The sequence below is a fragment of the Sus scrofa genome, chromosome 6, assembly GCF_054392235.1.
Source record: "Sus scrofa isolate SSC_HxYL_T2T_F1_AM1 chromosome 6, Sscrofa_HxYL_maternal_Yorkshire_Landrace_v2.0, whole genome shotgun sequence".
NCBI classification, from domain to species: Eukaryota; Metazoa; Chordata; class Mammalia; order Artiodactyla; family Suidae; genus Sus; species Sus scrofa.
In genome coordinates, this window is record NC_139388.1 from 97,970,995 (window position 1) to 98,112,179 (window position 141,185).

The following is a 141,185-nucleotide window of genomic DNA, read 5'->3' on the forward strand; positions in this document are numbered from 1 at the left end:
CGAGGCCAACCCCAGAGACCAGCCACGGCCAGCACCCACCCCCACCCACCCCCATCCCTGCAGTCAAGGCCCCAGCATCAAAGAGGCCTCCCTCGGGAGGTGATGCCAAGGAGGGGGAGGGGAGAGAGGTGGGTGACGGGGAGATAAAAGGCTGAAGGAGCAGAGGGACCGGAGGGGAAGAGGGGCCGAAGGGGGGCTGACCATTCGTTTCTTTGTCTTTGCCGTCTGCCGTTTCCCCTCACTGGCAACCACATGGCCCCCAGCCCCTCCTAATTACCGTGCTTAGCCCTGAGCAAGTTGCCACATTTTATGACTCTCCAAAACAAAAAAATAATTAAAGCAATTATGGTCATTAACATGCTGCCCTCTTTACCCATTTCTCTTTGGGTGAGCAGCAAACAGACCCCTGGGGGTCAGGATTGGGTGCCGTCCCCTCCCCCCATCACCACCACCTGCCACCTCCAGAAGCATCAGCCTGGACAGATCAAGCCGCCAGCAAGGCTGGGAGGCCTCAAGGAAGAACCTCAGGCCCCCAGAGTTTCCGTTTCCTTGTCTGTAAAATGGGCTGTCTTAGTCCACTTGGGCTACTCTAACAAAACACCAAGACTAGGTGGCTTAAACAACAGACAGGAGTTCCCGCCATGGCACAGTGGGCTAAGATCTCGACTAGAGTGGTCACTGAGGAGGCATGGGTTCAATCTCTGGTCTGGGAACTTCCATATGCCATGGATGCAGCCATTGAAAAAAAGAGAGAGGAATTCCCATCGTGGCTCAGTGGAAACACATCTGACTAGCATCCATGAGGACGCAGGTTCCATCCCCGGCCTCACTCAGTGGGTTAAGGATCCGGCGTTGCCGTGAGCTGTGGCAGAGGTTGCAGACGGGGCTCGGATCCGGCGTTGCTGTGGCTCTGGCCTAGGCTGGCGGCTACAGGTCCGATTGGACCCCTTGCCTGGGAACCTCCATGTGCTGCAGGTGTGGCCCTAAAAAGACAATAAATAAATAAATAAAAATGTTTTAAAAAGAGAGAGAGAGGGAGGAAGGGAGGAAGAAAGAAGAAGAAAGAAAGAAAAAAACAACAACAACAAAAACAGGTATTCATTTCTCACAGTCCCAGAAGCTGGAAGTCCAAAATCAAGGTGCCAAGAGATTCAGTTCCCAGTTAGAGCCTCCCCTGGCCCTTCTCACTGTGTGCTCGCATGACTTTCCTTGGTTCGCGCACGTGGGGTTTAGGGAAAGAGGAAGGAAGCAAGCTCTCCGATGCCTCTTCTTACCAGGGCACGAATCCCACCACGGGGGCCCCACCCTCCCTCCTCACCTAAACCCAATTACCTCCCAAGGCCCCAGTCCCAGTACGAGCACACTGAAGGTTTATCGTGGCAACATAGGAATCTGGGGTGAGGAAGACACAATTCACCCCGCAGCCTGGGCTTCGAGATGTCTGTGGAGCAATTCCTTTCCCAGGAATGCCTTTGAAGATTGAGCAAGACAATCAGCAGGAAACACCTTAAGCCAAGCCTGGCACAGTGTAGGTCCTCAATCACCCGTGGGTCTTCTTTGTGCTTCCCCGAAGCAGAGGGTGATTGGGGTAGAGCAGGAGGATTTGCTGAGGAGCCTGGAGAGGAGGCCAGGATCCGGGCTGTGATGACTTTTGTTTTGTTTTGTTTGGCTTTGTTTTTTTAGGGCCGCACCCATGGCCCATGGAAGTTCCCAGCTAGGGGTCCAATCGGAGCTTTAGCTGCAGGCCTACGTCACAGCCACAGCAACATGGGATCCGAGCCACATCACAGCTCACAGCAACCCCTGATCCTTAACCCACAGAGGGAGGCCAGGGATCAAACTCGCATCCTCATGGATCCTAGTTGGATTTGTTACCACTGAGCCACGCCAGGAACTCCTGATTTTGTAAAGCACGTTGCCTATGACCCAGGATTATTGCCATGGCCTCCTAACTGGTCTCCCCACTTCTGTCCCTGCCCCTTACCCTTCAGTTTATTCTCAACACATAAGCCACAGTGAACCTTTTAAAATATAAGTTGGCACAGAGGATTTTTAGTGCTCTGTGTGATCCTATAATGATGGATACAGGTCATTATACCTTTGTCCAAACCTACAGAATGTGCAATACCACGAGTGAATGGGAATATAAACTGTGGACCCTGGGTGATTATGCCGTGTCATTACAGGCCTATCAATCGTATCCAATGTACCACTCTGTTGGGGACTGTTGATAACGGGGGAGGCTGTGTATGTGTGGAGGCAGGAGGCATATGAGAAATCTCTGTACCTTTCTCTCAATTTGCTGGAAACCTAAAACTGCTCTGAGACAGAAAGTCTTTAAACTGGCCCCTAAAAAGTAATAAATATTTCAGCTAAAAAAAAAAACAACAACAACAACAACAAGTCAGACGACGTCACGTCTCTGCTCAGAATCCTGTGGTACATGTCTCATTTGCCTCATTCAGAGTAAAAACCAAGTCCGAATGATGGTCTCCAAGGCCACGTTCCTCCCCTGTTCCCATCCCCCTCACTCAATCTGACCTCAAACAGGTCCTACCTACTTCTGCCTGTGGGCTGGCCCATCCGTCTGGAAGGTCCTCTCCAGGGACAACTCAACCTCCTTCAAGACTCGATCTGGGGTTCCCTCATGGCTCAGCAGGATAAGAACCGACTAGGAGCCACAAGAATGTGGGTTCAATCCCTGGCCTCACTCAGTGGGTTAAGGAAGGACGTGGCATTGCTGTGAACTGTGGCGTAGGTCGCAGACGTGGCTCGGATCCTGTGGTGGTGTGGCTGTGGCATAGGCCAGCAGCTGCAGGTCCCATTTGACCTCTAGCCTGGGAATTTCCACGTGCTGCACCTGCAGCCCTGAAAAGCAAAAAGCAAGACAAAACAAAAGACTTGCTTCGGTGTCTTCCTGGTGCTTCAGCTCTCACTCAACAACCCACCACACACTCCCAGTCCCCGTACCTCATCTTATTCATACATCCTCCATGTGCTTAACACCTTTTAACATGTTGTAATTTACTGGTTTACTGTGGTCATTGTTAATAGTCTAGCGCCCAGAAGGGAAGGGATGGTTGTCTATTCTGTCCTGAGGTTTTCCCAGGACCTAGCTCAATGCCTGGCATGTAGTAGGCATTCAGTCAATATTTATCTAATTTAATTGAGGAGCAGTAATCTTAGCCAAGGCCCACTATCTCCTCTGGAAGTTCTAGTGGTGTCCATGGAGGCATCTGAACCAACAGAGACATCAGCATAGCAAGGGACAAGCCTTGTCCTTCTGACTATGCAGGACAAGACTTCAACAGCGACCCCATGTGGCAGGAATAAGCAATAGCAGCAGGTGGCTTTCCTGCTTCTGGGCATGGTCCTAGAAGCAGCATTGACCTGATTTGACTGCATCAGACACAGAGCCAACTGAGACACAGGGAGAGAATCACAATCAGACCTCCTTCTAATAATCACAGACCCTCAGTAATTATTACAAAACTAAAAGTTTTCACATACATTAGGATGGCTATTATTTAAAACAACCACAAAATAAGTACTGGAAAGGACATGGAGAACTTGAAACCCTTGTGCATTGCTGGTGGAAATGTAAGATGCTGAAGCTGCTGTAGAAAACAATGTAGTGTTTTTTAACACTTGAACTGAACATAAATTCAACATGGAATTACCATATGATCCAGCAATCCCACCTCTAGGTGAGTACCCCCAAAAAACTGACAGCAGGGATTTAAACAGATATTTGTGCACCCATGTTCATAGCAGCATTATTCAAATAGCCAAAAGGTAGAAGTAACCCTAGTGTCCCTCAATGGATGAAAGAATAAGCAAAATATCTATATGCAATGAAATAGTATGCAGCCCTAAAAAGGGAAAAAAGTCCTGATACATTGCTACAATGCAGATGAAACTCGAAGTTACATGAAGTGAAATAAACCAGTCACAAAAAAGGCAATTATTCGGTGATTCCATTTATATACGGTATAAGGTAAGTATTCAAATTTAGAGAATCAGAAAGTCAAATGGTTGTTGCCAGGACATAGGAGGAAGGGGATAATGGGGGGTTGGTGTCCAATAGGCACAGAGTTCTGTTTGGGATGATGAAAACTGGACATGGAAGGTGGCGACTGTTGTAAACAATGTCAGTGTACTTAATGCCATGGACCTCTACACTTTAAAAATACTGAAATGGCAAGTTTTATCTTATGTATATATATTTTTTACCACAATTAAAAAAACAATTTTTTTTTTGTCTTTTGTCTTTTTGGGTCTGCACCCCCGGCATATGGAGGTTCCCAGGCTAGGGATCTAATCAGAGCTACAGCTGCCGGCCTACACCACAGCACAGCAACACGGGATCCAAGCCATGTCTGTGACCTACACCACAGCTCACAGCAACGCTGGATCCTTAACCCACTGAGCAAGGCCAGGGATCGAACCTGCAATATCATGGTTCTTAGTTGGATTTGTTTCCGCTGCGCCAGGACAGGAATTCAAAAAAAAAAATCTTATTTTTGCCATCTCACAGCATATAGAGTTCCCAGGCCAGGAATAAGATCCGAGCTGCAGTTGCGATCTACACTGCAGTGGCAAAAAATCCTGAATCCTCTTTAACCCCCTGTGCCGGGCTGGGGATAGAACCTGCGTCCCAGCACTGCGGAGATACCGTTGATCCAGCTGCGCCACAGCAGGAACTCCCAAAAAAACTTAATTTTTAAAAAAGCAGAGGAGTTCCTGGCAGCCCAGCAAGATAAGGATCCAGCATTGTCACTGCTGGGTCGCATGCTCCATCCCTGGCCTGGGAAATTTCATGAGCCACAAGCCAAAAAATTTTTAAATTTAAAAAATAAATAGGAGTTCCCATCGTGGCTCAGTGGCTAATGAATCCAATTAGGAACCATGAGGTTGCAGGTTCGATCTCTGGCCTTGCTCAGTGTGTTAAGGATCCGGCGTTGCCATGAGCTGTGGTGTAGGTTGCAGACGCGGCTCGGATCCCGCGTTGCTGTGGCTCTGGCGTAGGCCAGCAGCTACAGCTCCAATTCGACCCCGAGCCTGGGAACCTCCATATGCCTCGGGAGCAGCCCAAGAAAATGGCAAAAAACAAAAATAGATAAATAAATAAATAAATTATAATAGTAATAAATGAACAGGAGTTCCCTCTGTGGCACAGTGGGATAAGTGGTGTCTCTGGAGCACTGGAACACAGATTGGATCCCTGGCTCAGGACAGTGGGTTGAAGATTTGTGCTGCAGCTGTGGCTTGGATCTGATCCCTGGCCTGGGAACTCCATATGGGCGGCCAAAAAAGAAAAAGTAAAAATAGCAGGGGGGGGGGAACCCTCCAGGAAATAAAAAGTTCGGTGTAATTCTGAGTCCAAGGAGAAGTGCTTCAAGCATGGCACAGGGTGGGTACAGGCCACCCCCACATGGAGCCCACCAAGCCACTGACACCAATGGACCCTGCTCTTATTTGCCCCACTTTGCCAAATTGGAAGTGCAAAAAAAGTCCCCAAAAGGCAAATTCCAACCGTAAAGCTGGTTCCTCTATGAGTTTCCTGTCCCCTAGTCCTATTCAAAACTTGGAAACTTGCAAAAAGATGGCTGTGAGTTCTCTCCCTAACCTGTGACTTGGCGGACAAGCCCGTTCAGAGTCAGCTGACTCTCCAGGGCCTGCAGCTCTGTTTGGCATTCTAATTGCTATTGATCCGGGCCCACCGCTCTGTCAAGTTGGACATTCACTACTAGAAAACAGATAAGTTGCAAATGATGTCCAGCCAGAAGAGAACATAACCCCAGAGGTTAGGGTTTTCTTGCCTTAGAGGCTATTAACCAATTTCGTGTCTAATGGAGTAATCATATTCCATCATTGTTTTTCATATGAATTTCCCATAATCCTCCTTTGAATCAGCTTTGCTCAACTCTCATTGATTTAAATAATATTTGGATTGTGCTCACTATACATTTCCTGAGAATTCTGTTTGTAACGTTTTAAAAATTATACCTCAGCATCTGGGGAAGCTAGACAGGTGCTCATGTGTCCCACACAGTTCTGGGGGGGCTGCAGGCCACCTCATTGGCTCCTCCTTCCCCTGGATCCCCCCTTCCCTCCCCTTTTCCTCTTCTTCCTCTTTCCCTCCTCCTCCATTTTTCCCTCTCTCCCTTCCTCTCCCTCCCCTTTCCCCCATCCTTTTCCTTCTCTTTCTCCCCCTCTCTCCACCTCTCTCCCCTTCTCTTTCTCTCTCCACCTGAAAATCCCTATTCCCCAGGCAGTAACACCAGGTCACGTCTATAGCAAACGGCTTCAATGCAGTCATTACAAAACAGCATATTTACCATCTTAGTTTGCCTTCCTAGACCTAGATTCTTCCTTCCAGGCCTCGTCCTAGAAAGACAAGTGGTATTTGTCTTACTTGTATCAAGGACCCATCCTGGTGATTTTCTTAAAAAGGGGAGGGAGAGAGGTCTAATTCAAGGTCAAGTGCATCTCCATCTCTAGAAACCAACACGATTTCCAAAAACCAACTTTCCCCAAGTGAGCTTCCTCATTATAAAAAAAAAAAAAAAAGAGTTAGAATATGATGGAAGATAGTATTTTAAAAAAAGAATGGACATATATGTATGACTGGGTCACTTTCTGCACAGTAGAAATTGAAGGAACATTGTAAACGAACTATAATTTAGTAAAAAAAATTTTTTGGTTTTTTTTGTCTTTTTAGGCCTGCCCCTGTGGCATATGGAAGTTTCCAGGCTAGGGGTCAAATCAGAGCTGTAACTGCGGACCTATGCCACAGCCACAGCAACAACAGATCCAAGCCACATCTGCGACCCATACCACAGCTCATGGCAACACTGGATCCTCAACCCATTGAGAGTCCAGGGATCAAACCCTCATCCTCATGGATCCTAGTCAGGTTCATTAGCACCAAGGCACAATGGGAACTCCCAATAAACTTTTTTAAATAAATAAATATTTTAAATTACAAACAAAAAAAGTGAAAACACTGTTTTCCAGATAACAGATAACCTGCTTTAATATTTTAAAAGTGATTGTTGTTCTGGAGAAGACCTTTTTTTCTTATTTTTCTTATTTTACTTCTGCCATCTCACTATACTCTTTTATTTGCTACAAATAACTGTTTTGAGTTAATTTTACTGAGATTTCTCCTGACAAAATCAGATCTTCGGCCAATGACAATCATTTTCCCACGGCTAAATTTTGTGATCAGGCTTTCCGTCTTGTCACATCGGTTGTAATATGTGTTCTTTGCTATAATTAAAGGTATGGAGCTTTTGAGAAGCTAGAGAAAAAAATGCATTGGCAAGCAAAGAAGCTGGGGACTGAGCAAGTGGCTAAAAAAAAAATAAAAATAGGGAGTTCCTGTCGCAGCACAGTGGCTAACGAATCCGACTAGAAACCATGAGGTTGGGGGTTCCATCCCTGGCCTTGCTCGGTGGGTTAAGGATCCAGCGAGGCCGTGAGCTGTGGTGTAGGTCACAGACACGGCTCAGATCCCGCCTTGCTGTGGCTCTGGTGTAGGCCGGCGGCGGTAGCTCCGATTGGACCCCTAGCCTGGGAACCTCCAGATGCCGTGTGTGCAGTCCCAGAAAAGGCAAAAAGAAAAGGAAGAAAAAGAAAAAGAAAAAGTAAAAAAACCATACTGATAGTAATTTCAGTGTGGGGTGATGGGACAAGGCCTGGACCAGTATCATGCCTACAAAGGAAGAGCTACAGGGAGGAGAGGGTTTAGATGCTGAATCGGCAATGAGGACAGAAACCAGATCTGCATGCCTGAAACCCAGTGGTCCACCTGAGTGACCATATGGTGAGTGGCCATGCCACCTTCACCTGTCCCACAGTGATGGTTTTAGGGATGGACACGTGATCTGGACCTATGCCAAACAGGCCCTGCATTCCCCATCCACATGACTCAAGTTAGTCCAATCAGAAGTGAAGCTTGGCAGAAAAGAAACAAACTCATGGATTTGAAAAACAGACTTGCGGCAGTTCCCATCGTGGCGCGGTGGTTAACGAATCCGACTAGGAACCATGAGGTTGCGGGTTCCATCCCTGGCCTTGCTCAGTGGGTTAAGGATCCAGCGAGGCCGTGAGCTGTGGTATAAGTCGCAGACACGGCTTGGATTCCACGTGGCTGTGGCTGTGGCATCGGCCAGAGGCTACGGCTCCGATTAGACCCCTAGCCTGGGAACCTCCATATGCCGTGAGTGCAGCCCTAGAAAAGGTAAAAAGAGATAAAAAGAATAGACTTGCGGGTGCCCAGAGGGAGGAGAAGGGAGTGGGACAACCGGGAATTGGGGGTTAGTAGATACAGACGATTGCATTTGGAGTGGAGAAGCAATGGGATCCTGCTGTACAGCAAAGGGAACTATATCCAGTCACTTGTGATGGAACATGATGGAGGATAATGTGAGAAAAGAGTGTGTGTATGTGTGTGTGTGGGGGGGGCGGGTATGACTGGGTCACTTTGCTGTATGGAAGAAAATGACAGAACAATGCAAATCAACTGTAATAGAAAAAAATAACTCCCCCCCCCCAAAAAAAAAGAAGTGAACTCAGGCATTTTGTTGGATGGTTGGCTAAAGGAAAACCCCTTTTCTCAGGATTTGTAAGAAGCAGTCTAGGAACTAGGCACCCAACATGGCAAATAGGCCTAAGCATCAGGAGTAACAAACTCTGGATTAAACCCATCTTGAGGTTGATTCTACCTTTGGATTTTCCCGTCAGATTAAAAACTACAGGTTCCTGGAGTTCCCTTCTTGGTGCAGCGGAAATGAATCTAACTAGTATCCATGAGGATGCGGGTCGGATCCCTGCCCTTGCTTAGTGGGTTGGAGATGTGGCGTTGCCGTGAGCTGTGGTGTAGGTTGCAGACACGGCTCAGATCTGGCATTGCTGTGGCTCTGGTGTAGGCTGGCAGCTGCAGCTCTGATTTGACCCCTCGCCTGGGAACCTCCATATGCCACAGAAGCAACCCTAAAAAAAAAAAAAAAAAAACTACAGGTCCCTTTACTGGGTAAGCCAGTTTGTACTGGGTCTTCTGGTATTTGCTGTATAAAGCGTCCCGACTGATCCACCAGGAAATTGACAATATTTTTAAGAGCTGCCGTAACTCTCTTAGAGTGTATTCATCTGAAAAGAGGTGTGAGGGAGAAAAGTAATTAGAATTCTCAGTTTATAAACATTTCCTAAAATGTGAATTCAAGGGAGAAATTAGCAGGTATTTTAATTGTCTGCTCCATCTCCACATTCTCACCCTTAACGACCTCCTCTCTAAATATATGAATTAACATTTTCATAAATACTTTGCAGTTTACAATGCAAATTCACACACTTCGACTCACTTGGTTCCCATAACAAACATGGGTGGTAACAGCCATGCCTCATTTTGTGTAGCACTCTACAGGTTGCAAGGCCCTCTCTCTACTTTGTTTTGTCTCTCTCTCTCTCTTTTTTTTTTTTTTTTTTTTTTTTTTTTTTTTTTTTTTTTTTTTTGTCTTTTGTCTTTTTGTTGTTGTTGTTGTTGCTATTTCTTGGGCCGCTCCCGCGGCATATGGAGGTTCCCAGGATAGGGGTTGAATCGGAGCTGTAGCCACCAGTCTACGCCGGAGCCACAGCAACGCGGGATCCGAGCCGCGTCTGCAACCTACACCACAGCTCACGGCAACGCCGGATCATTAACCCACTGAGCAAGGGCAGGGACCGAACCCGCAACCTCATGGTTCCCAGTCGGATTCGTTAACCACTGCACCACGACGGGAACTCCTTTTTTTTTTTTTTTTTTTTTTTTTTAAATTCCACACTCACAGCATATGGAAGCTCCTGGGCCAGCGATTGAATCTGAGCTTCAGCTGCTACCTAGTCCCCAGATCCTTTAACCCACCGCACTGGGCCAGGGGTTGAACCCACACCTCCTCAGCGACTCAAGCCACTGCAGCTGGATTCTGACCCCACCGGCACCACAGCAGAATCTCCTCTCTGCTGTATTTTGTATGGTGGCTCTTGCAAGTTCTCAACTCCAGGAAAACTGATGTACTTGTTCTCTTGACCCACTGGAAATGTTTCACATTTCTGGGTTTTCACCAGCATCAGTCATACTGGTCTTTCCCACCTTATTCACCAGGCAAACTCCTATTCATACTTCAAAACCCACTTCAGATAGGGCATGTGGTGTCTCTCTCTCCAGGAAGAGGGGCAGGTGGCGTGGTCCCCAACAAGTATGTTGCCTTTGCCAGAGTTGTCAAAATCAGCCAGCTGGTTGCGGGGATAGAGTGGGCACTCTGGTCAACTGTTGTGGTTTGGGGCAAACTTTAGCCATCACCAAAGGAAAGACACCAGCCCCCTGGCCATAAGAACCCACTTCAAGCTTGGCCAGATTTACTCTTTTTGTTATATGGAGGGAGAAGGGTCAATGTCAGCCTTAGCCTCAGGCCATTTTTATTGGGTTTTTTTGTTTTGTTTTGTTTTAATGCTACCGACCAGCCAACCCAGTCTTTAGGCCTTTAAACAGGCCTCAAAGAGACTTACAAATAAATCTCAGATTTCTCAAATTGGTCTCAAAGAGACCCTCACCTGGATCCTCAGCCTCAGAGGGATCCTCTGAGCACAGACCAACCTCAGGAAACCCCTTCCTCCAACCTCAGATGTTCCTTCGAAGACACCCTCCCAGGAGAGCTGGGATCCAGCCCCCACGGTCCACACCCCAGTGGGAGGTCTGCCTGGGGCCTGCAGGACTCTGTCCGGGAGTGTCCTTGCAGCTCTGAAGGATGCTGGTGGCAGCCATGGCGACCAGCTGGATTTCCCCACCCAGAGCAGGTGGGACACTTGGCTTTCCCCATCTTATTGCCGCTCTGGGGATTCTAGTAACCAAAGTGGCCCTCTGCACAGAATCAGGGGTCAGAGGGCAGAAAGGGCGGGGAGAAAGGTGTCCCAGGGAAGGACAGAAAGACTCATGGGGGATGGAAAGGGAATGCAGATGAAGGGCGCAGAAGAGGTAGCCCAGGCCCTTTCTCTGAAGCTGTGAGACCTATTTTCCAGGGAGGAGTGTGGTCCCTGGGGTCTGTGGCACCAGCGCCCAGTGGGATCCAGTTGTAATTGCCGATGTGAAATCTACTTCCTGTGTCCCCAACACAATCAGATCCACCCCAGGGGAGGGTCGGCATTGCCACACCCAACACCTCCACTTGCCCAGTCTGCTCCTCCTCCAGGGGCCCCCAGCTCAGAGGAGGGCCACACCATCCCCTTGACCCCCAGCCTGAGGTCCTCCACTCAGACTGGACCAGTGTCACCACGCCCAGCTGGACTCTTCATTTTCCTCCCACCAGCCTCGGTCTCCCAAAAATGCCTCCGAGGGCACCAATCTGCTTTGGAACCTGTAGCAGATCCCTGCTGCCCACGAGAAAAAGTCAAAGGAAGCTTCTCGTCCCACACTTCACAACCTGGCTGCCTCTGCCCTCTCCACATTCCTCTGTCTGCACACACCCTACTTCTGGCCAGATTCAGCCCAGTCCACATCTCACCTCCAGACCTTTGCTTTTGCCAGACCCCTGTCCTGGCTGCCTTTTCCTCTGCTGCTTCTTTTTGACACTCTGCCTTTGCTGGTTTCACAAAGCCTTTTCCCGTGGTGGAGGCAGGGGCCTCTCTTTCCTTGGATCTGGTGGCATTTCCACCAGGTCTACCAAAAGAAAAAAAAAAAGAAAAAGAAAAGAGTCCTGTGCCAAGCGATAAGGACTCTGACTGATTCACTGCTGAGTTGTGTTAATATTGTTTGCACAAATGAAATCATTCCTTCAACCATGGTGTGTGGAGCCCCTACCACACTCCTGGCTCGGTCTGAGCCCTGGGGCACAGCCAGTGATCAAGACAGGATGGGACTCTGTCCTGGGGATGGTTAAATCCTGAGTGAATCCTGGCCTTTGCAGAGGTCTTAGCTACTTTCATGGATGCCTCGCCAGACTCCAGCATCCAGGACCCCAGGAATTGAAAGCAGCCATCGCCGTGTTTGTTCCTCCCCACAGTTGCCTGCCGTGGAAATGCACAGAGCAGGTGTGCACATAGGCACCTGGGCATGGGGTCCTGGGGGCAGGGGTTGCGGGGCGGTCCAGGGTGCACTACACAGAGATGTGGGCTTGCCACCGTCCTCCACGCCGCATGTGCACCTCCCCCAGCCCCCACCCCCGCACTAACAGCTCCCAGCACACCGTGCTCCTGCTGCTTAATTTTGCTGAACACCGAGTCCCAACCCCGTGTTAATTGGTTTTACTCCAGCCTTTTGTGCCTTCCATTAAATGAGGAAATGCCACCCATAAAATTTTAATTTTAAAAGCCAACTTGTTTGTTTTATATTGAAATTCCCCAGGCAGCTCCAGCAGAGGGAAACAGACACATTTTCGTTTCATTAAAGCAACTTGAGTGAAGATAAAAAAGAAGCTGAAAAATTAGATTTAAAAACAGAGCAAGAAGCATTTAAAGAAAATGAATGAAAATGAGCTGCCGCGGAGGGCGGCGGGGAATCAGGCTCCACCTCTGCCCGCCTGCGCCCCCTGCAGGGAGACAGCGGAGCGGAAGGGAGAGTCAATGGACGCCGCCTGCCTGAGCCCCCAGAAGGCTGGAACGTGGACTCTCTCCATGTTCTAAAGCTTGGCTCACTGTCTGATGAGTTCCATTAGGAGGTCAGTAACATCTGCTTTGGCCACCAAAGCAGAATTCCAGCTTCTGTGTCCTAGAGGAAGGAGGCTGGAGGGACAAGACCACTGGGCCAGGAGCATCCTCCCCCTCAAGGATAAACTGCATGATGGTTAAGCCAACTGGGTGGTCCTGGCTCTACCATTTACCAGCTGTGTAATGGAGGGCCAGTGGCCTCAGTTTTCTCGGCCGTAAAATGGGAGTCATGATGTTTCTTAGTTTACAGGGTTGTTGAGAGGTTTAAAAAGGTTAATACCGGAGTTCCCATCATGGCACAGTGGTTAACGAATCCGACTAGGAACCATGAGGTTGCGGGTTCCATCCCTGCCCTTGCTCAGTGGGTTAAGGATCCGGCATTGCTGTGAGCTGTGGTGTAGGTTGCAGACGTGGCTCGGATCCCATGTTGCCGTGGCTCTGGAGTAGGCCAGCAGCTACAGCTCCGCTTCGACCCCTAGCCTGAGAACCTCCCTATGCCGTGGGCCCAAGAAATGGCAAAAAGACAAAAAAAAAAAAAAAAAAAAAAAAAAAAAAACAGCTACAAGAGACTGGGGTGATGGGATGGGGTGCGCAGAGGTCTGATGAAAGATTGAGGAACCCTCATTCCATGGCACAATTCTTGTGGGCCAAACCAGTTCATTAAATTTTTATCATAATCTTCCCAAGGAAAGCCAGACTCCCTGGATTTAAATCCCAACCCTACCACTCACCAGCTGCGTATTTCTTGGGCAAGAGTCTTCTGGGCCTCAGCCTCTCCATAAATATAATGGGAACAATAAGTAGATCAGCCACATGTTGTCATGGAGAGCTAATAAAACAAGCTCTGCTGCTGGAGTTCCCGTTGTGGCTCAGCAGTAATCGAATCTGACTAGCATCCATGAGGACGAAGGTTCGATCCCTGGCCTTGCTCAGTGGGTTAAGTACCCGGCGTTGTCATGACCTGTGGTGTAAGGTTGAAGACACGGCTCAGATCCTGCATTGCTGTGGCTGTGGCCGGCAGCTGCAGCTCCAATTTGACCCCTAGACTGGGAACCTCCATGTGCCACAGGTACGGTCCTAAAAAGCAAAAAACAAAGCAAAACCAACCAACCAACAAACAAACAAGCTCTGCTGAATGCCCAGCACCATTAACTGCCTAGTAACTGGCTGCTGTTCTGTGCCAGGTCTGGGGGGGTTCTGAGGCTGTGGAGGTGGAGACAGGGCTGGGCAGGTGGTACCATTAATAGTGACCTCACCTCTCTGTTCACAGCTGTTGCCATGGCATCCTTTTTGTTGTTGTTGTTGTTGTTGTCTTTTTGCCATCTCTTGGGCAGCTCCCATGGCATATGGAGTTTCCCAGGCTAAGGGTCTAATAGGAGCCATAGCCGCCGGCCACAGCCACAGCCACAGCAACGCGGGATCCGAGCCTTGTCTGCAATCTACACCACAGCTCATGGCAACGCTGGATCCTTAACCCACTAAGCAAGGGCAGGGATCGAACCCGCAACCTCATGGTTCCTAGTTGGATTCATTAACCACTACGGCCATGGTGTCATTATTAATAGCACTCCCTTTCATTCTCAAAAGTATCCTAAACTGGATGACTAATTATATGGTCATCCTGCTCCAAATCCCCCACTCCAATGAAGGTGCCTCAGAGCTTGCCCCTGAGGTTTGGGGGAAAGTTCCTGACCCCTTGACCTGCTTTCTGTCTGACTACAGAGTCCTAACCCTGAGCCCTAACCTCAAGCTTGGCTCCGACTCAAGAAGCTCGTTACCTCCAAAGCATGATAAAGAAACGGGGCGGGGAGAGGCCGGGGAAAGGCCAATGGTGGCCGGAAGATGCTGGGATTGGAGTCTGGGATTCCGGGAGCCACTGAGGGCAATTTACGCAACCCCTGATCCTTAACTTCCTCTTCTCTCTGGGGAAGTGGGGGTGGAGGGATTAGCCACAGCACTCTCTCCACCCGTGGTTGCAAAGATCATCTGGTGGTTCCATCAGGAGGTCAGTGACATCTGCTTCAGCCACCAAAGCAGAATTTCCAGGTCCTCTTCCTCAAGGTGACCAGAGATGGGGACAGAGAGAGCCGTAAAGGGGCACAGATGGGGAAGGGGTGGTCTGCCCGGTGCCCTGGCACGAAGAAGTCCTATCACTCAGAGCCTGTGTCCTGCAGACCCTGACCCGCTTCCCACAGTCCCCCAACACCTGCCCAGGCACCTCAGACCCCCTCAGATACCCATCATCCAGGCAGCAGCAATGGCTGTCCCCAAGCTTCATCCCTCCGTCTACAAGAGCTGCCTTCTCAGAGTTCCTGTCATGGCTCAGCAGAAACGAATCTGACTAGTATCCACGAGGACGCAGGTTCAATCCCTGGCCTCGCTCAGTGGGTTAAGGATCCAGCATTGCCCTGAGCTGTGGTGTAGGTCATAGACACACCTCGGATCCCATGTTCCTGTGACTGTGATATAGGCCAGTGGCTATGGCTCCGATTCAGCCCCTAGCCTGGGAACCTCCATGTGCTGCGGGTGTGGCCCTGAAAAAGCCATCAGTTGATAAAACCAGCAAATCAAGGGAGATGTCTGTATGGGGGTGGGAACCACAGAAGACAAGAGGGGGTGTCACAGTGGAGTGAGGAGGGGTCTGAGTGGGAATCTGGCTCAGGGTGTCAGAGCACAAATGGGGTGAGGGGGGATCCCCACATGGGGGAGCCAGTGTGGGTGTCAGAGCCCAATCAGGGTGAGCAGGGCAGCCACCGGGGGCTGGGGGGGGGCATCCTGGGAAATCAGAGACAAGGAGAGGGCCGGACTGGAAGTGGGGGACTGGAAGTGGGAGCCTAAGGCAGAGTCAGGAGGGGGTCTTAATGAAGGGAGGGGGTAACCCTGCCTGAGGAATCCGTCTGACAGGAGGGGGTTCAGAGCAAGGAGGGACGGCCCAGATCACCACCACTCAGGACTCCTTCTCCACCTGCCCAGGGCCTTTCTAAAGCCAAGGAGGGGAGCTCCCGTCGTGGCTCAGTAGTTAACGAATCCGACTAAGAACCATGACGTTGCGGGTTTGATCCCTAGCCTTGCTCAGTGGGTTAAGGATCCAGCGTTGCCTTGAGCTGTGGTGTAGGTTGCAGACGCAGCTCGGATCCTGCATTGCTGTGACTCTGGTGTAGGCCTGCAGCTACAGCTCTGATTAGACCCCTAGCCTAGGAACCTCCATATGCCAAGGGAGTGGCCCTAGAAAAGGCAAAAAGACTAAAGTAAAATAAAATAAAAAGCCAAGGAGGACCTGGAGCCATTCCCAAATCAACCGAAGTCATCAAACATGCACTGAGCACCAGTGACGTGCTGGGCAGCTCTCGGGGGTTGAGAGAGAGTCCGGATGGAGTCCAACAGCCTAGTGGGGACGACAGCCTGGATCCTGCCTTTATAGGATGGGTTGATGGGAGCACCTGCAGGCAAGGGGGCAGTGTGACCTCTCAGGGGGCATCAGGAACTGTTGTGAGAAGAGGCAAGCTGAGTGTTGAAGGAAGATGACTTTGCCAAGTGGGGTGGGATGGGGGCAGCAGTGGAATCGCCCTCTACCCATCCTTACCTGTCTATGTTCCACCCATTCCCAAAAGCCAGGGTTACCAGGAACCTCACGAGAGGCCTTTCCATCCTGGGACTCCAAAGACTACACCGTAGGCACCGCATCTCACCCCGCCCCATAGCCTCAGGGGCCACCTCACTTTTGTCCAAACCCCATTCCACCTGGGAGCTCGCCTTGATAGGAAGGTTTCCCCTGCCCCTTTCCTTTCTGAGATTCAGCATCTCTCATCATTGAGACGTTCTGTCTTGTGTTTAACTCCAGAAAGGACTTTTTTGGTTAAGATGTGGCAAAGGCGTCCCCGTGCCCCACCTCCCTGCGGTCACCAGCAGGGGGCGCCACAGCCCAGCCCACAGGCTGTGTTATCAGAGGCCCGGCGGTGCAGCGGAGGAACGAGGGAGGGTCTGGGTGCCCCGGGAGCGCCGGAGTGCGGTGCCGCACGGAAGCTGCTAGAGGAAGCAGGACCACCTGGTCGGAGGCGACACGCCCGCGCCCCGCGGCCGGGACAAGGGAAAGGGAGTGGCAATGGGTTCTGCCTAGTCATCGCCTGCGAAGGCTCGCGTCACCTCTGATGTCAGGGCTTCCAAGGGCTTCGTTCCAGTTCCGGGCTCCAGGAAAGGGCGTCGCGGGGCTCAGAGGTTACACAACTTCCCCCGGGGCCGCGTCGGAAGGGACCGACGGGGAGGGATTCGAACCCCTGTCGGTGGGCTCCTGCCTGGCAGCACAGGCTGCAGGTGGCCGGGCTCTAGATAAGCATTCTCCCCAAACCCACCATACAGCCTGGCCGGCCTTGGCCTGGCTTCCTTCTTTCTCATCTCTCAGATGGTCTTTCATGGTAAGCTCTCCTTGGAAACTTTATAATTTAAAAAAAAAAAAACAAAGCCTCCTGAATCCACAAATGTTTTTAAATGAATTCAGGTCCCAAATTCCTGGAGTAGGGTGGGGAGGCAGAAGATGATGGAAAGTCTTTCAGTGTGTCAAGGGCGCTGGAGCCCTCTCCCACCTCCCAAGCGCTTGCTGACGGGGACACAAGAGCCCTCGCGCATCTGGGGAAGTGTCTCCTTTTGAAAACGCACGGGTCCTTGTGCTCTGAGTGTTTTGAGTCCGGTCCATTATGAGAAATCTCCTTTTGAGGATGGACATATTCAAATCCAGATGCTGTTCTTCCAGAACAAAAAGCGCCCTCCAAACTCTGTGAAGAAAGAGGTTCTCATCCTTTGAAGGAATAACATCTCTTGATAAGCGGATTTTTTTCCCCCAGCCAAGAACGTGCTTTTCTGAATTTGCTAAAACTGGTTTAATAGCCTGTCCCTGTTCCACGTCTGATGCCAGGATGGCAGCAACAAGGTGGAATGTCACTGGCTGCTGGATTCAGTAGATGGAGTATGGCTTCACTAAGAAGAGGTTGGATTTTTAAAATATACACGGTTTATTTAGAAGAATTTCTTTTAATTCAAGACATACATTCTAATGGGACAAGTGTAAGATGAAATATGGATTATCAGAAAAACTTCCCAAATTGTACATTTCACTTTGCTGATTCAAAGATCTTTGGATAATTAAAAATAAATTAAAAGAAAAAAGAAGAGTTCCTGTCGTGGAGCAGCAGAAACAAATCCAACTAGGAACCATGAGGTTGCAGGTTCGATCCCTGGCCTTGCTCAGTGGGTTAAGGATCCAGCATTGCTGTGAGCTGTGGTGTAGGTCACAGATGAGGCTTGGATCCTGCGCTGCTGTGGCGTACGCCGGCAGCTGTAGCTCCAATTAGATCCCTAGCCTGGGAACCTCCATATGCCAGGGGTCCAGCCCTAGAAAGACAAAAGGCCAGAAAAAAAAGAAAGAAAGGAAAAAAAAGAACCCATGCCTTAAGATAATAAATATGTCTGGGAGTTCCCGTCGTGGCGCAGTGGTTAACGAATCCGACTAGGAACCATGAGGTTGCGGGTTCGGTCCCTGCCCTTGCTCAGTGGGTTAACGATCCGGCGTTGCCGTGAGCTGTGGTGTAGGTCGCAGACGCGGCTCGGATCATGCGTTGCTGTGCCTCTGGCGTAGGCTGGTGGCTACAGCTCCGATTCGACCCCTAGCCTGGGAACCTCCATATGCCGCGGGAGCGGCCCAAGAAATAGCAACAACAACAACAACAACAACAAAAGACAAAAAAAAAAAAAAAAAAAGAAAGAAAAAAAAAATATGTCTATCACCTTTTAAAAAAAATCCTCAAATAACAAATTTTCAGAAAAAAAGAATGTGAGTTCTCCTTGTGGCTCAGCAATAGCGAACCCGACTAGTAGACTAGTATCTATGAGGATGACGATTCGATGTCTGGCCTTGATCAGTGGGTTTAGGATCCAGCGTTGCTGTGGCTGTGGCATAGGCCAGCAGCTATAGCTCCCATTCGAATCCTAGCCTGGGAACTTCCATATGCCAAAGGTGTGGCCCTAAAAAGAAAAAAAAAAAAAAAAAATTTAAGAATGACTGAAGAAAAGGGGTTTGCTGGCTCTGTAGAACTGGGGGCTTGGCGTCGGAACTTCAGGTAGGTTTTTATACAGAAAGAAAGCAATGTAGGAAGTTCCCATTGTGGCACAGCAGTAATGAACTTGACTAGCATCCATGCGGACTCAGGTTCAATCCCTGGCCTCACTCAGTGGATTAAGGATCCGGCGTTGCTGTGAGCTGTGGTGTAGGTTGCAGATGAGGCTCGGATCTCTTGTTGCTGAGGCTGTGGTGTAGGCTGGCAGCTATAGCTCTGATTCAACCCCTAACCTGGGAACTAACGTATGTTGCAGATGTGGCCCTAAAAAGAAAAAAAAAAAAAAGAAAGAAAGCAATGTATCTTACACACCTGAGTTATTCTGGGAGTCAGGCCCACTAAGCCCCAGAGCCAGATGATTTACCCACACGGCCTCAACCTGCGTCCCAACAGCCGAACAGCCGAACAGCCGTAGAAGATGAAGACGATGCTATTTTCAGAGGTTCACCTCTGGGGAAGTTAATGAGGCTTAATCTGCAAGTGAGAAGCCCTCCCAGATCCTACAGAACACTGCTTCACTTTACATTTGTAATTTTAAGAGCACCCATCTCAGACTGCAGAAACTCAGGCCCTACTGAACCTTCTCTTGTTTCCCCCATTTTATAGATGAAGAAAAATGTGGCACAGAGATGTCAAGTAAGTTACCCAAGGTGGCAGGGCTGAGAGGTGATGAAGTCCAGATTCAAACTCTTAACCCTCTCAGATGAGCCAACAAAGGCTTGAGGAGTTTTCCCAGAGGAGTCATATCTTTAAATGTAGAACTAGTTTCTGTTTAAATTTCTATATTTTATTTTATTTTTAATTTAATTTTTGCTTTTTAGGGCCGCACCTGTGGCATATGGAGGTTCCCAGGCCAGAGATCCAATCGGAGCTGCAGCTGCCAGCCTACACCACAGCCACAGCAATGCCAGATCCAAGCCGTGTCTGCGACCTACACCACAGCTCACGGCAATGCCAGATCCTTAACCCACTGAGCAAGGCCAGGGATCGAACCCACAACCTCATGGTTCCTAGTCGGATTCATTGACCACTGAGCCACGACGGGAACTCCAAATTTCGGTATTTTAATCAATGAATAAGCATTTTGTGTTAATTTTCTTAAGGGAATTGACTGAGTGCTTGTCCAATGGCAATGCAGTTACTCAGTCCTTTTATCACTTAGCTGAACACTGCCAGCCCCTGGGGTAGCTTTGCCTATGAAACAATTTTAAATTATGTTTATTATAATAGAAAATTTCTAGTTTATACCCATCACAGATCACTGCCTAAAGACCAAAATTCTTTAAAAAAAAAAAAAAATCTGATGCTGAAATATAATAGGGAAAACACAGTAATAAAAATGTATCTGCAAATTCCTCCCGTCTACACACTACTTATGTCTGATCACAGTTCTTACACATTCGTTGATAAATACTGTTGGGATCACCAAGTATCCACCAGGCTAACTAAATTGGGTCCTTACCTTACATCTGTGCCAAAATTAATTCCAACAGATTAAAAGGTATATTAAAAATTAAATACATACAATATTTATATATTATATCTATATATATAATGAAACTACAAATGTGTTAGAAAGAAATGGGCTGTGTCATAATCTTAGGCTGGAGAAGGCCTTCTTACATATCACAGAAAACCCCCAAACCATAAAAGAAAATTATGTTTCTCTACACAAAATTGAAAAAAATTTTCTTGGGTAAAGGAAAAAGCAAGAGGAGTTCCCTTGGGGTGCAGGTGGTTAAGGGTCTGGTGTTGTTGTCACTGCTGCGGCTTGGGTTGCTGCTATGGCATGGGTTCGATCCCTGGGAACTTGCACTTGCGACAAGCATGGCAAAAAAAGAAAATCAAAAACAACCTCAATGTCTCTCGGTCACAAACTCCATAAATAAATTATGGTACATCCTTACAACGGAATATTCTCCAGCTGACCATTTTTTGGTAATGAAGCAGTATAACATACACTGACTGGAATTACTTCAAAGGTCTATTACAAAGTAAGAAAAGCGAGGCTCGGTTGGCTATATAGAGGGCTTCATTTGTATAAAAATAAAGAGACAAAGCAGGATATCTGTGAACAAACATTTGCTTGTAGCTGCATAGATTCTATCTGGAAAGATACATAAGAAACTGCTAACTTCAGTTCCTGGAAAACAAAATCATTTGAAGGTCCATGGAAAGAAGAGTTGGTTGCTAATCTAAACACACCCATGCCTTTTGCACCTTTTGCATTGTGTATATATCACCTGTTCAAAAAAAAAAATCTATGTAGAACATCAAGATGCCTCTAGTACTTCAAAAACTAACAGTAAAAAGAGAAAATACAGCCATTTTAGCTTTTCATCTTTTGAAAATAACAACTATTCATACCTGAAATGGGTTATTTGAGGAAATGATATCTTTTATCTCTTTGTTTAAAAACAAAGCACAACATGGGTTTTTAAAATAACCAGCTAAATCACAAAAAAATGAAGCACAGGATGCAACAATTCTAATCTCCCATGTATTGAAAGCAAATATATCTATTTCTTAATTCTTATCATGCAGTTAAATTTCAATCTATAATGATAATTTCAGCATACATTCAATCCCCAAACCAAGACCAACAAGATATTTTCAATTTCTTTGTCTATAAATCTGGTTTATTCAGAAGGGTTTGAAAAGTTCCTGTCATGGCTCAGTGGTTATGAACCCGACTAGCATCCATGAGGACACCGGTTCAATCCCTGGCCTTGCTCAGTGGGTTGAGGATCTGGCATTGCCATGAGCTGTGCTGTAGGTCGCAGACACGGCTCAAATCCCACCTTGCTGTGGCTCTGGAGTAAGCTGGTGGCTGTATCTCTGATTTGACCCCTAGTCTGGGAACCTCCAGTGCAGCCCTAAAAGACAAAAAAAAAAAAAAAAAGTTTTGCAAGGTCTTTGGTGTAAAAACAATTTGAATGTTCAAACATATTGATAAATACAACCTGGGCTCACTGTGTATGGCTATGCAAGCTGCAAACTGTACAACTCCAGGGGTTGCTTTTCAGATCCTAAGTCAAATTGTGCAGTGCACTACCTGTGCAACTGGGCATGTCAATCCTGTGGCTACTGAAAATGTTGGACACTGTGGAAAGAAAGTTTTTGGGCAGGGGAGGGTAGGTGTCAAAGCTGGGGTCACATAGATTGTGAGGCCAGAATTTCATACATCCTATCTCTCCAGGCTGGCCTCCCTTTTGGAGGCTCTGAAAACAGAAATAGCCTAAGTTTTCTCTGAGCCTTATAGCCTTGGTTTTCCTAAGGTTGGGGCCAAGGGACCATCTGCCAGGGCCTACAATCACCTCCTCAGCCTGTACAACTCAAAGTCCTCTTTAATCACTTGGCAGCTGAGAAGGAAGGCCAGAAGAAGGGCCCCCACTGTACCCCCTCATCTTTATTCCTACCCTAATGGAGGCAGAGGCAGTTCGCACAAGGGTAGAGGTGGTGGTGATGGAACCTTAAGTGATGTTCTGGACATTTGGCCTCTGGAACCTGCTCTACCACCACCACCTTTCTGTGTGATCTTGGCAAATCTTTAAGCCTCTCTGGGCTTTTCCATCCCTGTTTGCAAAATGAAAAGGATTATTGCCTGTCTTTCTCTGCCTCTTGGAAAAGCAGACAAGAGAGAAAAACACAAAGTGAAGATTTCACAGGGAATGCACAGAAATTCCAGCATGCTAATAATCACCATTAAGCCTCAAGAATTAGGGCCTGAGGGAGTTCCCATTGTGGCTCAGGAGTAAGGAACCTGACTAGTATCCATGAGGATGTGGGTTCAATTCCTGGCTTCACCCAGTGGGTTAAGGATTCGGCGTTGCCCTGAGCTATCGTGTAGGTGTAGATGCGGCTCGAATCGCTCGTTGCTATGGCTGTGGCATAGGCTGGCAGCTACAGCTCTGATTCAACCCCAAGCCTGGGAACTTCCATATGCTACACGTGCAGTCCTATTTAAAAAAAAAAAAAAAAAAAAAAAAAAAAAGTGGCCTGAGAGTCAGCAGGCTCTACTGAGCAGCTACAAAACCCCAAAAAAAAGATCTTTCTGGGCCTTCATTTTACCATGTGTCAAATGGCAAAGCTTGAATTAGATCAGCAGTTTGCCCACCTTTTCACCACTGAGAGTCTATTTTATTATTTCCAAACCATCCCACAGACTTCATATCTTGTAAGATTTTATCCCCTAAGCTGTATTTCGGTAATTATTACATACTTAATAACTATTAAGTAATTATATTTACCATTAGAAAAGTATTTTTGGTTATGAGTGACAGAATTTATGGGCTTACATAGGCAAAAAGTCTAGAACTAGGAATAGCTTCAGGCAAGGCTTGATCCAGCAGCCGTTACCAAGGATCAATGTGCTCCCAGTCTCTTGGCTCTGCCTCCTCTTATGTGTCACAAGATGGCTTCCAGAAGCTCTTGGTACTACTTGCTTTTCTTACATGTGATTAGCAAGAAACAGAGAGCTTGCTGCCTGGTGAACACAAAGAGACAGAGTTGAGATTCATTTACCTGGTTTGCCTTATTTGGGTCGTGTGCCTTTTCCTGACCAATTACCATACCCTGAAGGATGAGATACACTGATGTGCTTAAGCCAGTTAGGCCCCATTGCTGGAATGGGATCAAATCTGACCAGATCACATGGCTGGGAAATTCCCAGCACTATTAGGAAGGGGGAATTGGAATCGCTGGGTGCCAGAAAGACACAACCAAGTTTCCTGCTACATGTTTATCAACCAGTGATATCTCAAACAGCCCATCAGAACTTCTGATCAGCACGTGAGAGCTGCACATTAGTGACCTCCAGGATCTTGTGAGCTGGTCTGGATGACAACCCCATCTGTGGTTGGCCACATGGACCACACGCGCTGACGTCAGCCAGCTGTGGTTGGACTTGGCCTAGATGCCAGATCATCCATGAAGCTTCTGGTTCTCCACTCCCACCCAGACCTTCAGCGATGGCTCAGCTGAAGACCCAAGTGAACCTTGAACTCCCCCGTCCCCAGGCCTACTCCTGCCCTTTTCAGATACCAGGGGGCATTGCTGAGCTGGACTTGATAAAGATGAGGCAACAGAGATGTCCACAGCAAAGCATACCCAGAACCAGCTGGGTGGCCTCTTTCCCTGACTCATCGCAGATTTACCAACATCTATGCCAGGGCCTGACCCAGAGACCTGTCCTCAAGGAGCCATAGTGAGGTGGGGAAACTATTACAGTTCAGTGTGTAACACAGAGTAGGGGGCAGCAGGGGACAGGGGTCGGCTCCTCTCCATGCCAGACCAGAGGGCATGAATGTCCACCCTGGCACCCTCAGCAGCAGGGCCACTTCAGCCCAGCCTGTCCTCTCCTGGCCAGAGGGAAGGCCAGGGGCCTCTCTGATAGCTTCAAGGTATCACCGAAGGTATGCCCCCCAGTACAGACTGGGAAGTGTTCAACCCCAGGCCTGGGGACCCAAGGTTCTGCTCCCTGTCAGGGCCTTGCAGAATGCTCTCTGCAAGAAAGAGCTTTGGGGCTGGGGAGGAGGTGGGGGGGTGTCAAGCCAACTCAGCCTTTTGCCTGCTTTCAGACCCCACCTCTTTCCGGATCTTTAAAACCAGGTGGGATTCACTGGTCAGGTGAGCACACAGTGAGGCCCAAGGGAAAACTTCCCTGGAAACTCCTCTCTCCAGCAGACACCTGAGATTCTAGCACTCCTCTGAATAAGGCATTGCCCTGGTCAGGCTTTCAAGTAAGTCACCAGTACTTCTGAGCACCTGCGTGGGTCAGAGCCCCACATCTCCAGCAAATGGAGCCCGGGATGCCAGAGATGGAAAAAGCCTGGCTTGGAGTTCCCGTTGTGGCTCAGTGGTAATGAACCCGACTATTATCCATGAGGTAGCGGGTTCAATCCCTGGCCTTGCTCAGTGGGTTAAAGGATCTGGCATTGCTGTGAGCTGTGGTATAGGTCACAGACGCAGCTCAGATCTGGTGTCGCTGTGGCTGCGGTGTAGGCCGACAGCTCCAGCTCTGATTAGACCCCTAGCCTGGGACCTTCCACAGGCCAAAAGTGTGGCCCTAAAAAGACAAAAAAAAAAAAAAAAAAAAAGAAAGAAAGAAAGAAAGAAAGCCTGGCTTGTCCCATTCTCAGCTTTGCCTTGCAGCATGGCCAGAGGCAAGTCCCTTTCCCGCTTTGTCTCCTCATCTGTGAAACAAAGGTTCTAGACTCATCAGGGTCTAGGGGGCTTTCCAGGTCTAACATTTCCAGAATGTGAGCCTTCGAGGTTCAGAAGAGAGGAAGCAGGGGCAGCTGAACTGGGGGGGAGAGGGGAGGCAGGGAGGCCATTGGCCAGGGCATCAGATACCAATAGGCCCTAAGTTTAGACTTTGCATGATATCTGTAAATGGTTACACTCAGTCACAGGAGATATTTATATACACACACACATTATAGATACGTACATATGTAGATATATTTATATACATGTTTATATACATATATATGCACACCAACAGAAATGAACAAAGACCTTCTTACCAAAATATGCCATCTACAAGACCCATGAAGTCATATTATATATATATATGTGTGTGTGTGTGTATATGTGTGTATGTATATGTATGTATATATAAATATAAATATATATTTGCTTTTGAGGGCTGCACGTGCAGCATATGGAAGTTCCCAGGCTAGGGGTGGAATTGGAGCTGCAGCTGCAGGCCTACACTACAGCCACAGCAACACCAGATCCTTAACCCATTGAGTGAGGCCATGGATTGAACCCACATCCTCATGGATACTAATTGGATCCATTTCTGCTGAGCCACAAGGGGAATTCCCAAGTTATATATATTTTATATACATAGGGTTATACATATAACCCTAACCCTAACCTAAAATAAATATAAATATATATATATAAATACACACATTTTTTTTTTTTTTTTGTCTTTTCTAGGGCCGCACCTGGGGCATATGGAGGGTCCCAGGCTAGGGGTCTAATAGGAGTTATAGCCACCAGCCTACACCACAGCCACAGCAACACCAGATCTGAGCTGCATCTGTGACCTGTACCACAGCTCATGGCAACGCCAGATCCTTAACCCACTGAGCGAGGCCAGGGATCAAACCCACAACCCCATGGTTCCTAGTCGGATTCGTTAACCACTGAGCCGCGACGGGAACTCCACCACGTCATATATGTTTTCAATGAATTTTTCAATTTTGGAATTAATTTTCAGTTGACAAAAGAATTGCAAAGATAGTACCGAGAGTTCCTGCCTAACCTCACCCCAGTCTCAGTTTCCCCCTAAGGTTATCATCTCACACCACTGGGGTACATTTGTCAAAACAAACAAACAAACAAAGAAAAAACACAAAAAAAACCCACCAACAGGGGTACATCTCTGTTAACTAAAATCTAGACCTTATTTGGATCCACCAGCTTTTCCACTAATGCTCCTGCTGTTCCAGGATCCAACCAGTGACGCTGTGGCATTCACCCCGCCTCGCCATGTGTCCTCTGGTCTGTGCCTGTTTCTGTCTTTCCATGCTTTTCATGACCCTTTCCGATTTGAGGAGTCCTGATCAAGTATTTTGTAGCATGTTCTTTAGCTGGGGTGGTCTGAGGTTTTCCTCTAGAGTTACGAGGCTGGAGGTCTCTTCGGTACCACAGGAGCCTCCTCATCACAGGTTGCTGGGGGCACACGACAGCCACTGACTTACCACAGGTGGGGTTAACCTTGATCACTTGGTCAGGGAGGCGTCTGCCAGGTTCCTCCACTGTATGGTTACTGCTGCTCCCCTTCCCTACCCAGTTACTCAGAAGCAGGTCACTAAGTTCAGCGCACGTTCAAAGGCAGAGGAGGGAAAATTAACCTGAAGGAGGGAGAAACTGCACGTTATTTGGCCTTGGCTTTCCTTCCCCAGCTAGCTATTTAGTCAATAATTTATTTGGGGGAGTTCCCGTCGTGGCTCAGCGGTTAACGAAGCTGACTAGCATCCACGATGACACGGGTTCGATCCCTGACCTCGCCCAGTGGGTTAAGGATCTGGCGTTGCCGTGAGCTGTGGTGTAGGTCGCAGATGCGGCTCGGATCCCATGTGGCTGTGGCTGTGGCACAGGCCGGTGGCTACAGCTCTGATTTGACTCCTAGCCTGGGAACCTCCATATGGCGCGAGTGCAGCCCTATAAAGACAAAAAAAAGGCCAAATAATAATAATAATAATTTATTTCAGAGTTCCCGTCATGGCTCAGTGGAAATGAATCTGACTTGTGTCCATGAGGACGCAGGTTCGATCCCTGGCATTGCTCAGTGGGTTAAGGATCCAGTGTTGCCGTGAGCTGTGGTGTAGGTGGCAGACATGGCTGAGATCCTGCATTGCTGTGGCTCTGGCGTAGGCCGGCGGCTATGGCTCCGATTAGACCCCTAGCCTAGGAACCTCCACATGCTGTGGATGTGGCCCTAAAAAAGCCCTCCCCACAAAATTTATTTCTACAGTACAGACTCAGGGATATGTATTTTATACTTTGGGTTATAATCTAATACTCCATTATCTATTTTATTGTTTTAATGTTTGCAACTTTGACCGTTGGGAGCTTTTGGCTCCTGAGTCCCTTTGACACACTCCTATCTTTGTGAGTATTGGGTACTTCCTAACTCTGGCACCATAAGACACTCCAAGCTCAGCGTTCTCTTCTGACGCAACAGGTTAAGGATCTGGTGTTGTCACTACAGCAGCTCCGGTCACTGTTGTGGTGCAGATTCAGTCCCCAGCCCGGGACCTCCACATGCTGGGAGTGCAGCCAAAACAAAAAACAAAAAAAAGAGGAGTTCCCAGTGTGGCACAACAGGATCTGATCCCTGGCCCAGGAACACCATATGCCTCAGGGTGGCCAAAAAAGAAAAAATAATAAAATTTTTTTAAAAAGGGAGAGGAGGCAAGTTCCCATCGGCTCAGTGGTTAATGAACCCGACTAGTATCCATGAGGACACAGGTCCGATCCCCGGCCTTGCTCAGTGGGTTAAGGATCTGGGGTCACTGTGAGCTGTGGCAAAGGCCAGCAGCCTCAGCTCCAATTCTACCCCTAGCCTGGGAACCTCCATATGCCTCGGGTGCGGCCTTAAAAAGATAAAAGACAAAAAAAAAAAAAAAAAAAAAAAGAGAGAGAGAGACACTTCACGCTCACTTTTTTTCCTTGTCCCAGCCCTAAAACCAGCCATTTCTCTGAGGAAATAATATATGTTTCAAACAAATCCTCCAATAATCTTGTCAGTAGTCCAGATATATTTCACTGCACTTGCGTATGTGATGAAAGAGTTAATGTCAGGAGTTCTCTGATGGCCTAGTTCTCGCCGCTGTGGTTCTGGTTGCTGCTGTGTGGTGTAGGTTCAGTCCTTGGCCCAGGAATTCCCATATCCTGCCTGTGTGGCAAAAAAGAAACAAAACACAAAACAAAAACAAAAAACAAGAAAGAACCTGAAATAAATGTTGCAACTCTCATCTAAAAGAAAAGAAAGAGTTAACTTGTTCAATTAATTTTTTTTTCTTTTTTTTTTCAGCCACACCCACAGCATATGGAAGTTCCCTGGCCAGGGAGCAAATCCAAGCCACAGATGGGCCCTATGCCACAGCTGGGGCAACAATGGATCCTTAACCCACTGCTCCAGACTGGGGATTGAACCTGTACCACCACAGAGACAACACTGGATCCTTAATCTGCTGCACCACAGTGAAAACTCGATTAAATTTTAAAACACAATTCAATTTTTTCTGGCCACACCTGTGGTGTGTGGAAGTTCCCGGGCCAGGGACTGAACCCAAGCCACAGCAGTGACCCAAGCTACTTCAGTGACAACGCTGGATCCTTAACTTGTTGTGTCACCAGGGAACTCCCACACTTCAATTTTTGTAGCTCTACTGTGACAAGTCTTTTTAAAATATACTGGAAGCTGGAGTTCCCTGGTAGCCTAGTGTTTAAGGATCCGGTGTTGTCACTACTGTGACATAGGTTTGATCCCTGGCCCAAATGTATGCCATGGGCACAGAAAAGAAAAGAAAAGTAAAGAAAAAAGAAAATGAATAGAATAGAAAAATAAAATAAAATGTAAAACATACTAGGAGCTCAAAACATGAAAGGAATCTGTCCCTTTCTCCATTTCCAAGAGACCTTGTGGAACTGAACCTCTGCAAAACCACTCTGCTAAGGCTCGGGGGCAGTCTGCCCACTCTTCCTACAGAGGTGACCTAGCTCCTGTGTGCTCCCATCTGAGCTTCCCAGTGGAGTTACCAAAGGGCAAAGTAATTCCTGGGACCTTTCCCTCTCCAACCTCTCCCCATCGCCCATCTAGTGGGTGACCATTCCTGGAACTCTGCAGACCCCGCCCAGGCTGGCCAGGTGAAGGCAGATGGCAGGAGAGCAGGAAGGCTCCAGGAAGGAAGCTGGCAAGCCAAGCCACTGGGACCGGCATGCAAGAGGCAGAGGAAGGGGTGTGGGCTCGGCACATTTGATCCAGAGGTCTCCTGGGGTTTGGGGCCGGGGTGTGCAAAATCCAGGGGTAAGTGGAGGAGGGTTTCCCCAGAGCAGCCCTGCGTTCTGCAGAAGAGAGTCAGCTTCTCGGGAAAGAGCTGCCTTTACAAGCCGGAAGAGAGCGAGACTGCAGCTCACTCTGGGAGGACACGGAGCTGCGTGACTCATCCCCCAGCCCTGCTGGCTCCCACTGGCACAGTGCTGGGTAGCACGGGGCCAGGGATTACAGGCGGAGTCCCAGCCCGGCCCTGGCCCCGGAGGCGGTCCAAGCAGGCAATCACAATCCAGCACGTAGGGACACAGGCAGGGTGCTGTGGGAGCACTAAGGAGGAAGCAACTCAGCACCAAAGGAGTCTGGGCAGGCCTCACAGAGGAGGTGACATCATCCAAAAGAGGAACAGAATTGGCCAGGCAGCTGTAGCCAGGGAAGAAGGGGAGAGCACTCCTGGGCCGAGGAGGAGAGATGCAAAGGCACGGAAGTGTCTGCAAGGCGTTGGCACCGTGCCTGCCGCCCAGTGAGTCCTCCATAAATGCGAGGTATTATCGCTGTGGTTGACTATCATCATTATGCTGATTAATCTGGACTCATTTAATATTCTTACTATCTTAAAGGGAGTTACTACACATGAGCACATGTCTAAATATACAGCACTTTTCACTGAACTTTTCTCAACTCTAAAAGTGGCCCTTGTGTGAAGATTAAGGCTACTGGCACACACAGTGCTCAGCAGGAGTGGTGGGGAGCACAGAGAGGAGCCCAGCCCTGGATGTGATCTGGGGGAAGGCTTGTTTTCTCTCTCTCCTGGAGGCCAGCTCCTGGGGTTGCTGTGCCTGGGGGGCACTGACGTGGAGATCCTTCGGGGTCTTTAAAGATGACCAGGCAACAAAGCAGGGAGTTAGCTAGGTGGGGTCACTGGTGATTTCAAAAGTGACATAGGTGGCACCTGGTGCCATGGAACTGGAGCTCCTGGTGCTGCTTGCAAGTCTTTCCAGCTGGGACAAGGCAGGTTGTACCTGCCTTTCTATCCCAGCAAGGTCCTTATTTCAGAAAAAAAAAAAAAAAAAAATGTACTTGGACCTGGGTGGGGCCCCACTTCTGTGTACCTGCTCCAGTCACGGTTACCTGTTGAGTCTTCCTGTCTCAATGAGAAAGGTGCCCGCCTGGGTGTACCTGTCTTTATAACCATGGCTCTGCCTCCCGTGGTGTGTGGACCAACCTTTGTGCACTTGATTCACTCGATGCACCCCAGACTGTACCTTCCGCATACTTAAGTCTGAACGACCGCAGCTATACCTGTGTTGTACTGCCGTACTCTCGGTCAGCCCGCGCCAGACTCGGATCGCTTACCTGGTCCAACCTGGGCTTACCTTATGCCTGTTGGCCGTACACTCCTGCCCTGCAGATCGCGCCGCCCCGGGGGCGCCTCGAGGCTCAAATAAGGGGCTGCGAACGGCGACCGCTGACCACATTCCTGGCCGGGCAGAGCGCGCTCCGGCTGCGGGGGCGGGGCCGGAGGCCAGGGCGGGGCGGGGCGGCGCAGGGGGCGGAGCAGGAAGGGGCGGTGGCCGCTCCGCCCCCTGCCGCTCGGGCCGGCTCTCGCCTCCCCTGCCCAGCTTCCGCGTCACGGTCCCGAACGCCACCTGCCCGCCCACCCGCCCGGTATAAAGGCGCCGCCGGCCTAGCCTCCGGGACTCGGCCCCATGGAGACGCCGCCCGCCGCGGCCGGCGCACGGTGGGGTGAGGCGCGCGCGCGCGCGCGCGGCGGGGGCGCGGACCTCGGGGCGGGCGGAGGGGGGGTGGGGTGGGCGCAGGCTGGGACTGACCGGAGCCGGAGGGACGTGGGGCCTGTCCCCTCCGGCCTCGCCGGTCCTCGGGACCGCTTCCAACTTAGCCCAAGTTGGGGGATCCTGGGAGTAGGAAGACCGAAGTCTGGAGGGGGAGCCGAGCGAGAGGCTCTGGGCCGGGACAGCCTCCGCGTCACCGAGCCCGGAGGCCAACCAGAGTTTCCCGGCAACTTTTCTCGCTGGTGGTGGGTCGCCCCGGAAACTTCCCCTCCCCCGGTCCGGGCGTCTGGCCACTGGCCCTCCGCCTCCTGAGCCTGGGTTCCAAGCACGCGGCAGACGGACTGGAGAAGACGATAGTTGATGGTTTCGACGGGGAACCCCCGCCCCCCTTCTAGCGCACTTGCAACCCAGCGGGTTTCCATCTGAAAACCCCGCCCCGCGGCTGTGGGGGCGCGGCGAGGCCCTCGAAGGCCACCCGCGACTTCTGGGTCCCTGAGTTTGTCGAGGAGGGGGAGGGCTGAGGGTAGAGGGGGAGGAGTAATCAGACTGCCTAAGTTCAAATCCTTGCCCCACCCGCTAACAGCTGGATGACCTTGAGCAAGTTCTTACTGTCTGTGGCTCAGTTTCATCCTTTATGTAATGGGACTTGAGGATCCCTCCCTGGGAGGGCTTTTGGAAGAATAACAGAGGTAACACCCCCAAATGGCTTTTCATACTGCCCCTAGTGTGGCCTCATCCTCTTGGATGGGGTGGGAGTTGGAGAGAATCATTCCCCGTCCCTAACTTTTGTGCTTGTCCTCCAGGAGCTGTGACAAGTGCCTTTCACCAGTCTGAGCTGTGAGTGGCCAGTGGAAAGAGGCCCACCCGGCCCCACCATGAATCTGTGGGAACTTGAAGACCACAAAAGCTGCCGAGAGACCCCAAGGCCGGCCCAGGAGCCCACTGCCGAGGAGGTGATGACCACGGAGCTACAGATGAAGGTTGACTTCTTCCGGAAGCTGGGCTACTCCTCTGCCGAGATCCACAGTGTCCTGCAGAAGCTGGGGGTCCAGGCAGACACCAACACAGTGCTGGGCGAGCTGGTGAAGCATGGGTCAGCGGCCGAGCGGGAGTGCCAGGTGTCACCGGACCCCTGCCCTCAGCTGCCTCTGGTCCCCCGTGGTGGGGGCACCCCCAAGGCTCCCACCGTGGAACCCTCACCCTCTGAGGAGGACAAGGAGGGTGGTGACCTGAGGCCCGTGGTCATCGATGGGAGCAACGTGGCCATGAGGTACATGTCACTTCTGTGGCCAAGACGGTGGCCGGGAATGGTGGCCCTGTGTCTCTGCACCTCTGGTAGAAAGGACCTTAGGAAGGAGTTTGACCTCGTCTCAGACCGGTCTGGAGGCAGGGAAAGCCCTTTCTGGGGGCCCTTCTGTGTGCCTGGACGCTCTCTTAGTCCTCACGGCTTCTTGGGAGTGGGTTTCAGGATGTTTTAGGGACTCAGAGAGTTGCTCAGGGTCACACTACTGTTAAGTGCCAGAGCAGGGATTTGAGCTCAAGTCTTTATTTCTCCAGAGCAGCCTTAGGCTCTTTGTGAGGGCCAGCACTTGGTCTCGGTTTCTCTCCTGTGACAAGGTTAAGGGATCAGGCCTTGGGCTCCAGCCCGCCCCTCCAGGAGGCTCCTTCCCTCCTCCCAGAGATGGGGCTAACCCACCCCTCAGGCTGTGAGCTGTGAGCAGTAAGCGCACAGAACCTGGAGAGAAGTAAGAGCTTAGTAATCTGTAGTAGTGGTTGTTACTGTCACTGCTCTTCGGGGAGGGTCTCAGACTTCTGAGTCCTTGTTGTCCCAGACCTGGGCTCCCGAGGAAGCCGGCCCAGCTCTTGAGGGCTTTGTAGCTATGACCGAGAGTAACCTTGAGGATCTGGCTCTATCTACATCGGGTGTGTGTGGCTGGCCTGATGCTTTGGCTTCAGGGGAGCTGTGACTTAGGTCCCCTCTGCTTCAGCCTGAGCCACTTGGGCTGGACAGGGCTCCGGGGGCTCCCTGGGGGCCAGAGCCAGGACTCAACCCCAGGAACCACCCCCCCTGTCTCCCCAGCAAGGCTCTCACAGGGAAGGGGGCACAGGGCTGCCACTGGCTCTGGGAAGCCCAGACCTCCTTTCCATCCAGGCCCTGCCCTCCGGCCCTGTTTTCTCCCAGTCCCTTCCAGGCAGGCTGCTGAGTCAGGATTGGGTGGATGGTTCACAAGGAAACGTTCCTGTGGGTGCGGACAGGGAGACCCCAGACATGGGTGTGGGGTGGGTAGGGCTTCTTCCTCAGCTTCCCTGAGGGGTCCGTGGGGGGGGTACCTCCTGAGCCAGCTCTGTGCCTTTGGCCCCCCTGCCCCTCCCACACCTGGCCTCCCTGGGGGCAAGTCAGCTGTCTGGCTGGTCCTGGCCCAGCTCAGCAAGTGCACAGGTGGCCCTATTCCGGCCACCTTGGTGGTCCGTCTTCACATCTCTGAAATGGGCTGGGCCCAGGTGGACATGGAGGAAAGCCGGCTCCCGCGGGCCAGCTGTAACCGGTCACAGCGTGTGCTTTAGTAAGAGTCAGGGGACCCCTCTCAGGCTCCAGCAGTTAGCTGGGTCAGGAGCTGGGGTGCGTCTGTGACCCCTTCCTCTGGGGGTAGGGCCCCAGAGCACGGAGCCCCAGGGGCAGCCATGTGCTCCGTGTGTTTGTGTCCCGGTAGGAGGAGGAGGGGCCTGGGCGGGAGGAGGGGCGGGGGGTGGAGGGGAGGCCGGAGGCTGAGCCGCAGGGGTTTTCTGAGCTGGGGCAGGAGCAGGAGGGGAATTCCAGCCTCGAACTTCCTGTCCCCGCTGCGGCTGGGTTGCTGCCCTCCTGCCCCCTCCCCCCCCCCGAGGGGCAGGCGGGCCAGCCCCTGCCGTATGCAAATCGTGGGGAAATTCACCTCTGTTTCCTTCTAAGGGAATTTTTCCCCAGTCGCTGGGCCCAGCCCAGGCAGATCTTTTCACCTGGGTAGCCCAACTCAGCCCTGCTCTCTGCCCTCGGGCGGGAGCCACCGAGCTGGAGTCTCCTACACCGTGGCACATCTCACCAGTGTCATTAGCCAGGCTGGGGGCCCTGACCTTCTGGGCAGACGGGACTGCGGTGGCAGCGGGAGGATGCCCGGTTTTCCTGTGCCAGCAGAGCTTCCTCCCTGGCAGTGACAGGGACCCTGTAGGGGGCCACATACCCACCTTGGAAGGGCAACATCCGGGACTGGATGGATGTTGTGTTCCACTTCTGCTGAGAGTAAGGCTTCTGACTGCCTGATTGTGGAATATTCTGGGGGCGGGGGCAGCCGAGAGCAGACTTGTCCCAGCCAGGACTTCTGATGCCCAGAGGCAGTGCCCTACCCCAGAAGTCCCCGTTCAGTCCCCAGGCTTGCACATGCCAGCCTGAGATGGGGCCTCTGCAGGTTGGACACTTGTGGACCAAAGGAGGTGGCCAGGTACGTGTGTAGCCTGCATTCCTGAGGCAGGGATCCAGGCCAGAGGTGGTCACAGCCCCACGGTCCCGGGGAGACAGAGCAGGGGAAGCACGGGGTGTCGCGAAGACACCAGGGACCTGACCCATCTTGCAGCCAGGCCAGGAAGGGCTTCTCAGAGGCAGCGACCCCTCCCCTGGGTGCTGACGGAGGAACAGGAGTTGGCAAGATGCACGATTGTCCCTGTTCCCCGCCTGCCGCCCCCTCTGAACCCTTTGCCTAGACTAAGTTCAAGAGCTTTCTTCCCTCCTAAATAAACATCCCTTCCGTCAGGGGTAGGAGGGCGATCCAGTAGCCCCCCACCCCCCACCCCGACCTGGGGTCAAGTTCTGTCTCTTACCAGTCGCCAGGGGGTCTTAGATGAGTCAGAGCCTTGTAAGGATGAAGCCAGGAGGTGTATGACATGCCTGTCCTCCAGTCGGAGCGCTGTACCTGCTAGTCCCCACTCTGGGTCCCTTGTCAGGGTTGGCCCTTGTCTTCAGACCTTAGCTGTCATAAGCACCCGTGGTGGTTCTGAACACAGCCTCTGGGTTTGCATCTCCCTTCCACCATTGCTGCTGCGCAGTGCTGGCGGCTGGTTGCCCTCCATGGACCAGTTCCCTCATCTAAATAAAGGGGCAAGGGGCCTTTTGTGATAGGACCCTCTTCAGAGGCTTGCTGAGGATTCTGTATGAAGCATGTAGATCAGGGCCTGGCTCACAGCTCTCAGTAAATGCTAACCTTTTTTTTCTTTATAGTTGTTTTACCAAGTTCTGTTAATTTCTACTGCACAGCAAAGTGACCCAGTTATACGTATATATACATATATACATACATTCCTTTTCTCCTGTTATCTTCTATCATGTTCCATCACAAGTGAGTGGATACAGTTCCCTGTGCTGTCTAGCAGGACCTCACTGGTTAACTTTTATTATAAGCGGGCTGGCCTGGCGGATGGCAGGGAGGCCTCACCTGGCAGGGATGAGCGCTGCCTTGGGGCTGGACTTTGCCTCCCCTACAATTTACAGAGACCTTCAGCCGGGAGTCCCTGCCTCACTCCCTGGACAGCCTCCGTGCACCCCCAGCCCGCCAGCTGCCCCACCTCTCTTCTACATTCTCTTGGGGCTCCAGCTATCGCCCCCCCAAAAGCCACCCACAGGATGTGGTTGGCCATGGAGTTGCCTCTTTTGCGTAACGTTTATTTGGTTTTATTTGCCAAATTTGAGTCTGAGTTGTTCACTGAGGGGTTAGTGAGGCACAGGGGCCGTTGGGGGAGGGAGCCCCAGCTCGGCCCCTTCCAGCCCCCTAGTCTGGTCCTAGAGCCCTACTGTGACCCCCCCGCCCCCGTATTAATTCCCTGGGAGCCCACCCCCCAGGAAGTCAGCTAGAACCTCCACTTGGTCCGACGGTCTCTGGGTCTCTGGCCTTAGGCAGACATTGTCCCGCTGTCACCGGCCCTTCTTAAGGAGGCTGCAGACTGCAGGGCCCATTTTCCAGACAGAGAAGCTGAGCCCGAGCAACCTCGGGGTTGCTTTAGGATCTAGCCACGTTCAGATGGGGCGAGGTCAGACCACAGCCAGGGGTGTCCCAGCTCCCAGCTCTCCGGCCAGCAGAGTCCCCCTCCCCTGTGTCTTCAGACCATCTTTCTGCCTTGGGTCATGCCCTCCCCAGAGGGGTGAGGAGAAGACAGGCAGTCCTGGTGTTTTGGGGAACTGGCAGGCTTGGGGGGAAAAGAACTGTCCTTTCACTTTCAGGCTGAAAGGCCCCGCAGCAGCCTCCTGCCCCATGTTGAAGGTGGAATCAAAGCTGCTTTCCCCCCTCGCCCTCCTCAGCCCCAGCCCCAGCGGTTTGCATAGGACTGAACTTTAATCCAAATTGAATCCGGTGCAATCTGGTTTCTCTTGCCCTGCCCCCACCCGGCGAGGGAGGGGTGGTGACTCAGTCCGTCTGGGCACAGCTGTGTCCCTGTGGTCCCAGCGCCTTTCCCCCACCCCCAGGTGTGTTGTAAGCGGCCTGACCCTCCCCCATGTAGGGAGCGGGTGCTGCCAGATTCCTGGGCGTCTCCTCATTGTAGGAGACAGAACCTCAGGGAAAGTCCCAGGCCTGGCCATCCCGGGTTTTGTGGGAACCAGCAGGGGAATACAGGCCTTGGGCCCCCAGCCAGAGGTCGGGTGAGGCGGGGGGGTGCGTTGACTGAGCTCAGCTGGCTTCGGGGACAGCAGGCTGACCCTGCCCTCCTCTCCTCCCCAGCCACGGGAACAAGGAAGTCTTCTCCTGCCGGGGCATCCTCCTGGCAGTGAACTGGTTTCTGGAGCGGGGCCACACAGACATCACGGTGTTTGTACCATCCTGGAGGAAGGAGCAACCTCGGCCTGATGCGCCCATCACAGGTTAGTGGCACCCCCAGGAGGGGCCTGGTCTCACTCCCCCCGGGAGCCCTGGTCCTCCTCCAGAGAGACCCTTTGAGTGTGAGCAACAGCTTCTAGGCCTCGGGCAGGGACCAGCATTTCTTTTCCCGGCTGTTACTGTCCTCAGCATCCTGCTCGGAACAACGGTCCTTGGAGGTCGCCTAGGGCAGCCTCTGCCCCCAGGTACCGGGCACCTCCCTCATCAAGTGGGGGCACTCTCTTGCCAGGTTCCCAGTGGCACAAGGGCAGCATGGCACAGTGGCTGGGCCCTGTGGGCTCTGGAGTCCTAGCTCAGTCCCTTCTGGCTCACCTTTCTCTGAGCCACATGCTCCTCTGCTGGGACATGGGACAGGGTGAGGGTTGGATAACCTCACAGGGTTAGCATGAGGATCACAGGAGTCGATAAGTGCTCAGAAGAGCACCTGGTACATAGCAAATGCTCAGCAGATGCCTGCCCTTGCCATTCCTGCTCTTGCACGAGCCCCCAGCCTTTGGGAGGAAAATAGGAGTTTATTGAGAGATCTGGGGGCAGGCTCGCTGACTCTGCAGGGGACAGAGCCTGGACACTCCTCTGGCCCCAACTCCAGAGTGGGCTGGGCGAGCACCAGAGCCAAGCCCGCTGCCAGGGCGACCAGACCTGGTGTCCAGGAGGGGGGAAGGAGGCGGCCCAGGCCCAGCTCTACTCGGGAGTCTGGGCTGAGCGGGACCTGCCCACCCGTTCTCAGGGGTTCTTGGTCTTCAGGCAGCAAAGCATATACATGCCCCAGGCCCAGTGAGGCCGGCCCGCTGCAGAGCTGCTTCCTGCCCTCATGACCCTGGGCCTGGTCTCTGGGGGGGTCAGGGAGCTCTGCCGGCTGGCCCTGGGTCCAGGTTGGGCCCTGACCTGGGTCCCTGTCACCCCCAGACCAGCATATCCTGCGGGACCTGGAGAAGAAGAAGATCCTGGTGTTCACACCGTCGCGGCGTGTGGGCGGCAAACGCGTGGTATGCTACGACGACCGCTTCATCGTGAAGCTGGCCTTCGAGTCCGACGGCATCATGGTCTCCAACGACACGTACCGGGACCTCCAGGGCGAGAGGCAGGAGTGGAAGCGCTTCATCGAGGAGCGGCTGCTCATGTACTCCTTCGTCAACGACAAGTACGCTCTGCCACCGCCCTGCCACCACGCAAGGGGACTCAGGAGGCCAGGGCTGGGGCGGCCCTGCTGGGGAGCCATGGCCTTGGGCCCAGGCAGCTCTGAGAGCAGAGTGGACATGGCCCCGCTGAGGAGGGGTCAGGCGTGGACAGAGGGCTTTCTAATTTGTGGGCTGGAGCAGGAGTCTGGGGGCAGGAGGAGGTCAGCACTTCCAAGGGGGCCTCTCTGGTTCCTGCTCCACAGCTCTGACCAGAGGCCAGCGGGTGCGGCCTTAGCTTCAGGTCCTCACCTCAGCCAGCCTCCAGCACAAGAGTGGCCCCAAAAGCAGCCGCGGCCCTGTGGACTGGGACCTCCTCCGCTCTGTCAGGACTACGCTACCCAGAGCCCTGCTGCTCAGACACCAGTTGTTTTGGGGTTTTTGGTTTTTTTAATGGCCGCACCTGCAATATATGGAAGTTCCCAGGCTAGGGGCTGAATCTGAGCTACAGCTGCTGACCTACACCACAGCCACAGCAACAGGGGATCCAGGCTGCATCTGCAACCTGCACCACAGCTCACGGCCAGGCCAGCTCCTTAACCCACTGAGTGAGACCAGGATTACACCCACATCCTTATGCATACCAGTCGGGTTCTTAATCCCCTGAGCCACAACGGGAACTCCTCAGACACCAGCTTTAGGAGCTGCCCTCCTGCTCGTCCTAGCAAGGCGTCCTGTCCAGCCCCCTCCTCGGCACTGGGATGTCCCCCATCATGTCTCCCACCTCCTCCGCAGGTTCATGCCCCCCGATGACCCCTTGGGCCGTCACGGGCCGAGCCTGGACAACTTCCTGCGTAAGAAGCCGCTCTCGGCCGAGCACAGGAAGCAGCCGTGTCCCTATGGTAAGAGCCCCAGCTCCACCCTCCAGAGCCCCCCGCCCTCATCCCCTTGCCCTCTCGCCTCAGTCGGCCCGTGCCCCAAGTTCTTTCTCTCAGGGTCCCCCACCCCGTGTGTCCCTGCCACCCCTCCCGCCTCTGCTGAGAGCCCCCGCCCCCCTTAATTTTCTCCATTCCCTCCCAGGGAGGAAATGCACCTACGGGATCAAGTGTCGCTTCTTCCACCCCGAGCGGCCCAGCCGCCCCCAGCGCTCCGTGGCTGACGAGCTCCGTGCCAACGCCCTCCTGTCACCCCCCAGGCCTCCGAGCAAGGACAAGAATGGCCGGCGGCCATCACCACCTCAGCCTGGCTCTCTGCCAACAGAGCATGAGCAGTGCAGCCTGGAGGGGAAGAAGCTGGGGGTCCAGGCCACCCCGGGAACTCCGCGGGAGGGTCTGACACAGCCCTTCGCCCAGGCAGGCAGGAGCCTCCCACCCAGCGGGGGCAGCGGGGGCAGCTTTGGGCCCTCGGACTGGTTCCCACAGACGCTGGACTCGCTCCCGTACACCTCCCAGGATTGCCTGGACTCAGGCATCGGCTCCCTGGAGAGCCAGATGTCGGAACTGTGGGGGGTCCGAGGCGGCGGCCCCGGTGAGCCGGGCCCATCCCGGGGTCCTTACACTGGCTACAGCCCCTACGGGGCCAAGCTCCCAGCCACTCAGGCCTTCTCTGCCTTTGGCCGGCCCGTGGGGGCCGGCCACTTCAGTGTCCCTGCTGACTACGCGCCCCCACCGTCCGCCTTTCCACCTCGCGAGTACTGGTCGGAGCCCTACCAGCTGCCCCCACCTGCCCCGGTCCTGCAGGAGCCCCGGGTGCCGGGCCCTGGGGCCGACAGGGGCCCCTGGGGCGGGGGAAGCAGCCTGGCCAAAGAGCGAGCCAGCGTGTACACCAAGCTGTGTGGCGTCTTCCCCCCGCACCTGGTGGAGGCCGTGATGGAGCGCTTCCCGCAGCTCCTGGACCCCCAGCAGCTGGCCGCCGAGATCCTCTCCTACAAGTCGCAGCAGCTCAATGAGTAGTCAGCCCACCCCACCCTCCCCACCCCACGCCGGGCAGCACCTCTGGCCTCTGAGGGCTGCCGGGCTGGGCTTCCGGAGGCTGGATGCAGGGAGGATGCGAGTAGGCAAGGGAACCCCCAGACCAAAGATACTGTAGGATTGGTTCTGGCCCCTCGGCACCTTTAGCTGGCGGCCCGGGGGGCAGAAGCGATCACCCTGTTGATGCACATTGTATCTGTAGTTTAAGGAGACGCTGCCAGTAACGGCTGTCAGTCCAAGGCTGAGGCCCAAACCCTCCTTTCTCTCGGAGGGCGGGGAGGGAGGCATGGGGTGCAGAGGCCTGGGCTGGGGGCCCTGCGCACGGCCCCCAACCTCCGCCCCGTCCCCGGGATGCGGGCCTTGGCTGGCTCGTTGGGCACCATGTGCCCGCCCTCCGTGGGCCCTCCTCTAAGCTAATGAGGCCTCATCCGTGCTCTTGCGGGCTGGAGGCTTCATGTTAGTAAGCAAGATTAAGCTTCTTAATACCCACTCTCCGTCCCACTCTGTTCACCTAGCCCATAGCCCCTGGGGGCCAGGTGGCGGGGGAGGTCAAGGGCACTCTGCCCCCACCCCTTCTCCCCCTTCCCCAAGGGGAGGTTTTGTGTGTGTGTGTGTGTGCGCGTGTGTGTACAGGTGTAAACGTTAAATATTTTAAGCGGAAAGCCCTTGCCTCACACGTCAATAAAGTCCAATGTGAGCCGCTCTAAGAGGTAATGGTCTTTTGTGCTTGGGGGTGGAGCTGGCCTCTGGGTGATGGAAGGTCAGCGGGTGCGCACCCCAGATCCACCTCCACACCAGCTCTCTGACCCTTCTCTGGAAGGAAGTTTTTTGGAATTGCACCAAGAGGGCCATGTCCCTTTAGGGCAGAGACCCCTCCTGAGGCCTTGGATCAGGGCATGAAAGGTTGGGAACGGAGGGGCAAGGTGTCAGGAAGCAGATTAGAGCTTGGAGTCTTGAGGCTGCAGCCTGGAGAGGGGGTGGGACAGGCTGTGTTCTCTCCCTCTTTTCTTTTCTTTTTTTTTTTTTTTTGTCTTTGCATTTCTCGGGCCGCTCCCACTGCATATGGAGGTTCCCAGGCTAGGGGTCTAATCAGAGCTTTAGCCACCGGCCTACACCAGAGCCACAGCAACGCGGGATCCAAGCTGCGTCTGCAACCTACATGACAGCTCACAGCAACACCGGATCCTTAACCCACTGAGCAAGGCCAGGGATCGAACCCGCAACCTCATGGTTCCTAGTCGGATTCATTAACCACTGCACCACGACGGGAACTCCCAGGCGGTGTTCTCTTTGCCCTGTGACCAGGGGCCATCTGGCTGAGGAGACAGCTCCAGGGGAGCTCATGGATGGGTGTCAGAACTCAGCTCTGCTCCATTCTCCAGGGCCAGAGCAGAGTAAGGGGCACTGAGGTGGAACCGGCCTGGAAAGGTCCGGCCAGGGTAACCCCCCCAGTCAGGGGACAGGAACAAGCTCTGCCACAAATTTTGTCACCTGAGGCAAGGGACTGCCCCTCTCTGGGTCTCAGTCTTCTCATCTGTGAAGTGGGAATGGGGGTTGTACCCTTTAGGAATACATGGGGTTATCTGTGTTATGTGCTCGTTCAAGGGCCTTTAGTGTGTTCCCCTCTACACACCATCTCAACATTCCCACCTGTGCCTGGAAGGGAAGAGGCCAAGCAGAATATATGTATTTCTTTGTCATTTTTTTTATTATAGTTGATTTACAATGTTCTATCAACTTCTGCAGTACAGCAAAGTGACTCGGTTATACATATATATATTCTTTTTTTTCACATTATCCTCCATCACGTTCCATCACAAGTGACTAGATGTGCTATAGATATAGTTGGATATAGTTCCCTGTGCTATAGAGCAGGATTTCATTGCTTCTCCACTCCAAAAGCAACAGTTTGCATCTATTAACCCCCAACTCCCAGTCCATCCCACTCCCTCCCCCATCCAATATATTTTTTTTTCCCAGATAAAAAATGAGGTATAGGTCCTGCTGTGTAGTACAGGGAACTATATCCAATCACTTGTGATGGAACATGATGGAAGGTAATATGAGAAAGAGAATGTATATATGTATAACTGGGTCACTTTGCTGTCCAGCAAAGTTGACAGAACATTGTAAATCAACTACAATAAAAAAATTTTTAAATGAGGTGTAAATGTTAAATATTTTAAATGAAAAGCTAGGCTGTCAGATGATCTCCAAACACCATCCGCGATGGAAAAAAAATACAGCTTTCATAATTATATCTTTGAACATTTCACCTAATTTGTCCTTATTGTCTGTGAAGCTTTTATAGCATCTATTTTTTTCTAGAAACTGCGTTACCACAGAAAAGCCCTGCAGCATGTTGACAGAAAGGCCACCCTGGAGATCTTCCCTGCACCTGAGGCCCCCACCTCATTCTTTGCCCTCCCTAAGGCTCTGTGGAAGCCTGCACTGAGGCAGGAGTGATTCCGCCAAGACAAGCCGTCACACTCTCCAAGGTGCCCCTGTGCCTGCTGCAACCAGCCGCCTTCAGAGATTTTCATCTGCACAAAGAAATATCATTGCCGTTTTCTTTACTGGGGGTGGGGCACACCTGCAGCATGTGGAAGTTCTGGGCCAGAGAGGAAACTTGTGCCACAGCAGGGACTCATGCCAGAGCAGTGATGCCAGGTCCTTAAGCCACTGAGCCACCAGGGAACTCCTCATTGCCTTATTTATAGATTTTGTTTCTCCAGCCAAGAACTGTATTCCAGTGTAAAGGCTACTTATGGCCCTTTGTTTGTTTTTACGGACAGAGAGCTAAAATACCAGACTGTCCCGTTCATTATCATCAGCCACGGACAAAGCTGAGTGACTTGCCCAAGGTCCCACAGAAGAGGACAGATTGGAGCGGGACCTTGACCTGGGGATCTGCTGGCCCTACAAGCCTAAGGAGGAGAGGGCCCCAGACTCTAGTTTGCAGTGACTCTCAGGCCCTGGAGGTGGTGGGGGTGCCCTCAGTCCTGCACCTCACGGCCGTGGAGATCTGCCTGGGGACCCACCAGCATGTCAGCTGGCCCAGCCACCCCCCTACTCAGACCAGGTGCCCCAGCGGCCCCACCCTCGCAGCCCCCTCTCTCTGCACACGGCGGTGGGGGGTGAAGGCTGAGAGCCTCGGAGGGAGGCCCGGAAGAAGTAGGGTGCCTTCACCCCTCTGCCTCTCCCACCAGCTTGCTGTCTGTCCGTAGACTCCAAGGCCCACACTTGGTCCTTGACCAAAGTTCTTGGTTATTTGCTGCTTCCGCTTTGCGGGGAGGGGAGCAGGCACATCCTAGAGGCAGGTGCACAGTGGGCAGTGGGCAGCAGGTCTGGGCTGGCCGTGCTAACGTCTGGAAGCCGCGACTGGCCTTGCTGGCCCATGGGCAGGCACGGGCAAGGGCAGTGGAGCCCGCACAGCAGGTGCCAGCTGGGGCCGGGCTCACAGGGGACTGAGTCAGCTCCGGTGCCCTGTCATCTGAGCTTTCCCGGCAGCCTTGGCCTGGCCGGGCTGGCCGTCCAGGATTTGAAGCCTCTCCCCCCAGGCCTCTTTCTCAATCTGGCTTCCAGGCAGAGCCTCTCAGAGCCTGCCCGGCCCAATGCCCAGAATGTTTCTTTCCCACGACTTGGGTTTTAACGGCGAAGTTCTTACCACCACGTCCTCCACCCCCGCCAAAGCATCCTTATCCACACGGCCTCGACATCCCTACCTGTGAAAGGGACACCATGGTCCCTGCTTCTCCCTAGATTTGACAAGAGGACACCTCAGTCAGAGTGGTAGTGGCAGCACAGGGAGGAAGCGGCTCTGGGTTCAGGTTCCTCCCTTCACTGGGGTGACCCTGGGCAGCTCACTTCCCCTCTCTGAGCCTTGGCTTCCTGGCCTGCCCCACAAGGTGGTTGTAAAGTGTGAAGGAGAGGGTGGCAGGGTCTGAACCTGACCCCAAGACAGGAGCTGGAGCCACTGAGGGGCTGGAGGGGATCAAACTCCCCGTCCCTGCCCAGCCAGCTCTTTCCTCCTGTTGTTTTCCTGGTTTCAGGAGCTGAGAAGCCAGACAGGGCATATGCAAATTCCTGCAGGGTTGGGAAATGGTCCTGGGGCGCTCATAAAGGGCCTCCTGCCAGCCCTTGCTCGATCAGCCACAGCCCACCCCACCCCACCCCACCCCACCCGGAGCTCTCACCAGCAGGGGCCTGAGCCTTGCTGTTTCTGTCCTGCACAGGGGTTAACCACACCCACTTGGGCCCAGGATGACTAGGAAACCTGGGCCTCCCTGGCAGAGAAGTGGATGAAACTCCTACCCTGGAGGTCCCCGCCCACTCTGTCCCCAGCCACTGTACCAGCCTGAGGAAACCCAGCAGTCCCGAAAGATCTGGGGAACTAAACTAGGAACAGGAGAGCCTTGGGGCCCCAGGGGAGCTGCTCCCAAGCCGACCAGGCCCAGGCCTACGAACACTCCAGACAAGGCTTGTCTCCAGCAGGCTGGTATAGGACAGTGGCTGGGAAAGGCCACCAGTCACCATCGCAGCTGCCACTTCCTCCCTCTTCCTACCGGCATTGGTCCATGCCCTCCCCGGCCTCAGATCTTCTGGAAAAACCAGCACGTATCTCCCCCTGCCCTGAAGGAGGTGCCAGGCTCTATCAGAGATAGAATGCGTGAGCCGCAGAGAAACCAGGATTCACTGGGACACAAATCTAGAGTCGGGGGCAGGGGTCGTGTCACCAGCCCCAAGCCCTGGGTCCAGCTGGTCCCCAGAGGCTCCTGCCCTGGGAGAAAGCGGTGCCAGGATCCTAGCATTTTTGCTCCAAGCCTCCTCAAACCTCCAGCTCATTTTTTTCCTAGACCATATTGCAGAGTGGACAGAGGGTGTACGCGCCTGCTCTGGGGACCTCCTAGTTCATGGAAAGGGTGTGGGAAATTTGGCTGACAGGGACAGGAAGTAGGGCCCTACAATTAAGGAAACCGAAGTCATCCCAGGCCGTGGTATGTAAATCCTTCCAGCTAGTTCCTTGAGGGGGAGGAGGCCCGAGGCCGTCATCCTGGGGTGTGGCCTCGAAGCCCAGCTCAAGGCAGATGCCGGTGATCTTAAACTGCTCACTCATGTAAGAAACGGCCTGCAAAACTAGGTGGGAGAAAAGGATTGGGCAACCTACCCCACCCCACCAAGTTAGGCTTGTTGCTGGGAGGCAGGTTCCTGGGAAGGGGCCAAAGGCTCTGATTCTGGCTGCTCCCAGAGAACCTTGCTAAAGGCCAGGGGCACTGTGGTGCTCTGCCTGCCACCTGCTGGAGCCTCCTGGTATGACTGCCTGGGGAGCAGGGGGCCGGCTTAGCCCCCAGGGCTGCCAGAGCAGCCTGAGGGCCTGGACACTAGGATGTTAGGTAATACCTAAAGAGAATAATATGGGGAGTTCCCAACAGATTGGTGGCACCTCTGGAGCACTGGGTCACAGGTTTGGTTCCTGGCCAGGGAACTTCCATAAGCCACTGCCACGGCAAAAAAATAATAATAATAAAATAAAGAGAATAATATGGCAAGTATGTACTAAGGCAAAACCCAGGAATTCTCAATGACATTTATAACTCTACCTGGCAAACCCCAGATGTCACAGTCATGACCTACAGAGTTTAGAGTTCCAGAAAATTCCACCTGCTCTGGGTAACAAATTACTCAAGAAAAATTCTCAGTTACTAGAGGAATAAGGAAAAGGAAAAGGAGAAACAAATACATGCATTCCCACTTTAAAAGTGACCTGGGAATTCCCTTGTGGCGCAGCAGGTTAAGGATCCAGCCTTGTCACTGTCACAGCTCAGGTCGTTCAGTCCCTGGCCCGGTAACTTCCATATGCCTCAGGGTGCAGCCAGAAAACAAAGTCATCTGGAAGATTAAAGTTACATCCAGATCTACGTATTTTAACCCTTTGGCTCAGCAATCCCACTGCTAAGAATTATATTTGCAGGGAGTTCTCTGATGACCTAGCAGGTTGAGGTTCCTGCGTTCTCATCTCTGTGGCTCTGGTGGCTGCTGTGCGGCATAGGTTCAATCCCTGGCCCAGGAATTCCCACATACTGCCTGAGTGGCAAAAAAGAAAAAAACAAAACAAAACATAACACGAGAAAACCTGAAATAAACGTTGCAACTCTCATTTAAAAAAAAAAATTTTTTTAAATTATTATATCTGCAAAATGATGTGTTTAAGATACCAGAGCACCAAAAGATGGGGAAAAACATTAACACCATCAACAGAAGACTGGTCGATAGATTTTTTTTTTTTTTTTTTTTTTTTTGGTCTTTTTAGGGCCGCATCCTCAGCATATGGAGATTCCCAGGCTAGGGGTCAAATCAGAGCCGTAGCTGCTGGTCTACATCACAGCTACAGCAAAGCAGGATCTGAGACACATCTGCAACCTACACACCACAGCTCACAGCAACGCTGGATCCTTAACCCACTGAGCGAGGGCAGGAATCGAACCTGCGTCTTCACAGATGCGAGTCAGATTTGTTTCCGCTGAACCATGATGGGAACTCCTGGTAGATAGATTTTGGTAACACATGTAATGCAGTATTAGGTAGTCAACAGAAGCGAGGCCGCTGCATTTTACAGAACATCTTCTAAGCTATATTACTGTTGAAAAGAGCATGCGACCCCTTCTGTAAGAGACACACATACATGTGCATGTCGCTCAGATATGGACAAGGTTTTTTTTTTTTTGTCTTTCTTCCTTTTCTAGGGCCGCTCCTGCGGCATATGGAGGTTCCCAGGCTAGGGGTCAAATTGGAGCCGTAGCCACCGGCCTACACCAGAGACACAGCAACGCGGGATCCGAGCCGCGTCTGCAAACTACACCACAGCTCACGGCAACGCCAGATCCTCAACCCACTGAGCAAGGCCAGGGATTGAACTGACACTCTCAATGGATTCTAGTCGTGTTTCTTTCCACTGAGCCACTCCATTTTTTTTTTTTTTTTTTAATGTTTTATAATTACCAGAAAGAGCAAAAGGCAACCTATTCCCATAGTCCCATCAGAGATTCCTTTTTTTTTTTTAGAATTTCAATGTTTTTGGGAGTTCCCGTCGTGGCGCAGTGGTTAGCGAATCTGACTAGGAACCATGAGGTTGCAGGTTCCATCCCTGCCCTTGCTCAGTGGGTTGACGATCCGGCGTGGCCATGGGCTGTGGTGTAGGTCGCAGATGCGGCTCGGATCTGGCATTGCTGTGGCTCTGGCGTAGGCTGGCGGCTACAGCTCCGATTGGACCCCTAGCCTGGGAGCCTCCCATGTGCCGCGGGAGCGGCCCAAGAAATGAATTTAATTATATTTATAGTTGTACAACTACCATCACAACCTAATTTTACGGTAGAGATACTGAGGTTAAAGACTGGAAGCCAAGCACTACTTCAAACTCAATTAACCTGGTAAAGGAAGCATCTTCTTTGTGGTCCTGGTGGCCTATCCAGATCAGGGGTGGCTGATGGGCTGCTAAGAGGGGAGGACATAAGCCACCCAGCAGCCCACTGCCATCCAGTGTTACAGATGGGAACTGCAAGGGCAACAGCCACCTAAATAAATTTATCCCTCCACTGGCCAATGTCTGGGTCAAAGCCATGATGTTTAACCTTTTTAAATTTTTTTAGCTTTTTAGGGCCCCACCTGAGGCATATGGAAGTTCCCAGGCTGGGGGTCAAATTGGAGCTGTAGCCGCCGGCCTATACCACAGCAACGCCAGATCGAGTCGGATCTGTGACCTACACCACAGCTCACAGCAAAGCCGGATCCTTAACCCACTGAGTGAGGCCAGGGATCAAACCAGCATCCTCATGGATACTAGCCAGGTTTGTTACCACTGCACCACAATGGGAACTCCAGAGGAATTTCTTTCTTTCTTTTTTTTTTTTTTTTGGCTTTTCAGGATGGCACCCACGGCATATGAAGTTCTCAGGCTAATGGTTGAATTGGAGCTGCAGCTGCCAGCTTGTATCATAGCCACAGCAACATGGGATCCAAGCCACATCTGCGACCTACACCACAGCTCAAGACAATGCTGGATTTCCCAACCCACTGAGCAAGGCCAGGGATCGAACCCACATCCTCACAGATCTAGTCAGATTTGTTGCCACTGAGCCACAAACAGGAACTCCCCTATCTTCTCTTTTTTTTTTTTTTTTTTTTTTTTTGCTTTTCAGGGCCACACTGTGGAGGTTCCCATGCTAGGCATCTAATTGGAGCTGTAGCCACTGGCCTATGCCAGAGCCACAGCAATGCCAGATTCAAGCCGCGTCTGGGACCTACGCCACAGCTCCCAGCAATGCCAGATCCTTAACCCTCTGATAGAGGCCAGGGATTGAACCTGCAACCTCATGGTTCCTAGTCGGATTTGTTTCCACTGCGCCACGATGGGAATGCCAAAATAATACATCTTTTTAAGAGTAGATCTACTATTTCCCTAGCAAATGTCAAACTCTGATAGAAATATTTTCAGGCTTGCTGTGTGCTTTCCTCAAAGTTCAGGAAACAGCAGGGATCCCACCTCTTCCTCCCAGGAAAGGAGATCAACTGACAAAAAAGGATACAGAAAGCTTCTGGTTTCCATTGTTTTTAGTTGTGGTTAGGTTTTTGTTTAAAGAAAAAAATATATATAAGAAACTACTTCCTTAAAAATCCCTGACACTGAAATTCTGCTATCAAAGACAGAAGCAAAGACATCTAAATAGCCACAGAGTCAAAAAAAAAAAAAAAAAAGAAAAAAAAAAAAAACAACGTTTATTTGAGAACAAGAGTGAAAGCTTTTGCACATCTGACAGGGTAGACGTGTTTTGATCACAGACGCAATCCTTGGTTCAGTCCTACCGATATTATCACAAATGGAACATCTTTTTTTCTAACAGAGATATGGACATAAGTAAGGGACTATGACTAAATAGAGTCAAAGGAAAGGTGAGGCCCCACATTGCATCCCTTAAACTGATTCAGGACAGAGAACTGAAATCGAACCATCCAGTCTTCTGATGCAGTGGTTCGCAACTTGGCTTCTTATCAGAATCCCAGGGACTCTTTGAAAGACTCCCCCCAGTGCTAGATTGCACCTGCGTCAGTCTTGGCAGGTGGGACCCAGGCATCAGTACTTTTTAGGCATCCCATGTGATGCCGATGTGCAGCTGAGGTGGGTCGTTCCAGAGGCGGGTAATAGCCGTCAGCAGGTTCCTCAGCCCATCCACCCCGAAAGGACAGGGCATCTGCTGGGCGTCACGGCCTCTCGGTGATCATGCATTCACTCGGCTCAAGAGCTCTGGATGTTATCAGCTTTGGGTACAGTATGGAGCCTTTCCATTTGCCTTAGTGGTTTTCAGAACAATTATTTAATCAGGCAAATATCAGCAAAGAGAGAAGAGATGGAAAAAGAGAAATTTCCGTAAGGCATGATACGAATAAATAAGTGAGAAAACAACTTCCGATTTAAAAGTAAAGCATGAGAAGTCAAAGCCTGTGAAATTTTATTTATACAAAAAGAATAAAAATATCTATTTTAAAAGGACTGATTTAAACCCACTTTTCAGCTTTTCCTGTTCCTTGAACATGAAACTGCTTCCAACTCAGATTTAAGATAGGTAATTCTTAAATAAACACTCTTTACCTTCCCCCTGCAAAAAACCCCCCAAAAGCCAAGTCCCCATTTTATTTATGGTAAACCAGATTATTTTCAGTTCAGAATATTGGCAACTGCACAAAACAGATGATCAGATATGTAAGCAGGAAGGTATGAGCTGTACAACGGCATTATGAAAAGTCCCCAAAGAAAATAAGATGGTAAAAACAACAACAGAAAAATGATAAAACACAAACAAAATAAGAAAACACCAGATATTTACAGCCTCCCTCTGAAATGTGACCTGTGTCCTACTTTCAGCATAAAAACAAACCCAGAGAACATTTTCCGACGCGTATCACAGATGAAGCTGGTGCCAGCCAGTCTGGGGGGAGACGTTCATTCCAAGAAGGGAGAAATGCACAGTTAGCAGCTTGCTGGGACTATAACCATGTCTTGGGTCTTCCTGCAGTTCTGTTACTAAAAATGACACAAAGTGAATGATCCGATGTGGTCTTACAGAAATGACTTGTTTGTCACCACGTTTCCGAACAAACTACTCAGAGTCACAGGCACTGGGTCTGGGCAAGCAGAGATGGATGGCCACCACTCAGGTAAGGGATGTTTATCTTTGTGAGGTCGGAGGAGGGAAGCAGGGCTCTGCAGCCTGGAAGCTTCTGCACTAATGAGTCTTCTAATAGTCCTGAAGAGAGAAAAACAGAAGTTCCAACTTACTCTCAGCAGAACAATAGGTTTGAATCTAAGAAAAAAATTCTTGGAGTTCCCCAGTGCCCTAGTAGTTAAGGATCTGGCATTGGGAGTTCCCGTTGTATCTCAGTGGGTTGAGAACCCGACTAGCATCCATGAAGATTCCGGTTCGATCCCTGGCCTCGCTCAGTGGGTTAAGGATCCGGTGTTGCCACAAGGTACGGCATAGGTTGCAGATGTGGCTCGGATCCCCCGTGGCTGTGGCTGTGGTGTGGGCTGGTAGCTGTAGCTCTGATTCCACCCCTAGCCTGGAAACTTACATATGCTGAGGGTGTGGCCTTTGAAAGAGAAAAAAAAAAAAAAAAAAAAAAAAAGGATCTGGCTTTGTCACTGCTGTGGCACAGGTTTGGCCTGGGAACTTCTGCATGCCATGAGTACAGCAAAAAAAAAAAAAAACAAAAAAACAAAAACCACTCTGCTAGAGGGTTGTTCTCTAGCCAAAAGTTCTATTTCAAATATAAGGGATAACATTTCATATCTGAAAATGGCCCGTCTTCTGAGTCCACAAGGGGACTGAAACATCAATTCTGCCCTTATTTGACCTGAGAGCTCACCAGCCAGGGGTGATGTGGGGAGCTAGTATTAACAGCTCATTATTTAATCAAAGAATTAACTAAAGAATTTTTGTTCAGTAAAAACGTGACTCCTTTCTCTCTCCAAAATATCAAGAAAGTAAATAAACCTACAAGTCGAAGTGTATCCAGATGGACACCCTGGGCTTTAAAATGAGATCTGTGACCCCAGATGAGGAACACTGAGGCTCTGAAGACAAATGCATTTTTCTAACCATCTCCAAAAATTACCAGCCTCTCTGAAATGGTCTGGCTGATACTTACAGCGCGTGGTTTTTTGTTTAACTTCAGATCAATCCTGTGATAGGAAAGATAAAAGATATTTGCATTTTAATTTAGAGAAAAAAGGTCCAAGGACCAGCTACTGCATAGGGCACAAGCTATAACAAAGACTATTTGGTTAAGTGAAATCCACATTCTTCATTAGACTATGTCATGTTTAGTCGTTTACCCAGATGTTACTAAGCGAGTGTTTATTAAAAACATGAGCAGATACTCTTGCCACAAGGTAAACTTAGATGACTCAGAAAGAAATAGACTATAGCAGTTATGAAAGCCATATAATTTTTTAAAATTATTCCAAAATTACACAATAAAGAGACTGGATTAAGAGGGCATGCTCTACGTTAATGCTGCGTTAGCTCTGCAACTATATCGCTGATAATCACTGAGACACAGAGTGATTAAGAACAGGAAAGAGACTAGGAGTTTGTATTTCTGAACATGAAACATGAGAGAAATTAAACAAATTTCGATTTTTAAATCTTTCCAAAGCAAAATATCATGATCTTAAACTATTAATCTCCTTATGAAGCAAAGCCAGGAAATCAATTTAAATATGAATTAAAGTAAGGGTTATCTATTTTTAAAGAAATTAAAATGCATAAAGTGAAGTTTACTTAATTTTGCTTAAGTTATTAAATAAAATGTTACCTCCATCACGTTTTTCTGTTTTTAAAAAAAACTTCCCAGCCTAACCTAATATACATACCTACAATTAAACAGATAAACTATGGGTTAGAAAGGTCTTAAAAAGGCATATTGGTCTCTACACACTAAACAACACAGCACAAATACTAATTCAAATCAAACTTACTCAAAGTCATAATCAAACATGCCAGACGGGCTGAGGGGCAGCATTTGAAAGGAAGAAAGCAATAGAAATTAATATACTAATTGAATAAATTAGTTGATTAGCCACCCTAATTAGCAAGATTTGTAGAAACAAAATCAGTTTAAAGAATCTTAAGCCATAAAGTTGCAAACATCAAAGAACCAAAGATCTTGTGGTTGGGAGATTCCTTTCCCTCAATGGATTTCATATCAGAAGAACAGACTATAAAAAGAAAAGTTATTTCATTAGAAAACTAGATACCTGCAGGCCTTCTATTAGCTGCCAGATTGAGTTAGAACTTTTAAAATATTTAAATGTAATGAAAAATAAAACGGGGCATTAGAAGGAATAGAGAAAAGGTTTAGTCATATAATGAAAGGTGCTTTGAAGACAGTACGAACAACTTAGCATAATATACTTTCACGAAAATGAAAGATAAAAGCATCATCGATTTTTGAAAAAGAAAACATTCTGCAATTTCTAAGTTTTATGTCTTAAGCGTGTCCAAACATAATACTCCTTCTCTCAGCATTTATGCTGGAAGCCGAGGGTCAGATAAGAGTCTTGTTCTAGAAACTACAAAGCCATATTACTCTGTCCCTGAATCAGTGAGGGCAGTTACTTGTTTATGTCAGGGCTGCAATATGGGAATGCCAAGGCCTGCAGCTCCTCTCTTAAAACAAAGGGAAGCTGACATCTGTGAGCACCCAAGCCTCAGGGGTCTGGATAGGAGCCGCCCAGAGGAGAAGGTCATTTCCAGCCATCACTGCTAACAGACCGTGGTCTGGGCAGACCTCCAAAGCAAACATTAACCAGGAGCATGACACCGGTTCCTTAGCTGGTTCCAGTGCCTTTCAGACTGTAGATAGGTGGCAAAACAATATACAAAACGGCTATATTTCCTCCTAGCCAATGTTTGCAAGAGTGAAGCTGGAAGAAAGCTTCACTTCAATAGCTCTTATGCAATAGTTTCACATAAGACATTTAGGAGAAGTATACAGTAAGTGCACAAACCAGAAACTATCAAAAATTAAACTTTCAGCCTAAAACTTTGTCCAGAAATTAAAGTAGTCTGTACCTATTTAATGAAAACTTCATAAACCACCTAGAAGAATTCTAGATATAGTAGTAAAAACCTGTAAGAGCAAATGTAGGTTATAACTTCAAGTTTTTTCTTTAAAGACATTGGGACTTATCATTCAGTTACTACGTAAAACACGAGAATTTATATTATTGCTGTCTTTTATGAATGCTAAAAATTGTTTGATAAACTTTCATATTCCTAAAGAGGACAAATTCAAAGTTATTCCTTTCTGCCAAAGGAAAACTTTATTTCTACTAAACTAAACAGTCCTGGCACATGGGGGGTATGCAGACTTTTGTTGAAATAATTTACTATGGGCTTTAGCTGACTATACGAGGTGTGGCACATTGGAGCAGAAATAATGCTGTACCTGGAGCAAAGTTACAAACTTGTGCAGGCAAAGTGCTCCAGCCCCACCCCCGATCTGTCAGACCCACTGAGACAGCATCAGTCAGGGGGCGAGGGGTTCGGCCAGACACAATTCCTGACTAAAGATGACAGGAATCCGAGAAGGGGCACTAAAGGTGTTTTCTCCAGGAAGATGGCAAACCAGCTCCACCCTCCTCCCTGGTGGCAGGTGAGTCCTTAAGGCCTTGGGAGAAGCCCAGCCAGAGAGTAAACCAAGGGAATCAGAAAAGGACCTGCTTTCCAGACAGAAAGCCCCACTGTGAAAACAATAACTAACATCAAAGATCTTTACAAATCCTAGGATTCTTCTGGAAGGAGTTAGCCCCTAGGGCCGCATGAAGGAAGGCTAAGAAACGCTGTTCCTATGGGAGTCTACTAGAAACCTGCAAGAAGAAAGTTAAGTTCAATGCCTAATTCCCTTTTATCAACTGATCAGATCATTAAGAAAAAGAAGGTATTACCTGAAATAAAAAATAGCTATCTAGAGAGTCCAGATGGGAAAAGATGCCCCAGGAACTTTCAAGGACTTTACCCCCTACTCTAGATACTCTGAAATAGGCAAACAATTCTTTCTTTTAAAATGACACTAGGGTAAACTTAATAAAAGCAACACAGGACATGATCTTTTTATCTTGACAATTAAAAAAAACTTTTAAGAGTATGCTTCTCTGCTGTTTATGATTAAGCTAGTAGCATCAGTCCTTTCACAGTGACCAAATTCACTATAGCCTTACCCAAAAAAAAAAAAGGTATGTAATGTTGGCTCTTTCTTACTGCACTTATGAGACTGGCATGTGATTTTTGGTTTGCAGAAAAATGTGAAGCAGCTGTCCTTAGTCACTATCTGGAGAATACACTATTCCTACAGTCTAAAAACCACCACCACCAGACAAGAAAAGCTCTTAAAAGAATTAAAGAATCAGTTGATACCAAGGAGGCTTACACCCGTTAAGAGTCAATTCTCTGTTATCCCTGTGTGCCACAGCCACCAAGCTAACATTAACACCCTGCAAGTGTGAAGGAATGTTTTATGGGACAAGCCAGCCCAGAAGCAAACTGGAGGACACGGAACCCCACCCAGTCCTTGCACGCCCCCTTTCATATCCTCGGCAGGTAGGCTCCTAAGTGGGGCAGGAAAAAGCCAGCCTACTGAGCATCTGGTTTTCATGCCTCTCAGAAGAAGGTTTGGGGACAAGAATCCTGCCTCCAGAAACTATGCATTACCCTCTCTGAGTGCAGCTGTATAATTTCCAATTATCTAAGCTAATAGGCCCTGGAACTATCATACTAACCCTAAGCAGGGGGACACGTGACCTCTCTGGCTGTCCCCTGACATCTCTGCCCACCAATGTGATTCCTATCTCATTACGCACTGCAAAAAAGAAACAAAAAAAACAAAAACAAAAAAACCCAGCAGACCAACATTATCTAGAAAGGTGCTCTCATATCTTACAGCCTTTAGACTGTTCCTGTGATACTAAAATCAGTATATTGTAGTGATATATAAAAATTTAAAAATCAGAATCAAAAAACTTGTATTTAACAAGAAAAAAGGCATGTCAGATCAGTTTTCTCCATCTTCCAGGGAATAAGAATAGGCAGGGATCAGCATTAAGAGCAAAAGACTTATCCCACTTTGCCCCTTCCCGATACATACTAGTGGCATTTTCCAAATGCTAGTACAGAGATTCCATTCTACTTCCCTTTTCCTCCTCTAAAAAGATTTCAGAGTCACTGCATTAAACAAAAGTGTCATGGAATCAAATCTGTCTACACTAGAAACAGTGAGAAAGTTGTCTTCCTTCGGAGTTACTCTGATACCCACCAATTCCTCCTTTAGAGAGAGAAAAATGAGCCTGTTTCCCTTGGACCACATGAATGTCTCCCCATCAGCAACAGAAAGACTGCACCAACCCCAAAGAATGTTTATTTCAGTAAAGTCCCTTCACAGCAACGGCCATGGAAGCTCTAAGTGTGTGGGGCTGGGATGGGTAAAGGTGGTCCCTGCCACTGACCTGTGCCGGTTTTTATTCTTCCGTTTTTTATGGCTGCTGTGATGACTCCCTGAGGAAGTAGAAGAAGCAGCCTTCTGAGGTTTCACTCCCTGCACAGATCCATCCAGATCCTCAGGGTCCTCCTGGCTGGGCTCGTTTTCCTGATTGTGGAAGTCAGGAGAAGTATCACTTTCCGTCCCACTTCCTGGTTCCCCTGGAGGGAATAAACACAAATCCCCCAAAGCGTCATCAGTATTCTCAGGCAGCCTGTCCATCAAGTCAGGAAAGATGCTTTCTGAGCCCTAATACACAGAAGACTATCCCTTATCCTCAAGGACCAATTGACAAGGAAGATACATACAGTCAAAGCATCAAAGTTACCAGAGGTCCTGAAAAACCTATAACCTGAAACAGTGTAACCAGAGGCAACAGATGATGGACAGCTGGGAGAATGGACCACACAACCAGGATAACCTCATAGGATACATTAATGGGATTCATAATTATAAGAGAAGCATTACAGAAAACATCACATAAATCTTGGGAGGTGAGAGATGACCTTGGGAAAACGCCCTACAGCTGGCCCTGGTTCCTTCCCTAAACCACACAGGAATCCTAACTTCCACCAAGAAAACAGGCCCAAGAGAAGAGCCCCATTACCTAAGTTACTCTCAGAAGCCTTAAGAATGATATTTTTAATGGTAATAATAGCCTTCAGATGATACATATTCCCAATTTAAAACATCCTTTAGATATACTAAACAAGCAAGTTCAAGAACAATTTATATAAACACATGTTTTTTAAGAAAAACTACATATATATATATATATATATATATATATTTTTTTTTTTTTTTTTTGGTCTTTTTGCCTTTTCTAGGGCTGCTCACATGGCATATGGAGGTTCCCAGGCTAGGGGTCTAATCGGAGCTGTAGCCACTGGCCTACGCTAGAGCCACAGCAACATGGGATCTGAGCTGCATCTGCAACCTACACCACAGCTCACAGCAACACCGAATTCTTAACCCACTGAGCGAGGCCAGGAATCGAACCTGCAACCTCATGGTTCCTAGTCAGATTCGTTAACCACAGAGCCACGACAGGAAACCCATGAAAAACTACATATATTTTGGTAAATGTATACTTTTTCTTTCTGAAAGGAAATTCTTGAAACTCTTAATACGAAAGGATGGGGGAAGACTTTCACTTTACTGAACTGTTGAAGAATCCTAAATGTGTACATTACCTATTTCTAAAAATTGTTAAAAGAGGTTACATGAACAGCAGGACCAGTGACCAGCTTTCTTCTTTTTATGTTTTTATATCATAAACTGCCGGGAAAGATTCCAAACTGAGTAGCACAGGGATACGAGAGCTAAAAGATGCAGGCCCCAAAAAGCAGGAGAAAGCAAAGAGAAAGCAAAAGGGATCTCAGCCATCATGAAACCCTATTTTTGAAGACTTCATGAAACCAAGAAAAGAGAAGAGTTCTAAAACTATGAAGCTAGATAAAATAAACTGATCAATCCTGTCCTGAAGTTTAGGAAAACAGATTTCATGTAAAAATTAGCAAAAGAACCTCACAATTTATCACACAAAGCTAGAGTAACAAGACTGTGTAGTAGTGGCATAAGAACAGACCATAGGTCAAGGGAACAGAATTCAGCGTCCAGATATAAATCCTTACATTTATGATCAACTGATTTTCAGTGGTGACAAGACAATTCAATGAAAAAAGGATAGTCTTTTTGACAAATGGTGCTGAGATCACTGAAGCCTGCAACCCTATCTCATACCATATACAAAAATTCACTTGATGGAGTTCCCATCGTGGCTCAGTGGTTAATGAATCCGACTAGGAACCATGAGGTTGCGGGTTTGATCCCTGGCCTCGCTCAGTGGGTTAAGGATATGGGGTTGCCATGAGCTGTGGTGTAGGTCATAGACACAGCTTGGATCCCGAGTTGCTGTGGCTCTGGCGTAGGCCAGCAGCTATAGCTCCGACTAGACCCCTAGCCTGGGAACCTCCATATATGTATGGCTGGTGAGGCCCTAGAAAAGACAGAAAAAAATAAATAAATAACTTGAAATGGGAGTTCCTTTGTGGCGCAGTGGGTTACAGATCTGGCATTATCACTGCAGCAGCTGGGGTCACTGCTGCGGCGCAGGTTCGATCCCTAGCCTGAGAATTTCCACATGGTGCCGGCAGAGCCAAAAAAATAATGACAATAATAACTCGAAATGAATCATAGACCTAAATGCAGGAGCTATAAAACTTTTAGAATCCATTGGATTAGGCAAAGGTTTCTTAGCTAAGACCACAAAAACAAGCATGACAGAAGAAAGTATATGTAAAGTGAACCATATCATTCATATAAAACTCTTGAGCTCCATGTATCACCAAAAAAAAAAGTAAAAAACCCACAGTGGGGAGGTAAGGGCAAAATGAGTAATGGGGAGTTCCCGTCGTGGCACAGTGGTTAACGAATCCGACCTGGAACCATGAGGTTGCGGGTTGGATCCCTGGCCTCGCCCAGTGGGTTAACGATCCAGCATTGCCGTGAGCTGTGGTGTAGGTTGCAGACGCGGCTCAGATCCCGAGTTGCTGTGGCTCTGGCGTAGGCCGGAGGCTACAGCTCCGATTCAACTCCTAGCCTGGGAACCTCCATATGCCGCGGGAGCGGCCCAAGAAATAGCTAAAAAAAAAAAAAAAAAAAAAAAAAAGAAAAAAGAAAAAAAATGAGTAATGGAGGTCAACTACACGGTAACAGGAGGAAACTAAACTTGTAGTAGTGAGCACGCTGTCGTATATACATAAAATTAAAATATAATGTTGTGTATATTGAAACTTACATGTTTTAAACCAATGTTACCTAAAAAAAGGATAAAAAAAAAACACAACCCACAGAATGGGAAAAAATATTTGTAAATCATATATCCGATAAAGACTTGTATCCAAAATACATAATAAAGAACTCTTAGAACTAAATAAGAAGAAAAGCCAAAAACATTTTTTTTTAATCAACAAAGGATTTTTTTTTTTTTGGCTTTTTGCTATTTCTTGGGCCACTTCTGCAGCATATGGAGGTTCCCAGGCTAGGGGTCGAATCGGAGCTGTAGCCGCCGGCCTACGCCAGAGCCACAGCAACGCGGGATCCGAGCTGCATCTGCAACCTATACCACAGCTCACAGCAACGCTCACAGCAACGCCGGATCATTAACCCGCTGAGCAAGGGCAGGGACCGAACCCGCAACCTCATGGTTCCTAGTTGGATTCGTTAACCACTGCACCACGACAGGAACTCCCAACAAAGGATTTGAATAGACATGTCTCAAAAGAAGATAAACAAGTGGCCAGTAAGCACATGAAAAGATGCTCAACATCATACATCATTAAGGGAATGCAAATCAAAACTACAATGAGATAGGGAGTTCCCTTCGTGGCTCAGGGGTTAACAATCTCAACTAGGATCCCTCATCTGAGAATTGATTAAAAATGCAGACTCAGGAGTTCCCGTCGTGGCACAGTGGTTAACGAATCCGACTAGGAACCATGAGGTTGCGGGTTCGGTCCCTGGCCTTGCTCAGTGGGTTAAGGATCTGGCGTTGCCGTGAGCTGTGGTGTAGGTTGCAGACGCGGCTAGGATCCTGCGTTGCTGTGCCCCTGGCGTAGGCCGGTGGCTACAGCTCCGATTCAACCCCTAGCCTGGGAACCTCCATATGCTGCGGGAGCAGCCCAAGAAATAGCAACAACAACAACAACAACAAAAGACAAAAAGACAAAAAAAAAAAAAAAAAAAAATGCAGACTCAGAGTTCCCATTGTCGCTCAGTGGTAATGAGCCCAACTGGTATCCATGAAGGTATAGGGTTGATCCCTGGCATCACTCAGTGGGTTAAGGATCCGGTTGCTATGAGCTGTAGTACAGGTTGCATATGTGACTCAGATCCCTTGCTGCTATGGCTGTGGTGTAGGCCAGCAGCTATAGCTTCAATTCGATCCCTAGTCTGAGAACCTCCATATGCCACAGATGCGGCCCTATAAAGAAAAAACAAAACAAAACAATGAAATAGCACTTCATAGCCACTAGAGCGGCTATAATGGAAAGACAATGATAAGTGTTGGTAAGGACATGGAGACACCGGAACCCTCGTACACTGCTGATGGGAATGTAAAATGGTACTGCTGCCTTGGGAAACAGTTTGGCAGCTCCACAAAAGACTGAACAAAGAGTTAGCAAATTACCAGAGATTCCACTCCTGAGTATATATCCAAGAGAAATGATAACATGTTCACATAAAACTTGCCATAAATGTTCACAGAAGTATTACTCACAGTAGCCAAATGCCCATCAACTGATGAATACATAAATAAAATGTGGTATATCCATGCAATGGAATACAGGTACATCTCAGAGATATTGTGGATTCAGTTCCAGACCAAACAGTAAAGCAAGTATCAAAATAAAGCAACTTACACAATTTTTTGGTTTCCAAGTGCATATAAAAGTTAGAGGGGTTGGAGTTCCCATCGTGGCTCAGCAGAAAGGAATCTGGCTAGTATCCATGAGGACGCAGGTTCGATCCCTGACCTCCCTCAGTGGGTTAAGGATCCAGTGTTGCCATGAGCTGTAGCGTAGGTCACAGACACAGCTCAGATCTGGCATTGCTGTGGCTGTGGTGTAGGCTAGTGGCTACAGCTCTTGAGTCAACCCCTAGTCTGGGAACCTCCACATACCTCAGGTGCAGCCCTAAAAAGACAAAAAAAAAAAAAAAAAGTTAGGGTTTTTTGCTTCTGTCTTTTTAGGGCCGCACCCATGGCATATGGACGTTCTGGGCTAGGGGTCAAATCAGAGTTGCAGCTGCCAGCCTACACCACAGCCACAGCAATGAGGGATCTGAGTCACGCATGCAACCTACACCACAGCTCATGGCAAGCCGGATCCTTAACCCACTGGGTGAAGCCAGGGATCTACCTCACACCCTCACAGATACTAGCTGGACTCATTACCACTAAGCCACAATGGGACTTCCAAAAGTTAGGTTTAAAACACAAAAAAACTTGAATAGCCAAAACAATATTGAAAAGAAAAATCGGGGAGTTCCCGCATGACTCAGTGGTTAGCAAATCCTACTAGGAACCATGAGGTTGTGGGTTGGATCCCTGGCCTTGCTCAGAGGGTTAAGGATCCGGCGTTACCCTGAGCTGTGGTGTAGGTTGCAGACACGGCTCGGATCCCGAGTTGTTGTGGCTCTGGTGTAAGGCCAGTGGCTACAGCTCCAATTCGACTCCTAGCCTGGGAACCTCCATATGCTGTGAGAGCGGCCCAAGAAAGGCCAAAAAGACAACAACAAAAAAAAACAGAAAAATCGGAACTAAATGAATCAGGCTCCTTGACTTAAGAATATACTACAAAGCTACAGTCATCAAAACAGTACAGTACAGGCACAAAAACAGAAATATAGATAAATGGAACAGGGTAAAAAGCCCAGGAATAAACTCAAGCACTTATCTATGACAAAGGAGGCAAGAATATACAATGGAGGAAAGAAAGTCTCTTCAATAAGTGGTGCTGGGAAAACTGGACAGCCACATATAAAAGAATGAAATTAGAACATTCTCTCATACTACACACAAAAATAAACTTGAAATGGATTAAAGACCTAAATGTAAGGCCAGATACTATAGAATTCCTAGAGGAAAACATAGGCAGAATGCTCTTTGACCTAAATCACAGCAATATCTTGTTTGATCCACCTCCTAGAATGACAATAAAGACAAAAATAAACCAATGGGACCTAATTAAACCCAAAAGCTTCTGCACAGTAAAGGGAACCATTAAAAAAATGAAAAGACAGGAGTTCCCATCATGGCTCAAGGGAAACGAATCCAACTAGGAGCCATGAGATTGCAGGTTTTATCCCTGGCCTTGCTCAGTGGGTTAAGGATCCAGCATTGCCTGTGAGCTATGGTGTAGGTCACAGACGCGGCTTGGATCTGGCGCTGCTGTGGCTCTGGCATAGGCTGGCAGCAACAGCTCCGATTAGATCCCTAGCCTGGGAACCTCCACATGCCGCTGGTGCGGCCCTAAAAGGACAAAAGACAAAAAAAAAAAAAAAAAAAAAAAAAAAGAAAAGAAAAGACAACCTACAGCATGGGAGAAAATCTTTGCAAGGTTTAATCTTTGACAAGGTTTAATCTCCAAAATACTCAAACGTAACACAACAACAACAACAAAAAAAAAACCCAATTGAAAAATGAGAAGACCTAAATAGACATTTCTCCAAAGAAGACATACAGATGAAAAAATGCTCAATATCACTATTACAGAAATGAAAATCAAACCTACAATGAGGTACCACCTCACACCAGTTAGAGTGGGCATCGTTAACAAGTCAAGAAACAACAAATGCTGGAAAGGTTGTAGAGAAAAGAGAACCCTCCTTCACTACTGGTGGGAATGTAAATCAGTACAACCACTATGGAAAACAGTATGGAGGTACCTCAGAAAACTAAATATAGAACTACCACATGATCCAGCAATCCCACTCCTGGGCATCTATCCAGATACAACTTTCACTGAAAAAGATACACGCACCTCTATGTTCACTGTAGCACTATTTGCAATAGCCAAGACAGGAAAACAACCCAAATGTCCATGGACAGATGAATGGCTTAAGATGTGGTACATACACACAATGGAATACTACTCAGCCATTGAAAAGGACAAAGTAATGCCATTTGCATCAACATGGACGGAACTAGAGACTTTCAAACTAAGTGAAGTAAATCAGGAGAAAGACAAGCACCAAATGATATCACTTACATGAAGAGTCTAAAATATGGCAGAGTTCCTGTTGTGGCTCAGCACGTTAAGAACTAACTAGTGTCCATGAGTTCTATCTCTGACCTTGCTCAGTGGGTTAAGGATCCAGCATTGCTGCAAGCTGTGGCTTAGGTCATGAACATGACTCAGATCCTGAGTTGCTCTGGCTGTGGCATGAGCAGGCAGCTGCATCTCTGATTTGACCCCTAGTGTGGGACCTTCCATATGCCTAAAAAGATCCCAAAAAATAAAATAAAATAATAATATAAAATATGGTACAAATGATCTCTCTACAAAGCAGAAAGAGATCACGGACATGGAGGGCAGACTTGTGTTTGCCAAGGCAGGGGAGGGAAGGTGACTGACGGGAAGTTTGGGGTTAGTAAATGCAGACTGTTACATTTAGAATGGATGGGTGATAGGGTTCTGCTGTACAGCATGGGGAACAGTGTCCGGTCTCTTGGGTTTGAACACGATGGAAAATGGAAAAAAAAAAAAAAAGAAAGAAAGAAAGAATGGGTGTGTATGGGTGGCTGGGTCACCCTGCTGTACAGCAATACAGAAGAAATTGAATGAACACTGTAAATCAATTTCAATAAAAAAAAATTTTTTTTTTTTGTCTTTTGTCTTTTTGTCTTTTGTTGTTGTTGTTGCTATTTCTTGGGCCGCTCCTGCGGCATATGGAGGTTCCCAGGCTAGGGGTTGAATCGGAGCTGTAGCCACCGGCCTACGCCAGAGCCACAGCAACGCAGGATCCGAGCCACGTCTGCAACCTACACCACAGCTCACGGCAACGCCGGATCGTTAACCCACTGAGCAAGGCCAGGGACCGAACCCGCAACCTCATGGTTCCTAGTCGGATTCGTTAACCACTGCGCCACGACGGGAACTCCAAAAAAAATTTTTTTAAATTAGGTTTACACTACTCTGTGGTCTACTACATGTGCAAGAGTATTATGTCATATATAAACACGTGTCATATATATATATGACAATTTTCTATATGTCACATACATATATCTTAATTTAAAAATATTGCTAAAAAATGCTAACCATCATATGACAGCACAGCATTGCCACAAACCTTCAATTTGTAAAAAATGCAGGTATCTGCACAGTGCTATAAAGCAAAGGGCAGTAAAACAAAATATGCCTGTATTATTTAACATTAAAAAGAAATGCAACACTCTAAACCAAGTATAATGGAAAAAATAAAAATCATTATAAAAAAGAAAAAAAAAGAAATGCAGTACTAATACATGTTCTGTTTCAGGTTTTTTAAGTGTGATTCTAGTGCAAAGGGCCTATCTTTTATATAACTTAAATGTCCAACAACAGAGGAACGGATAAAGAAAATGTGGTATATACACAGAATGGAACCCGTTATTCGGCCTTAAAAAGAAGATAATCTTGTCATATGCCGCAACATGGATGAACCTGTAGGACGGTATGCTAAGTGAAATAAGCCAGTCACAGAAAAGTAACTACTGCATGATTCTACTTACATGAGTATCTAAAACAGTCAAACTCAACAGAAGCAGAGAGCAGAATGGTGGCTGCCAACAGCTGGGGAGAGGGGTCAGTACAGGGTTTGCTGTTCTATGAGTATCAAGTTTCAGTCATGCAAGATGATTAAGTCCTAGAGATCTGTGGTGCAGCACTGAACAGTAAATGATATCGTACTGTGCACTTAAAAACCTGTAGATCTCAGAGTTCCCCCTATGGCTCAGCAGGTTGAAGACCCAGTGTCGTCACTGCTGTGGCTCTAGTTATAGCTGTGGCTCGGATTCGATCCCTGCCCCAAGAACTTCCACATATCAAGGGCACAGCCAAATTAATTAATTAATTACTTTAAAAATCCCAATGATGTAGGTCATAGCTGTGGCTTGGATCCAATCCCTGAACTGGGAACTTCCATATGTCACCGGTGTGGCTCAAAAAGAAAAAAAAATTAGTCTAAGATGGAGAAATATGTTCAGGATAGGCTTCCTCTCCCATACCCAGTCCTATTTACTTAGGTAAAAAATATCATCTCTCAGAGTTCCCTGTGGCACAGTGGAAATGAACCCAACTAGGAATCATGAGGTTGTGGGTCTGATCCCTGGCCTTGCTCAATAGGTTAAGGATCTGGCGTTGCCGTGAGCTGTGCTGTAGGCCAAAGATGTGGCTCGGGTCTGATGTGGCTCGGGTCTGATGTTGCTGTGGCTGTGGCTGTGGCTGTGGCAGAGGCCAGTAGTTACAGTTCCAATAGGACCCCTATCCTGTTGGACCCCTAGCCTGGGGACCCCTATTGGACCCCTAGCCTGGGGACCTCCATATGCTGCAGGTGCCACCCTAAAAAAAGCAACAACAACAAAAAAAATCCATCTCTGAAAATGCAAATGGGAGGTAACAGGCTGACAGGGCGTGTAGTCACACAAGCTTTAGATCATAGATAGGATGAGAGAAGGGACATAGGACTAAGTGCGGAGGGGCTGGGCACAGGGGGAGAGAAGGGTTAACTACAGTGGTGAGGAACAAGAAAGGCAAGCTAGATACTGCAATTTTTTGTCTATGTTGCAATTCTAAGAAACTACATTGATGAACAAAACCAACTGTTTATTCATTTGGGGCTGGTTGCTATGGGAATACTAAGTAAATGGATGAGTTGGTCACATTCTATAAATTAGGTACACACATACACATGTGTAAATCAAAGCAGCTTAAATCAAATCAAAGCCCCAAGAATGGAGTCCAGGCAGTAACTGATGTCCCAAAGGGCTGATGTGGACATTAGATATAATGGGGGAGTTCCTGTCATGGCTCAGCGGCCATGAATCTGACACTAGTATCCATGAGGACGCAGGTTCGATCCCTGGCCTCACTCAGTGGGTTAGGGATCCAGCATTGCCATGAGCCAGTGTGTAGCCTGCAGACAGGGCTCGGATCTCGAGTTGCTGTGGCTATGGTGTTGGCCGACAGCTGCAGCTCTGATTGGACCCCTAGCCTGGGAACCTCCATATGCCGAGGGTATGGCCCTAAAAAGACAAAAAAAAATAGTAATAATAATAAAGCACAAGCAGAAGTACAGGGTTAGAAAACATCAGGTATATTTGAGACAAATCAAACAACACCTCTTAAACTGAGAGCTTGAGAAACAACAGGTGAAACAGAATGACAGGCCAAGTGGAGGCTTCACTGTCAGATTAGGGGACTTAATCTCGGGAGACAGTATGAGGTGACATTTGGAGAACTGACTTGCTGCTTAACCTTTCTGAGCCTGTTTCCTCACCTGTAAAATAGGAAGCCTTTCTCTCACATGTTGAGTATCTCCTAAGGATGAGACATGCTAGGCTACAGCCAATTCCTTACCTTCAAGGCATTTACAATATGTAACTACCTTCCAGGAGTAGCTTTAAGGATTAAATGAGATAATGCAAGTGCAGTGCTTGCTTAGTGTTCGGAACATATTAATTGTTCTCTTTGTTTGTTCATTCGTTTTGCTTTTTAGGGCCGCACCAGCAGCATATGCAAGTTCCCAGGCTAGGGATGGAATCAGAGCTACAGCTGCTGGCCTACACCACAGCCACAACAACATGGGATCTGAGCCAGGCCTGCAACCTACATGGCAACGCCAGATCCCTGACCCACTGAGTAAGGCTGGGGATCGAACCTGTATTCTCATGGATACTAGTCGGATTCGTTTCTGCTGCACCACAATAGGAACTCTCCACATTAAGTGTTCAAATCTCGGAGTTCCCGTCGTGGCGCAGTGGTTAACGAATCCGACTAGGAACCATGAGGTTGCGGGTTCGGTCCCTGGCCTTGCTCAGTGGGTTAACGATCCGGCGTTGCCGTGAGCTGTGGTGTAGGTTGCAGACGCGGCTCGGATCTCGCGTTGCTGTGGCTCTGGCGTAGGCCGGTGGCTACAGCTCCGATTCAACCCCTAGCCTGGGAACCTCCATATGCCGCGGAAGCGGCCCAAGAAATAGCAACAACAACAACAACAAAAAAGACAAAAAAAAAAAAAAAAAAAGTGTTCAAATCTCAACATCCTTGAGACCTACAAACATACAAGTCAAATTCCAAACAGTCAAGGCTATTTGCAGTAAAACAGCTGCTGGCAGAACATAATGAGGCAGAGTCACCCAGAATTTCTGAATAAGGAACTAACACCAAACAACTACTATATATTGGGTTTTCTGTGCAAACCTGTGTTTTAGGATTATTAGGCTAGAAGCCATTTATAAGAGGAACTGGAGCCGGAGAGACTCAATTAAACACCATTAAAATACAAAATGAGGAATTCCCCTGCGGCTCAGCAGGTTGGGGACCGGGCATTATCATTGCTGTGGCACAGGTTCAATCTCTGGCCTAGGAACTTTTGTGTGCCAAGGGCACAGCCAAAACAACAACAACAACAAAGTGAGAGACCAAAAAGTAATAATCATTTTTTCCCTTGGTTCATGGAAGGAAAAGAGAAGTAACAGCAAAAGAACCAGCTGGGTTCCAACACCTCAAGGTATAGCAGTAAGCCGGTCAATCCTATGATGCTGCCACCATCAAGAGACACAAGAGTTTGCTTTTAATTGACATAAAAGTGAGCAACTCATTTAGAGCAAAGAACGTCAGATTTTAAGTTGAATAAATCTATAAGTAAGAATTCTACTTATTACAATAGTGCCAATTACAATACTTACTGAGCAGTGCCAAGACAGTAACCTATGATCAGAACAAGACGCATCCTAGTGAGGTAAGCTCTAATGAAAACTTCAGGAGTCCAGGAAAACAAATGAGACATACTGCTGATCCTTTACAAGAAACTGGATAAAATCTGCCTGCCTTGTTTTTCTTTTCCTTTTGGCTGCAGTGTGCAGTGGCTTGATGTAGGATCTTAGTTCCCAGACCAGGGACTGAACTGGGTTGCAGCAGTGAAAGTGCCGAGTCCTAACCACCAGGGGACTCCTTTGTTTTCCTATTACTTTATTCATTTTACAAAAATATACAATGGGACTTCCCATCGTGGCGCAGCAGAAACGAATCCGACTAGGAACCATGAGGTTGCGGGTTCGATCCCTGGCCTCGCTCACTGGGTTAAGGATCCAGCATTGCCGTGAGCTGTGGTGTAGGTCGCAGACATGGCTTGGATCTGTCATTGCTGTGGCTCTGGCTGTGGTGTAGGCTGGTGGCTACAGCTCCAATTGGAACCCTAGCCTGGGAACATCCATATGCTGAGAGTGCAGCCCGAAAAAGACAAAAAGACAAAAAAAAAGAAGAAAAAAAATATATATATACACACACAATGCTTCACTAATTAGCATAAAATTCCCCTGTGGGGACCATGCTGATCCACTCTCCTTCTAGTGTAGATACATAAGAAGCCAAAGGGAGCAGAAGTAATGCATTTTGGAGAAAACTTCTTGGAATAGTTTGAAAATAAATGTCCATAGTACAGAATTCCAAAATCCTGGAGATCTAAGAACATATAAGACCACATTCTATAAGAAAAGGATGTTTACTTCACTGCCACCAAAGATAAAGAACACAGAAGTCATGGAAGCAGGTTAAGAACCCAATGAGTGTTCCTGAGGCTGTGGAATCCCTGGCCTTGTTCAGTGGGTTAAGGATCTGGTGTTGCTATGAGCTGTGGTGTAGGTCACAGATGTGGCTGAGATCTGGCATTGCCACGGCCATGGCGTAGGCCAGCAGCTGCAGCTCCGATTCAGCCCCTAGCCTGGGAACTTCCATATGCTGCAGGTGTGGCCTTAAAAAAGAAGAAGTTATTCCATAGGATTTATTACAAAAAAATTCTGAGACAAGAGAGTCGGTACAAAGGAAAAAGAATGAAAGACAAAGCAGACTATTCCACTCTTGGAATCAAAGCTTGGTGTGATCACCTGGACCCTGTGGGGACCCTTAAGCCTTGAACTTGATCCAAACAGTCGAATAGGAGCAAACATAGGTGTTCTCTGGAAGACAGCACCTGCATCCTAGCCCTCAAATTATTCTACAAATACTTTTAATTACAGAGAGTAGTACACAGACTAAAGATAATCAAGCACAGAGGGAAATTAGATTTCAGGGGTAACAACCAGCAAAAACAAATAGAGGAGTTCCTATCGTGGCGCAGTGGTTAACAAATCCGACAGTATCCATGAGGATATGAGTTTGATCTGTGGCCTCGCTCAGTGGGTTAGGGACCTGGCATTGCCATAAGCTATGGTATTAGGTTGCAGACACAGCTTGGATCCTGCATTGCTGTGGCTGTGGCGTACACAGGCCAACAGCTACAGCTCCGAGTCAACCCCCAGCCTGGGAACCTCCACATGCCACAGGTGCGGACCTAAAAAAGACAAAAAAAAAAAAACAACCAAAAAGAGGCCCTTAAAGACTTAAGAAACTGAAATTAAATACAGACTGTAGGCATTCTCATCGTGGCTCAGTGGTTAATGAATCCGACTAGGAACCATGAGGTTGCGGGTTGGATCCCTGACCTTGCTCAGTGGGTTAGGGATCCGGCGTTGCCGTGAGCTGTGGTGTAGGTTGCAGACGCGGCTCGGATCCTGAGTTGCTGTGGCTCTGGCATAGGCCGGTGGCCACAGCTCCGATTAGACCCCTAGCCTGGGAACCTCCATATGCCGCAGGAGCGGCCCAAGAAAATGGCAAAAAGAGAAAAAAAATACAGACTGTAGAAAAACTTCTGCTTACTATACTTAAAGAAGTAAAAGACGCATTTAAAAATAACTGCAAAGAAAGCTACTGAAAAATTACATGGCAGATTTTTTTTGTTCTTTTGTCCGTGCCTGCAGCAAGTGGAAGTTCCCAGGCCAGGGACTGAATTACTCAAAACACAGCGGTGACAACAATGGATCCTTAATCCACTGGAATTCCACAGCAGATTTTTAATATAACTAAGTAGGATTCCTGGAAATTAAGAACATAATAATAAAATATTTAAAAATCAAGAGAAGGTTTAACAGTAAATCAGACTCAACTGAAAAGTGAACAGCAGGTCAGAAAAAAAAATGACTCATAATGCAGCACGGAGACAAAAAGATAAAAGATACAGAAGAAACCATAAAAGACATAAAAGGTAAAATGAGAGGGTTTAACGTACATTTAACCAGAGTATCGGAAGGAGAAGAGGGAGCATGGAACAAATGCAGTATCTGAAGAAGTAATAGCTGGGAAATTTCTAGAACTGATTAAAAAAAAAAAAAAAGTTTCATAAAGCCCAATGAAACCAAGCCAGATAAATAGCGAAATCCAGTAAAATAAATTTAAAATGAGATAAGGAAAGCAAAGAGCAATAGAATAAAAAAGTAGCTGGATACAGTGCTAAGATTCATTCCCAAAATCCATGCTATAGAGTTCCTGCTGTACCACAATGGGATCGGCAGTGTCTCTGCAGCACCAGGACGCAGGTTCAATCCCTTGCCCAGCACAGTGGGTTAAAGGATCCAGTGCTGCCACAATTGTGGTGTAGGTCACAGCTGCAGCTCAGATCTGATCCCTGGCCTGGGAACTCCATATGTCGTGAGGTGGCCAAAACAAAAACAAAAACACAACAAAAAAACAAAACCAAAATGCATGTTATAAATTCCTATTTGCTTTCTGGAGAGGAACCACAAACTTGGCTTTAAGCATTTCCCATACAAAGAGAGAAAGAGTCAACTGCCAGAGCCTGGGGCAGGATAATAGGCTCTGGTGAAAACAGTGAAAACCGAGTCGTCAGACATCGTTCCATCTCAACTCACAGGACTGAGGTCCAGAATGTTCCTTCACCAGTCTTATTATTCCACAAAGCAGATGAAATGTCTCTACATCCTAGAAGCAGTACTACTTGAGAAGAAATATTTAACTGAATCAAAAGGACTTGGTCCAACTGATGAGGTTGGCAGAAAGGAGTCAGAGCTGCCTACCAAGTTTTGAAGAAGAGAAACAATCCGGCAGACACATTTTGAAGGAAAGAGAACAACTCGGTTTTAGATAAAATGTTTGAGTCTAAGTGGAAATGTCTAGAAGACTTTTTTTTTTTGTCTTTTTGCCTTTTCTTGGGCCGCTTCTGTAGCTAATGGAGGTTCCCAGGCTAGGGGTCGAATCGGAGCTGTAGCCACTGGCCTCCACCAGAGCCACAGCAACTAGGGTTCCGAGCCGAATCTACAACCTACACCACAGCTCACGGCAACACCGGATCCTTAACCCACTGAGCAAGGCCAGGGATCCAACCCGCAACCTCATGGTTCCTAGTTGGATTCGTTAACCACTGAGCCACAACGGGAACGTCTAGATGACTTTTTCTAGAATTTTCTAAAAAGGCAGGCTAAAGCTCAGGACAGGAGTTAAGGTTAAAGCTAAAAACTCAAAAATAGGGAGTTCCCGTCGTGGTGCAGTGGTTAACGAATCCGACTAGGAACCATGAGGTTGCAGGTTCGGTCCCTGCCCTTGCTCAGTGGGTTAATGATCCGGCGTTGCCGTGAGCTGTGGTGTAGGTTGCAGACGCGGCTCGGATCCCGAGTTGCCGTGGTTCTGGCGTAGGCCAGTGGCTACAGCTCCGATTCAACCCCTAGCCTGGGAACCTCCATATGCCGCAGGAGCGGCCCAAGAAATAGCAACAACAACAACAACAAAAAGACAAAAGACAAAAAAAAAAAAAAAAAAAAAAAACTCAAAAATAGGTACACAGGAATAACGGAAGTCGCTGAGTAGTTCAATTCCCAAACTACCAAAATCCCATAATGCAAACAAAAGAACTGGATGCCACAACAAGGTATACCCTCTGAAAGCCCACAGCTATGATACAAACAGCAGGGTGTGTTTCAAAGTGACCACACACGGGAAGAGCATCCAACACAGCTACACAGAGTCTGATGCAGAAAGATAAATGTGCAGCTCTAGGTCCCACCACTAGGAATTAGACATATGGCTAACATAGAATGATACAATTTCTCTACCAAGTAAATACTATCTGCTCTCCATTTTAAACTTAAGAACACATAGGTACATTCTGTTCAGAGGATCAGTTGGGTACATGGGAATTTATTGGCTATGCCTGAAATTTACCACAATAGAAGGATATTTTACCTTAAAAAAAAAAAAAAAAAAATTCCCCGAGTTCCCATTGTGGCTCAGTGGTTAATGAATCTGACTAGTATCCATAAGGATGCAGGTTCGATCCCTGGCCTCTATCAGTGGGTTAAGGATCCGGTGTTGCCATGAGCTTGGTGTAGGTCACAGACATGGCCCAGATCCTGTGTTGCTGTGGCTGTGGTGTAGACTGGTAGCTGCAGCTCCGATTTGACCCCTAGACTGGGAACCTCCATATGTTGCAAGTGAGGCCCTAAAAAGCAAAAACAAAAAAATTCCCTAAGACTTATCAGGAGTGAAGACATATCTTTGTGTCTTTGAGCAGCTAAAGTCAACTTTCGTGTGTCTAAAAAGGCAGGAAGGATACGGTAGTTTCTTCCTCAAAAGAAAAGCATGATTAAGGATACCCAAAAGGGTTCCTAACTTCTAGAAACAAAAGGCATGAATGTAAGAGATGCAGTCTTCAGACACACAACTGGACAGGAGTTACACATAAGGGCCAGGGTAGCTTAAGAGTAAATTGACGAGGAGCTCCTGTCGTGGCTCAGTGGTTAACGAACCTGACTAGTATCCATGAGGACTCAGATTCGCTTCCTGGCCTTGCTGGAGTAGGTTAAGGATCCAGCGTTGCCGTGAGTTGTGGTGTAGGTCGCAGACTTCCTCAGATCCGCCGTTGCTGTGGCTGTAGTATAGGCCAGCAGCTGAAGCTCTGATTTGACCCCTAGCCTGGGAACCTCCATATGCCAAGAGTGCGGCCCTCAAAAAAGACACACACACACACACACACAAAAGAAAATTGATGAAAAAGTAAAAATATAAACTTACTCTTCTCAATGAGCTGGTCCTGAACTCCAGCCAATGCACTTACTGCCTAAAAGAAAAACATCACCAGTTACTAGAAAAATTATCACAGACCTCAGGAGAGCACTCAGAGATGGAGGGAAAGAGAAATTTAACTGAGGTCTTTCTTAAAAATGGGCACAGAAAGAGCCCCCTGCCTCACTTACGGCTGCTGAAGTAACTGAGGATTTACTGAAGAGCCGCTCCGCTTCCTTAAACTTCCGGTTCCTTCGATCGTTTTTGCTATTGGAGTTTCTGAAATACACACAAGAAACTCATTATAAGCACCAAGCTTTGGTTATGGCTCAAGCTGAGGATGCCCTAGGGCAAACACCTATATATATATATATATATATATATATATATATATATTTTTTTTTTTTTTTTTTTAATTACCAAGTTCCCTACAAAAATGCCTCCTCCATTCCACTGGGATTGACCAAAATGACATTTATGCTGAATGCCTAAGTAGACAGCAATGCTTTCCAATATACCTACTGTATGTGCTCCATTGAGATGGCTTTTGCTTTAGATTCACAATCATTTTCATTTTCTTTTATTTTGCCTTTTTAGGGCCACACCTTCGGCATATGAAGGTTCCCTAGGGGTCCAATCAGAGCTGTAGCTGCCAGCCTAGGCCACAGCCACAGCAACGCCAGGTCTCATGTGTGACTGCAAACTACACCATAGCTCATGGCAATGCCGGATCCTTACCCCACTGAGCAAGGTCAGGGATCGAAGGATTGAACCCATGTCCTCATGGATACTAGTCAGATTTGTTTCTATTGAACCATGACAGGAACTCCCACAATCATTTTTGTTTTAATATGTATTTATTTTAATACCTATTATTAAAAACATCTAGCACAGACTAATGATGTGAAGTATCTCTGTTAAATAACTTTAATTTAAAAAATTGAATCTGGCGTTGTGGTGGCTATGGTTCAGGCCAGCAGCTACAGCTCTGGTTCAATCCCTAGCCAGGGAACCTCCATATGCTCCAGGTGCAGCCCTAAAAAGATGAAAAAAAAACAAACAACCAAAAAATTTAAAGAGGAGATCCATGGTGTTCAATCCCCAGCCCCACACAGTGGGTTAAGGATCCAGCGCTGCCGCCACTGAGGCCTAGATGGCAACTGCCCCTCAATCTGATCCCTGGCCCAGGAACTCCATATGCTTTGGCTCGGCCAAAAAAGAAAAAAACTTTAAAGAAAGAACGAGAGTTCCTTAGAGAAATGACTGATATCAGGTCTGGGACAAGAAAAAGACAAAGTGGAGTTTCTCTGTGGTACCGTGGGTTGAGGATCTGGCACTGTCACCACAGCGGCTCAGGCGCAGCCAAAAAAAACAAAGAAAAAAAGAAAAAAAGAGAAAAGGACAAGGTAACAGAAAGCAGCAAAATGCTCAGAAATAGGATCACGTCAGAAAGACAAACAAATCAGCCTGCGGCAGCTCCCTTTGGCCAGGTTTAGAGCAAACTAAGCACCAAAAAGGATAATGATGGATGTGTCAGCTCCGTGAAAAGTCGGTGAGATGTATATCTATAATTCTTCTCTGTATAGATTTCAATATATTAATTCATACTAAAAAACAAAACTTCACAATAAAAAAGTGACAGTACTAGATCCCAATACACTGATTTAAAAAAAAAAAAAAAAAACCCTGGGAGTTCCTTCCCATTGTGACTCAGCGCGTTAAGATCCCAACTAGTATCCATGACGATGCAGGTTCCATCCCTGACCTTGCTCAGTGGGTCATAGGCTCCATCACACTGCAGAGAGATGTGGTGTATGTCATAGATGCGGCTCAGATCGCACACTGCTGTGGCTGTGGCATAGGCCAGCAGCTATAGCTCCAATTTGACCCCTAGCCTGGAAACTTTCATGTGCTGCAGGTGCAACCTTAAAATAATAAGTAAATAAATAAATAAATCATCCATGTATCTATAGTGACACTAGAGACAGAATATGAAAGGGAGAGAAGATAAAAAGGGAAGACTCTTCTTTCAGAATGCCAGTGATAAATGAAAAGAAATAGTAAAATCAGAATCATCATTTTGCAACCTCCATTATAATAACTGCTTCAGATAAGAATCAACAATGGGATGGAGTTCCCACCGTGGTGCAGTGGTTAACGAATCCGACTAGGAACCATGAGGTTGTGGGTTCGATCCCTGGCCTTGCTCAGTGGGTTAAAGATCCAGCGTTGCCGTGAGCTGTGGTGTAGCTTGCAGAAGCGGCTCAGATCCCGAATTGCTTTGGCTCTGGCACAGGCCGGTGGCTACAGCTCCAATTAGACCCCAAGTCTGGGAACCTCCATATGCCATGGGAGCGGAGCGGCCCTAGAAAAGGCAAAAAGACAAAAAAAAAAAAAAAAAAAAGAATCAACAATGGATATTAAAACCAGTGATAAAAATTAGAGGGGGCTATATTTTCACACTGCCTAAAAATACAACCTCTGAAATTACTTGTTAATTACAAAGAGAAAAAAAATGAACATTTACAATGGTGAAATCACATGATCCAACTTAGTGGGACTAGTAATGGGGCAATCTGACATGTGCCTCCTGATAAAATAGAGGTAAACAGCAGGAGGTATACAAATAGGTAATTAACATTTTTGCCAACAATGTTTAAAGGATCTCCCATTAAGTCCCACTAAGAAAAACCTGGAATTGGAACATTCTGCAAAATAATGTCACAGGGAGTTCCCTTGTGGCACAGTGAGTTGAGGATCCGGCGTTGTCACCAGCAGTGTGGGTTAGATCCCTGGCCTGGGAACTTTCACATGCCAAGGGCATGGCCAAAAAAAAAAAAAGAAAAAGAAAAAAGATAATGTCATAAAAAAATTCACCACCAAAAAGGGAGAGACGCTCCTAGTAAGAGACTAAAGAGACATAACACCCAAAAGCAATGCACGAACACTAGCTGCATTAAAAAAAAAAAAAAAAGGTGGCAATGCATCTGGGGGACAAATCAGGGACATCTGAATAAGGACTGTGTATGAAATAATACTATTAATGTAGTGCTAATTTTCTAGGCATGATAATAAGTGGTTATGTAAGAAAAAAAGTTCTGGAGTTCCCGTCGTGGCGCAGTGGTTAACGAATCCGACTAGGAACCATGAGGTTGCGGGTTCGGTCCCTGCCCCTTGCTCAGTGGGTTAACGATGCGGCATTGCCGTGAGCTGTGGTGTAGGTTGCAGACGCAGCTCGGATCCTGCGTTGCTATGGCTCTGGCATAGGCCGGTGGCTACAGCTCCGATTCAACCCCTAGCCTGGGAACCTTCACATGCCAAGGGAGCGGCCCAAGAAATAGCAACAACAACAACAACAAAAAGACAAAAGACAAAAAAAAAAAAAGTTCTTATTCTTAGGAGGTAATTGCTGACACAATTAGGGGCAAAGTGCCACAGTTATCTGTTTTTAACTTTTAAGTGCTTTAGCAAATAATTATAATATGTATAATTATCATATATATAATATAAATGTATAAATACATATTTCATATATGTACGGAAGAGGAGATATAACTAACTACAAAGGAGTAGCACGAGGGAGCTCTTCGTGGTGAGAGAATAGTTCTGTATCTTGACTGCAGTGGTGGTTACAGGAATCTATAGACATGATAAAATGACAGAACTACATATACACATTGTACCAGTGTCAATTTCCTGCTTTTGCTATTGTACTATATGGTTATGTAAAACCCAACCACTGGGGAAAACTGGGGGAAGGGTACATGGGACCTCTCTGTACTATTTTTGCAACTTCCTATGTGTCAATTTAAAAAAAAAAAAAAAAACTTAAGCATAGAAATAGTGGTGTGTGTTACTATATATTAAGAGGGAGAAAGAAGAGAGAGAAAGCAAATGTGGCAACAAGTTAACAATTGCTGAATGCTGGTAAGGGGTATCAAGAGATCAACTAGTCTTTCAAGTACTCTGCAGATTTGAGAAATTTCCAAAAAGTTTAGCAAGTTTAAAAAAATTTTTAGGAGTTCCCGTGTGGCTCAGTGGTTAACAAATCTGACTCCGATCCATGAGGATGCAGGTTCAATCCCTGGCCTCGCTCAGTGGGTTAAGAATCAGGCATTTCTGTGAGCTGTAGGGTAGGTCACAGGAGTGGTTCAGATCCTGTGTTGCTATGGCTGTGGTGCAGGCCAGCAGCTACAGCTCTGATTGAACCCCTAGCCTGGGAACCTCCATATGCTGCAGGTGCGGCCCTAAAAAGAAAAAAAAAAAAAATTTTTTTTTAGAAAGAATATTACTAAATGAAACTGTGATACAGTTGCCACACAGGTATAGCAAATCTTGGGACTCATGACATGACAGGAGTGTATTACATGCTGTATTTCACTGAAGCATTGCACAACCCTGTGCCATTGGCGGGACTTCTCCGACTGTGTGGGGCTGGTGTAGAGTTTATCTGGGATTACCCAGGAGTGGCTGAGCCAGAGTCCAAGCTCAAATGCAGACCTCTTTCCACCCCACTTTACTACTGCCTCCCTGCAAAGCCACTACCAAGAAATTACCCAGTCCTAAGCACAAATATTACAAGGACATCATACAAATACTACAGGCTTGACACTCACTTTTGGTTGGTCAGATACCGATCCCAGCCACGAATAATATTGCCATACATCTGAGTGTCTTCCAGGTAGCTTCCTTCAAAAGCATAGATCTGTCTCTCTAAGTTTGCCAGTGTTTCCTGAGTGACGAAAAATAAGGAAGTGGTTAATACCTTTTACATGCTTGCATTAAGCCTAACCAAAATGAACTATTTTTTTTTTTTTAAGGGCCACACCTGAGGCATTTGGAAGTTCCCAGGCTAGGGGTCGAATCAGAGTTACAGCCGCTGTCCTACGCCACAGCAACTCAGGATTCCAGCCGAAGTCTGCAACCTACACCACAGCTCAGGCAACACCGGATCCTTAACCCACGGAGTGAGGCCAGGGATCCAACCCTCATCCTAATGGTACTAGTCAGATTCGTTTCCGCTGAGCCGCGACAGGAACTCCCAAATTGAAGTCTATATCAGACTTATAAATTTAAGCTCAACTACACCAAACCAGCCTTGCGGAGGGAGGAATGACACGGGCAGGGGCAGGGTGTTTCACACTAAGGCAGTCTATACCTGTCTTGTATCCCTTGAGGACAGAATGGAATAGAGAGAGCCTGTCCCCAGAAAAATGTACAAAAGTTTGTATATACTCAGAGGCTTCGTGGAAACCCAGCTGTCAAGAACCCGGGCGGAGGAAAAAAAAGAGCAGTCTCCACTCCCACGCATAAAAGGTACTGCTACCAGGAGAGGGAAGGGTAAGCAGCCTTCCAGCGCCAACTGGCTCCCCTCCCCGTAGGCTCCGAAAGGCCGCCAGCACTGGGCTGCCGGTTGCTATGGAAACCTGGAAGGGCAGCTTCAGGTGAGATGGGCCTCCCGGTGCCCAAGCCAAAACGCGAGGGGAGGGAGGGCTTAGCCGCCACGGTCCAAGGGACCCGGGCTGCGTGTCACAATTCTTAATTCCCTAACCGAGTCCGCTCCCCTCGCCTGTCACCTCCTAAGATGTTCCCAAACACATCACATCCCTGCCCATCAAAAACCCCATCTAACGGATCTACTCCTAGTCTCCAAAAGGACGAGACCCTCCATCCTCCAAAGACCAGGCAGGATGTGTGAGTGTCCCTCCCACACTCGCCTCCTACCCCACCACCCCACCTAAAGCCCACCAGCAAGCCCGGACCAATCTACAGCCCACCGATCCGCCCGCCCCGCACTCCTTAAAGATCATGGACCCGCTCGCCCTCGCCTACCCCGCAGAGCTCACGGTTACTCGCTTTAGCAGGGCTGCAGCACAGAAGCCCCCACCCCCTGGCGCCATCCTTCCTCCACGCCCCCGCCCGCCTAGTCCCCCTCCCCCTCCCCGGCTCCGCGCCCCGCCCCCAGCCCAGGCTCCCGGCTCCGGATCTGCACCGCCTGGAAGCCGAGGCGCCGGCGGGCCGCGCAGTGCGCAGCCGTCCTCAGGCCGCCGGACTCCCGGGCGCCGCGCTGCGCCCACCGAGTAACGAACCGCCCGGCGCGGCGGAGCCGGGGTCTGGAGGCAGGGGCAGGCACGGGGTCCCCACCCGGGCGCCCCCCGGTGCTAGCCCTCACCGCCAGCTCCTGCTTCCGCTTCACGAGCTCTGCCAGCTCCCGCCGGGTGTCCGGGATCTGCGGCGGCGCCGCCTTGTTGTGCATCGCCATGTTGGGCTGAGGCGGGCGGCAGCGGCGCCAGGCTGGGGGCGGTCCTAGCGCGCCGCCGCCCGCCAGGGGGCGCCCGCCTCTGCACTGCGCCTGCGCAGGCGACTTCCGGAGGGGAGCCCCGCCGCGCAGAACTCCCGCGCGCGCGCGCGTGCGCGCGCCCTGCCAAAAGAACCCCACTGACGGGTTCTGCTTTTGGTCCTAACCGCGTTTCTACACCGCAAATTCACCGTGTCCAAAATCAGACTTATCCGCAGTCTCCTCAGTGAATGACTTTCACTGTCCACCGAATTGCCCAGGTCGGAAACCTGGGTACCATCCTCACCCTCCTTCACCCCCTTAATCCAATCCAAAACCAATTCCTGTGGACTCGACCGCAGAAGAGCCCGCAAATTATTTTCTTTTGTCTGCCACCTCCTTCGTTCATCCAGGCCCTCCCTATTTTAGGTACATTATTCCAGGAGCTCCCGTTTCCACTCTTAGCTCCATTTAATCCATTATTCACAGTGGTGCCAGGATGATTTGTTTGGGGAAAACAAATGTGTTACTCCCCTGCTTAAAACCTTTCAAAGACTTCCCGTTGCCCTTTAGAGAGACAAACATGTGTGGTGGTTAATGACACAAACTAACTACCTAGTTCAAAATTCTACCTCTACCATTGATAAGCTGTCCCACCCTGGGCAGGTAACTCAATTTCACTTGGCTCAATTTCCTCCTCTATAAAATGGAAGTAATAATAGCTCCTACCTAATACAATTTCCATAAGGAATTAATCACTTAAGGTAAGTGCTTGGCAAGTAAGCACTACTTAAGTCAAATCATTAAGCCTGATATTGTTAACTTTGTTTTCATCTCCCCCCTGTTTATTTCTCCTCTCCATTTTTCAGGGTTCTGCAATTTCATTAGAAATCCAGGTAGGATTTTTTTTTTCCATTTTGCTTGCTTGCTTGCCTGCTTTCCTTCTTTCTTGCTTTCTTTTTGCTTTGCTTTGAAAGTCTCTGTGTTTCTTCAGTCTGTGTATTTGTACTTTCACCAGTTCTGGGAAATTCAGCTATCTTTCCTAGGATATCCTCTACCTCAGTTTCTCTCTCCTTCTAGAATTCAGATTAAATTTAAGAATCCTTTTTTTTTTTTCTCTCTCTACTGCATTCTGTTACATGTTGATCTTGTAACCCAGGGTCTCGCTGAACTCTCTTATTGATTCTAGGTTTTTTGGTAGATTCTGTGGGATTTTTGTTGTTGTTGTTAGGGCTGCACATGCAGCATATGGAGGTTCTCAGGCTAGGGGTCTAATCAGAGTTGCAGCCATGGGCCTATGTCACCGCCACAGAAATGCCAGATCTGAGCAATATCTGCAACCTACACCACAGTTCATGACGCCTGAGCGTGGCCAGGGGTCAAACCTGCATCCTCATGGTTACTAGTCAGACTTGTTTCCACTGAGCCACAACAGGAACTCCTCTTTGGGATTTTTAAAGTAGACAATAAATTCATCTGCAAATAGGGAGATTTATTTTTTTCCTTTCCAACCTGTGTGTTTTTGTTTCCTTTTTTTGCCTTACTGTGCTGGCTAGACTTCCAGTACTATATTGAATAAGAATGGTCAGAGCAGGAGTTCCCATCATCTTTCAGCAGAAAGAATCTGACTAGTATCCATGGTTCAATCCCTGGCCTTGTTCAGTGGGTTAAGGATCCAGTGTTGCTGTGAGCTGCAGTGTAGGTCGCAGATGAAGCTCAGGATCTGGCATAGCTGTGGCTGTGGCAGCTGCAGCTCCGATTCAACGACTAGCCTGGGAACTTTGATATGCCACGGATAAAATAAATAAATAAGAGGCTAAAGAATAAAAATCCTGTGATCATGTCAACTGACACAGAAAAATCATTTGACAAAATTCAACACCGATTTACGATAAAAAACTCACTAAACCAGGAATAGAGGGTAACTTCCTCAACCTGATAAGACTGAATATGTTCCTCTTAAGGCACAAGTCAAGGATGTCTGCTTTGATCGTTCTTTTTTTATTATTTTATTTTATTTTTGTCTTTTAAGGGCTGAACCTGCAGCATATGGAAGTTCCCAGGCTAGGGGTTGAATCGGAGCTACAACTGCCGGCCTACACCACAGCCACAGCAACACCAGATCCTTAACCCACTGAGTGGGGCCAGAGACTGAACCCGTATCCTTATGGATGCTAACTGGGTTTGTTACCACTGAGCCACAATCAGAACTCCTAGATGCTTTTTAATTATTCTTTTTTTTTTTCTTTTCGGCTGTACCCACAGCATATGGAAGTTTGGGCCAAGGATCAAATCTGAGCAGGAGCTGTGACCTACACCACAGCTGCAGCAACACTGAATCAAAGAACGATCAAAGCAGACTTGTGCCTTAAGAGGAACGTATTCAGTCTTATCAGGTTGAGGAAGTTACCCTCTATTCCTGGCTTACTGAGAGTTTTTTTTATCGTAAATGGGTGTTGAATTTTGTCAAATGATTTTTCTGAGTCAGTTGATATGATCACAGGATTTTTATCCAGTGTCGCTGTTGCTGCAGTGGATTATTAACCCACTGCACCATAGAAGGAACTCCTTTAATTATTCAAATTTTAAAAATAGTTATAGGATTATTCAGATAACCTATTTCTTTTTATATATATATATAACCTATTTTATATCAGGTGAATTTTGGTAGTTTACAGTTTTTAAGGAATTGATCCATTTCCTCTAAGTTGTTTATTTATTTATTTTATTTTTGCTTTTTTTAGGGCCACACTCATGGCTCATGGAGGTTCATCATGCTAGGGGTCGAATCAGAGCTACAGCTGCCAGCCTACTCCACAGCCACAGCAACGCCAGAACCGAGTGGAGTCTGCAACCTACACCACAGCTTATGGCAATGCCAGATCTTTAACCCATTGAGTGAGGCCAGGGATCGAACCCACAACCTTATAGTTCCTAGTCAAGTTCCTTTCCACTGGGTCACAGCAGGAACTCCCCTAAGTTGTTAAATTTATACACATGGATCATTTCTTTTGACCTACTTTCTAGTACACTAATTTTCCCTGAAGTTTCTGTTAAAGGGATTCATTGAAAAATTTAGTTATTGTATTTTTCATTTCTGAAGTTTCTATTTGGTCTTTTAAGTAACTCCCAATTCACTTGTTGCCATTTCTTGTTCCCTGTGGGTATTTTCATGTTTTGTCGTTTGTCTCTTTGAAAATGAAATATTCAATCTATTCTTTGAAATAGTTGTTCCAGGAACAACCAGGAACATCTTAAAGTAACTAGTATTTCAAGTAACTGAAGTCTTGGACAATCACTTTCTGTTACCCGTTATTTCTGAGGGTGAGAAACTTTTCTTGTGTGCTTTAAAACATAATTGTTTCTTTGCAGAAAAAAAGAATGTGGAAATAACCAGAGGGGAAATGAAAAGTCCCTTCCTCCAAAGAGTAATTTCATTTATTAATATCAGACACCTGGAGGCGCTAATAGTGCATGGTCATCTTAAACCAAGTTCAAGGCTTAAGATTTTCTGAGCTCTGTCTTCAAACCCCTGGGAGAATACAATTTCGGATCAGCTTTTTTATTCTGAAAGGTATAGCCCTTTGGCATGCCAGCTTTTTGTGGGAAACATGTTCTATTGTATGCAGGAAACATACTCATTGTATGCAGGCTTTGGGTTTTGATTTCGGTCCCATTTACCCCAGGGTAAGGTCTGCTTTGCAAGAATCAAAATAGTTTGCCTTTAGATCGAATGTGGCTTCCAGGCATGTATCCTCCATTTCTCTCTGGATTATTGTTTATTTTGTTTTGGTCTGATAACTCTCTATTTACAAGTAAGTAAATGATGATTTAAGAGATTTTTTTTTTTTTTTTTTTTTTTTTTTTTTTTTTGCGTTTTAGGGCCACACCTGTGGCAAGTGGAAGTTCCCAGGCTAAGGGTCAAATCAGAGCTATAGCTGCCAGCCTATGCCGCAGCCACAGCAATGCAGGATCGGAACTGCATCTGTGACCTACACCACAGCTCACAGGCAATGCCGGATCCTTAACCCACTGAGCAAGGTTAGGGATAGAACCCACCTCCTCATGGATACTAGCCTGGTTCGTTATCTCTGAGCCACAATGGGAACTCCTTTTGTTTATTTTTTTTATCCAGAAATTTTTAGCTGTTTTCAGCAGGGGGCTTCAGAAAAATAACTTAGTCTGTCATTAAGAGAAATCAGAAGTTTCAGTCACCCTCTTTGCCCCATTGAACTTCAAGTGCTTCCAAAGCCTCATTTATCATGTCAGGCATTTCTGAGTGCTAGGTCTCTGCCGAGAAATGTTGGCCTGTTTTGGCATCTGCAAAATTTAATGATAATAGAAGCCTGCCCTATAAAGTTGAAATGAGTTAAGGTATGCATTTTTGCATATGTAAAATACTCAGAACCAGGCCTTGTACACAGAAAGTATTCCTAAACATTGGCCAGTTTGCTGTTGTTATTGTTGGCCAAGCCCTCAGCATGTCAGATTCCTGGGGCCGGGGATCAAACCTGTACTACAGCAGCCACAGAAGTGCTAACACTAGACCCTGCTGAACCACTAGGGAACTCCAACATCGGCCAGGTTTAGTTTTTTTTTTTTTTTTTTTTGGTTTTTAGGGCCACACTGGAGGCATGTGGAAGCTCCCAGGCTAGGGGTCAAATCGGAGCTATAGCAGCCAGCCTACAGCACAGCCACAGCAACACCAGATCCAAACCGCATCTGCCACCTACACCACAGCTCATGGCAATGCAGGATCCTTAACCCACTGAGTGTAGCCAGGTTTGAACCGGCATCCTCATGGATCTTTGTTGGGTTCGTTAATTGCTGAGCCACGAAGGGAACTACATTTTTTTGGGGGGGTCTTTTTAGGGCCACACCCGAGGCATCTGGAAGTTTCCAGGCTAGGGGTCGAATCGAATCAGAGCTGTAGCTGCCTGCCTATGCCACCGCCACAGAAACGCCATGAACTACATCGCAGCTCATGGCAATGCCAAATCTCCAACCCACTGAGCAAAGCCAGGGATCAAACCCAAATCCTCATGGATACTAGTCAGATTCATTTCCACTGCATCATAATGGGAATTCCCAGAAACCACTTGATTTTATAGGCTCCTTTCCACTTCACTCCAGTCCTGTGGTGTTCTGGACTGCTCAGTCAGAAGCAAATACTGGATCAAAATCTACCTATTTTCTTTTCTTTTCTTTTTTTTTTCTGTCTTTTTAGCTATTTCTTGTGCCGCTCCCGCGGCATATGGAGGTTCCCAGGCTAGGGGTCAAATCGGAGCTGTAGCCACCGGCCTATGCCAGAGCCACAGCAACGCGGGATCCGAGCTGCGTCTGCGACCTACGCCACAGCTCACGGCAACGCCGGATCGTTAACCCACTGAGCAAGGGCAGGGACCGAACCCGCAACCTCATGGTTCCTAGTCGGATTCGTTAACCACTGCCCCACGACGGGAACTCCAAAATCTACCTATTTTCTAAAGCATACTTCAAATACCATGTCTTGCACAAGGTGCAACCCCATCCCCCAAATTATTGCTGTTTCTAACTCACAGCTATAAACCACTTGCTAGCATAGTGACCTTATGTAATCATCCATTGATTGGACTAATTCACTTTAGAGTGAATATGAACAAATCAACTGCCTTTTATTTTCTAGTCTTTTCTAGGGCTGCACCTACAGCATATGGAGGTTCCCAGACTAGGGGTCTAATTGGAGCTGTAGCCACCAGCCTATACCACAGCCACAACAATGCAGGATCCAAGCCGCGTCTGCAACCTACACCACAGCTCACGGCAATGCCAGATCCTTAACCCACTGAGCAAGGCCAGGGATTGAACCCGCAACCTCATGGTTCCTAGTCGGATTCGTTAACCACTGAGCCACGACCAGAAATCCTCAACTGCCTTTTAAAATAATTTCCTAGTCCTGCTGAATAGTACAGAGAAGTATACCCAGTCACTTGTGATAGAACATGATGAAATATGAGAAAAAGAGTGTATTTGTATGTATAACTGGGTCACTGCTGTACAGTGGAAATTGACAGAACATTGTAAATCTGCTATACTTAAAAAAATTTTTAAAAACCCATTTCCTTGGAGTTCTTGCTATAGTGCAGTGGGATCAGCGGTGTCTTGGGAACACTGGGATGCGGTTTCAATCCCCGGCTTAGCACAGTGGGTTAGGGATCCCGTGTTGTGGCAGGTGAGGCTTAGGTTGGATGTGATCCCTGTGGTCGGATCTGATCCCTGTCCTGGGAACTCCATATGCCATGAGTTGGCAAAAAAATAATAAAACAAGTAGCCCTTTCCCTCGATATAAACTCACACAGCCAGGAACATCATGGGATCAGAACATTCTCACACAAGCAAGCATGCTGGCATGTTATGTGCATGTCACACTTAAGGCTCTAACGTGGGAGCCTTTCATTCCTCACATCTACAACGACTTTCCACAAAGGGAAGGATGCTAAGAAATATAACCATCTGTGCACTATATCAAATAATGGTCAACCTGAAATATACATTAAGTTCTAAGCCTTTAGAAACCAAGCCATAGGAGTTCCCGCTGTGGCTCAGTGGAAACGAATCTGACTAGCATCCCTGAGCACACAAATTCAATCCCTTGCTCAGTGGGTTAAGGATCCTATGTTGCCATGAGCTGTGGTGTAGATCACAGGTGAGATCTGGATCTGGTGTTGCTGTGGCTGTGGTATGGGCCAATGGCTCCAGCTCCAATTTGACTTCTAGCCGGGGAACCTCCATAGGCTGTGGGTGTGGCCCTAAAAGGACAAAAAAAAAAAAAAAAAAAAAAAAGGTAAGGAAGACCATCTAATAATGACATTAGTTTCAACCCAAGAGGAAGAGTTAGCAGCAGCCCTCAGTTGGATCATCTCTCCTTCCTCCCCATCACCAGCTGAGGGTGCACAAGAAGGGACTGGGGTCAACTGGTATGAAGCCCACCGAGTATAACCCGACTACTCTGGGAAGGAAAACCCCTTCACTGCTAACTCAGAAAACATGGCTGCTTCAGCAGGACCATCATTCACTCGCTGAGATTTGAAGATCTGGGTTCCTACGCTGGTGTGGGTTCAATATCCCTGTGACACCCTCCACAACTGTCTCCTTTTACTCAAAAATACTGATATAGGAGTTCCCATCGTGGCTCAGTGATTAAGGAATCTGACTAGGAACGATGAGGTTGCGGGTTCAATCCCTGGCCTCTCTCGGTGGGTTGGGGATCTGGTGTTGCTGTGAGCTGTGGTGTAGGTCGCAGACGCAGCTTGGATCTGGCGCTGCTGTGGCTGTGGCATGGGCTGGTGGCTACAACTCCCATTAGACCCCTGGCCTGGGAACCTCCATGTGCCGAGGGTGCAGCCCTAGAAAAGGCAGAAAAAAAACAAAACACTGGTAACAAAGATTTCTTTTGCAGCAAACATACCTCCATGCTAGGCAAGAAGTACACATCGAAATGAGGTTATATTTACAAATTTTATTATTTTTTATTCCAAAAATACATATATAAATGAAAACCTGCTCTTCAAATGCAGGGAGGCCTTTGCCTATAATGTAGTATTACATTTACATCCCAAAACATTCTCATGAAAATCAGTATGCCGCTCTTTCACACACAATTTCTTAAATATGTACATATATACACACACACACACACACACACACACACAATAGATGTAAGTAGTTAATGACTTTTCTACTTACACATATTCCTCTGGTAGAGAATTAGGAAGTCGGGCAATTCCCCATGCTTTCCAGCCTTGGGAAGGTAAATACCACCTCTCTGAACGTCTTTTTAAAAAGATGAAACATGTGAACCACACAACCTCCTTTAGACATATGTATGTTGTTAGAATAAAGCAAGGACCCTGCCACATAAATGACAGTGTGTTTCTCAGAGAAGAATGGAGATAAAATCAAAATAAAAATGCAAAGCTGAAGAACAGATAAGATGATCAAAACTGTTATGAACATGCTCCAAGGAGAAATCAGAGCTCTCTCACAGATCCATGACCCATTTCAGCCTCTCATGACGTGTCATCAGCATCTACCGGCAGTGGCCATGATCTTCCTGTACAGTCATATGCTTAAGCAGGCTCCATAAAGCATCTCTTTAAGTCCAATAGTCAATAGTGAGGTCATGTGGTAAACCGCGCCCCCCCCCAGATGAAGTGCAAAATCAATTTCCATGACTCAAGAGCTCAACCAGGTCAAAGCTTTGGTATATAGTCTAGAGGCTGTTTTGGTAATAACCAAAGCTTAGTAAGATTCTCTGTTCAGGGGTTTGCCCCCCAAACAAAAACCAACCCAGTCCACACAGCTTAACAACTATATAAATAAAGTAACTGTACAAAGAGAACAAGCCACAGTTCCCCTTTGAGGAAGGGTTTATAGTTTCCTAGACAGCAGTTCTGAAAGCACCAACTAAAGCCACAATGTTTCTACTAAAACGGGATGTGTTGGTGAGACTGTTCGGAAAACAAACGCCCACAGGCATGCGGTTGATGTGCCACAGAAAAGAGTTCAACCAAACAGAAATCAGTTTTCTTAAACTGTAACTAACGTAAGCTGGTCAGCAACAGAGGAAAGACTTAAGGCAATAAGAGGCATTACAGAGCGCACGGCAGTGCCCTTAAGAGTCAATCCCAAAGCCTCTGAAGAAAGAACAGGTCTCTCGGGAGTTTGGGTTGTTTCTTAGTTTGCTAGCTGTCAGACACTTCCTCCTCCTCCTCGTCATCCTCATCTTCTTTCCTGTCTACTTCAGATGTGTCAGAGGACTCATGAAGCAGGACATACTCTCTGCTGCTGAACCCGAATTTAAGGACATCCTTTTCCTTCAGTTCGTAGTATCTCTGAGGCTCAATTCGCTTGTTGTTCAGGAACGTTCCATTGCCTGAGCCGAGGTCAATGATGTAGGGCTTCACCCTGCGGCCAACTGTCCCATCAGCACGGGTATATTCCACAAGCCTAACAGAGATAAAGGAGAGAAACCTGTGAGTGAAATCCTGCCTCATATCATCCAACTCTTGGCTAACATAGCTTAGATGATGATGTAAATAACCTGGCTTGAACACAGTTCAAGTTCAAATGCTAGGAAATCAAGGAGAAGGTATGGCCATGGATTTGGAAATTGGGAGCGAGTTAAATATGCTTAGTAGAAATGCGGTGATAAACGGTCACTAGGTGGAGGAATTCATGGCTGATCAAAACCTTAGAAGAATCTAAGGCCTTGGAGTTCCCGTGGTGGCACACTGGAACCAAATCCGACTAGTATCCATGAGGATGTGGGTTCCATCCCTGGTCTCATTCAGTGGGTCGGGGATCTGGTGTTGCCGTGAGTTGTGGTATAGGGTGCAGACGTAGCTCAGATCTCTCGTTGCTGTGGCTGTGGCGCAGGCCAGCAGCTGTAGCTCTGATTCAACGCCTAGCCTGGGAACCTCCATATGCGACAGGTGCAGCCCTTTGGGGTGAGGAGGGGGGAATCTAAGGCCTCTTGCCATGCTTAAGAAATACATTTGTTTAGAAGCCATATAATACTTCTTTCACTTATATTTCACCGTATTTTAGCCTCTGTCCTAATGGGAACAAACCAATGATGGACTTGGACTTTACAGTCAAGAGAACAGATAAAATGATCAAAATTGTTCAAATTAAAATTGATTTGAGCCAGAGCTCTACCATAGTGATCATTTTTTAGGCAGGCCACTCAGCTCTGCTGAGCTATATCTTCTTGTCTGTCCAATGGGGTATTAATACTTGTCCTCGCCTCCCCACAGGATTGTTGTGAACATCCAACAATAAAAGATGTGCTACGGAACCTGTCAAGATACAGATTCAGCTAACACATGCCAGGCATCCTTAGTTTTACTTCCACTTAATCCTCGTAACAGCCTTGCAAGTAGGTAGAAACTGAGACTAGTATTAGACACGAGGGGCATAGGCTTCTGCACGTGTATGTGTACACACACCCACCCCCACCCCCACCCCAATAATCCTAACCAAGACATTTGGCTTCTGATGGCACTTCCATTTCTCTCTGCAGATGGACACTCACCGGTACTGAAAGACGGCGTGCTGCTTTGAACAAGAGGGATGATCGATGGGAATGTCTGCGATGCGGCGATGTCGGCCCAGGAGGTAAGCGCTCTGCCGGTGGATGTACATCACAGGAAGCACCTCATCGTTTTTAAAGGGGTAGAGGCGCCACCGCTTTTTGGGGATACGTGCTTCTGGGGGCTCACTATATTTAATGACTACACCCCGGAAGGTGTTGGTGTCCTCCAGAAGCGCCCCAGAAAGTTCAAAACTTGGCTTTTCTTTAGCAGGCACCTCTTTGTCTTTGTTGTTGCCACCAGGCCTTGCAAGTGAGTCCTGAGATGTGTTACCAGCACTGGCTTCATTCTTCTGGCGGTGCTCCCGGCGCCGGGCGTTATAGAACTCCCGCTCTGCTTCCTGTGCCTGCAGGTTTTGAATGTCTCGATCCCGCCCCTGGGGCTGCCCACCACCAGGCCGCTCGCTCGAGCCTCTCCTTTGGTGGGAATGGCTGCGGTGTCTGTCTCGGTCACTGTTCCTAGCGCGCTTGTGCTCCTGTCCTGAGGGTTCTCGGTGCGGCCGATCCTCCCGGCCTCTCCGGGGATGATCCTCACGTTCCTGATATCCAAAGAGATTCAGGAAATGAAAGGCAGTCCACAGTCTATGAACAAAGCTGCATTTGAAAAATCATTTGTGTAACACGACACTGTGAGTCAACTATACTCCAATAAAATTTTTATTTAAAAAAGTCATCTGTGATTTGGACTTTGGCATTCAGAGCAAAATGTCCCACACAAATAAGGTTATCAGTGGTAGTCACTTGCAAGGCCACCACATTGAATAGGTGCCCTAGGCCCCTAGGCTGCTGCCCAACTATAGTTCTAACAGTGTGAGCCCGTGTTCAGAGCTTCAAAAACAAGAACACCTATAGGCAAACTTATAGGGAAGTATATATAAAAAATAGAACTAACGGAGTGAGTTAAGTAGTCACATACAAAATAATTACGTGGAATTCCTGTTGTGGTGCAGTGGAAACAATCCAATTAGTATCCATGAGGATGCGGGTTCGATCCCTGGCCTTGCTCAGTGGGTCAGGGATATGGCGTTTCCGTGTGCTGAGGTGTAGGTCACAAGTGACTCGGATCTGCCATTGCTGTGGTTGTGGTGTAGGCCAGCAGCTGCAGCTCCAATTAGATCCCTAGACTGGGAATTTCCATATGCCGTGGGTGTGGCCCTAAAAAGCCAAAAAAAAAAAAAAAAAAAAAAAAAAAAAAGGAAAGGGAGAAAGCTAGCTTTCTCTTATGCAAAAATAAAAACACAATAGTAATTTTATTTATTTATTTGTTCACTTGTTTGTTTATTTTTCTTTTCAGGGCTATACTCAGGCACGTGGAGGTTCCCAGGCCAGGGGTCTAATCGGAGCTACAGCTGCCGGCCTACACCGGGGCCACAGCAACGCCAGATCTGAGCCGTGTCTGTGACCTACACCACAGCTCACAGCAAGGTCGGATCCTTAACTCCCTGAGTGAGGCCAGGAATTGAACCCACAATCTCATGGTTCCTAGTTGGATTCGTTTCCTCTGCACCACGATGGGAACTCCCACAATAGTTATTTTAAAAGATCTTATTTGGGAGTTCCCATTGTGGTGCAGCAGAAATGAATCAAACTAGGAACCACGAGGTGGCGGCTTCGATTCCTGGCCTTGCTCAGCAGGTTAAGGATCCGGCATTGCCGTGAGCTGTGGTGTAGGTCACAGATGAGGCTAAACCTGGAGTTGCTGTGGCCGTGGTATAGGCTGGCAGCTTTATCCCCAATTAGACTCCTAGCCTGGGACCCTCCATATGCCGTGGGTGTGGCCCTAAAAGGACAAAAGACAAAAAAGTAAAAAAAATTAAAAAAAAATAAAAGATCTTATTTAAAAGATAGTTATTATTATAACAAAAATTATTCCATACCTAGGAATAAACGTTAGGAATATGCAAGATGTGTAAGAAGAAACTTGTACTACAGTTGGCCCTTGGACAACGTGGGGGTTTAGGGGCACTGACCCTTTGAGCGGTTGTAGTCGGCCCTCTGTGTATGTGGTTCCTCTGTATTTGAGAGTCCACATCCACATCCAGAGTCAGCCTAAAGCGGAAATGGAGTACTGTAGTATCTGCTGTTGAAAAAAATCCGCATGTAACTGGACCAGTGCAATTCAAACTCACATTGTTCAAGGGGCAACTGTGTAGGTATCTTTTTTAAAATCTCGAAAAATGGGAGTTCCCTGGTGGCCTAGTGGTTAAAGGATCTGATACTGTCACTGCTGTGGTGCAGGAACTCTTTTTTTTTTTTTTGTCTTTTTGCCATTTCTTGGGCTGCTCTTGCGGCATATGGAGGTTCCCAGGCTAGGGGTCGAATTGGAGCTGTAGCCACCAGCCTACGCCAGAGCCACAGCAATTCGGGATCCAAACCGCGTCTGCAACCTACACCACAGCTCATGGCAATGCCAGATCTTTAACCCACTGAGCAAGGCCAGGGATCGAACCCACAACCTCATGGTTCCTAGTCGGATTCGTTAACCACTGCACCACGATGGGAACTCCGGTGCAGGAACCTGTTGCACACCACTAGTGTGGCCAAAAAAAAAAATCTGAAAAAATGAAGAAACATATCAACGTTTCTTTAAAAAGACTCAGTACTGAAAATCAGCGCAATAGATAATGGGCAACAGAAGGTAACAAGCAATTTTCAGAAGAAATAACTATCTAATGAATACATGGAAGACAGGGTTATCCCCGCACAGGACTGAGACCTGGTTCCCACTGACTCCCCAAGCCCAGCCTCAACGCCCTCTCCCTGCCACACCCAGGGGTGAAGCGGAGGCCTACTTTCTCAGAGCAGGACCCAGTTTTCCCAAACTTCACAGCCTCCAAAGACAAGTATAAGAGAGAGGGAGCCTCAGACACCCACCCCTCCTACCCCAAGACATTCACAAGCTTGCCACCACCATCTGCCTTGAGTTCACCAGGACTAATCTCATTATGTCCTTCATCCCTGATTAAATGAGTCACTATAAGAAGTCACAGACTCCAGGTCATCACCCCTACCTCCCCTGGACTGGAATCCCCTTAAGGCTCTATATCTCCAGGATTCTGTCCCCAAACCCCACCCTTCAACTCCTGAAGCCACTGTGCAATGCCCCCTGGAATGGAAAGCTCGGCAAAAACAATCTACATACTCCACATTTTCCCAGGTAGGTCCCATCTCCTTTTGCTGTAACAGCAACTGGTTCTGCCCTGAGCACACAGCTCCTGAGAGCTGGCTCTCTCAAACGGCTCTTTTGCTCCCTCTGACCCCCTCCCCAACTCCCACCATCTCTGGGCCTGAACATAAGGCAGGCACCACCCACGCTTCTCACTGCCAATTCTAGAACACTCCTCACCCTTTTCTTTCTCCCTAAAAACACTCAGCTCTGAATCGCCACATAAAACCACTGCCACCCGATATTCTCGTGGCTGCCGGCATTTACTATCCCTGAATTCCTTCCTCTCACTTCTTGCCAGGCATCCTCCCCTTGGTGATTTCAGTAACACGGAGGTGCCCCTTCCTACATGCTGGCCTCTCTATTGAGCTTCTCTCTTATTTGTCTCCTCCTTTCACCTCTGCCACTCATCCCCATATTTATACCCGCCTTTTCATTTCTAGTAACAGCAACCCCTCTACTGTTCCAATTTCAAGCAGTCCGCTTTCTGTCCACTTTTCCAGCTCATATTTTACCCAACTCTAATGATCTTTATCCCAGTAAGACTTACCCACACCTCTGATCCTCTCACCTCTGCACAGTCCCTCCTTTTTTTTTTTTTTTAAAGGAACATGGCAAGTCCCCAGGCTAGGAGTTGACTAAGCCACATCTGCAACCTACACCACAGCTCACGGCAACACCGGACGCTGAACCCACCGAGCAGGGCCAGCAATCAAACCCTCATCCTCATGGATTCTCGTCAGGTTTGTTACTGCTGAGCCACAGCGGGAACTCCTCCCTCTCTTGATGGCCTCTCTTCCCTTCCTGTCTAACTTAAATTCTATGGTCAAGCAGTAGGATGACCCTTGCAGACACAGTGACATCCCCTCACCTCCATTCTGTTGCACTGTCCTGGCAGAACCACACCCAGCATTAAACACATCAAAGTGGCCAGAGGAAAACACAAACCATAGTGACTGGTCGCACCTTAGCAGCATGATCCCAAGCCTCCTTGATGATGCCCAGTAACCACCCTACATTTCCTCCATCTCTTTAATCTCCCAGATAACTGTTTCAGCCTTCCCTCTCTCCTCAAATCTTTTACATGGTCTTCCCCATCCTTGAGTGACTCAAAAGGGATTTTTTTTTTCTTCCTTTTCTTTTTAGGGCCACATCTGGGGCATGTGGAAGTTCCTGAGCTAGGGGTCGAATCACAGCTGTAGCTGCTGGCCCATGCTGCAGCCACAGCAATGCAGGATCCGAGCCACATCTGTGACCTAAACCACAGCTCACAGCAACTTCAGATCCTTAACCCACCGAGCGAGGCCAGGGATGGAAGCCACATCCTCATGGACACTAGCCGGATTCTTAATCTGCTGAGCCACAAGGGGAACACCTTGAAAGGGATTTTCTACATCTATCCACCTACCAGTATCAAACCATATACTCTGTCTTCCCTTCCTGTGACTAAAAGTAAACTATTTTGCTTCTATCCAAATTAATTCCTACACCTGGGAGCTTCCTTCTCAGCAAGAATACTCCTGCAGCAATGCTCGCCTCTCTTGCACACAATCTACTTCCCCATTCTGCACTGGGTCATACCTATCAGCCAGGCTCCAGCTCTTCTCTGGAGTCCACGTCCCATGTCAGCTTCCACTCTTATTTCTTCACTCCTTTCAGTAAAACTCCTAAAGCATTTTGTTTTAATTGGTCTACAATTCTTCTTCCACCTTCCCCCACCCCCCCGCCCCCGAAAGGCCAGGGATCAAGCCTGGGCCACTGCAGTGATAACACCAGACTCTTAACCTGCTGTGCCACAAGAGAACTCCTTCCATCTTTTTTTTTTTTTTTTTTTTGCTTTTTAGGGCTGCACCCGCAGAATATGGAAGTTTCCAGGCTAGAGGTTCAATGAGAGCTGCAGTTGCCAGCCTACATCACAGCCACAGCAATACCAGATCTGAGCCAAATCTGTGACCTATACCGTAGCTCACTGCAACACCAGATCCTTAACCCTCTGAGTGAGGTCAGGGATTGAACCTGTGTCCTCATGGAGACTAGTTGGGTTTGTTCCCACCAAGCCACAAAGGGAACTCCCCATCTTCTTTTGAACCCTCCAATTAGGCTCTACCCTTACTACTCCACTAAAATTGCTAGTCAAGGCCACTGGTGACCTCAATGTTGCTAAATCCAACGGGCAATTCTCAGTCCCAAAAGTTTTTCAAAAAGTGAAATTTTTTCAAATTTCAAATAAGTGTATTTTCAAAAAGTGTATACCAGGCAAAATTAGTAGATACTATAGAAAGAATATGACAAATCACGTAATCAGGTAATACTAAATAACTAAGATTTCAACATATATTCTCAATTACTGATAAATCAAGTAGGATAATATATAAATAGTTATTATTATTTAAAATCTTTGCAGGAGTTCCCATTATAGGCAGCAGAAACGAATCCGACTAGTATCCTTGAGGATGCGGCTTTGATCCTGCCTGGGCTTGCTCAGTGGGTTGGGAATCCCACTTTGCCATGAGCTGTGGTATAGGCTGCAGATGTGGTGGCTCGGATCCCAAGTTGCTATGGTTGTGGCGTAGGCTGGCAGCTGCAGCTCCAATTCAATGTCTAGCCTGGGAACTTCCATATGCCCCTGGTGTGACCCTAAAAGGCAAAAAACAAACAAACAAAAACAAAAAAAACTTTGCATAGAATATACAGAGAGAGACACATCAAAACATAAAGGAAAAGAAAAGAACATAAGTATGATAGAGCTCTGAAGTATAAATATCAAACTATTAAAATGGCTACCTCTGGGGAGTGAGGTGATTTTTTTTTTGGTTGGGGAGAGGGGTGTGGTTTCTGGGGCTAATGAGAGGAGTAACCATACTCTCACTTTTTATTTTACATACTTTTGTGTTATCACGATGAATATGCAATCGATAAATGTAGCTTTTTTTTCCCGTCTTCTTAGGGCCACATCCACAGCATATGGAAGTTCCCAGGCTAGGGGTCGAGTTGGAGCTGTAGCCACCAGCCTATGCCACCGCCACAGCAACTGAGTGAGGCCAGGGATCCAACCCACATTCTCATGACTACTAGTTGCGTTTGTTACCACTGAGCCACCACGGGAACTCCCCATAAATTTAATTTTTAATGGTGGCTGAGTGGTACAGAAGAGAATACCTGTAAGTACAAGTCATGCTTAGATCAGAGGCTATGTGTACCCCCCACAATCCAGGTGAAAGTTACTGAATTTCAACTGCCTTTGGCTTGAGAGGCATTTCCAAGTTTCTACCTGATTAATACCACAAAATCAGCTTCTTAAGAGATAATCTGAGGTCAGAAGAGAAGTTAGCATAGATAAGCAAACTGAGATACTTCAAAATAATAATAATCAAAACAGTTCCATACTCTAAGCCCCAGGATTGTAAAACAATCCAGGGAGCAAAATGGTGATTACCAGGAGGTGGGTGGGTGAGAGGATAAGACTGATGATATTTAAGGGTACAAACTTGTGGAGTTCCCGCTGTGGCACACTGGGCTGAGGATCCAGCGTTGTCTCTGTGTTGGTGCAGTTTTGATTCCTGACCCAGTGCAGTGGGTTAAGGATCTGGCACTGCCACAGCTGCAGCTTGGATTTGATTCCTGGCCCAGGAATTTCCATAAGCCTCGGGTGCAGCCAAAAAAAAAAAAATTAAAAAGGTACAAACTTGCAAACCACAGAGATAAAATGCACAGTGTGTGTAATGCAATAACACTATATGATAATGATGACACATGATAAATATTGCTTCAGTGGCAGTATATAAATGTATCATAGTAACACACTGTACACCTTAGATCCACAAAATGCAGCATGTCAAATCCATTAAATCAAAGAAGTGACAAGTTGTATACACACACACACCACCCTCTAACAAGTGGTTTGAGAGGTTCAATGTGGATACTCTGGTTCCAGAGGCTGAATTCTGAAATAGCCAAGGCCATGCCTGACCAACTCACAGAGCTGACTATTAGGACCATCTGGCTTTGAATCTTTTTTTTTGGTCTTTTTAGGGCCACACCCATGGCATATGGAGGTTCCCAGGCTAGGGGTCTAATCAGAGTTCCAGCCACCCGCCTACACCACAGCTCACAGCAACGCTGGATCCTTAACCCACTGAGCGAGGCCAGGGATCAAACCTGTGTCCTCGTGGATGCTAGTCAGATTCCTTAACCGCTGAGCCACGATGGGAACTCCCTGGCTTTGAATCTTTCAGGTAGTAGAAAGTTGGCCCACAGTCTCTCAAATTCATAGGAAAATCCATTTTCTAAATGCCAATGTCTCTATTTGCACTTTGTAATTTAGAGTTACTATTACTTTTTAGCTGCATCTTAGGGATATACAAGTTTCCAGGGCCAGGAACCAGCACCAACGCAGTGACCTGAGTCGCAGCAGTGACAACACTGGATCTTTTAACCCGCTGTACCACAGAGGAACTCCCACAGAGTTTCTTTAAAAAGAAGACTGAATGTTTCCCCCTCAGGACTGAGAGTAAGGCAAGACTGTCTGCTCTTACTACTCTTATTCCATATAGTGCTGGAAGTCCTACATCAACAAGAAAGGAATTAAATGTATATAGACTATAGAGAAAGAAACTCCTCCCAATTTGGAGGTTTGAATTATGTAGCAAATCCTGAGTAAACTCTAAAATAAAGGAGTTCCTATCATGGCTCAGTGGTTAACAAATCCGACTAGGAACCATGGGGTTACGGGTTGGATCCCTGGTCTCGATCAGTGGGTTAAGGATCTGGCACTGCTGCGAGCTGTGGTGTAAGTTGCAGACGCAGCTCAGATCTGTTGCTGTGACTGCAGTGTAGGCCGGCAGCTGTAGCTCCAATAAGACGCCTAGCCTGGGAACCTCCATATGCTGGGGGTGTGGCCCTAAAAAGCAAAAAAATAAAGAAATTTAAAAAATAAAATAAAAAGCCAATTCTCCCCCAAATACAATTTTAACATAATTCCAATCAAAATCCCAGCACAATCTTATAGATACGAACAAGACTATTCCATTTCATATGGAAATACAAAGGAACTAGAATCACTAAAACAATTTTTAAAAAGAAGAAAGTGAAAGAATCAGTCTATCCAATTTGAGAACATATTATATAGCTACAGTAATCAAAACTGCAGTATTGGCAGAATGACAGATCAATGGAAGAGAGAACCCAAAAATATAGGCACACACATGCCCAACAGATTTTTGACAAAAGAAGCAAAAGCAATTAAAGGAATTAAATTCCAACAAATGGTGTTGAAGCAAGTGGACATTCATGGGCCAAAATATGAAATCTGATCTAAGGCTCTCACCTTATATTAAAACAAACTCAAAATAGATCACAGACCTAAATCACAAATATTAAGAAAAAAACCATTCTTTTGGGATTGAGGGCCAGGGAAAAATTTCTTAGACACCAAAAGCATAATCTATAAAAGGAAAATGGATAAGCTGGACTCCACCTAAGCTGAAAACTTTCACTCAGAGAAAAACCCTATTAAGAGAATGAAAAGACAAGACACAGACAGGAAGAAAACACTGGCAAACCATTCACCCCAAAAGACCTAGTATTGAAGAATATGAAAAAGAATTCTTAAAACTCAAGAGTTTAAAAAAACAAACAAAACAAATAATCCAACTAGAAAACAGGCAGAAGACATGAAGAGACATTTCACATGAGAGGAAATATAGACGGCAAATAAGCACATGAAAAGCTGGTCAACACCATCAGCCTCAGGGAAATGCAAACTAAAAATCACAGTAGCACTTTCATACCTATCAGAATGGCTAAGAAAAAAAAAAAAACAAAAACGTGTGCCAATACCATATGCAGGTGAGGATGCAGAGAAATTGGATCACTCACACATTATAGGTGGAAATGTAAAATGGTGTAGCCACTGTTATGTTGTACTCGCTCCAAATTTATATGTTCAAGTCCCAATCCCCCCATCTAAGAATGTAACCAAATTTTGTGGAGGTGAGATTTAAAAAAAAAAAAAAAAAAAAAAAAAAAAACTGGTTGAGTTGAAAGGAGTTGACACCCTAATCCAACATGGCTGTTGTGGTTAATAGGAAGAGACATGAGCCAGGGACATGAGCCACTGAGGAAAGGCTATGTGAGAACACAGCTGGGACAGTGACTAGCTGCAAGCCAAGGAGAGAGGCCTCAGGAGAAACCAAACAGCTGAAACTTTGGTCTGTGACTTCTAGCCTCTAAAACTGTGGAAAAAAATACAGTTTCTGTTGTTTAAGGCAGCCAGTTTGTGGTATTTTGTTATGGAAGACCTAGAAAATTAACACAGCACTCTGGAAAACAGTGTGGCAATTTCTTAAAAAAATTAAACATGGAACTATCATACCATACAGCAACTGCACCCCCAGGCATTCATCCCAGAGAAATAAAAACTCATGTTCACACAAAAACCTGTACACAAATGTTTACACAGCAGCCTTATGTCTAAGAGCCAAAAACTGCGAACAACCCAGATGTTCCTTAATGGGAAAATGGTTAAACCCATACCAGTGAATATCATTCGGCAATAAAAAGAATGAACTACAGAGATGCAATAATCTAAATGCATCTGCAAAGAATTTTGCAGAATGGAAAAAAGCCAATCCCATAAGACTGCATACTGTATGATTTCATTTACATAATATTTGTGAAATGACAAAATTACAAAATGGAGACGAGATGAGAAGCTGCCAGGAATTGAGGGCTAAGGGTGCGAAGGAAATGAATATGACTACAAAAGGACTATATGAGGGATCTTGTGGTGATGGAAAGGTTTTGCATGTTAACTGTATTGATGTCAATATTTTGGTTGTGAATAGATAATCAACAAGGACCTACTGTACACCAGAGGGAACTATCATTAAACTATACTTTAATTAAAAACAAAAACCACTTTTCCCTTAAAAATTTTTTCTGGTTGGAATAGAGTTCTATAATTATGTAAAATGCTTCCAATGGGAGAAACAACCACTTCTGTATTATTTTCTTACAACTGCAGGTGAATCAACAGTTATCTCAAAATAAAAGGTTTAGTTTAACGAAGTAAACAGGCAGACAAAAAAACCCCAAAAAGCCAGTTTCTAGAAAAGCCCACCGCAGGCAGAGGTGAACACACACACAACACTCCAGCTCTGATGGAGCCGGTATGAAAACATCTCAATCCGCTTACCTGCTTCACTTTGACTGTTGAGTGGTGAGGACTTCGGCTTCTCCTACTCCGGGGAGACTTGCTTCTTCTCCCCGAGGACTTATTTTTCTTTCTCGGTGGGGACCTGTTCAGAGAATGGTACACATAAATTTCATCTCAATTTTCATTCGCTCATACAAATTAGCTTCAAGTATCAGGCCTATCTACTAACACAAACATCACATTTGTGAAGGCTTCTGCTGATCACACTAAAGGAGTCAGGAGCTTCACTTTTTCAGCCCTGAATGTCTCCCACATATGTAGCTGCCAATTGAAACTTCTCACTTCGATAAGAGAAGGCTAAATTCCCACCTCTCAACTTTCCTATCTTTGCCATCAGGGTAACTGATACCACTATCCATCCGTTCCTCAGGCCAAAAACCTAGAAGTCATCCTAGATTCTTTTTTTTTCTCCCCCTTACCACCAAGAGGCCCCATGCTCCTCCCCAACACGCTCACAATCAATCAGCAAGTCCTCTGGCTCCAGGCTCTACCTCTTCTCTCTCCCACCGCATTCCTACCCACCTCACTATACCGGATCCCCTCCCCTCCTCCTTTTCTAGAAGGAACACAATTAATTCCACTTCAGGATCTTTGCACTGCTTGTTTTCTCTGATTAGATCTTTACAAGCCTGGATTATTTTTATCAATCAGGTTTCAGGTCAAATGGCAGACTTTTCACAGAGAACCACTTCTCTCCACTCTCTATGACATTACTGTCTTAACCTATCCCTAGTACTTGTTACTAACAAATTATTTTCTTTATTTCCTTGTTATTCTGTCTCAGGGCTAGAGCATCTCAGTTTCACCAGGGTAGAGATCATCTATCATGTTCATTCTTTCCACCCCAATACCCAGGACGGCCTGCCTGCCTGCCTCATATTTTCTTTTCTTTTTCTTTCTTTCTTCCTTTTTTTTTTTTTTTTTTTTTGTCTTTTTAGGGCCACACCCTTAGCATATGGAAGTTCCCAGGCTAGGGGTCAAATCAGAGCCACAGCTGCTGGCCTACGCCACAGCCATAGCAACACAGGATCAGAGCCGCATCTTCGACCTACAATGCAGCTTATGGCAACGCTGGATCCTGAACCCACTGATCGAGGCCAGGGATGAATTCTACATCCTCATAGTCCTCAAGAATACTAGTCCAGTTCGTTACTGCTGAGGTACAATGGGAACTCCCATTATTTTCTTTATTTCAGTTTTATCTGTGTATAATTTTACAGTTTGATTCAAATTCCACATATACATTTATATTTTAAAAAATTGTACATAGCTATTTTCCACATTATTTTATAACCTATGAGGTCTTTAGCACATAATAAGTACTCGACAAAACTATGTCGAATGAATGAATAAATTGTTCGCAAAAGACAATTTCCCCCCAGAATATCAGACAGATCACCTAGGCTCAGGATATGAAAACTTCTTGGGGCAGATAACTGAAAAAATAACCCCATTTGGAGGCAGGTGGGAAAAATCTTTCATTTCAACATAAACTATCATTGTCATCAGCTGGACCATACTCGGAGAAATGCTGAGCACACAGAGATGAAGGAGCAAGAACTTGCCCATCAGGCATTAGGCGTTTAACGCCCAGGTATAACGCAAGTAACAGGTATCAGAGTAAACGTTAACACACTCACAACCGGTCACTTCTATCGCCTTAGGATTAATTCAAGCTGCCGCGCTCAGCATTCAAGGTGTGCTCCTGGTGCCAGCCCTGTCCCCCTTTCTCAAAAAGCCCGACCTCAGGTCTACCCCAGGCTGCTTCCCACTTACCGGCTACCTCCTCGAGCTCGGTTCCCGCGGTGACCGGGGCGGCCTGACTCGCCGGCCAGCGGGGAAGGGCTACCGCCGGAGGAGTCCGGACGGCGATGGACAGGAGGCGCGGATTCCGGGCTGAGGCGCTCCTGCTTCACCACCACCGTCGCCGCCGCCACCATGTCCCCGTCCCGGTGCCTTCGCCGACTTCCCCGCTCCCGCTCGCTCTTCACCTCCTTCATGCTGTGAAACGGCTGAGCCAAGGAAAAACAGGACCGTCGCGCTCCTCTCCGTGAAGGAAATGACGGACTTGAGTCCTGGACTTCCGCTTCCGGGTGCGCGCTCTCCCAGAAACCCTCGCGGCGGATAACGCGATCAGAATCCCGAGTGGGCGGGGCCTTAGGGACCCGACTCTGTGGGGCGGGAGTTTTAGGTTTCAAAAACAAATTGGGGGGAAAAAGCTCCTCTCAAGGTTGTTTGTTGACGCGTTATTACTAGTTACTAAACATGGGGACAAACTACACATCCAGCAGTAGAAAAGAGATTATGTCACCATTTGCAATGGTATTTACAAACTATACGACAAATGGAAAAAAGTCTGACTTGTTAAATGGAAGAAGCAAGATGCAAAATTGTGCGCAGACTGTGATGACATTTACGTTTGGAAATACGAAGGAAAGGGGAAGAGAAGGAAATGCAATCACAGATCGTAGCCCGGGCAAATCGTCGGCCGGGCAAATCGTCGCCATTTCTCCATTAAAGGCAAACTCTTTTTAAAACCTGGGAACTTTAAATGCCTTCCTCTGGGAATCTTCCTCAGCCTTCACTGAGGAGTCAAATGATTCCATTTGCGGGTGACAAAATCCAGGATCAGCGAAAGTGATCTGCGCCTTACTCAAACCGTGAGCTGGACGCAGCGAAGGGATCCAGAACTCAAGTTTCCCCTGCTTCCAAGAGTGCTAAGGCGATCCCGGTGAGCAGGAGGCTTGACAAGCTAAACGCAGGAGAACTTTCCTCGAAGGTTGAGCAGAAAGAAACTCTCGAGCTGCTGGCCCCGCCCCGCCTCGAAGCCCCGCCCAGGCCATGAGGATGTCAAGGACGTTTCCATGGCGACGGCAAACACTGCCCTGACAGGAGGGTTGCTGCTGTGCTGCTACCCTCGCCGCCGCCATGATCCCCCCCGCCGACTCTCTGCTCAAGTATGATACCCCGGTATTGGTGAGCCGCAACACGGAGAAACGGAGTCCCAAAGTAAGGAGGAGTCTCAGGATGGGGGAGCTCGGAAACTCCCACGGGGAATGACAGATCCCTGCCTTGAGGATTGGGAGTCCCAAGGGACAGAGGGTGCAGTGACTGGGAATAAAGGGAATTAGGACCAGGCAAGGAGGGTGGGAGAGCGGTACAAGAAGCCCAGATGTTGGGTGATCCTAAGGGCAGATTTAGGATGGGAAAAAAAGTCACAGAGAGATGGATGGGGCTCCCTGCCCTATCCAGGTAGTGTACAAGGATAGATCTGATAGTGACTGGCCCCATCTCTAAAGGTAAGAAAGTAAAGGCCTGAGCAACATCTGCACAAGGAGATAGAAGCATTGAGTTGGGGTGGGACCAGAGATTCTTCATGGCCTCCTTCAGCTCTGAAACATAACTTCTAATGAGGAAGAGTGATCTGAGAATGGGGGAGAGGTATGCGAGTGACCCGGTGAAAGCCTGCCAAAGTGTGTGGAGCTGAGTGTCTAAATCACCTCCTGTCCCACCTTGTCCTTCCTTCTCAGGCTCGGCTACTGAAAGTCAGCCCCCAGCAGCCTGGACCCTCAGGTCCTGTCCCACAGCCACCGAAGACCAAGCTCCCCTCAACTTCCTGTGTCCCAGATCCTACAAAGCAGGCAGAAGAAATCTTGAATGCCATTCTGCCGCCAAGGTTAAAAAAAAAGCAGTGGCTGGGCGGAAGCCCAGACTTTTGCATCCTAGAACTTAGGAATGTGTGAGGAGGCACCCTGTCTCTGTTTCTGGCTGGGATTTCTTCCTAGCATCCCAGAGTTCCTAGAACTTGCAGATGGCTAGATGCTGAGGGTTGGGGGGAGACATCTCCTCATTTTCAGAGTGCTCTAAATGCTGATGGCGCCCATATGCTGGATCTAGCCCTGTCCTCTCCCCTAAACTCCATGCGCATATATTCTGCTCTGTTCTCATTACCTTCATGAAAATGTCTAATACACTTCTCAAACTTAACATGTCTCAAACTAAATCACAATGTCTTCCTTCTCCCAACCTGCTCATCCTTGGTCAGTATGGGGGGGCCATAGAGGTATGGCCTGCAATACATACATTCACCTCTTTCCGGCTGGCGCAGGTCTATGGTCCCCTGTGTCTCCTACCCCGTCAAGTCAGTGGGAATTTCCTCTGGGCCTTCCATTCAGTAACAACCGCCATAGATCTGTCCTCACCATGGTCAGTGGTTAAGATCTGGAACATGGGTGATGACTTCACAGAGGGTCCTGGAAGAATGAAGACTGCCCAGCCCCAGGGGAGGGGCCCCTTGGAGGTTGCACAGTGGGTGTGGCTTTGGAGCCACACACTCCTTAAGGAAAAGGAGGAGATGGAGGATTCTGGTGGGTCAGGGACAGAGCTGCCCCTCGCTCCTCTCAAGCAGAGAACACAAAGGCCCACCTCTGCTCCCCTCCCAGTGACCCTCTCTGGTGGATGGGGTTCACTCAGCCCGGCTCTGTCTGTGCCACAGGGAATGGGTGGAGGACACACAGCTATGGATCCAGCAGGTGTCCAGCACCCCCAGCACCAGGATGGACGTGGTGCACCTGCAGGAGCAGTTGGACCTGAAGCTGCAGCAGCGCCAGGCCCGGGAGACCGGCATCTGCCCTGTGCGCAGGGAGCTGTACTCCCAGTGTTTCGGTGAGCAGTCCGAGAGGGAGGGTCCTCAACCCCCTAGTGCCTCCTTCCCCGTCAGCACAGATCCCGACCTGCCCCACCCAGGAACTGCTAAATGCACCCTCTTCCCCTTCTCAGGACCCCCATCCCCTGCCAGTCACCACATTCCTAGCAAACCTGGTTCTTCACCCCTTAGCTGTTTGGAGTCAGACAAGAACATCAATTTCAAATCTTTTTTTTTTTTTTTTTAAAGGTTTCTAAAATAAGCCTACGTCAGGTTTTTTTTTTTTTTTTTTTCATCAGAAAAACTTAATGTTTTGGAGTTCCTTTGTGACTTAGTGGGTTAAGAACCCACCATAGTGTCCGTGAGAATGGGATTTCCATTCCTGGCCTTGCTCACTGGGTTAAGGATCCAGCGTTGCAGTAAAGCTGTGGTGTAGATCTCAGATGCGGCTTGGATTTGGTCTTGCTGTGGCGTAGGCTGGCAGCTGCAGCCCCGATTTGACCCCTAGCCTGGGAACATCCATATGCCACAGCTGCGGCCTTAAAAAGCAAAAAAAAAGAGAAAAACTTAATGTTCCATATTTATATCCATCTATCGACATTCAGCCTTTGGTCCAGAGGAATCTTTCAGGGTGATAACAACTGTATGGCGGTTTAACAACAATAAGCCGACAGACAAGGGGTTTGAGAGCACCCTCCTGGGGTGCTGGTGTCAGATGGCTGGCCCTCAGTCTGGTCTCACTGGCCCATGTCACTTGGATGTGCAAACTGCGGCCAAACCCTGAGGCTGCTTAGGGGGCCTAGCAGGCTGCCTTCAGTCTGAGTATGATTCTGGTTTGCCCTCCAAGTCAGCCTTTATGAGGGGATGGATGGGTAGGCTGGAGACCCTGCTGTTTCCAGCCCCAGTCTGGTCCATCCAGGGGTACAGGGGATTGCTCAGCTGCTTTAAAACAGCCACCATCTTTATTTTTTTTACTTAATTTTTTTTTAGGGCCGCACCCGTGGCATACGAAAGTTCCCAGCCTAGGGGTCAAATCAGAGCTATAGCTACTGGCCTACGCCACAGCCACAGCAACACCAGATCCAAGCCACGTCTATGACCTACACCACAGTTCACGGCAACACCGGATCCTTAACCCTCATGAGTACTAGTCAGGTTCATTACTGCTGAGCCACGACAGGAACTCCAAAAAGTCAGGTTTCTTTGAATAGCAGTTTCTGCCTGATGGTGGGTGGAAGAGAAGGGCCCCACAGCTGCAGACAAACCTGGGCTCTTGTCTCCCTCTGTGCTGGCCAAGCCATGCTTTCAGATGGCCTGTACTCCCAAGTGTCAGGTTCAGGGCAGTGGCTGCATGGCAAAGCCTAAAGCCTGTCTCCAAGTGGGAAGGACTCACCCTGGTGCCCCTGACAGTAGGTGGTTTGCATTTCCCCTCCTGCCTGCTTTCTCTGACTTCACCATGTGTGTGTGTGTGTGTGTGTGTGTGTGTGTGTGTGTGCGCGCCTTGGAAGATGAGCTGATCCGTGAGGTCACCATCAACTGTGCAGAGCGGGGGCTGCTGCTGCTGCGGGTCCGGGACGAGATCCGCATGACCATCGCTGCCTACCAGACCCTGTATGAGAGCAGTGTGGCGTTTGGCATGAGGAAGGCGCTGCAGGCAGAACAGGGGAAGTCAGACATGGAGAGGAAAGTGAGTGGGTCTACCAGGAGCTTTTGGGCCTCTTGACTCTCCCGTGGATCTCAGGGCCACAGGTTGTCATGCCAGCACCTAATTCTGCCCCCCCTGGGGTGCTCTCTCATCACCTCAGTAAGCCCTTTGGTCCAGAGTGCCAGCCCCAGTCCTGGCAGAGTGGTCTCCCCTTGGACATGGTCTGCCAGTCCCTGACCTCCCACTGGGTGGCAGTACAGACCCTGGCAATGCCTTGGGTTGGACAGCTGTGTCCCTGGTCCCCTCCATCCATGCACTCACACTGCCCCGTACACTTGGCGACTTCCCAGGATGACTGTGGGTTCTGTCCTCAGATTGCAGAATTAGAGACAGAAAAGCGAGATTTGGAGAGGCAAGTGAATGAGCAGAAGGCAAAATGCGAGGCCACAGAGAAGCGGGAAAGTGAGAGGAGACAGGTGGAGGAGAAGAAGCACAACGAGGAGATTCAATTCCTCAAGAGGACCAATCAGCAGCTGAAGGTAACCGACCAGCAGGCCCAGTGGGCCCGCCCCTCACTCCCGCCAACCCTGCCAGCCAAGCAGGCCAAGCCTTCCGTTCCCTGTCCTGTGATGACTTTCAGTTCTTGTCCAGTGCCCTGTCAAGGAGTAAAGGAAGTGGACTTGGGGGTGAGGGATCATCAGCCAGATTCTCTGTCCATCTGCCTCCAGAGGGGGCTCCATTCTCAACTCTGAATCCCACAATACCTCAGCCTGGCTTGCTTTTTTTTTTTTTTTTGTCTTTTTAGGGCTGCACCCGTGGCATATGTAGGTTCTCACGCTAGGGGTCAAATCGGGGCTGTAGCCGCCGGCCTACACCACAGCTCATGGCAACGCCAGATACTTAACCCACTGAGCAAGGCCAGGGATCGAACCCGCAACCTCACAGTTCCTAGTGGGATTTCCACTGTACCACAACGGGAACTCCCAGGCTTTCTAGTGGAGAATTTTTCCCCCTTGGATAAAAGTTGCCTAACATCTGGGAGCGGCAGATATGGCAAAGGCGGCACTTCTGTCCCATGGCAGCTGATATTTTGGAGGCTTCCTAGAGCAGGCTGGCCACTCCAGTGGGCTTTCCTAGAAATGCTTTCTTACCTGCAGCTCCCTCTGAGGCACAGCATTAGAGGTGGGCAGGGAAGGCCCTTTGTGAGGGAAGAACCATTTCACATCAGGAGCCTTCCTCAAGAGTGTGGTCCAAGGAATTAGGCTGTGGGTTTTTTTTTTGGGGGGGGGGGTGCTGTACCTGCTGCGTATGGAGATCCACAGGCTAGGGGTCAAATTGGACCTGTAGCTGCCAGCCTACACCACAGCCGCAGCCGCAGCAGATCCAAGCCTTGTCTGTGACCTATACCCCAGCTCATGGCAATGCCAGATCCTTAACTCACTTATCAGGGCCACAGATCAAACCCGAGTCCTCAAGGATACTAGTTGGATTCGTTACTGCTGAGCCACAATGGGAATTCCTCAGCTGTGTTTTTCATCAAAGCTCTTTTGCTGGTGGTATACTTCTACCCAGCTGAGCTTGCAGGGAGGAAGAAGTTTAGTGAAAAGGGTGGGGCAGGGGGCCAGGCCTCTGAAACTCCAGGTTCTCTGTCTGGTCAAAAGGTTCTCGGAGGTTGGGCCCCAGACCCGCATCATCACCATCACCTGGCAAGTTTTTATTTTTTGCTTTTTTTAGGGCCACACCTGAGGCATACAGAAGTTCCCAGGCTAGGGGTGAATAAGGGCTGTAGCTGCCGGCCTACGCCACAGCCACAGCAACGCAGGATCCTTAACCAGGGATCGAACCCGCATCCTCATGGACCCTAGTCAGGTTTGTTAACTGCTGAAACTCGAAGGATACTTCTTGGCAACTTTTAGAAATACAGATCATTGGGCCCAGATCTACCCAATCAGAACCTTTGGGGTTGGGGTCCAGCAAGCCAGTCTAACAAAGTCTCCAGATGATTCCAATGCTTGCTAAAGTTTGAGAACTACTGTTCCAGATATGTGGCCTATATATAGGCCACATAGCCAGTGGTGGTTCAGTGGCTGTCTCCTATGACCCTGGCCAGAAGGGGTCCCTAGGAGTTCCTGCTGTGGCTCAGTGGTACCAACCTCAGTAGTATCCATGAGGACACAGGTTCGATCCCTGGACTCACTCAGTGGGTTACAGATCCAGCATTGCCATGAGCTGTGGGGTAGGTCAGACATGGCTTGATCTGGCATTGCTGTGGCTGTGGGGGTAGGCCAGCAGCTGCAGTTCTAATTCAACCCCTAGACTGGGAACCTCCGCATGCCAAGGGTGCGGCCCTAAAAAAAGTGGGGATCCTAGATGTATCTCCGTTTCCTCCCTAGTCTCATAGAAAGCTTCCACTCTTGAGATTGGCAGGCTTGTTGGCACTGCAAACCAAGAAGTCAGGCATCTGCGATAAAGAAGGGCTTGTATTAACCACTAGTAGAAGGTGACATAGATTTGCTCGTTGCCAAGTTTAACAAACTTTCACAGCCAGATGTGAATCTGTTTACTTAGCAGTCTTTAAAGCGGCCTCCGTTATCTGCCATATTCCTTTCTCCTAAGTCCAAGTTCAGGTCCTCCTATGGTACTGGAGGCGAGAGCACAGCAGAATACCTTGGCATCTTTCTAACATTTACAAGCAAGCTTATAATCCCCAGGGTGAAGGACTCTTTAGAAGTGAGTTATTTTTATTGGCTCAAAGTTGCACTGCAAACAAAGCAATGTCTGCAGTCCCTGGGATAGACCCACTTAAAGATCTGTCCGCACACCATGATAGTGAATTATTTTACTGGCGGCCAGAGGAGCAGAGTAAGTAACTCCCAAGTGTCTGAAGCTTTACATATGAGATGGACAGCTTCCTACTCACTGGTAGCAATTTTCTCTAATTGGGTGTCAAGTTGTCTCAGTGGCTGAAAATTTGCTGTTTCCCAAACCTCTTGTCCCAGCACAGAGCTCCCAGGCTCCCAAACCAGAGAGCCAAATGTTTAACTTACAGATGTATTCAGGCCTGAAATCTGAGCCATGAAAAACCACTATTTCAACAACTTTTATTCAATTTCCTTTTCAATGCCTTATATTACACACCGAGCAGCTATTGTATGGAAACCAGGACAGCTCTGATTTCTCCTAATGCAGCAAGACTGAATGCCAAGCCAGAAACGAGCTAATTTAGAAAATATGGAGTTGGGAATGAAGGGGAAAAAACACTCGGAGTGGCAGCATTCGAATTATTCTTCCCAGAGACTTTTTATCACTTCTCAGCTATTTGTGCTAGGCTGCAAGTTTCAAATACTAATGGAGTTTATTTTTGTTTTTCAGGCCCAACTGGAAGGCATCATTGCACCAAAGAAGTGATACTTTCCATATGGGTCTCAGCAGGCACTACAACCCCATCATACCTCTGTAATAAAAAGCTAGTTTCCTGAATGAAGAGGCCATACCCTCCCCTGATCACCACCTACACCTTTTTTCAGAACTCACACCACCCCCCCAGTGTCGTGAAACACATAAGGTCTGGCAGCCAGGCTCCTGGCTGGACAGTGGAGGGCAGTGTAGCTCAGGTAGCTTCTGTACGTGGCCAGATTTTCCAACACCAGCAGGAAGCCTTAGAAGCCACCCGTTTGGCTACAGCCCTCAGGTGGAGCAGCTGCTTTCTCATGGCCACTCCACACCATCACTTATTCTCTGCTCCCATTTCAGGTCCACAGTTCATCTTGTCCTTCAACCCGGGCTTCTCTGGCCTCAGCCTTCCCCTTATTTGGTGTTTCTGCACCACCCCTACTCCAGTGCAGTTCTGGTTCCTCATCATGGAGTTCGGGGTTTATACCGCATCACGCTATCCCTGCTTCCCAAGTCCCTGGACCCCTTCCTCCTTAGTTTCCACTGCCTGGGTGAGGAGGTGATGGCAGGAAGTCAAAACTCATAGCTTTGGAGAAAGTAAATGTTTGCCAGAGAGAAATACAAATCACGGTGTCCACTGTGAGCTGCCTGGACCTCAGCTGCTCCCCCACCACAGATCTGTTCATCTTACTCTGAAGAAAAACACCCCCAACCCCCCAACCCTCTGACCAGCCCAAACCTCACACACAGTTCTAATTATTAATGAGCAGGCCACGGCCTGCAGACAACGGCATTTAACTATTCCTTGTAATAAGTGAAACTCAAAGCTTGGGGACTCAGGACTCTTGTGGTTTCACAGACCCAGAAGACTCAATTAGCGACATAAATCGATCTGATTCAGGACAGAGGGGCAAGCTAGCGAGTTCCGGTCAAACCTCACAGGTAGTGTACCTAAGAAGGCACCAACAACCCCTTGGCTAGAAGGCCCCAGTGCCCAGTGTCCCCCTGACACCCATTCTGGCCAGGGCTTCAAGGCTTACTGGAAGAACTGCAGTCCGACAAGAGCTGTGTCCACTGAGTCCAACACGCCCTGTACACACCAATCTCAAATGTGAAGTTAGGGCTTCCACCCTGACCCAGGTGTCCTGAGGAATTGGTTCTAAGATTCCACGAAAATGGAATGCTCCGTTGTTTCCCGGGGAAAGAACTCCGCCAAGCTGGGCTAGTTCCTGACTCCTCGAACTAGCACATGTAATGCGCTCACGTCCTACCTGGTCCACCCGACAGGCTCGGTGAGGGACAACGCAAGTTGTGGTGGCTTTTCCTCCACGTGTGAAAGTCTGGGCTTGTGCACAACGTCCCCGACATCTTCTCTTTACAGCTCTATTTCAAAGGGCTTCAGTTCCAAACTGCTCGTTGCCAGTTCAAAAGAAACACCCTGCTCCACACGTCCTAGACCTCAGCCCTGTTTCTGTCAGCAACGAGACAGGGTCATCCTCCTGAGGGACTCGGGGCTAATTCAAGTGTCAGGAGTTCAGTGGACCCCATCCCTGAGAGCCCTGGGGGTCAGGGCCTTACCTATTTTCACAAGCACTGGTGACTGTTTCAAGTGTCACACCTCAGAACACATACACCGTGGCCTTAGAAATGCCCCCTGGGCATGAAGAAAACACAGTCTCTAATTGCATATTTTTGTATAATTTAATAAACAACTTTTAAAATGTTACTGCTTATGTTTGAATTTTTTGCGTCTCTGTTTCTGCCCCTCTGAGTCACTGGTCTTCTTTTTGTTCCTGTTCCTGTTTTTCACGTTGTGAGTTTCATAGTAGCGTACACCGACTTTTCTGGGTTGCTGCTGCCGTGCTGCTCGTCTCCGCTGTGAACAATGGCGCGCACACACACACACACACACACACACACACACACACACACACACGAAGGGAAAAAAAAAAAAAAAGTCAAACACTGAAGTCATAAACAGGCTTCTACACTTCTCCATGCTCCATTCCCATGCCACTCCCACAACAACTGGAGCAGGGTCGAGGGAGGGTTCACCTCACAGACCCAAGCCTGCGCTTCTACTGCAACTGTGACAACTCCAAGTTACCATCCTTTGGTCCAACCCTCATCTAATGCTCGAATCTTTTCTCCTGCCCTCCTGACAAGCGGCTCCCTGGTCTGAGGCTGAATGCTCTGATGATAAGCTCTCTACCGCCCAAGAGGGCCCTTGCAGCTCGAGAGAGCCTGGTTAGAGGGATGAACTTCACAGAAGGCAGGGACCTGTCTTTCTACACAGCTCTGTTCACCATGAATCACTTCTCATAAACCCAACTGACTCTTCCAAATGAGAGGCCGCACACTTGAGATCAGCGATCAGAAATTCCTCAAACATACGACCCAAACTCAGGGGTCAACTCTTTGATTTTGTTTCACTGATCTCAACTGGGTCACTTAGGACTGGGTTTTTTTTTGTTTTGTTTTTTTTTTTTTAGCTATTTCTTGGGCTGCTCCCGCGGCATAGGGAGGTTCCCAGGCTAGGGGTTGAATCCGAGCTGTAGCCACCAGCCTACGCCAGAGCCACAGCAACGCGGGATCCGAGCCGCGTCTGCGACCTACACCACAGCTCACGGCAACGCCGGATCGTTAACCCACTGAGCAAGGGCAGGGACCAAACCCGCAACCTCATGGTTCCTAGTTGGATTCGTTAACCACTGCGCCACGACTAGAACTCCCAGGACTGGGGTTCTTTGATTTCAACTCTAGACAGTTTCAGAAAGACTGAGTTAAAAAAATCGCCTTCTCCTCTCTGCTCTATGCCTAAGACAAAAACACGTACTTCCTTAGATGTAAGCATCCTGCGAGTTTTGTCTGAATGCTCTTCTTCCCTCTGTGCCTTCCTCTTCTTTCCCTTTTTGGTAGGTGCTAGGAACAATACATGAACACACACAAGAAAGAAAAAGGAATTTTTTATTCAAAATGTGTCTGTAAACCCTAAGGTGGGAATGAGCTCGATATGCTAGAGAAAAAGGCAGAAGGCAGTGGGACCGGAGTATGGTGAGTACAGCGGAGCAGGAGGCTGGGAGGCTGCCAGCCCCCGAGGACCTCGCAGGCCTCTGCAGGGTTTGCATTTGTGTCACGAAAACACACTCTTGATATGGAAGCTGTCAGTCCAACCAAGTTAAGAAAAAAAATACATGAACCCCAATCTGCTCCCTACCCCAGCTGAAAAAAATGTGTCTCTGGACCTACCCTTAGATTACAAGGTTAATGTACTCTTTTTTATTTTTATTTTTTGGTCTTTCTAGGGCTGCACTTGGGGCTTGTGGAGGTTCCCAGGCCAGGGGTCAAATTGGAGCTACAGCTGTGGGTCTACACCACAGCCACAGCACAATTCGGGGATCTGAGCCGTGTCTGCAACCTACACCACAGCTCATGGCAACGCTAGATCCTTAACCCCCTGAGTGAGGCCAGGAATCGAACCCACATCTTCATGGACACTAGTTGGGTTTGTTAACTGCTGAGCCACAAAGGGAACTCCTAATGTACTCTTTTTAGAGGAATTTTCCTGAACTGCCATTTAATTCCCAAGAAATGTGCAGAATAAAAAGCACAGGTGTGATAAATAGTACGTGGAACCGGGGTGATAGGCCAGATATGCTCAACATCTGTGTGGATGACAGTATAAGAAACAAAGAGGAGATTAAACTTGGGTCCCCAGTTCTAAAGATGCAGATCCCATCCACATGACTTAAATAATTCAACTATACCTGTATCTTCTACATCTTCTTCAACTGCTTTTTGTTGCTCAGGTTTTGCAAAAACCTTCTCACTCAGTCCCTTGGATATTCTGAAAAGGAGAGCAGAGTCACAAAGCTGTCCAGCAATCCCCTCTGCTGCTCATGTCACGTGCCCACATGGAGACGGTGACAAGCTCGCAGATCAAAGAGACTCTGCTCCTCTTCACGGAGTTCACACCACTGGTGGAAGCACCTCCGAAGTTTTTGCAGGCCCTGGGCACTTGTAAAAGAGAGAACTACTGAGCCTCTCACACTGCAGGTTGCTGAATTTTAAAAACGCACAGAATACTTTTTAAACATGGCAAGCGCGCCCCCACCTCCCATACCGCTGCAATCCTCAGGGCAAGGTTCTGGGAACACAAGGAGCAGCCTGCCACTTGTGCCCATGAGAACCCTACCTGACCGCCGAGAACTTCTTTGCTTTGGCTTTGTCTAAAAACCTCTGGTACTTGGCAATCTTCTCATCCAGGGCTTGAATGACGGCCTTGGTGCTGCTCCCCGTGTGTTCTTCCTGGGCTTCTGTGAAAGGCTCTTCGTCAGTGTCTTCTTGGGGCTCCTGTTCCTCCTCCTCCTCCCTCTCCCCAGAGAGGCTCTCCAGCTCTTCCTCGATATCGGACATCTCCAGGGGAACCAGGTCGTCCCCCGAAAACTGAGGCACGACATTGATCTTGCCGAAGTTCTGCCGGACCCGCGCAAGGATCTGTTGCATTTCTGCGTCAGCGCCGCACTGGCCAGGCTCCTCTTCCTTCTTCTCAAGGCCGGGTTCTGACCCTCCACCTCCAGATTCTGGGGTTTCCTCTTCTGTGTTGTTCTGGGCTGTTTCTGGGGCAACTTCCAAAGTCGAGGCGGACGGAAGCTACTTAGGCCAAAAAGGGGTGGGAGCACGGGGAGAAACGGAGTCAGAAAACAAAACCCGAATGTCTGAACTTACACACTTTGCTCTTAAATGAGGTAGTTCTCCTCTCAGGCCCAAGGGAAAGGATGGAAAACGCCGGCATCTGAGTCATCCTGTTAGATCTATTCTGAGCCAACATACATTAAACCCTGAGCCCAGCACTGAAGGGTCAGAGGAACACAGCTGGGGTCCCAAAGAATGCACCAACCCCAAGAGTATTTCACCATCAACACCAACCAACGACACCCTGCAGGAGGCGAGATTCCCTATGTCCCCGAGGATCGCGAGGAATGGGGTTGCCAAGGAAAGCACAGCCAGGCTGAGTACACCCCACAGGCTGAGGGTAGGCACTGAGGCGGCACTGGGAAGGGAGGGTGTGAAGGAGGGGCCGTCCCGGGAGGACTGAGAATGAGCCCTGAGGTGGGAACGGGTAAGAAAGAGGCTGAGAGCTGGGGCCTCCCCTTCAGGGAAGGGTGAGCAGGCCTGGCACTGCGGCTTCACATAGGCAATATTCTCATAATATTAATATTACGAGAATATTATGAATATTCTTATAATATTAATATTACGAGAATATTATGAATATTCTTCCCCATTGTATTCTCGTAACTGAGACTCACAGAACTCAAGGAATTTTTCCCCAAGGTGGGGTGGCTGCTCAAAGCACTGAATGCATAAGGAAGCCATGAAACTCAGGAGATTGCACACACAGTTCGTGTGCGCCTTGTCATCCATTTCGCGGGCAGAAGCTGGTAGTGATAGCTTTCGGATGCTCGAGGGGGTTTCTGCCACCACCAAGAGCAAAAGGCAAGAGTCACAGAGTGGGGGAGCTAGTCACCTAACCCCAATGACTAGACACACAGCAAGAGTTAGAGAAAACTCTGCCGCTTCCACACAGCGTCACAAGGGAGCAGAGACGGGCCTCCTCAGACCCAGAGGCTTCCGCCGTCACTCGGTGCTCCCGAGCCCGCCAGGGGGCGGCCCCATGACTTCTTCTAGAACCAGACAGGTCAGACTGGCTCCACCTCAGGTGCACTGGGTCCACTGCTCCTGATGCCTGGAACACTCTCCCCTCCGCATCTATGTGGCTCCTGCCTCAGATCACTAAGGTCTCCGCTGCAAGGTCACTTCCTTCTCAGAGGCCGTCCTGACCACCCCGCTTACAAAAGCCCTCCTTTGCCCCCCATAAATCCTTCGCCCTGTCTTAGTTGCCCTCACAGCAATCGGTATTTCCTGACACTATACGCTTATTTGTTTACTACCTGTCTCCCTGCAGTATAAATAAAAATAAGTATTTGATGGCCAAAGACATGAAAAAAATGCTCAAATCACTAATTATTAGAGAAATGCAAATCAAAACTGAGGTACCACCCCATACTAGTCAGAAAGGCCATGATTAAAAATGGCCATTGTCACAAATAACAAATAAGAAATGCTGGGGAAGGTGTGGAGACAGGGACCCTCCAACACTGTGGGTGGGAATGTAACTTCGAACAGCTACTATGGAAAACAGGACCGAAGTCCCTCAGAAAACTTAGATATTCCTAAAATAGAGTTACCATATGATCCTGCAATCCCATCCCTGGGCACATATCCAGACACAACTACAATTCAAAGATGCATGCAGCCCTATGTTCAGAGCAGCACTGTTCACAGCAACCAAGACATGCAAACCTCACTGCGGCGGAAAGACCTACCCCAGAGGAAGAGGACGGCAGTCCAAAGACACCACACCCAGGTCGGTGCCCTCGCTTTCCCAGAGGCAGGTCCACCCTGTTCTTACCTGGGGGGTGGCCGGGGGCTCAGCATTGGGCGGCTTGACAAAGAAAGGAATCCGGCCCCTCTGCCAGTCATTGAGGACCATCTTCCCCACGGTCCGCAGGTCGGGCTCTCCACCCTGAAACGTCACAGGGAGATGCCCAATTAGATCCAAACAGCATAATCAGAGTTCCCTGCGGGCCTAGTGGTTAAGGACATGGCAACGTCGCGCTGTGGAACAGGTCTGATCCCTGGCCCGGGAACTTCTGCATCCTGGCTGTCCCAGTTGTTCACCACCATCTATCTGCCAAGTCCCACACTTCAAACTCCTCAAACATGCATATCAAAAAATGGTCCTTACCTCCCCCCTCCACACCCCGCCGCCCCCTGTGCCTGCGGCTCGCCACAGTCTGAATTCTCACAATTCTCAGTCTGGTTCACCTTTAATAACTTCCCTGTCCGGAAAGCCAGCTTCTCAAGAAAGTCCTCAGCATTCTCCCAAGAATCGATCTTGTACGTCTTGCTGATATATTCTGGCTTTGCTCGTTCAAGTACAGCACCAATGTGGTCTTCAGGAGTCTTAATTTTTTCAACTTGAACCTAGACATTGATGGGAAATCTCTTGCTTACAAACTTTATTATGGAAGCAGTGAAGCTCCCCAGTGTGCTCTGTAACAACATCTGAAAAGAGATTTCAACACCTCAAAGCAAGTGGGGCCTGGCAGGAGCCTGTCACCAAGGTGGCACGATGGTCGGTCGGCTGAAAGGAGCACCACAGAAAGCTGACCCCGGCACAGGACCATGAACTCAGCTCAAATCGCAGCGCACCACAACCCAACTGTGCAGCTTCCGCAAGCAGTTTCAACTTGGGGTGCTTCATGCTACTAACTCGCGGAAATGGTTGAAAGTCTGCTGGTCCCAGGACACGGAGAGAATGGCATAGTTTAAGACAGGAGGGGAGGAACGGGCACAGGATGTATAGCCAGAAGCCCCGGTTAAGGTTAAGTGGACCCATTTAAAGCGCTTGGTCGTCTTCAGAAACAAGTGAGGAAATGACTGAGTTCCAACATGACTCAACCCATAAACCCACGAAGATGAATTATCGCTAAACATAAACAGGCCCTGCTTCCCTCTGGGTCCCGTGTGTAAACTCCAAACTCTTTTGTGGGATGACATTGACCAGATATGCCCATGGTTCCACTAACTCCTCAAACAGGCTTAAGTGGAATGGAGAGGCCGCCCTGTTCAGTGTCATGTTCCTCAAGTTTGGTCAGACAGGCTGACCCCAAACTGTCTGCTGAATGAGTACAAAGCAAAGGTATCCAGCGTCTCCCACAGAATGCTCCCCCGCCCCCCGCCACCAAAGGCAAACAAAGAACCTCTGGGGACCAAAATACTCACGACTCCTTTCAGCACGATGTCCGTCTCTGAGTCCTCGGAGGGGTAGACCACACCCGGACAGTCGATGAGGAAGATCCGCCGCATCAAGGTGATATACTGCCAGACCTAAGGCGGGAAGGGTTGACGCCTGATGCGCATGAAGCTGCGGTGTGTGTGTGTACAATGCCAGACCTAAGGCAGGAAAGGTGAGGCTGGCAGGGGGGTGGGTGTGGGTCAGGGAGGAGGTGTGTGTGTGTGTGTGTGTGTGTAGCAACCTGCCCAGGGAGGAGGTGTGTGTGTGTGTGTGTGTGTGTGTGTGTGTGTGTGTGTGTGTAGCAACCTGCCCAGGGAGGAGGTGTGTGTGTGTGTGTGTGTGTGTGTGTGTGTGTGTGTGTGTGTGTGTAGCAACCTGCCCAGGGAGGAGGTGTGTGTGTGTGTGTGTGTGTGTGTGTGTGTGTGTGTAGCAACCTGCCCAGGGACCAAGACCCTCTTCTATCTGTGCTATGCATGAGGCCCTTCCACAAAGCACAAACTACAGTTACTAGAAATGATGCAAAGGCAGGATCTCCACAGAGAATCATGCAATCGCGTCCAGCAAAGCTTTCTCTGATTCTGAAAAGTACTCCTGGATGTCTGACACTGCTTGGCCCCTGTTCTTTCAGCAGAACCAGGCGCTCCCCAAACACTCCATGTTCCCAGGTAGGGCCCTCAACTTGCCAAAATCCACCAGAATGCCGTTTTCTTTCTTAACCCAGGCATCAAATATCTTTGGGTTAGTTTTTTCTTTGTCTTTTGTCTTTTTTTTGTTGTTGTTATTTCTTGGGCCGCTCCCGCGGCATATGGAGGTTCCCAGGCTAGGGGTTGAATCGGAGCTGTAGCCACCAGCCTATGCCAGAGCCACAGCAACGCGGGATCCGAGCTGCGTCTGCAACCTACACCACAGCTCACGGCAACGCTGGATCGTTAACCCACTGAGCAAGGGCAGGGACCGAACCCGCAACCTCATGGTTCCTAGTCGGATTCGTTAACCACTGCGCCACGACGGGAACTCCTGGATTAGTTTTTATGTTTGTTTGTTTTTTAGGCCTGCACCAGTGGCATATGGAGGTTCCCAGGCTAGGGGTCTAATCGGAGCTACAGCTGCCGGCCTACACCACAGCCACAGCAACTCTGGATCCAAGCCTCATCTGCAACCTACACAACAGCTCACGGCAGTACTGAATCCTTAACCCACTGAGCAAGGCCAGGGATTGAACCCACAACCTCACAGTTCCTAGTCGGATTCGTTTCCACTGTGCCACGATGGGAACTCCTTTGGGTTAGTTTTGTTTATCAAAGTAAAAGGCTGGAGTGACAATCTGACATAGACTCCAATGGCACATACCACATCATGCCAAAGGCATGCCGTGGCACACAAACTACTCTTAGTCTTATCACAACGGGCAGAAACCGCTCCTAAAGGCCCAATGGTGAGCTTCATCCAGGAGAAGCAGATAGAAATCTCCACATCCTGCATGATCACCCTCCATGGAAATAAAACATGTGCAAGTAAGACCCTCGGAGCCAGATGTACCTTTGTTTCACCTGCGATGGGGGCCACGTTGCAAACTTTCTTGGAGCGCAGCGTGTTTATCACAGAGCTCTTGCCAACATTGGGATAGCCGATGAACCCCACGCTGATCTGCTTCTTGTCAGTGTGCAACTGTTCAGAAAAAAAAAAAAAAAAAACCACCTTCACGCAGCCTGACTATCCCTGGGGACAAACAGGCTGTGTTCCCTGGCTAAGATAAAGAATACAGCACAAAACTAGAGCTACAATGTGATTTAAAGCCCAGACGAGCACCACCTGCTTTGTCGGAGTGGGATGCATACATACACCCATCAATAAATCAGAGATGAGTCAGCTCCCCAGTCACTCGTGTAAAATTATTCTTGCAAGTTTTAAGGTTAAAAGAATGTAGGCTGGGAAACAGGAGGAAACAGCTTGTTAACGAGTGATTTAGAAGCACACCATCCACCGAAGAAATGTCTTCAGAGATGAGAACCTCAGCAGATCCACCAACTGGCAAGCCCGTGACCCACCCCTCCTCTTCTATGTACAACGCAGTTTGCATTTTCAGGGCCAAAAATAAACAATGAAAGAAAAAAGAAAAAAAAAAGGGGGGGAGTCTCAAAAGTTAGCCTGCTAGGTGAAAGTATCACGGGGGCAGAGCTCAGGGAGGGCGCCCACAGATGGCCAGGACTTCTGACTAGAGACGGCAACTGAGCATCCACACCCGCCTCACTTTTCCACTGGATGAACAGCAGTGGGAATCAACACACGCAAACCCAGAGTGACAAACATGGGAAACCAAAGCCATGAGCTGAGACAACACAAACCAACATGTGATGAGAACAAAATCCTAAAAAGGAGTATCAAACCTGGCCCACCACAAAATCCGAAAGCTACGAGTCTGTGAAGGTGAGGAAACTAAAAAACCCAGGAGTTCTCTTGGTGGCTCAGTGGGGTGAGAGCGCAACTGGTGTCCGTGAGGATGTGGGTTCAATCCCTGGCCTCACTCAGTGGGTTAAGGATCTGGCGTTGCCACAAGCTGAGGTGTAGGTCTCAGACGTAGCTCGGATCCAGCATTGCTGTCTGTGGCTGTGGTGTCGGCCAGCAGCTGCAGCTCTGATTCAAACCCTAGCCTGGGAACTGCCATGTGCCACAGGTGCAGGCCTAAAAAGGAAAAAAAAAAGAAAGAAAGAAAAACTAAAATCCAGCAAGAATACTGCCAATGAATCACCAAAGGCCTTGGAAATCAGCAGGACAGATCCCTCTGACGGGGGCCAGAACCCCAGAGGACCAGTGGTCGGTAGGAACGGTCACAACTCTGCCTTCAATTGCTCAGCATGTACATCCTACTTCTTACCCCAGAGCCCGAGCAGGTAATTTTTTTGAAACTCAGCATGTCTGAAAATACCTTTAATTTTTAGACCTGAAAGGGACTCGAGACTTAGAGACAACAGTAGCTGAAGTTAGGTGTTCCCAGAGTGATCAGCTTTCTGAAAGTTTAACTACTGACCGGGGAGACATCAGGCCCCCACTCCCACAGGGCTCCCACACAGCCTTGAGTTGGAGACTGAAGGCACCTTTCTGGGAACTCACAGGCCCAGGCGTAAAGGCCTGCGGGTGCTGACAGCTAGGGTGTCCCCCAACAAAACACTGGGTTTCTACCCAGTCTCTCTACAGCGGTCTCGAGCTCAACAATCCCACCCTTGGCCTAAAATTTCCATCACCTTTTTTTCCCCCTTGCCGTCTCACTCTTAATATGAATGGAAGACCAAGAATAACCAGACACTTGAAGTGCGACTCTAGCAGGAAAGAGAGAAAAACATAGAAACTGGGAGGAAACAGTCAACGTAGGAAAACGTAGAGGAAAATGTCCAAACATCACTATCATCGTCGTCGTTCTCAGAGACAGAGAAGCTAAGTGTATCGATGAAACAAGAACAGGCTGTGAGAGGGGGCAGGCAGAGTTAAACAAGAGCTCTTAGAGATTAAGAATCAAAGGAGTTCCCATCACGGCTCAGACTAGTAACCATGAGGACTCGGGTTTGATCCCAGGCCTCGCTCAGTAGGTAAGGGATCCGTTGTTGCCGTGGGCTGTGGTGTAGGTGGCAGATGCAGCTTGGATCCTGCATTGTTGTGGCTGTGGTGTAGGCCGGCAGCTACAGCTCCAATTCAACCCCTGGCCTGGGAGCCTCCATATGCTGCGGGTCTGGCCCTAAAAATCAAAAAAAAAAAAAAAAAAAAAAAGAAAAGAAAAGAAAAGAAATTAAAAATCAAAAATAAGAGGCAAAATAAATTTTGCGACAGAACAGCTAAATAAATGAAAAGACCAAGCCAAGGAAACTGATCAGAAAATAGGGGAAAATGTCATAAATGTACTGAAACAAAGGAGTAAACCAAGAAAATTCAAGAAAATGGAGTTCCCTGGTGGCCTAGTGATTAAGGATCTGGTGTGGGCACTGCTATGGCAAGAATTCGACTCCTGGCTCAGGAACCTCCACGTGCAGAGGCCCCCGTTCCCCCCCAAAAAATCCAGTCTTCTTTTTTTTTTTTTGGCCACATTTGCAGCATATGGAAGTTCCTCGGCCAGGAATCAAACCTGAGCCACAGCTGTGACAGTGCCTGACAGATCCTTAACCTGCTGAGCTACCAGAGAACTCCTGGAAAAGTCAAGAATTAAAATGGGGGGGGGAGTTCCCATTGTGGCTTAGCAGAAATGAATCTGACTAGCATCCATGAGGACACGGGTTGGATCCTTGGCTTCGCTCAGCAAGTTAAAGATCCGATGTTTTTGTGTGCTGTGGTGTAGGCTGCAGTCGGGGCTTGGATCTGGCATTGCTGTGGCTATGGTAGAGACGAGTGGCTGCAGCTCTGATTTGACCCCTAGCCTGGGAAGCTCCATATGCTGCAGGTGCGGCCCTAAAAAAATAAAAATAAAAATAAAATTAAACCAGGAGAAAAATAAATAAATTCCTGAATGAGAACAGAGACGATGGGGGGTGGGGTGGGGAAGGGGTGGATGTGCATTTCCAAGGAATAAAACAGGACAAATATCAGACTGAAAGTCTCATCTGTGCCTAGCTCACTGAACAATAATAAAACCATCTAAGGCACATCACTGGGAAATTATAAAACAGGAATTTTTCAAAAAAGATCCCAGCCACAAAGGATTAAGAGTCCGAATGCCTTCATGTTTCTCAATAACAACCTCAGAAGCCAGAAGACAATCCAATGTGCCTTCCACATTCTGAGAAGAAGTGGTGTGAGGGTAGAAAGACGGTATTTCCAGAATGCAAGGTCTCAAAAAAAGTTCCTTCTAAGCACTCTTCTCAGGAAGCTTTTGGAAAACACCTTCTGGCAAAAGGAAGGAGTAAATCAAGAAAGAAAAGGGATCCAGTGAATAAGGGAGCCAAGAGAGGCAACAGCCATGAGAATGCTGAGATGCCGGTGAAGGAAATCCTGGGACGAAAGACCCTGCAGTGGCCTGGGGAGCAGCCAGTCACGCCCGCAAGGGAGGTGCTGGACATTCTGCAAGTTCCCGCACCACCAGGGGATTTGGGATATGTCAGTGACAAATAAAACAGAGCTAATGAACACCAGACAAAACAGAAGGTTCTATTAGGAAGGAATTATAATCACAGCACTGTGGATCAGCAGGGACTGACATTTCAGTCATAATAACGTAAACACTGAATGAATAATAGTTTAGCCAAATGTTGTACAAGGACAGGGAGAGGAGGGAGGGTGGGGTAAGAAACCTAAGCCTTATTTTCCATAGTAGGAACTTAATAAATACCTAAAACTGGGGCAAGAGAAATGAAGAAAATCATCAGCATGTATAAAAACTATGGGAGAAAATACCAGCAGTAACTGCCTTAAGTTGAAGAGTTTCTTCTGGAAGCACGGAGGGGTAGGACAGGGGACACGTGTGTTTTGTCAGAAGCCAGGTAGTTAAACACACGAATACAGAGGTGCTGGTACAGAAAATGAAGCTTTGAGAACGTGTGCCTTGAGGGCTCCCATGAGGAACTGACTCTGACCAGGGATCTGGGGCTGGAGTCTGGCAGGGCACCTTCCAGGCAGAGAGAAATGCACGTCCCTAGGGCCCAGAGTGGGGACACCAGTGTGCAGAGGGGCTCGTAGCCCAGCAGAGGGTGGACCTTCGGGTGGCAGGGAAAGGGCAGAAAGGGTGGGGCGGGGTGCTGGCTGAGCTAGCAAGTGTTTCAGAAGCCCCTGTCTTCTCTCTCAGTGCAAACATCTCCAGAGCGCACCATCCTCGCTACCAGGGCAAGTAAAATTCTCACCCAAACCCACAGCTCCCCTGCTCCAGGGAGGGCAGGACAGCTCTCGATACCTTTCCAAACTGCCGCAGAAGCTGAATAAATGCTCCTTTACCAAAGGGGTTCGTAAGACTCGCATGGAAAGCAAGTGTCGGGTGATCCTGGGAGAGGACAGCCACCCATCGCTTCTGAAGGGGGAAAGAAAAGAAACGGGTCAGCTTGTTTATGTGCAACACAGGAGGAGGCAGAGCTTGAACGACAGGACAGTACTTCAAATACACAGCTGTCTAAGGAAAATGTTTTTTTTTTTCAATTATGACAGTTAATGCTTTGTCTTTTGTCTTATAAACACAAAACAATATTCCAAAAATGCCTTCATTGCTACTAAATGCAATGAATGTAACATAATGCGAAACAGGCCGGGGTCGTGCAGCCGCCCCTTCTGAAGAGGTGCACGTCATCCGTCCTGTGGGTACGGCTGTCCCACTGCCAACCATCAGAGGATCAAAGGTGACTGCCCACCATCACTGAAGCCCATCTTCATTTTGTTTTCAATGAGGACACTTGATGACTACCCCCTCAATATGTGCGACGCTTTAACTGCTGGCCAAAACCCTAGTGACCACGAGGCTGACTTACTTATGGATCACTTGGAACCTGCATGCGCTGCGTGGCCCCGGCCGTCTGTTTTGGATTAGCAGCTGTACTTACTGTTGCCCAGGTTGGAACGAGGTCACATTTGTTAAGAACAAAAATGAGGTGTTTCCAGGGTTTTTCCTTTTTCAAGTAAGTCTCAATGTGAGGGGAACGGGTGCCCATTGGATCTCGAGCATCAAGAACTTGAACTACAACATCTGATGAATCTATCACCTGCAAATTCAAAGAGCCGAAAGCGACTTGATAGAGTATAAGCGCAAAATGCAAGAGAGAAGACATTGAAGGGAACTCGGGAAAATAAAGTAATAACAACAGAGATAACCTCCAAACAGTCTCGGGAAGAGAGCAGGTCGCAGCCGATCTCAAAGCCCAGTGACTGGTATTCCAAAAGGCATTTTCAGCCTGTATCTGAAATCTGTCACATTTCAAAGAGAACTAACTTGGAAGAAACCAGTCTTATTTCGTGACTGCTATGCATTACTGACTAGAACCACTCACTTCTTAGATTAGACGTCTAAATTTCTAGATTATAGGTTTGGTGTATTTTACCAAAAAACCCAAAAAAGTTATTTTGCTTTCATGGTACTAGTTTCCTATTATGTCATTGTTTAACTACATGATTACACCTGAAAGTCTTTGTTAACAAGCATATTACTTGCGGGCAAACGCAAAACTCAGCCAGATGAAAAGCACTGGACCAGGACTCAGGAGTCCCAAAGTCTCTTCTACTACCCACTGATATGAGCTTTCAAAATGTGCATTCTCATCTGTAACAGAGAGGGCTGGACGAAGTCACTGCCAAATTCCCATGCAGCTCTAACCAGGTATGAGAAATCTAAACAGGAACATCATTTTAGCAGGTAAACCAAAGAAATACTGACAGATAGTATATGAATCTATATGTCGTTTATACTGAGTAATAAAAAACCCCAGTTATCTAGAACAACGGTACAATGTGGACGGCCACATCAACCCTGTTTTCTCCGCGGGGAAAGGGCAGAGGAGTGTGTGCTCTGTCTGACAGAGCTTCAATATATCCACGTCCGGTCTCCCAAAGATGATCACGGAAGTCAAAGAAATCACTCAATGAGAGAGAATTTAAAGTCTTACCTTGTAGAGTTCACCCCATATTCTTTTGGACTGTCCCTTTTTATATATCTCTTCTTGGGCTTCATTTCTAAGTAAGAAAGGATTCAAAGTGAGCAACTGAAGCATTATAAAGATTAAAAGGATGTTTTCAGGGACAAGTCAACCATGTACCGAGGGAAAAGGAAAAGGCTATCAAAACTAGCTATAGATGGATCAAAATGAAACTATTTATTTATTTTTTGGCCACACCTGTGGCATATGGAAGTTCCCAGGCGAGGGATCAAATCCACGCCACAGCTATGACCTACGACACAGCTGTGGCAATGCCAGATTCTTAACCCACTGTGCCACAGCTGGAACTCTCCAAACTTAATTTACAAAGTGACTATGTCCATAAAGAACAGACTTCTGGTTACCAAAGGGGAGAAGGGATGGGGAGGAATGGACTGTGAGTCTGGGATGAGCAGATGTAAATTATTTTATATACAATGGATAAACAACAATGTCCTATATTACAGAGCACAGGGAACTATATTCAATATCCTGTGATAAACTATAATGGAAAAGAATATGAAAAAGAATGTCTCAGTATGTGTTGCTGAATCATTTTCACTGTACAGCAGAAATTAACACAACACTATAAATCAAATATACTTCAATAAAATAAATTAAAAAAGAATTTTTTTCAGTGACTATAATAAAATCCCCTTCAACAGATAAATGGACCAAAAATGTGGTGTATACATAAATGGAATATTGTTTAGGAATAAAAATAAATTAAGTACTGATACATGATACAACCTGGATGATCTTGAAGACATTATGCTAATGAAATAAGCCAGACACAAAAGGACAAATACCATATAAGTGCACTTACAAGAAGTACTAGTCCAAAGAGTAGTCAAACTCCTAACAGAGACAGTAAGTAGAATGGTGGTTGCCAAAGGCTGAGGGAAAGGGGGATGGGGAGTTAGTGCTGGATGGGCTCAGAGTATCAGTTTGGGATGAGGTGAAAAAACTAGAGGTAGATGGTGGTGATGGTTGTATATCCATTTGAATGTACTTAATGCTACTAAATCTTATGCTCAAAAATGATTAAAATGATAACTTTTGTTATGTATGTTTTACCACAAAAAAATTAAGGAAAAAAAAAAGCAAAAAAAAAAAAAAAAAAAAAGTTTTCTTGTGGCGCAGTGGGTTAAGGATCTGGTGTTGTTACTGCACGACATGGATTCGATCCCTGGCCTGGGAACGTCTGCACGCCAAGGGCACAGCCAAAAACATTTTTTTTGAAGGAATAATACAAAGGAATTAGCAGTACCTGAAGCATAATGTACACTTCACAGCTCCCACGTAAAGCGAAACTTTCCTGATAAGGCTGAGCATCTGTTTATTTACTAGCCTCAAAGACACAGACTAGGTGTCCTTGAAACAAAATAGTTTTGTTTCTCTCCCGTGACCAACTGCACATTTTTGGAGGTAGAAAAAATTCAACTCAGCAGAAGCATATGAAGTCCAAATAGCTCCAAGAACAAATGAATTCATTGCCTCTTTTTGCTCAGCCTTAGGCAGCTTAACTTGACCTTTAGGAGGCTCGAGGGTAGCAATGGGCTGGCAACAGCACTGAGGCAGGACTGCAAGATGGACAGCACCGCTCTGCCGGGGCACCTCAGAGACACGTGAGGGGACCCAGAGACCTAAACTGGTAAAGACTCTCTGGAGGGTAACGGGACAGCCGCCTACCAAAGCCTGCCTACTCCTGGATGTTGTCATTCCCCTAAGACTGTCCCTGGAGAATAATTAAGAATGAGAAAGAATTTAGTCACATTGATGTTTTACCCCTGCATTGTTTACCAGAGGGAAAAACTATCAACAGCAAAAATGTCCAACTGTGGAACTGGCCACAACCAAAACCTACACTGACATGAAACATTACATTGCTGTTAATTAAATACTGACATGGAAATACATTCTTTTTTTTTTTTTTTTTTGGCCACACCCGTGGCACATGGAAGTTCCTGGGCCAGGGACTGAATCCAAGCTGTAGCTGCAACCTATGTCACAGCTGCAGCAGGCAATGCCAGATCCTTAACCCACTGTGCCAGGCCGGAAATATATTCTTAATAATTTAGAAAAGTATACTACGATAGAAGCAAGTTAAAATATAGTCTTAAGCTATTGTATTGAAAGATGAAAACTGCATGTAAGAGAAACATCTAGGCTAACACACATATCTGTTACTGATTCTTGACCTTCTCTGGGGTGTGAACCCCTATGAGGCTATGATGAAAGTTAAGGATCCTTCCACTCCTCCTCCCCACCTCCCTAAAAACAACAAAACATCACCACTTGTATGCGTGTACATAAATTCTCCCTATTATCTTTGGTCACAGAAACTTTAAAGACCATCCATGAACCTCCCAAGTGGTTCAGACACCCTAGTTAAAGAAATCCTGATAGTCACCAAAATACTGACAATGCTTAACATAGGCAGTGGAATTATGAGCACTTATTTTCTTTTTATTGTATTTCCAGTGTAACTATATACAAGCCACCTTAAATTATTTTCAGTTTGGTTCCAATTTCACTAATTTTTCTAGCCTAAGGGAAGATGCTAACTCTCCATCTCTGAGTTAAATCACTGCATTTCTTGCAGGTAAATAAGTGTAAAGAAAATGACCGTTGCAGAAAAGCAAATGATGAGACATGCATGAACTTGAAAACTGTACCTCACACCAGTGTCTTCAGCTACCAAATCACGATCCTTGCCCTGGTCGTAGCTCTCAGTGGACATTTCTGCATTTTCTATAAGTGACTGCATATCACTTGCAAATAAATTTGGTCGCTTCCTCTGTGCTTTAGGGCCAAATGTAGTTTCGAAGCTTTCAGTATCAAGAATGTGCACCTTTGAATTCTAAAGAGAAAGGGGAGTTACAGGCAAAACCAAGCAAAGCACTGAGAAAAAGCAAAAAGTTCAAAACCTACCTGGGAAAGGCTTTCTGCTTTTATTTTTGCAAAGCTCAACCCGTACCCAAATTATAACATGGATGCAGCCTGATTTCAAATCAGAAAAGCTTATTTAAATAACAAAAGCACTTGTTCCCCTCTTCTGAAGTTCTGTAAGCTTCCTTGGCTAAATACAAAAGTAATACAAATAGTCAAGGCAAATATGAATAGCTGTGTAAGACTTGCCAAAAACTCTGCTTTATTTCATTTATCATAAACTTTAGTCAAATGTAATTAAGGCTACAACGATGAAAACTGACTTCTCTTTTCTGACCATTTTTTTAAAGCTTTCAAACAAGTGCATAAAATTCGCCAAATTCACAGATTTTGTCAAGGACAATCATGCTCAAATTTGTGTTTTTTTTTTTAACCAACTGTAAATGCCAACTTTTTCTTGGAAGTTAATTTCTTTCATGGCTAAAAGGAATTGCTTGTTTTGTAAGATGCATTTTAGTTTCAGATAACATTTTCCCTAATTTAGGTAACGTTTTTATTAAATGCACATGGAAAGTCTTCAGATGAAAAACATCTAGCAAAAGTCCAAAATAATAGTTTAGATGTGATAAAAGGAACCTGATACTAACTAGAACTTGATGTGCCTGTAAAGGAGTTACGGGCATAAGAATTTTTGAAGCAGGATAAAAGTCAAAGTTTGAGTTAGGATCTACCACGTAACAGAATGTTAACAGTCGGCAGAGAATATCCTCAAAATAAATTTTTTAAAAAATCACCCTCTGCCCCTCAGTACAAGCTCCTCTGTAAACACCAGCTACTAAACACGGAAGACTGAACCACCTCAGTGGCTTCCGAACTTAAAAGACCCTCCCACCCCAACTCCTGAAGATCCTTACGCTATTATCATTTTCTCAGATTCTCTAGCCCATTTCTTAGTTTTATGCACAACTCTCCAACAAAGGAATCGCCCCAAACAGAACAGTGACGCTTTACATGAGAACTAGGTTCTAATGTCACTAGGAAGATTACGATCAAAATTATCCTTTGGAAAAACATCTCTTAACCTATAAAGCACAGTATATACATGGATTTGTGTAAATAAACCTGTACCTTGGTAAGTAAATAATAGGCAGCATATAGTAAGATACATACACAAAACAAGTTACAGTATCTGGACTGCAGTATTGCTGCAGAAACCTAGCAATTACAATGCACACACAGGTGAATGTGCAAAAGTTAAAATTAAAAGCATATTTGATTTGACTCCACGTGGCAAATCTCAATCAGATTTCGTAACGAGTAGCAGATCTCACACTAAAATTAAAACAGGTAAGGTTTTCAAGATGAAAGCAGAAAACTCATCCGTGAGTGACTTTGACTACCCGGCTGCACCAAAACACAGGCTGCCTGCTGCAGCTGTGGGCCCTTCATTCTATGTATCAGACATTCAGGCAGTGACTCCTCGGGGCACTGAACAACTGGTATGGGTAACAAAACAATACATCCATAATAGAACTTCTCTGTTCTTCTCATAAACAGGATTCAATAGTTGGTTAAAAGGATGGCTTTAGGGAGAAGAGACGAAGAGAACAAGGGAAATGAGCAACTTGTCTGTGGTTCATGAATTATACTCATGTGTTTCCCTGAAAGAAAACAGTCCCTCTGCTAATAGGTGCCATTCTTCTAGGCCGTCATAAAACAAAGCGTAATTGACAAAACCTGAGGCAACGACCAGGCCTTGGGTTTTAGTTCTGTAAGTAAACACTTTTCTTTGAACTGTTTAATCCATGTATGCATGTCAATGTTTTCTTCCCCTCCTTATGCTGGAACCGAAGCGCTGTGCTGACGTACATTTCTGGGAATTATTATTCAATGCAAATAAAAACGTGTGGCAAACATTAGGTCGCTTCTTTGGATCCCACGTGAAACTCACTCCACTCAAGCCAGAGCCCGTCCTTATTGCACTTCAACCATTAACAACCCATCTGACCGGCACCCTTTCCATCAGCTGAAAAGAGTCTCCAAGGAGCTCAATGGAAGTGGAAAGTACTCAACACCAACAGGCTGGTCTCCCTTGTGCCACCCCTAATTCCACCTTTCCCCAAAGTTTGAGGGAGTTACCACTTCAACAAGTCTGCCTACCAAAAATATTTAAAATAGTACTGGTAGTTGCCATGATCTATTTAGCTCTAACAAGGTGGCAGCTTAAGTGCTCACTATGTGCCAAGAGCCTTAAGGATGTTTCGCCTGCATCCAATCACCCGAGGAAGTGGGTCATCTTGACTTTCCCAGTCAGGGAAGTGAAAGCCCACAGAGAAACCTAACTAAGGCCACAAGAAGGGACAGATCAAAGATTAAAATTCAGCCCTGACTCCAAAGCCTGTACTTTGGTCCACTAAGTTACTGTACCTCTCTGACACAATAAGGTTCATACTAAAGGTGAGACCTTTAGCAAAGGAGAAGTTTCAGAAAGCTCATTGGTCCTGCAGCAGGAAAAACAAGGGACAGATATGGTCAAGAGAGCTCTGCCGGGAGTTTGCCGGGGCATCCTCCTTCTTACATGAGGCCGGATTCGATCATGGAGCAGAGACATGGGTAACTTGCTTTGCTTCATGACAACTTTGTATGGATCCTTCAAGACTGTGTCCATCTCCTCTTGAAATTTTTGTAATGATGACTGTTTAATCACACGTGTATTTCCTGTTTTACAAAAGAATGGTGCCATTTAATAAATAACTCTTTTTTTGCCTCTGCATCCACCTTCCCAACGACACAGAGAAAGGCCAGACTTTAAACTGCCCTTACTCACCCAAACACCTGATACATCCATTCCATGGAGCCATTTGCAAACTTAAAAGAAGGAAAAAACCCAAAAAACAAAAAACTGCCTCTCCTGCACTCATACACTATGAACTAATCCACCAACCCAGACACACAAAGCATTTCAGTAGTTTTCCAAGTCCAATTTCCTGACTGGATGAAACTGAAAAAATAAACATCAGTGAATGGAACTGGGTCTGGACAAATGTCCTACTTCCTGCCAGATCCGGCAAAGAAACGTGGAGCCAATCACAGCTGATCAGTTAGTATACTCAGAGAAACCCGACGACGCACAGAGTAAGAGTCATGGCTACTGTTTTTTGGGTTATGAGGCTTTGAAGGGACTATTAAATTAACCTATAAAGCCATGTCAGGGAACAAAATAAAACTATAATACTACCCGGAGAACACCTTGGGAGTGACAGATCATATTCACCAAACAGCACTTGGCAACACAAATGCAAAACTCAAGGTGAAGACAACAAGGACTACGGCGGTGGTGATGATGGCATAAACATACTGATTATGTTACACTACTTGCCAGACACTATTCTAGGCACTTTACACAGGATATTTACTCATTTAGTTACCACAACAGTCCTATGAAATAGGTGCTATTTTTATCTTCATTTTACAAATGAAAAAAGTGATGAACAAACCTAAGAGCTCGCCTGTGGTCCCAGATACAGCAAAACTAGGCTTCAAACCCGGGCGGTCTGGATCAGTCACAGTAGCTAGCCACTATGCTAAACGCTTCTCAAAGGAGTTCTCTTGGGACGTTCTTCTGTGTTGCACTTTCCTGGGGGGAGTATCCAGCTCAACAAAAGACCCAAGAGATGTTCAAAGGTAGCGGCCATCTGCCCCCCAGCACAGAGGTCAAAGAGAAGGCAGAGCCTGGAGCCTGAGCATCTGACGTGCCCACACCCGGCAGTGGCTGAGCGAAAGGCTGAAAGGCCAGAAGAAATGAAGGTGGAGTTTCCAAAGGAAGAAATGCTGCCTCCCGGCGCCTATGTCGATACTGCTCTCTCCTGGGGAGCACCAACGAGAGGTCCTTTCATTGTCACTCGGTCCCGAATACAACCCCATCAAAGAAAAGGTGTTCCAGAGCTTCAGGTCAAGGCACTTACTCTTCAAGCTAAAGGCACAAACACACCTGCAAGGCACCTCTCAAAGGTCATGCCTCCAGGCAACGGGAAACGAGGAGACAGCCTTCTAAGGTCTGGGAATGCTAGTCACTGAGGATGAGCTCACCTGCTTAGGAGGGTTTACTCCCAATGAACAATGATGAACTCTTAAAAATAAGTCATTTATGGAAGCCACCACCGATACTTTTCTCTGCACTTTTCCCAGGGTGGGGACGTCTTATCTCATCCCTTTCTCAAGTGGTCCTTGACAGCCCCCTCCCCCTCAAACACCTGCTTTTTAGACATCTGGACATTCTACCCTTCTCCATACAGTGCACATTTTCTTGAGCAAAAGTAGCAGAGGACGATACTCACCAAACCACTTTATGTTTGGCTCCACTCTCGCCACTGTGCCAGAAGCCACCGTTGATTGATATTGCAGAGGCTTAATCACTTTACCACGGCTGTTCCTAAATTGAGGAAGCAACAGATTTTGGTTGACGACAGAAAGGCAACAGGAAAATTGGGTTTACAGAATACTCCTTCCATCAAAAGGACCTCGCCCCACCCTCGGTTTTAAGTGATCATGAAATACAGACTTCAGTAAACAAAAAGTACTTCTACATTTGAAACAGATTGCCCCAAAGCCATTTAACCTCTTGCAACAGAGCACGTAATGATTTTTGCTTGATGAATAACAACTAATGCTCATGTTTAAAAATCTGTTTACTGTTTGCTTTATAAAAAAAAGTCACATACTTGAGTCTTTTGGGATAATTATTTGAAGGCTGGTTTAAATGAATTTTAAGCAGAGGGTGATTTATGTTGGAACTCAGAATTCTAAAACAAACTGCAGAGTAGGTGACTAAGGCAGATTAAGTTCACTGACATTTGTGTTTTAGACACATCTTTTAGAATGGATGAAGAATCCAATTACCAAACAAATTAAGACCAGCTCGCAAAATGCCACACTCAGCAAGTCCCCGTGACAGAGGCTGCCTCAGCAGAACTCAGAGTTGTGATGAGTTTCCAAGTGCTGCAATGTCGTGATTTAAAAAACAAGTTTTCTGGCTGCTTTCATGATACCGTTCTATATGCTTTATCAAAGAAAACCAGGAGTTCCCGTTATGGCGCAGTGGTTAATGAATCTGATTAGGAACCATGAGGTTGCAGGTTCGAACCCTGCCCTTACTCAGTGAGTTAACGATCCGGCGTTGCCGTGAGCTGTGATGTAGGTCGCAGACGCGGCTCAGATCCCGAATTGCTGTGGTTCTGGTGTAGGCCAGCAGCTACAGCTCCGATTGGACCCCTAGCCTGGGAACCTCCATTAGCCACAGAAGCGGCCCAAGAAATGGCAAAAAGACAAAAAAAAAAAAAAAGAGAAAAAAAAACTAGATTTCTGGAGTTCCCGTTGTGGCTCAGTGATTAATGAATCCGACTAGAAACAGTGGGGTTGTGGGTTCAATCCCTGGCCTCGCTCAGGGGTTAAGGATCCAGCGTTGCCGTGAGCTGTGGTGTAGGTTGCAGATGCGGCTCGGATCTGGTGTTGCTGTGGCTCTGGCAAAGGCCAGCAGCTACAGCTCCAATTAGACCCCTAGCCTGGGAACTTCCATATGCCTTGGGTGCGGCCCCAGGAAAAAAAAAAAAAAAAAAGAAAAGAAAAGAAAACCAGATTTCCATCTGACAGATGTCCACCCTGAGATTTAACAGGTCAGTGGTGGAGGCCAAGGCTGGGAGGAACGAAGAAGGGAGGGGGTTGTGGAGCATTGCGACACAAGCACTATTTCACCACCCACTCCTCAGGTCTTTAACCAACAATTTAAGGTGTATCACATAAAATGATATTTGAAAATACACTACTCTTATCTGGAGGAAGTGGGGGTGGGAACATGAAAGGGTCAACAGGTGTCAGCTACAAGCCAAGAGCATTTAGGAAAGGGGGAGGGACGAGAGTGCCCACACTCACCTGCGCTCCTTCTGCCTGTACATATTCAGGCGGCGGATTGTGGCCCGGTCCCTCATGTTCTGGCCTCCTGCGCCCTGCACTCGATCTAGCAAACACAGCAGACCGGCACACTTTTTGATAACCAGCAAGTCCAAGCACAGCCACTGCTTCAAACACACCAACCAGTTTGCTCAAAGTAGGCAAGCTGCCCCCTCATGGCAAACTCCCCACTTTCTCCATGTGCTGCTCCCACAAAATCATTACAGGAAGCTACATGGTATATGCATGACAAAGCGGACAGAATCTTGAACCCTCCACAGGACTGAGTTTGATAACGGTAACAGGTACTATTTCTGAGCACTAATTATGGCACTTTACTAGTCACATTACAGGCATTATACAATAATCCTATAAAGACAGATACATTATCCCCATTCTGCAGGTGAGAAACTGAGGCACAGTAGGCAGACATCTCGTACAAAGCCACAAATGGCAGAGCCAGAATTTGGACAAAAGCATCTGGCCACGACCTGTGTTCTTAACTACTAAGATGCCTTCCTCTGGGCCTCAGTTTAACAAATACTGAGCACCTGCTATAAGCAAAGCATCATGAAGACTATGATTCTAATACATATATGTTCCTAATGTACCAGCTTTTTCATTTCCCAATGTTTGATCTCAGTGTAATCAACAGCAAATAAATAGTAATTCTTGCCTTACACCTCAGAGAGAAAAAGGACAAATGAGCATACTGGCCTGGCTTCTCAAGTCACCTGTCTACTCCTGAAGTGATGCAGTAGAAAACAGACTGAAATCACAGGACTGGTGGCTCTACTACTCACTAACTGTACCAACTGTGACAAGCCACTTGCCCTATTTTGGCTAGGTCTCTTCATCTATCATGTCTTGGTCTGTAACGGCCTTATCGGGTCTAACTGTAAAATTCCAGTCTACACCAGCGGAGTAATTTATCAGCAATCTAGGGAAAACATTCAACATGAATCAAAAATTTAAAAAAAACCCTTAAGCCATATCTTAATACATTTTATTAACCAAACCCGAATGGAAGGGACTCCCCCCAAAGTTATCTTGTTCATCTTGTGGTGGAACCTCACACACATCTTAAAAAACATCTTTACTGAAATGACTGTAGTGATTTATCTGCAGCGTTTTCTATGCACTTTACCAGACGGGACGACCCCAAGAGCCAAATCTACAATTCCTTTCTCATTTCAATGGTCAAAGCAAAGGTGGCAGGCAAGTGTGGGCCAGTGCAAAAGGCCAGCTGGGTCGGGCTACATCCCTTTTAGTCTTGATTTCATCTAATTTACTTTTAGTAATTCCTTGAGCTGGAGAGCTGGACTCATACAAGACTGAACTATATTGGGGAAGGGGCTTCAACACGTGACACACACAGGAACACAAGAAGTCACATTTAAGAGCCCCCTGACAACTCGGAGCTTGCACCTCTCAGTCGGAGACGCCCTAAGACTGCCAGGCCTGAGTGTTCACTTCTCCCGGCTTTAGACCCATTGCCTGGCATCTAGTCTTGACGGACGTGCCAGAGTCAGCCCTCCTCAGGGCCTCCGAACAAGGAATTATCCTCCTTCTCATCCTCAAAGGCCACTTTGCTTGAGCTCAGTTCATGTAAAACCACCCGGCGTCCCTCCCCCCAAGCTTCCTCCAAAGCCCCACCCTCCGCGAGCCCCGCTGCCTGTACCGGGATTTGTGCTGGCATTAGAAGGGTTGATAGTACTCCGTCCTTTGTACTTGGGCTTCACCATCTTGCCGAAGGGACGGGGACCGGAGTGCTGGGTCCGGCCTGTGTCAGGTAAAACAGCTCTTAACTTCCCAAAACGAACCGAGGTCACCCGCTCGAACTACGCTGGACCGCGTGCGCAGGCCGACGTCACTTCCGCTCGCACCCCGTGCTTCCCCCGAACGACTTCCGGCGAACGCGCGCCGCCGCACTCCTGGCTCCGCCCCCGCGCCGGCCTCTTAGATGTTTCCTTGCGTCCAGCCCCGCCTCGCTTTCTCCCTAGCAACCGCCAAGCTACATTCCATAGCAACCGCCTGGTTACCCAGGACGCGCGGCCTAGAACCGCTAGTGGAGTCCACGCACAAACTTAGGTGCCTCTTCCCAGGTCAATGACACAAGCTTGAGTTTAATTATCTTCTGAATTTGTCCTCTAAGCCCTTCCAAACGTCGCCGACCACACAGCAGCTAAATACCAACTAGATCTTGTCACCCTTCTTAAAATTCCAGAGAGAGAGAAAGAGAGAGAGATTTAAACTCTTGGCCATTCCTGCAGAATTCTGCATGATCTGGTCCCTGCGTATTTACTTGACCTCATTTGTACCTCCCTCCTTCTGGTTATTCTGACATTTACACTGGCTGTTCCTTCTGCCTGAATCATCATTTCCCTAAACCTTTGCATAGCTAGTTCCTTCTGATCTTTCAGTTCTTAGCTCAAATGTCACCTACTGGTAGGGTTGCAAGTGTTAGCAAATAAAAAAACAGGATTGCCCAATTAAATTTGTTATTCTTTCCCCAGTTAAATTTGAATTCCAGATAAACAATGGAATATATTTTAGTATAAGTATGCCCCAGGCAATATTTGGGACATACTTATACTAAACATGTTTATTATTTATATGAAATTCAAATTTAATTGGGCATCCTGTATTTTATCCGGCAACCCTTTCTTCTGGGAGAAGTCTTTCCTGTCTAATTGGTCTAACTCAGCCATCTCCCATTCTTCTGTAGTTATTCGCTTATAGTATTTGGTTGTATTTATTTCATGGCACTTATTCTTACTTGAAATTAGGTTGTTTCCAAGTTTATCGGCTGCTTCCCCCAAACTGGATTGCAAGCTTCTTGAGAGTAGAGACCTCAAAAGTTTGTTCACTGCTGTGTCTACAAGACTTCAAAAAAACCTTGAAATATAGTAAGGACTAAATACATATTCACTGAATGAAGGAATGAATGGATGACATCTTAGCTAGGGCTGCTATAAAAAAATACCATAGACTGAGTGGCTTAAACCACAAACATTGATTTCTCATCATGCTGGGGGCTGGGAAGTCAAAGGTCAGGGTGCCCGCATGGTTTGGTTCCTAGTGAGAACTCTCTTCCTAGCTTGTAGACATCTATCTTCTCACTGTATCCTCACAGGCTGGGGAAAGGGGAAGGTCACTGGTCTCTTCCTCTCCTTAGAAGGGCACTAATCCCATCATGGGCTGCATCCTCATGACCTCATCTAAACCTAATTATCCTCCCAATACCATCACATCAGGGATTAGAGTTTCAATACATAAGTTTTGTCAATACATAACATTTAGTCACTAGCAGATGGGAATATCTCCACATTCCTGAAGGGAAATGAGGGCAGTAAGACCTAGCAGTTTCTGTTTTGACTAGCTAAAATAAAGTCTCTAGGTGTCTGTGTTTCAACCTCCCTCTTTTTTTGGCACTTCAAGTTGCCAGGAAGGGTCCATCACTGTGGTCCATCCTCTCCTACGGGAGAGGCCAGAGAAGAAGTACTTAGGCAGGAAGAAGGTGGATCCTGTGCTGGCGTGTAGCTCATCCCAGAAAAACAAACAACTTGATATAAAGTGAGGTCCTCGAATTGTGGGACGGATGACTGAGTCTGTGAGTCTGAAACAAACAAACTCCCAAACATTCTTTCTAGAGAAAAAACAGGCCATGCCCTAGACAGGAGTGGGAAATACCTTCTCTCCCTTGAGAATCACTTTTATTGCCCCCAGGGCAATAGCAGGAGCTTAAACACAACTTTGCTGAAATGGCCCTGACCTTGACACGGTGTTTGAAGGAGCATCTGAGAGCTGGTCAGAAGCAACTTCATGCCCTGTGAAGATCCAAAGTTGTCCCCTTCTGCCTCACACTGTCCCTTTGGTCCCCTAAACAAGGGTGCAAAAGCCCACTTCCAGAGAAGAGACAAGGATAATATGTTTCTGATGCCTCAATTAGGTTCAAACCAGAATAAACACGAATGGCAAAAATCAGCCCATGAGCTCATTCAAGGCTTTGATCAGAGACATAATTTCATTATGAAATTTTGAATCAGGCTGTTGTGAAGTCTTGCCAAGGAGTTTCATTTTCCCAGATGATATGGTGGGTTGTTTCTCTCCTGTTCTCATACTCAGCTTGCATTTAACATATGAACTTTCCATCTATTTTTATAATCTGATCCATCAATCCTTTTACAGCAGTATTTGCTGATCCCAACAACCAACTTCAGTTCTACCAGCTGATAATAAACCTGATCCAGGAAGGTCAAGCTAAACTTATTGGTTTGGTTTGCTTGCCCTGCTCACCGCGCATGTCATATGTTTCCCACATATATCCTTCCTGATGTCATGGTGACCGGAGGAGTCAAGACATACCTCCAGGCCTATAATTTCTCAGCTTTAAAACAGACGTGTTAATTTACCTACCCAGAAAGACTGCAGTGTGGTCATGTGAATTATGGTACTTGAAAGACTTGCGTGCCCGGTATACATCGTGTAATTGGGATGCTTTCTTTCCCGCCAAACCCAGGCTTAGCGCCCCACTCCCTGGAATCTGGCTCATAGGAAGCACAGGTTTATGGGCATGGGAATGGAACAGAAAGGTGGTTTGAAATGCCAAGCTTTGGGCCACTTTTTTTTTTTTTTTTTTGTCTTTTTGCTATTTCTTTGGGCCGCTCCCGCGGCACATGGAGGTTCCCAGGCTAGGGGTTGAATCGGAGCTGTAGCCACCGGCCTACGCCAGAGCCACAGCAACACAGGATCCGAGCCACATCTGCAACCTACACCACAGCTCACGGCAATGCTGGATCATTAACCCACTGAGCAAGGGCAGGGACCGAACCCGCAACCTCATGGTTCCTAGTCGGATTCGCTAACCACTGCGCCACGACGGGAACTCCCTGGGCCACATTCTGATTGGAAAGAATGGACTGGTGTTTTCACAGGATGGAGAGAATCTTGACCTAGTTTCCTTCTTCATTCTGTAAAAATGTTTGCATTGGGATCTCATGGACAAGTAGCCTCAGTTTCTAAAGAGGTGTTTTTTTCAAAGTGAGATCTGAGGGCCAGTAGCATCAGAAACACATAGGGGAGCTGGTAAAAGTGCAGACTCTTGACGTTCGCCCAAGACCCACTGAGATCAGACCCTCTGGAGGTGGGACCCAGAGAATATACACACTTATATATAATACACACTTTTATTGGAGTATAGTTGATTTACAATGTTGTGTTACAATGTTGTGTTAGTTTCAGGTGTTTAACAGCAAAGTGATTCAGTTATGCATAGACATTTATCCATTCTTTTTTTCTTCTTTTTTTACAGCCACACCTATGGCATATGGAAGTTCCCAGATTAGGGGTGGAATTGGAGCCACAACTGCAGGCTTATACCACAGCCACACCCACACTGGATCTGAGCTGCATCTGTGACCTACTCTGCAGCTTTCGGCAATGCCAGATCCTTAACCCACTGAGTGAGGCCAGGGATCGAACCCTCATCCTCACAGAGGCTACGTCACTGAGCCACAACTGGAACACCTGACATATATCCATTCTTTTTCAGATTCTTTTCCCATAGAAGTTATTGCAGAATATTGAGTAGAGTTCCCTGTGCTACATAATAGGTCCTGGTTGATTATTCATGTTATATATAAAACAGCGTGTATACGTTCATTTTAAAGAAACTACTCAAATGATTCCTGTAAACACAAATGTCTAAGATCTGAAAAGCAAAACCTTTCCCCAAAGTCCCCCTGAAGCTTCCTGATGGGCTGACTGGAAGGCAGCCTGAGTAAGACCCAGCTCCTTTTCCACCTATCCTAAATTCTCTTTTTTCTCAGCAGAGCCAGCGTGAGGAAGGCTGCGGCAGTATCTCATGCACTCTGAAAATATATGTCTTGGCTCTGCCCCAAATGCCTTGATATTTATGCTGCAGCCCGAGGGTCATTATCCTTTGGCAAGGCTCCATTGTAAGGCCATTAGCTCTTAATTAGTGCCAGCTTATTGGTTTAGCCTTCCCAGTTGAACCAAGAGCAGTGGCTTCTCTGTTCAGCCTCCTGTGTCTCTCCTCTTTCAAGTCCTGCTAAAGCAACCCCTGCCTGCTGAGGCCAAGAGCTGGGCCCCTGGAATGACCACTTCTCAGTGTGAAACAGTTAACAGCCCCCACACGGAGGCTCCTGGGCCCTGGAAGAACAGAGAAGCACCTGGAATATGTTTTGGGGGTTTTGTTACATTCACAGAGAACAAAAAGAGAGAGGCCCTGTTCAGGTAAAAATGAGGGAATAAACGAGAGGTAAGGTGCTTTCAGTTGGAGCTTCATGGACCAAACTGCCCATGTTTTCAGTCTATGATGCCAGGGAAGTTTTAGACAAGCCTGTAGCAGCTGGTGGGCTGATGGCTATGAAAATCTGTCAAGGAGTTCCCATTGTGGCTCAGTGGTAATGAACCAGATTAGTATCCATGAAGACGTGGGTTCAATCTTTGGCCTTGTTTTTTTGGTTTTTTTTGTTTTGCTTTTTTCTGGGTTTTTGTCTTTTTAGGGCTGCAGCCCCGGCATATGGAGGTTCCCAGGCTAGGGGTCTAATTGGAGCTACAGCTGCCGGCCTACACCACAGCTCATGGCAATGCCAGATCCTTAACCCACTGATTGAGGCCAGGGATTGAACCTGCAACCTCATGGTTCCTAGTCGGATTCATTTCCACTGTGCCATGACAGGAACTCTGATCCTTGGCCTCATTCAGTGGGTTAAGGATCCGGCGTTGCCATGAGCTGCAGTATAGGTCACAGATGTGGCTCGGATCTGGCATTGCTGTGGCTGTGGCGTAGGTCAGTGGCTACAGCTTCAGTTCAACCCCTAGCCTAGGAACTTCCATAAGCCTTGGGTGTGGCCTTCAAAAGACAAAAAAGAAAAGAAAATCTATCAAAAGCTGAGACACTCACCCATGGGAACCCCAAGAAACATCTCTTCGTGGATGATGTATCTGGTCCCCACTTCTAAGTGGGAAAAACAGTCTATATTGGTCTTGGCTTTCATCGCCTTGCCGGGTAAGGCGCTCTTCAAAAAGATCCCTAGATTAAGCTTTGGAAAAATAACTAGCAGCGTTTTGCTCCTCCCTCTCACTGAATCCCCGTGGTCCTCGGCATATTCCATTTAAGAAAATCTGAGAAGCAATTTTATGAGATGCTATTAATGGCCTCTAATTTTCAGCCTGGTTTAGATAACTCAAGATTGTTGGCCGCATCCTGAGAAGTGGATCCAGAACACACACTGACGTGGGAATTTGAAGGATAATTCCAAATCCTAGGTAATTGCTAAGCTCCAAGGAGGCTGGAGGGCCCATATTAAGTCATCTCCGCAGGATCAGTGTGTTTCCTATTACACTTGGTATCTATCTGTCCAATGATCCTTTTGATTTTTAAGCCGTTAGACTAAATCTTTGTGTAATTCTTCCCCCCCCTTCTCCTGCCCACCTCCCCCCTTTTCCTTAGGAAAACACTTTTTTAAAATGTTAACCAGGTCCCTTAGATTGTTTCCAGAAGAATCATGTCATGTTAAAGAATCTGCAGTGAACTGCTGAAACCACTGTGTCAGGGGGACCTCTGTCTGTCAGAAGGTCAGTCCTGCCCTAGGGGCAGCTTCTGCCCTGCCAGACACTGAGGTTTTCCTTGGCCTCCTGGACCCCTCTTGCTCCTTTGTCTGGTCTAGTCTAGACTGGGAACAAAATCTTACTTCCAAAGGAGAGACGCAGGCTGAGGGATGCAAGAAAGTTAGGGCACGTACCTCCTCAAGCAGCAAAGGAAAAGTGATCAAAACCTTGATTTGTGTATCTTTGTAGAGCCTGAATTAGAAAAAGACAAGCCTGCCGACTCCCTCCTCTCAGGAAAAAGCCGTCTTTCCTACTCACTGTGTAACCAAGATGGAGGAATCTTCTAGATGCTTTAAATGTCTATATGAAGGATTTTAGAGCAGTCAGTAAGGTTTGCATCCAGCCACAGGCGGGCAAATCCCTGGGATACTTGGCCACTGTGCCCAGGACCTGAGGACTCAGGTGTCTGTTGTGTTCCCTCTTCCCTCACCAGAGTGCACCAGACATAAACCAAGTGGCT

General features: G+C 47.5%; 5 protein-coding genes and 1 long non-coding RNA gene across 23 annotated transcripts; 2 read left to right on the forward strand and 4 right to left on the reverse strand.

Annotated features, from left to right (window-relative positions):
• Positions 1–20,805: 20,805 nt before the first annotated feature.
• On the reverse strand, positions 20,806–30,806 carry LOC146402682 (uncharacterized). Of its 2 annotated transcripts, XR_014807476.1 has the most exons (3): positions 30,681–30,806; positions 26,507–26,659; positions 20,806–23,277 (listed from the first exon to the last, which is right to left on the reverse strand). It is a non-coding gene; the product is annotated as an uncharacterized LOC146402682 (long non-coding RNA). The 2 variants fall into 2 exon arrangements; XR_014807475.1 differs by lacking the exon at positions 20,806–23,277 and having other exon boundaries at positions 25,935–26,659.
• Positions 30,807–31,001: 195 nt separating this feature from the next.
• Positions 31,002–40,783, forward strand: ZC3H12A (zinc finger CCCH-type containing 12A). Of its 5 annotated transcripts, none has more exons than XM_021095966.2 (6): positions 31,002–31,342; positions 31,901–32,367; positions 36,836–36,975; positions 37,898–38,132; positions 38,902–39,008; positions 39,187–40,783. In XM_021095966.2, exons 2-6 carry the CDS (start codon positions 31,973–31,975, stop codon positions 40,056–40,058), a joined length of 1,749 nt encoding a protein of 582 aa, XP_020951625.1. In that variant the 5' UTR covers positions 31,002–31,342; positions 31,901–31,972; the 3' UTR covers positions 40,059–40,783. The 5 variants fall into 5 exon arrangements, with proteins under 5 accessions (XP_020951625.1, XP_020951623.1, XP_020951622.1 ...); XM_021095964.2 differs by having other exon boundaries at positions 31,002–31,050; XM_021095963.2 differs by having other exon boundaries at positions 31,002–31,045.
• An 8,045-nt stretch (positions 40,784–48,828) lies between these two features.
• Positions 48,829–78,601, reverse strand: MEAF6 (MYST/Esa1 associated factor 6). 9 transcript variants are annotated; one of them, XR_002344409.2, is made up of 9 exons: positions 78,492–78,601; positions 76,936–77,051; positions 72,511–72,598; positions 72,329–72,374; positions 55,633–55,825; positions 52,108–52,137; positions 51,945–52,002; positions 51,276–51,309; positions 48,829–50,374 (listed from the first exon to the last, which is right to left on the reverse strand). XR_002344409.2 is itself a non-coding variant. In XM_021093430.2 (9 exons), exons 2-9 carry the CDS (start codon positions 77,154–77,156, stop codon positions 50,366–50,368), a joined length of 525 nt encoding a protein of 174 aa, XP_020949089.1. In that variant the 5' UTR covers positions 77,157–77,244; positions 78,152–78,235; the 3' UTR covers positions 48,829–50,365.
• Positions 78,602–86,074: 7,473 nt separating this feature from the next.
• Positions 86,075–101,171, reverse strand: SNIP1 (Smad nuclear interacting protein 1). Its single transcript, XM_021095969.2, has 4 exons — positions 100,887–101,171; positions 99,090–99,192; positions 88,672–89,267; positions 86,075–87,584 (listed from the first exon to the last, which is right to left on the reverse strand). The coding sequence occupies exons 1-4, from the start codon at positions 101,108–101,110 to the stop codon at positions 87,320–87,322; spliced, it is 1,188 nt and encodes a 395-aa protein (XP_020951628.2). The 5' UTR covers positions 101,111–101,171; the 3' UTR covers positions 86,075–87,319.
• Positions 101,172–101,985: 814 nt separating this feature from the next.
• On the forward strand, positions 101,986–110,519 carry DNALI1 (dynein axonemal light intermediate chain 1). 3 transcript variants are annotated; one of them, XM_003361926.4, is made up of 6 exons: positions 101,986–102,119; positions 102,641–102,786; positions 103,606–103,775; positions 105,264–105,442; positions 105,775–105,939; positions 108,773–110,519. In XM_003361926.4, the coding sequence occupies exons 1-6, from the start codon at positions 102,039–102,041 to the stop codon at positions 108,806–108,808; spliced, it is 777 nt and encodes a 258-aa protein (XP_003361974.3). In that variant the 5' UTR covers positions 101,986–102,038; the 3' UTR covers positions 108,809–110,519. The 3 variants fall into 3 exon arrangements, 2 of the variants coding, with proteins under 2 accessions (XP_003361974.3, XP_084820071.1); XM_084963945.1 differs by having other exon boundaries at positions 105,300–105,442; XR_014807474.1 differs by lacking the exon at positions 105,264–105,442.
• Positions 110,483–134,965, reverse strand: GNL2 (G protein nucleolar 2). 3 transcript variants are annotated; one of them, XM_021095967.2, is made up of 16 exons: positions 134,769–134,965; positions 133,070–133,154; positions 131,479–131,573; positions 129,720–129,859; positions 126,928–127,112; positions 124,220–124,286; positions 123,164–123,322; positions 122,527–122,640; positions 118,197–118,325; positions 116,645–116,749; positions 115,685–115,843; positions 115,269–115,382; positions 112,989–113,446; positions 112,561–112,640; positions 111,630–111,715; positions 110,483–110,669 (listed from the first exon to the last, which is right to left on the reverse strand). In XM_021095967.2, the coding sequence occupies exons 1-16, from the start codon at positions 134,830–134,832 to the stop codon at positions 110,517–110,519; spliced, it is 2,193 nt and encodes a 730-aa protein (XP_020951626.1). In that variant the 5' UTR covers positions 134,833–134,965; the 3' UTR covers positions 110,483–110,516. The 3 variants fall into 3 exon arrangements, with proteins under 3 accessions (XP_020951626.1, XP_020951627.1, XP_084820054.1); XM_021095968.2 differs by lacking the exon at positions 129,720–129,859; XM_084963928.1 differs by lacking the exons at positions 122,527–122,640; positions 123,164–123,322; positions 124,220–124,286; ... (3 more) ...; positions 133,070–133,154; positions 134,769–134,965 and adding an exon at positions 120,760–121,061 and having other exon boundaries at positions 118,197–120,658.
• Between the last annotated feature and the right edge of the window lie 6,220 nt (positions 134,966–141,185).

Coding starts and splice junctions, on each gene's coding strand:
- ZC3H12A (XM_021095966.2), top strand. CDS start 31,973: ATGAATCTGTGGGAACTTGAAGACCACAAAAGCTGCCGAGAGACCCCA. Junction 32,368..36,835: donor GGGAGCAACGTGGCCATGAG/GTACATGTCACT, acceptor TCTCCTCCCCAG/CCACGGGAACAAGGAAGTCT. Junction 38,133..38,901: donor TACTCCTTCGTCAACGACAA/GTACGCTCTGCC, acceptor CCTCCTCCGCAG/GTTCATGCCCCCCGATGACC.
- MEAF6 (XM_084958479.1), bottom strand. CDS start 78,581: ATGGCGATGCACAACAAGGCGGCGCCGCCGCAGATCCCGGACACCCGG. Junction 77,052..78,491: donor AGCGGAAGCAGGAGCTGGCG/GTGAGGGCTAGC, acceptor TTCGTCACTCAG/GAAACACTGGCAAACTTAGA. Junction 72,375..72,510: donor CCTCAGTTACTTCAGCAGCC/GTAAGTGAGGCA, acceptor TTTTTCTTTTAG/GCAGTAAGTGCATTGGCTGG.
- SNIP1 (XM_021095969.2), bottom strand. CDS start 101,110: ATGAAGGAGGTGAAGAGCGAGCGGGAGCGGGGAAGTCGGCGAAGGCAC. Junction 89,268..99,089: donor CAACAGTCAAAGTGAAGCAG/GTAAGCGGATTG, acceptor TTTGGATATCAG/GAACGTGAGGATCATCCCCG. Junction 87,585..88,671: donor CACGCCGTCTTTCAGTACCG/GTGAGTGTCCAT, acceptor TATCTCTGTTAG/GCTTGTGGAATATACCCGTG.
- DNALI1 (XM_003361926.4), top strand. CDS start 102,039: ATGATCCCCCCCGCCGACTCTCTGCTCAAGTATGATACCCCGGTATTG. Junction 102,787..103,605: donor AATGCCATTCTGCCGCCAAG/GTTAAAAAAAAA, acceptor TCTGTGCCACAG/GGAATGGGTGGAGGACACAC. Junction 105,940..108,772: donor GGACCAATCAGCAGCTGAAG/GTAACCGACCAG, acceptor TTTGTTTTTCAG/GCCCAACTGGAAGGCATCAT.
- GNL2 (XM_021095967.2), bottom strand. CDS start 134,832: ATGGTGAAGCCCAAGTACAAAGGACGGAGTACTATCAACCCTTCTAAT. Junction 116,750..118,196: donor CCATCGCAGGTGAAACAAAG/GTACATCTGGCT, acceptor TTCCCGCCTTAG/GTCTGGCAGTATATCACCTT. Junction 115,844..116,644: donor ACATCGTGCTGAAAGGAGTC/GTGAGTATTTTG, acceptor ATCAATGTCTAG/GTTCAAGTTGAAAAAATTAA.